At 37.8% G+C, this 144,179-nt stretch overlaps 2 protein-coding genes across 3 annotated transcripts; one reads left to right on the forward strand and one right to left on the reverse strand.

Moving 5' to 3' along the window:
- Window positions 1-9,892: 9,892 nt before the first annotated feature.
- On the forward strand, window positions 9,893-12,118 carry FGFBP3 (fibroblast growth factor binding protein 3). The gene is made up of 2 exons (XM_019738544.2): window positions 9,893-9,996; window positions 10,335-12,118. Exon 2 carries the CDS (start codon window positions 10,424-10,426, stop codon window positions 11,189-11,191), a length of 768 nt encoding a protein of 255 aa, XP_019594103.2. The 5' UTR covers window positions 9,893-9,996; window positions 10,335-10,423; the 3' UTR covers window positions 11,192-12,118.
- Window positions 12,119-39,589: 27,471 nt separating this feature from the next.
- Window positions 39,590-94,866, reverse strand: TNKS2 (tankyrase 2). Of its 2 annotated transcripts, XM_019739258.2 has the most exons (27): window positions 94,378-94,863; window positions 82,907-83,131; window positions 80,546-80,641; window positions 79,179-79,215; window positions 78,943-79,018; window positions 78,537-78,631; window positions 77,358-77,424; window positions 73,785-73,971; window positions 72,647-72,768; window positions 70,235-70,326; window positions 70,069-70,147; window positions 67,163-67,334; window positions 65,013-65,092; window positions 63,560-63,705; window positions 62,823-62,988; window positions 62,074-62,293; window positions 59,592-59,701; window positions 58,723-58,911; window positions 56,796-57,048; window positions 55,828-55,910; window positions 54,623-54,743; window positions 51,721-51,818; window positions 50,785-50,859; window positions 48,022-48,127; window positions 45,771-45,957; window positions 43,053-43,209; window positions 39,590-42,006 (listed from the first exon to the last, which is right to left on the reverse strand). In XM_019739258.2, exons 1-27 carry the CDS (start codon window positions 94,565-94,567, stop codon window positions 41,944-41,946), a joined length of 3,492 nt encoding a protein of 1,163 aa, XP_019594817.2. In that variant the 5' UTR covers window positions 94,568-94,863; the 3' UTR covers window positions 39,590-41,943. The 2 variants fall into 2 exon arrangements, with proteins under 2 accessions (XP_019594817.2, XP_019594825.2); XM_019739266.2 differs by lacking the exon at window positions 58,723-58,911 and having other exon boundaries at window positions 94,378-94,866.
- Between the last annotated feature and the right edge of the window lie 49,313 nt (window positions 94,867-144,179).

Consider the following 144,179-nt stretch of genomic DNA (forward strand, 5'->3'; position numbering starts at 1 on the left):
TGGCGGGAGAGGGGGGGGACTTACATGCCTATTCAGTTGCTTAATTAATTAGGCTCTCAAACTTTGTCACCTAGTGCGAGCCCTTATCACCTTAAACTTGATTTTAATGATAATAATCAAAGTAATATTTTTCCACCTTCTTCAGTTGAGTACATCTTATAGGCCACCAACAGATTAAGCTTCAAAAACCACTGCTTTTATTAAGTCACTACTCTGCTTGTAAAACGTACATTGGCTTCTCATGACCTAAAGAGGTTATGTCTCAAACTGTGAGTCTGTTTTTCATCTGTAAAATGAGGCTAATGAGAAAGAAGTACTATAGAAGGTTATGGAAATAAAATGAGGCCATGTAGCTGGAAGAGCTTACAAGAGCTTCATAAACCATAAAGTAGAATATAAATGTAAGGGGAAAGAAACTAACTTAAGTACCTGCTATGTGGTAGTCATTTGGCTTGCATTATCTCATTCATAGGGTAGCACTGTAAAGTAAATTTTAATCTTCACTTTATAGGTGAGGAAACTAAGCTTAGAAAACTTCAATTTGCCCAAGATTCAAGCTACTAACACTATTTACTGTTGTTCATTCATTCATCAAATATTTATTTGGCACTTATGATGTATCAGATCCTCTGATAGACACTGTTTATACTATTAGACAAAATCTGATTCAGCTGATGTTCAAATGTCTTCACTTTTCACAGCCTCCTACCTGCCTTCTCAATTTATATCCCACCCCTGAAACTAACCAGCAAGTACTATTTGCTGACTGGGTAGTACATTCATTTATTCAGCCAAAATTAAGCACCTACCATGCGCTAAGCACTGTACTAGAGATTGGGTCTTCAAAAGAAACCAGAACAGACTAGGTGCTCACTCTGGCTGAACTTACATCCTAATGGAAGGAAAAAGAGTAAACAGATAAACAAGAAAATATGTTTACATGCTATGTGAAACAATAATGAGACTGAGACTCCAGATTGGGTAATTAGGGGAAAACCAAGGAGGTGCTTAGGCTGAGGCCTGAATGACAAAGGGGAGCCAGCTGTGTGAAGACCTGGGGAGCCTTCCAGATAGAGGATACACCTAGAGTAAAAGCCTAAGAGAAGTCAGATGTGTTGAGAGATAAGCTGTGAGAAATAGAAAGGGGCCATTGCAAGGAATTTGGATTTTACTCTAGATGCAATAGAAAGTCATAGGAGGGTTTTAAGCATGTAAGTAAAATGATCTTATATTTTAAATATCTTACTCTAATATCCAAGAGATAATTATATATATATAAATATATATATATATATATATAGTTCTAAATGACATTTAGAAGACAGGAAAGGGCTGATATTACAGGTTTGTAAGGGATAGTGTAATAAATATGTTGATGTTAGGCTGAATTGCTTTTAAATCCTTTCTCACCACACTTAGCAGCTGTGTGCCCAGGGGAGTTGTATAACCTTTCTAAGTTCCTTCATCTGGGAAATGGGGGTAATAATAGTACCTCATAGGGTTGTGGTGAGGATGAACTGAGATAATGAATATACAGCATTTAACCAAGTGACTGTCACAATAAACACTGAAAATATTAACTACATTACTTATTCTTTTTGTTAACAATGCAACCTTAAGCAAATGATTTAACTTCTATGTTTCCATTTCCTCAGCTGTTAAATGGGGATAATAATAGCATTGGTCCACAACCATTACCTGAACCCCTGCCAGATGGTTTTCTGAATTTAGAATTCTTTCAATTTTGAAAAGTTATCCAATGCACGTACCTTGCCTATGTCCCCCCATCAGCTTCTAGAGCAGCACCCTATAATCAAATATATTTATAGTTCTGCCGCACAATGTATGAATAGCCATACTAAAAGGAATAAATAAAAGACTGTAAATAGCTCCATGCCAGTTCAGTTCAGGTTTTGCTGCAAAATACATTTTTTAAAAGTATAGATTTCAGCCCTTTTTCAGTTTCAGAATTGTAAATAATGATTACTGTTGTAAAGTTGTAAGGATTAAATCAGTAGATACATGACACCCTTAAAAAATGTTAAATACTAAGTAAATATTAGCTATTATTTTTTTACCACCAGAAAGGTGGCTTCAAAAATTAATGGCAAAAGACAGAACCATTGAGCAAAGAATGTTGGACAATTGGCTCTCCATGTGGAGGGAAAAACCATATTCCTAATTCATACCATCCCTAAATAAATCTCAAATGGATTAAAGATCTAAAAATGAAAAAAAAGATAGAAAAAAAAAGAACTCTTGAACTATTAGGAGACTGTGTTGAAGAATATTTTGGCTTTGGTAGGAAAGGATTTCTCAATGACAAAAAATATTTACATTGAGGAAAAACTAGATAAACTTGAACCCACTAAACTGTAAAACTTGTATATTGCAAAAGGAAAACATCCAAGGGAAGGTGGAGGAAGATTGGCTTTCCATGAGTTTCTTTTAAAAGCAGGGAAGAACTTTCTTACAAGTTGACAGCAAATTTCACAAAGTGTGCAGAATTGGGTCACACACCCATAACTAAACCAACCACTGGCAATGGGGATGGAATTAGCCTTAGACCAACTAGGAGATGAAAATAGTCAGCTTCCCCTGAGATAAGCTCTCTAGATTGTTTCTTTCCAGGCATCAGACATCCAGGAAAACTAAGGAAAAGGAAGGAGTAAGAGGCAGTGTTTGTCTCAAAAAAGCAAAAATTGTCCCATTAATTCTTAGCAGACTTATATATCATTGGCCAGAACTGTGTCATGTGGCCACTACAACTGCAGGGAATTCTGGGAAGATGGTAGAATGATACATCCACTAACTTTATCCTTCTCATATAATCAAAGGAACTTTGATATGAACATAAAAGTACAAATTATGAAGTTAAATTATTTAGACTTCTACGTCAAAGTTATTAGACCTACAGTTATATTGTTTCCTCATGCTAAACACAAAATAAATTTTAGATGATTAACAGAAACTTTAAACATAAAAACTTAATATAAATATAAAGAGTATATACGAGGTGCCAAAAAAATGTAAACAGGGGCCGGCCCAGTGGCTCAGGCGGTTGGAGCTCTGTGCTCCTAACTCTGAAGGCTGCCGGTTCGATTCCCACATGGGCCAGTGGGCTCTCAACCATAAGGTTGCTGGTTCAACTCCTCGAGTCCCGCAAGGGATGGTGGGTAGCACCCCTGCAACTAAGATTGAACACGGCACCTTGAGCTGAGCTGCCTCCCAGATGGCTCAGTTGGTTGGAGCACGTCCTCTCAACCACAAGGTTGCCAGTTCAATTCCTCGACTCCCGCAAGGGATGGTGGGCTGTGCCCCTTGCAACTAGAAATGGCAACTGGCCCTGGAGCTGAGCTGTGACCTCCACAACTAAGACTGAAAGGACAACAACTTGACTTGGAAAAAAGGCCTGGAAGTACACACTGTTCCCCAATAAAGTCCTGTTCCCCTTTCCCAATAAAATCTTAAAATGTATACAAGTGGACACTTTGGTCCACGTTGCTCAAGCAGTAGTTCACTGTAATCAGAAGTGTCTGAACACTGATGGTAACCACTTTGAGCACCTCTTGGAATCGCAGAAGTCAAACGTGACTTTGTTATCAGTACATATTGAGTATTACAATTTTAATCCAGTTTTCCTTTCTTAAAATGTGTATACATTTTTTGGCACCCTGTGTATATTAAATATTATGTATAAAATCTCAAATGAGATTTGATGTGGACATGAACTGTTGCCTTTCTATATAGTCAAGTAAGAGAAGGGCAATTATGAAAGGAGGTGAAAAAGGAGGACCAGCCTAGTAACCCAACAATAGGCCCATACCAAGGCCTATGGTTGAGATAAACCTATGGAGGAAAACATGCACATGCAGGTTGAGGCTCTTGAAATCAAAATTTTAAAAGTCTACTTAGGCCTATACACTTCTTGAAGTTTCAGGGTATCCTCATGGGTACATGTACTCCAGTTTAAAGACCACTGCTCTAGGGAAACACTCTGTAGACAAAAAGATCTCTACATGTGTGTTCACTACAGCACTGTTTATCATCTAGAAATCCTAGAAATGGCCTCAATGTCCATCAGTAGAATGATGAATAAATTAAATGTAATACAGCCATATGATGGGATGCCAATAGCAGTAGTTAAAGTGAGTTAACTAGATCTACATATGCCAATATGGACAAAACTCAAAAAACTGTAAGTTGAGTAAAAAAAGCAAGATGAAAAACAATATTTACAATATCATACAATTTCAATAAATTCTAAAAACTATATGTACAAAGAAATATTATTTCAATTTTTAAATTATGGATTATTTTCAACATACAGAAAAATATAGACTAAAATCCACCCACTTACTCACCCCAGGTTTAAAAAATATTAATACTTACCATATTTGCTTCAGATAAAATTTTAAGAAATTGAAGGTGAAACTGGAGTTTTTCACTCCTCTCTAATCCCATTCCCCTCCTTACCTCCCCAGAAATAACTATTATGAAGTTTGTGTATGTACTTCCTGTACATGTTATCATTTTGCTACATATGTGTATCCATAAACAATGAAAATCATTTATAAGCTTGTTTTTAATTAATTAACGTGTTTCCAAGATTTATCCCACTGTATGAAAATCCATAATTTATTCACTCCTCTACTGATTGATATTTAGATTTTTTCTAATTTATCATTATTATTATTATTATTATTATAAATGAAGCTAAAATGACTATACTTTACATGAGCTTTACATATATTGCATAAACAAGCATAAAATCATTACAATAAATATTGTTTACCCCAAGGTGGTAGTGGGATGGGGAGGAAAGTGGGATTTGAAAGAGGTAATGGAAATGGAAGAGTTATGTGACACTTTTTCCTTAAAAAAATTATGAAATACCTATGATATTAGTGTATGTTAATTCTTAATGGTACGAATATAATCTTTAAATTATGTTTGTTTTTGTTATTTTCTATTTTTTCAACATTTATTATGAATATTTTCAAAAACAGAAAAGCTGAAAAAAGTTATGCAGTGAACATAATATGCTTACTGTCTAGATTCTACAATTAATTTTACAATATTAGTTTATCACATATCCACTAACTCATTTCCCTCTATTCATATCATCCTTTTTTTTCTGCATTTAAAAAAAAGTTGCAAACATCAGTACACTTTACCCCTAAACATGTCAGCATGGATATCGTTAACTTGGGTTTAATCATTTAGAGGTTTGGCTTCTTTTTGGGATAAAATTTACATACAGTGAAATACTCAAATCTTAAGGGTAACCCAAATTCTACTAAGACGTAATGTATTGCCATAACCCCTAGGAAGTTCCTTTATATCCCTTTCTGGTCAATACAAACCCCCAGTCATCCCCCAGAGGCACCCCTTTTCTGATTTTTTTCCACCAGTTTTGTTTGATCTAGAACTTCATATAAATGCAGTGATATAATATGTACTCTTAGGCGTCTGGCTTCCTTTGCTCAACATTATGGTTTTGAGATTAATCTACTTTGGGCATGTTGTAGTAGTTCATTTATTTTTATTGCTGAGTACTAAACAGATTGTATCACAATTTGTTTATTCATTCACTTTTTGATGGATAATTTGATTGTTTCCACTTTGAGGCTATTATGATGAATAAAGTACTACGAACATTCTTGTGCCTGTCTTTTTGTGGTCATATTTTTTCATTTATTTTGGGTAAATACCTAGGATTCAACTGGCTGGATCATAAAGTAGGTGTGTATTTAACTTTATAAGAATATGTCAAAATTTTCTGAAATGATTTTACCATTTTATACTCCTACCAATAATGTATGAGTTTAAGTGATCAACTTTTTGCCTTGAGCACTGTATTAGCTACAAAAGAAGTAAAAAAAAATTATCCTTGTCTAAAAAGCTTACAGTATAATTTGTGAAGTTAGGCTCCTACACATTAAACAAAGAAAATTTGAATATTAAACTGTTCAAAATGTATTTAACATGCAGAAAGAATTATGTAGTCTTAAGTAACCAAGAGGCAGAGGTTCCCTCCCCCTACCCAATTCACCATAGAAATTTGTTGGGTGAGATGCTGCAGCTAACTTTCTCCAGGGAAAGAAGGGAAGGAGGTGCTACAGAGACTTTTCCTTATACGACGATTTTTTTTCTTTGTAGGATTAACTAAGCAGTTAATCACTGAAATAATCAAGGAATTTCACCCCATTCTAAAGTATTAGGTAGTACATGGTATGATTCCAAACAGGCCTGTTGAATCACTGAAGCAAACAAGATTATTTTTAAAAAATCAATATTAAGATAATATATTTCATGCTTCCTTACACATCTCACATGACTTTTTTTTTTCGTTTTTTTTTTCCCAAGTCAAGTTGTTGTCCCCTCAATTCTAGCTGTGGAGGGCGCCGCTCAGCCCCAAGCCGTTGTCCTTCCAGTCCTAGCTGTGGAGGGTGCAGCTCAGCTCCAGGTCCAGCCGCGGGTGCTAGTTGCAGGGGGTGCAGCCCACCATCCGTTGTGGGAGTCAAACCAGCAACCTTGTGGTTGAGAGGACACGCTTTAACCAACTGAGCCGTTTGGGAGCTCAGCGGCAACTCAGCTCACGGTGCCATGTTCAATCTTAGTTGCAGGGGGTGCTGCCCACCATCCCTTGCGGGACTTGAGGAATTGAACCGGCAATCTTGTGGTTGAGAGCCCATGCTCCAACCAACTGAGCCATCTGGGAGGCAGCTCAGCTCAAGGTGCCACGCTCAATCCCAGTTACAGGGGGCGGAGCCCACCATCCCCTGCAGGAGTGGAGGAATCGAACTGGCAACCCTGTTCGGAGCCCACCGGCCCACGCGGAATCTAAACGGCAGCCTTTGGAGCCAGGAGCATGGAGCTCCAACCGCCTGAGCCACCATCGGCCTCACATGACATTTTTTAAAGTGTCTTCCTTTTAAAATTTAAAACTTCTTTGCATCAAGGGATGATATGAACAGAGTGAAAAGACAATCAATGGAATGGAAGAAAATATTTGCAAATCATATATCCGGTAAGAGGTTAATATCCAGAATATATAAAGACTCCTACAACTCAACAACAACAACAACAACAACAAAACAACCTGATTAAAAAATGGGCAAAGGACTTGACTAGACATTTCTACAAAGAAGATATACATATAAGATATACCAATAAGCACACAAAAAGATGTTCCACACTAATCAGAGAGAAATGCAAATAAAAATCATAATGAGATACCACTTCAAACTTATTAGGATGGCTATTATAAAAACAAAAACAAGCAATCAATCAAACAAATAAACAGCAAATAACAAGTATTGGCAAGAATCTGGAGAAATTGGAACCCTTGTGACTGTTGGTGGGAATGTAAAATGGTTCAGCCACTGTGAAAAACAGTATGGAGTTTCCTTAAAAAGTTAGAAACAAAATTACCATATGATCCAGTACTTCTAGTTCTGGGTATACACCCAAAAGAATTGAAAGCAAGATCTCAAACAGATATTTGTACACTCATGTTCATAGCAGCATTATTCACAATAGCCCAAAGGTGGAAGCAACCCAAGAGCCCATTGACAAAAGAATGGATAAGCAAAATGTGGATATTATTCAGTCTTGAAAAGGAAGGGAACTCTGAACACATGGATGAACCTTGAAGATATTATGCTGAGTGAAATAAGCCAGTCGCAAAAGGACAAATACTGTATAATTCCATTTACACGAGGCGTCTAAAGCAGTCAAATTCATGGAGAAAAAAGTAGAATAATGGCTGCCAGGAGGTGGAGGGAGGAAAGAACAAGGAGTTATTATTTAACACGTTGTGTATGGCGGGGTTTAAATCCCTCATACCCCTCTGTTCCAGCAGGTTTTTAAAAGAAACTACTTTAAAATGCACTCTTCTCTTTAAAGCGTAAATGCTTCTATGTCATTTATTATTTTTCTATAAATAATAGATTCTACAAATAAATTATTCTATAAATTATTCTATAAATAATTATTCTACAAATAATTCAATAAAATATGCAAAGTAAAAAGAGTCAACAGTAAAAACGAGAATTCTCGTTATCCATCCTTACCGCATGGCTCAGAAAAAAAACGAAGATTCTCGTGATCCGTACGCAACGTGTGTATAGCTTCAGTTTTGGAAGATGAAGAAAGTTCTGGAGATGAATGATGGTGATGGTTGCACAACAGTGAATGTACATAATGCCACTGAACTGTACACCTAAAACTGGCTAAAATGCTAAATTTTATGTTATGTATATTTTACCTCAATTTATAAAAAATAACTTCTGATAGGAAGTTACCCCTTCTAACATGGCACAGCCCATCTGTGTGTCCTTACTGTCTCCTCTGGGAACAATGTTTCTGACAGACAGCATGGTCTCTGGAATATATAATTATGACTTATCAGATAATAAACTTTTTCATTGTAATTAGTGCAGAATGTCATAAGATGTCACTCTTTAGCTGAGAAACTATTCCAAATTGGTTCAGTAACTGATAACAAAAAGCAATACCAGAGCAACAGACAAAAGTCTGTAATTACTTATCATCATTGCTTTATTCATACAGACACGGTTTCCGGGGAAAGAGGTTTTCATCTGCAAAGTGTATTAAGAATCTACTCTTGTTTATGAAATTTATGTTAATATTTGTTAGCTTCATAGATACCAATTGCTTTTCATTATATATCAAATTGGTGTAATTGAGACATAACTAATTTTGAAATAGATTGTAGTAATTAATACAAAGCAGAAATGCAAACAAACATCATTGATCATTGAAAGTCAGGTGGCTTGTAGTTTTATCACTCAATGATGTGTGTTTTAGTCAAGTAATTTAATCTCTCTGATTTCACCAGAGTGGTAAAAAACGTCCTTTCTTAGGTCAATATACACTACGATATATTTAATATGTGGTAATACATATTTAAGTACATTCTTCTAATTTAAAATATTTTGGTTTTATGGTAGTTATCAAATTATAACTGTTCAAATACAACACCAATGGGAGTTCAGTAATAGAAAATACTGTCCACAAGAAATTAGGAAATATGAAATTTCTTGACATCTTGGGGAAGTATTTTAGAAAAATATTCACATGTGTAAAACAATTATAGTCAGAAGTATAAACTCTTGAAATTTAAAAAATCATTTATTACCGAGAACATTTTTAAAAAGATGATGGAATATCTTGAAGTATATTTTAGCGATGCTTAAATATAGAAAATTTCAAGATTCAAGAACATGTTAAGTCTTAAAGATTATACCATATGAACTGGTAAACCTTGCAACTATAACCCAAATAAGTTGTTTTTAAAAAAACTTCTAATTTTTATAAGAAGTTTAGAATTGATTTGTAATACCTAAAAATAATCAAAAGCCTGAATGTTCATCTGTGGGTGAACTGCTGAACATTATGGTATATTAATAAACTAGAATATATTTTATTAGTAACAGTTATTAGATTAAGTTATTAGGATAAGAAAAGCTATGGGAAATGTTGGGTGAAAATATAGACTTCAGAACGATATGAAAAATAGTGTAAGTAATGCCTGGTTTAGAATATTCACAGTTTTTGTTTCATTTTATTCTAACTCTTAAAACGTAGATCTTTCTGTTTAACTTTTATGTTCGGATGATTAAATATGTGAAAGGAAAGAAAATAATGACTTTTAAAAAGTCGCGTGATTATTTTAAACATTGGAACTAAATACAAGATTTATGTTTCCTGTTACAGTGCCACTTCTATGATACATCTGGTGTGTGTGTGTGTGTGTGTGTGTGTGTGTGTGTGTGTGTGTGTGTGTGTCCCCGGGTGGTGGGAAACCTCCCAGTGTGAAAGAAATCTGGGAGGGGCATAGTAGGGGAGGACCCTTCTGTCCCATTGATATAACACGTTCATTCACTGGGAGCTGGCTAAAACAGACTAATCTCTCCTGCAGTCATTCCCTCTACCCTAATAAGGCTCCGCCACCTCTGCCAGAACTCGGTAAGTTCAAAGCGCAGAAGTACATGTTTCCAAGGAACCTTCTGAAGTGATTTTGCGAGTAGTGTATGCAAGGATGCGGAAGGGAGGGGGTGGAGGTGGTAATTGTCAGGTATTGCTTTGCTTTCATATTTGCACTAGGTTTCAGAAGTATTTTAAAACGATGATTTAGACAGTGATTTTCTTCCAGGAGTACTTTTCAGAGGGGCCCCTCCCAGGCTGCTGCTGCCCACTGGAAACCAGCGCTCAGGAAGTCTGGGGAAAGGGATTCGCAGGTGCATGTGCTGGGGCCAAGGGCTGCGCCCGGGTCAGTCAGTAGCAGTCTCTGCCTCTGTCCCCAGGTCTGAGGGATGCTGCTCTCCTGGCCCTGCCACCACTGAAGCACCCAGGGGTCCTGGAAGAACCGACCTGAGTGCAGACATCGCAGGCTATGAGTCCTCTAAGGCTGCGAGTGTCGCTTTTGTTGCTGCTGTTGCTGGGTTGCTGCCTCCTCGCGGCCGCCGGGAGGAACGAGGGGGCGGGAGGCAGCGTGGCAGAATCGGCCCGGGTTCCCGCGGGCGGCTCCTCCGGTCGCTTCCTCAGCCCCGAGCGCCACACGTGCAGCTGGCAGCTCTTGCTGCCCGCCCCCGGGCCGGCGGCGGGCAGCGAGCTGGCGCTGCGCTGCCAGGGCCCGGACGGGGCGCGCCACCAGTGCGCCTACCGCGGGGAGCCAGAGCGCTGCGCCGCCTACGCCGCCCGCGGCTCGCACTACTGGAAGCAGGTCCTGGGGGGGCTGCGCAAGAAGCGGCGGCCCTGCCAAGACCCTGCGCCGCTCAAAGCCCGCCTGTGCGCAGGCAAGAAGGGCCATGGTGCGGAGCTGCGTCTGGTGCCCCACGCGTCCCCACCCGCCCACCCCACTGCGGCGGGCTTCCCTGGGTATTTCAAGCCCCGGGCCAGGAGCCGGGGACGGCCCCGGGAGCCTGCGCTCGGCTTCGCCGCCAGGGCCCCCCTTCTCCCAAGCGCGCTGCCCAAAGGGAAGTCCTCTAAGAAGGCTAAAGGGAGCAAGAGGAAGGTGGCCTCGGCCGCAGACGAGGAGCGATCCTTGGGGGCCAGGCCGGATCCCGACGGGCTGGACGAGAACGCGAAGCTCACGGAAACCTACTGCGCTGAGAAGTGGCACTCCTTTTGCAACTTCTTTGTCAATTTCTGGAATGGCTGAGGCTGCCAGCCTAGGGAAGGACAAGGTGGCGCCGGGGCTGAGCAGCTCGGGAAGGGAAGCATAGAGCATCTTAGGCCAAGAGATACAGGATAGAGAGTGGGAAGGAGTCCAGGGTCTAGAATGGGGGTGCAGGGGTGGGCTTGGATGAAAGTGTAAGCGGTATGGAGAATTTCTGCGACACAAGAGAAGTTAAAATTTTTTAAAGAGTCTCGACCCTGATTAAGAGCAGAAGAAATAGTGGAAACAGAAGTAGGCATACCTTAAACGTGTGAAAACCATAGACTGGGGAGAGAGAGATGGGTACAGAGGCTAAAAACATAAGGGGAAAAAAGTGACTAAAGTGATGTAAATCTTGTATGGGAAGCAGGATACAACGTATAGTGTTTAGCATATTTACATTAAAACGTAATCACGAGCAACTGATAGCCTGAGCCAAGCTGAACTGTTTAGTGTCTTCTCACTAATCAGCTGACAAGATTACCAACTTTTTTTCTTTCTGAATTACAGTAGTGTTCAGGGTGTTACTTGGTGTAATAGATGACCTCTACAGGGATAGAAGCCATTATTGGTCAAATTGACTCCAATGAAAAGATTTTCAAGATGGTCAATTGCCCTTGAATTCTTTTAGAAGTGCTACTTTTAAACAAAATGCTGCCTAATGTTCTGAAACTTTCCCATTAACCTTCTAAATTCAGAAGTGAATTGTAAAAGTTGAGTGCTGCAGTAGGTTTTAAAAAACCAATTCTTTTTATAATTGACATTTTAAAAAACAGCTAAAATGTATGTATCTCAGAGTCATTTGAACCCTTATGGAACTTGTATTTCTGTTTCATGTAATTAATTGTTAACATATTTCATTTTAAACAAGATGTAATAATGGTCTTTGCACGTTAGGTGCTCAATAAAAACTGTATGGATAGATTTAAAGAACTGGCAGGGTAATGGAAATTCCGACTGCATTTGATCTAGTTGTGAGTGTACCTTGAAGTAAGCTCCTAAACACGTCTTGAATTGTTGAGAAAAGACAAGAAAGAAGAAGTCTGAATATGTTGAGTCACAAACTGGCAAAACCTGGGTCCTATCATTGTTCTGTTTGGCCTGCACGTGGTTCTTTCGTTTTTCCTCTCTTCCTCTCTCTCTCCCAACTTGGATTTGTTGCCAGCATTTAAAAATTAGATAATTTCATAGACAAATCCAGATTTTTCTCTTTAAAACTCAGATCTAACAATATTGGACCCACTTTCCTGCATGGCAACAATTGGCTCACACAGAATATTGCCTGCCCCCTTTACACTTGGCATATTTTCTAGAATCCTCCACTGTTCCTACACATCTTACCAATCAATTTTATTCACTCATATTACAGATCTGAGCCCACGAGACATTTAAGCCACTGCCCTATCTAAGGTTTTCATCTTTTTTGCTGACCTTCTGTTCCCCTTTAAAATCATGGTAAATGCAGCAATCTTACAGATACTGAACATCTCTTGAACTCTTTCCTCTTTTGACCAGCCTCTAGGAAATGCAAACAGTCTTTTACCAGTTCTGTACATTCTTGTATTCATACAGTTGGTAAAAACATGCAGATTGCTTAGTCCAGGTTTATGAGGTCACATTCTGAGTAATATTAACCATTAGCTAAAATTCATCTTAGCCAAGGAAAGGAGCTCAGAGTAGCTGGAAACTATTCCCTAAAGATAGGAACCAATGTATACTTTCTCAAAAGAGGTTGGCAAAATGTGGGTCTCATCAGAAAAGGATATTGGAAATGAAACAGCACTGTCTAGAATCAGAGCAAGAATCACAGTTTTAGCTCTCTATACAAAATGACTGCCAACTCCTTCCTGTGTACCCTTTGGCAGGCTGTTGAACTTACCTCGATGGAAGAGGGAAAGGCCAAACTCTTTAGGCCCAAGAACAGAATACAGGCTGAGTATTTGCTCTTTAAGAAGAGCTTTACTAAGACTTTCTCAAGAACAGAATACAGGCTGAGAGGGGCCAATTGCTTGCAGTGGAAGGGAAATGAACAGACCCTACAATCAGCTTCTAGAGTGACTTGGGTTAAATCCCAGTGTCTCTGATATGTAAATTGAGGGAGGGGAGTTGAGCTTGGTTAAATCTGAGGTCCCTAAGTCACACTATTAGCCTTATAGAATCTTATATGTAGCTTTGCTTAGAGGTGATAACATGTGAAAATTAACAAGTACTATGTTTAGAGTACTACATGTTATAACCCAAGAAAGTTTATGGAGTTAGAAATGGTCCAAAAAAAGACAACTGAAATGGCCAGGGAAATAGAGAAGGCTTCCATACTTGGAGCATCTAGAAAGATTTGGAAGGTTAGGCTAGAAGGACAAACCTGCAGGTGGGAGAAAACAGGATCAAAATCTCTAAAGTAATGAGGAGGATGGACATGGGGAACATGGGAATTTTCCCTGCAGGTGCCATTTGGAGTGAAGGGAAAGTTGCCAGGGTATATATACCCAGGTGAACTGTCAGAGCTGAGATCAGCAGGGGCTCAGAAATAGCAAGTCATCTGTAACTCAGTCTGTGGGAGACAGAATTTATTAAAAATATTGCACCATTTTATTCTGGTTGTGCTTCCCAAGTTATTTAGCAAAGAGCGGACAGGGAAAAGTGGAATTGCACTCCATACTCAGTTTGCCTTTCTGAACTCATCTCAACTAGGCAAAATCTTTCCAGCCTTTGAAGCCCTCCCGTCCCTCTCTTTTTCAGGTGGCTCTACACACCACCAACATATTAATCCTAAAACGACGCTTTCTGCCAATGACTCAGCTTACAATTTTACATACAGACAGGATCAGTAACAGTGCTGTGGGAAGCTATATTGGAGCCTGGGGTAAAAAGGACAATCAGGAATAACGATCCTTTCTCTTTCTTTAAAATTTTATATTTTGTTCATCATGGATTGATGTGCGTTAATTTTTATTTTAAAAATATATTGCGTTAAAACATTATTTATGTTGATTACTGAGTTTGTTAGTATTCCCTTATATTTTGCAGCCTAGGCAAGAGCCTCGCTCCTCCCCCTTCCTCCTCCTACCCCTGGCCCTAGGAGGCAGTCCTGTGATGTGGCCCTGCACTGGTTTTGGCGTGAGGCACGGCTGGTTTGAGGACTAGTTCGGCCGGCAATTTACTCTGGGTTACGTTGAGAAGGTTTCTTAATCTTTCCATGTTTCTCTCTCTTCTCTTGTTAAATAAGATTAATGGCCAACTTGCAGGGTTACCATGAAGAATAAATTACATGACACATTGGATACTGCCCAGTATCACACAATACTTGGAATATAATAGGAACCCAATAAATATTACCTCTCCTTCCCTTGCAGAACAGTAAATTCAAAAATCAATTGATTTACTTAAACAATAAACAAATACGTTTTGATGCTGTGCCAAATGCCCTGGCTCTGTTTGGTGCTAAGCGGGGTGAAGAGGAATACCCTGACATAATGCCAGCTTTCAACAAAGTGGAATATAGGATTACATCATGAAACCACTAGAAAACAACAATAAGAACAATAACAATAAAAATTAGGTTTCTACATGTAAGAGATTAGAAAGCTGAAAAGTGAGTGTAAGTCTGGTTATCTGGGAAGCCTATCTAGGAGATGATAGCTTGTAGTAAATAAACAGGTGTGGGGGAGAAAAGAAATGATGTAAACCTAAAATTCTTGGGCCAAGCCCCATTCTACCTCTAAGTCTAATTCTGAGCAACTCATAAAAATTGTTGTGCCTCAATAAGGCATACTATGCTGCTGGAAGGCTCCAGGAAACAAATATTCTCATATAACATTGGTGGAAGCATAAATGAGTACCTTTCAGAATTAGAAACATATCTTTGGCATCTTAATGATACTTTGTGGTAAACTGCCAGTTATTTACCCCAAATCTAATCGCCCTTTCTTCTTGAGTGCATGCCACCCAGCCAGACACATTTTCTAGCATTCCTTGAAGATAGATATGATCAAATGATTAAACTTTTGCCAGTGATGTGTGCAACATCAATATATATTTTTAATTGTTTACGTTGGACTTTCTCTCCTTTTCCCTTCTGGGAGGTGGAACATAGATGTTCTAGTAGATTAATGTTAACCACGAAGAAGAATACAATACCCTAAAGGATGGCAGAGCAACAAGATGGGAAGAATCTGGGCCCCTGAATAACCTTCTGGAAAACTCCTCATTACTCTATGTGGGTGAGACTTTTACATGAAGGAAAAATAAATGTACAATCAACCTTCATTATTCGTGGATTCTGTATCTTTGATTTTCTCATACTCACTAAAATTTGTCACCCCAAAATAAATACTCATGGCATTTTTTCAGTCGTCTGTGAACACATGCATGCACAAAGTGGTGACAATTTTGAGCAGTCCAACAAGCGTGTTCCCTGCTGAGATATAAAAAAGTGACACTCTGCCTTCTTGCTTCAGTTCTTAAACTGTAAGCAAACTTCTTTTTTGTGGTATATGAGTAGACGACCTGAACGTTTCACCAACAATTCATGGCTCTTGCATCACAACAAGGTATCAGCTCACATGGCACTCACTGTCTGTGAGAGAGTTTTTAGCCAGTAAACAAATAACTGTATTGGAACACTCTCCCTAATCACCTGATCTGGCCCCCAAAGACTTCTTTCTCTACCTGAAGATAAAGGAAATATTGAAAGGGAGATATTTTGATGACATTTAGGACATCAAGGTAATACGACAACAGCTCCGATGGCCATCCCAGAAAAAGAGTTTCAAAATTGCTTTGAAGGGTGGACTAGGTGCTGGCATCGGTGCATAGCTTCCCAAGGGGAGTACTTCAAAGGGGACTGTAGTGATATTCAGCAATGACGTATGTAGCACTTTTTCTAGGATGAGGTTGCGAACTTAATTGTTCGCGAACTTAACTGGGTAACTTTTTCACACAGCCTTTTCAGCACTTCCAAATAGTAAACTTGGTTAACTGTTTGTCCAGTTGGTACAAATTCATAATGAATAATCCTTCTGATATCAAAAAAGGTTAGCAACATTGTTGCAACAAGTTCGCAAACTTAATTGTCAGACCTTGTATAGTGCTATTGGCCATGAGTTCAATGTTAATGAATCAGCAATATAGATTAAATAAGGTATCTTCTTAACAGAAACACAGATAAAACAAGGTTATGTATGGATCAACTGATGAGAATGTTATGGACAGAGGCTTGCAGAAACCTAATCCTGTATTCTCCCTAAGAGCAATGGTTTAGTATTTACTAATTCTGTTCTCACACCAGCTTTATAGAACATACCTATTGCAAATTACGTAAATTGACTTATTTCTTATTTAAGCCTTATAGTCTGAGATTAAACTTTACCTTAACTAATACAAGATTCTAATGCAGTTTCTCTTAGTAGTTGGAAAGAAACACATTTATAGATTCTAAAGTATATATTGTATCATCAGTGTTCCTATAGGAAACACACCACACAGTCAGAAGGGGGTAACAGAAGAGTTTAATTAAGGAACTATTAGGTTGGTGCAAAAGTAATTGCAGTTTAAAAGATTAAGAATAATTGCAAAAAAACACAATTACTTTTGCACCAACCTAATATTTATAAAAGTGTGGAGTAAGAGCACTGTACTGGGTTAAATAGTGTCCTCCAAAGATTCATGTCCTTCCCAGAACCTGTCAGTTTCATCACTGACAGAAATATATTAAACACCATTTTCCATCTACTGTACAAGTGAGGAAATGTGTAGCAAGTGAAGACTATATTAACGATGTGGCCCAACTGACAAATGAATATTTTATAACCGAGTGCATGTACATGTGTCATGCAGGGTGTCATACGGGGTCTCTGGTTCCGCTGCCCACATAAGAACACAGGACATGGTGAGGCCAAAAAGGAACACCCATGGAGCCATAGGTAGGGGAGTCATACCACTATATTCTCGCTGGCGGCTGGGTTGGAGACACAGGAAGCAGGAGCCACATGATCTGCAACCTGCCCTCTGCTTCTCTGCCAACCAACCTCACTTGCTAACTGCAATCTGCCTTTTCTAATCCGCAATCCACAATCCGCGCTTGCCAGCCACCATCCGCTGCTAGTGTAGCCACGGCAGTTATATTAGTGGCCAATGGCTCACTGGTTACAGCTGACAGCCAACTAGCCACAGCTGATGGCCAGCTAATCACAGTTGATGGCCATTTACTACCTGAGTCAGCACCTTCCCACGTGAGGCCGAGAGCCTGGAAACTGCACTCCTGGCTCTGTCCCCACAACATGCTAAACTGATCTGTTGATGCCTGGGCTAGAGGACAAGCTCAGGGCCCATAGCATGAATATGACACTTGTAACCAGTTTCATTGCTGCTCATTTCTGACCAGACTATGCCATATGTCCCATCCTAGGGCAACGAGAAATATAGAAACTTTGAAGAGTGTCACAAAGATGATAATGTCTTTGAGGAAAGGTACAGCAAAGTGAGTCCTCTAAGAATTAGATGGTAAGACTTACTGGGGGAACTGCCTGTATATGATAAAAAGAGAGAGGGCAGGGATAGGTGAAGAGAGTCTCTGAGTCTTGCACAGGGAGAACGGGAAGAAGGAGGATTGAATAGAAAGACACTTAACTCTGTGCTGCTGAGGAAACCTCAACCAGGCTGGTGGGGAACCCCGGCACAGACCAGGGAAACCCCAATTTGGACAGGAGTGGCCTGGTCCCAGCTCCCTTGCAGACACAGTCATTGGCTGGGAGTGGCCCAGGGAGAGCATGTTCATGGTGTGAACATTCTGGTGGTTTCTGAAGATGCTGCGGCTGGGCACTGTCAGCGAACTACACCACTCAGAGCGGGCTCTCACTTCAAGGGAGACTTGAGCAGAGCACTCCCACAGCTGCCACAAACGTTTAACAAAAGACTAATGGTTTAGTTTGGCTGAGGCATAATTTAGGACTTTTTTCTTCCACCATCACAAAAATATATTATAGCTAAAAGCTACTAAGAATTTAGGTGACAGAGACCAACATGCATGGGTTCAGATCTTGGTGTTACCACACTCACCAGCTGTGTGACCTTGGACAATTGATTTCTCTGAGCCTCAGTCGTCTTCTATGTAAAACCGGGAGGAACATAATAGTAATTTCCTCATGGAGTTGTTGGGAGGATTAAATGAGATGCTCGTGTAAAAGCACAGGGCCTGGCACATTGGAAGCATGCAATAAATATATCCTTAGTGTTCCTATTTCCTTTAGTATACCAATGCAGGCAACTTTCCACCTTAAAGGACACTTACACAAAATGGTGATCAGCAACTCTGCCTCTCAGCTGGGAATAGCACAGAAAGAAATGAGCAAGAAATGTGTGGTTGTAGAAAAGAGATTCATCTGGTGATGAGAACAATATACAGTGCTCTCATCCTCAATGTGGAAGCAAGGGGGTATGTGAGATATCCTTCAATGAGGACGACTTGAAAGGAAAGGAGAATGTTTTTGGTCTTGGAGATGTGGAGACACAGCTGACCTCCCAGCTCCCGGGCTTTCTTATAGCTTCAAAGAGCAGCTCTCCTTACTCCCTGGCCAACACTTACAGCTACAGGATTTTGATGAATTTACTCCTAGTTTGTCCTTCCTGTGACCTCTGGCTCACCACATTCAAACTCTTCCCTATTTCAGTTTTTAAAAGCAGGCATAAAAGCAGACCAAAGCCTCCATCACCTTTTTAAAGCAAGAAGGCTGCTTCAGCCATATTAAAATTATTGGGTGGCCATCATACGCAGACAACAAGCTATTAAAAAAGATAATAATAGCAACACAAGGTAAAATACCTACGGATAAACTCAATAGGAAATATTCAAGTGCTATATGTGGAATACGAAATACTTCTGAGGGCAGATAAGAAAGACCTGAATAAATGGAAACATATATGGATATTATTGCTATTATTATCATACAAGAAGTCTTAACATTTAAAATTTTTCAATCTATACATAATCTATACATTTAAACATGATTATGATCAAACTAAACAGCAGGATTTTGGAGTGTGAGAACTAGGCAAACTGATTCTGAAGTTCTAAAGGAAAACCAAAATGAATTTGGGGTTGGAGGAATGCAGGGCTGTAAGTTTCACAGAGAGAAAAAAAAAAGGATGCTTTCATTAAGGGTACAAGTTGAAATGGCTAAACACAGAATCTCTCAAAGGACTGTTGGCAGCACAGTGAAGGCAATGGAAATGACGTGAGGGGACTGTTTCTAGGTAACCACAGGGACTGTCCATGAAAAGCCAGAAGCTTCCAAGCAGCCCTCCCCAATTGACAGTTGCCTCCTTTGAGCTGGGTGGTCATGTGATCATGGGGGCACTGAAGACCCTAAGTCTTTGATCCGTATGTTCTTTTGTTCCTGTGCACAAGGATTACAATGACAAGGATTCTTCTCCAAATCCAGACAGGGATACAGCCCTTATGCATTGGTTTCAAGATGTGGGGAGAGAGGTGAAGAGAAGATAGCCAGTGTAGAACCCCCTGGAGGGTAAGATGTCATAGTTTGTGTTTAACCATGTATAAGTATTGCTTGGCAGTGCCCTGGGATGAAATATTTACCAGCATTTAGAGGCAGTTATTTACTCTTCTCTCTTTTTATCCTTTCTGATTACTGCCCAAGGCTCAGGGATGCTCTCAATTAAATTTAAAAAACAAACAAAAAAAGGCAAAACAACACACAACACAGCAGAACACACACACACACACACACAGACACATACACACACACACACACACACCCAGGATTGCAGTATTTTGAGAACTTACCAGCAGCAGTGAGCCTAGAGGAAAGATGTTTAGGAAAGTCACATCCTTAATTCCTTAGTTCACACCAGTGGTCTCAACCATGTGGGTATGCAACCAATTTCTTAGGTGGGTTTGGATGTTCCTGCCAAGCCCTATTAAAATCCACAATGTAAACCCTCAGGAAAATCTGTAGGATGAAACCACTTTGAGTAACTGTGAACGGCTGGTACCTACAGTGTTATAAAAACTTTCAGTGAATCATGCAGAATAAAGAAGGACCTCAGTGTTAGATGACAGCATGTGTGCCAAAAAGCAAGTAGGCTGCCTGACTCAGGCTGGCGACAGATTGAAGGCTGGAGAACTGAAGTTATTTGCAAGCAGGATAATTAGCCGACTGGGACCAGCTGTAGAGTTTAAAAGGGGAGAGGCAGGAAGGGGCCAGCAGGGGTATTTATTTGGCTGCAGCCTGAGGTTCCTAGCAACCTTAAAAGGTGACTACTGCTCAGTGGCAGATTTGTTCAAAACAGCAGAAGAGGTCTCTTTTAATACGCTGCAGTTTCATTTGCCATTAAAAAATAATAACAACAACTATTTTTTAATGACTAAATGATCTTGAATTTTGAAAATAATTTAGAAAACAATTTAGACAGGATTGGTGTGTTATTTTGTTAATGCAAAATTACAAAATTCAATATCAATAACATAAAAGGGCCTTCCTTTGTCATTTTATTGTTTATCTCAAAGTTTGCCATTAGATCCTCATTGAAATTCATAGACTTCCTGGTACTTGCTAAATATTGAAATTGAGAGCTCAGTTCTAAGGGTGAGAGGGTCTCTTATGAGATCTATGAGCTTGTGTTGGTGGCCTGTTCTCAAGTCTGATCTGTCCCCAGGTTTGAATTCTGCATGTGGCTGGGGAGAAACTGCTGCTGGTTTACCTCCCAGGTCTAACAGTTAGTGGGGATCAAAGGCACCAGCCTACGATAGGTGGGGTTGATCTGATTTGCAGTCAAATCCCCAGGAAATTGTGCTAGGTCCCCAGAGAGTGGTAGGCTGCAGTAAACTGAAGAGGACATCCCAAAGATGTTTTGTCCCACTAGTAGCTTTTCAGAGACTCAAGAGGGAAAGGGTGATACTCCAGGGGAAGCCACCAGGGGAGGTAAGGGATTAGTACTCAGTGCTGTGGAAATAGGGGTGACCAGTACTCAGATTATTTAGCCAGAGACATCACACCGAATAACACTTGCCTCTTATGTCTTCCTCCAACATTCGCAGGACCTGGGGCAAGAGTTTCAATACAGGAAAGTTCACATATCATATGTCTAAATATTAAATAATCATAACTCAGGCTAATAAATATATTCTATCCTTCTATCTTGACTATACCTTCAAACAATGAAAATTTAAATACATGCATATGAAAACTATGATTTTTATATGAATGGGAGTGGGTTAAAAGATCAAAGACAATGAAATTTAATGATCATGGTGCAGGTCTGGTGTTCTGTTGATGGGCCAGTGAATGTGGGATGAGTAATAACGACATGTATAATTCACAAGGTATATATTTATCTTTTGTCTTAATTTCAGCAAAATTGCTAATTATGCTGTTTGCATTATAACGGTATGATTTGTGCCATTTGCCAGAAATGCCAAATTAGATAATAATTTGTGAGTCGTTATAATTCTTAGGTGTTTTTTTTTTTTTATTAATTTCAATTTTGAGATACTTCATTCTGCTGAGGCAGTAGCTACTGGATTTGTCAATAAATTTCTCTGATTCAGAAATGAACCCTAAATTTTACAAGTTACATTCAAGCATTGTATTGGAATTGCTTATGATAAATTAATATTATTGCAGAAAACATAAAATATTTTAATATATTTATAAAATATTTTAATTTCATCATATAAGTTGCTATCACTTATATTGCAATGTTTCATGCAAACAAAAAATGTTTACCTTTTTGGTAAAATGATGGTGTTAGCCTATATGGGAAGTCCCAAAGTCAGTTCATCATGAGGGTTATATTTGTCTACCATAAAAGGACAATATAGTGAATTTTGATATAGCTGAATTTATCAGATTAAGGATTATTCTTTATTCTGAGATTATGTCCCTCCTAATTTTTTTGTAGGCGTGGAGAGACACAGGTTTTATGAAATAATGCTAATATTATATAGATGGTAATTTAAAAAATTTAATATTCACTTGGAAAAGTAACAAAAAGTGGACCTTATGTCTTTCCCCAAAATGTGTAGGGGGTTTTAGTGGTTTTGGAATTCCAGCCATTGGGACATGGTTTAGAGGATGGCTTAATAGTCTCTGACTCCCAGGGGTGTCACCAGTGGTGTTCTGTGGCCTCAGCAAGCCAACAGCTAAGCTGATATGGGTTCTCCAAATGTCATTTGGTTAAAATGTTAGTCTTGTGCTCAACACACAGCCTTAGTATATGAGTATCACCAATTTCTACTGAATGACCTATAAAAATAGTGACACAGCAAAGTAACCTGATGGATAAAATAGCTCCCAATTATATAGGTGCTTTATGTGTTGAGTAAAAGGAAGGCTGTAGACATGCTAATGTCTTAAAGTTAGTATGTAGTGTTCAAAACATGAACTGTAGTCAGATAGCCAAGGATCAAGTCCCAGCTCTGTGTCTTGCCATGTCACACCCACTAGACAAATTACTTATTCTAAACTTCAATATCCTCATCTTTAAAATGGAGGTAATATTAATGGTGCCAACTCTATAAGATTGTTCTGAGAAATATATATTCATATATTATATATATGTATATATATATATATATATATATATATATATATATATATATATGCTTAATATAGTGCCTGGCATATAGCAAGCACTCAACACACATTTATTACAGATAAACCAGGAAATAAAGGCAATAGGACTGTAGGAAAAGAATTCTGAGGTCCACATATGGGATAAGAAGAGTGACAGGACTTAGCGGAAATTCTAAAATATTTTTTTTAATTAAAATTTATTGGGGTGATAATGGTTAGTAAAGTTACATAGGTTTCAAGTGTACATTTCTATAATACATCATCTATATATCACATTGTGTGTTCACCACCCAGTCAGTTCTCCTTCCATCACTACATATTTGACTCTGTTTACCCTCATCTACTACTCCTCCTCCCCCCTAAAAATGTTTTTAAAGCTCACTCAGAAAGACAAAATATAATTGTTAATTTGGGTTTGATCAGAGTTATCGTAAAGCAGCAAGGAAATCATGAATCTAAAAGGGAGGTAAGAGAAAATGGAGAGACTCAGAGCCTTTATAGGACACTTGGCTCTGAAAGCAAGAGCCTAGGAAAGGGAGCTTTGTTGCATCTGGGTTGGGTCAGACCCCAGGGCAGGGAAGCATGTTGGTCTGCATATGAAAACCACAATTTGTACCAGAAGCTTAGCAACAAAGGATTTCTGTCAAAATCTTGGCTTAAAAATGTGCTAACTAGCCTTGGGCACAAGACAGATCTGAAATAACCACAGTCCCCAGATTTAAACTCCAGAAATATGCCATGCAGTCTGAAAAATAACAAAAATCATATAATAATATTACCATAAAAAGTAAATAACATAACTAGATGAGATGCAATCCATCTTTATTGGATGTGGATGCTGGATTTAAAAAAAAATTAGTTAAAAGGCATTTTTTGAATAACAGAAAATTTAAATATGGCCTATATTTTAGGCGATATTATTTAATTAGGGTTAATTTTCTTCGGTATTATGGTTATGAAAGGAAAAGTCCTTGTTCGTAGTTGCTGCATGTGAATTATTTCAGGGCAAAATGTCATGAGAGCTACAATTTACTTTCAAAGAATTTAGGAGAAAAAAATCTATACGGAAAGTTGGTAAAGCTAATATGGCAAAATGCTAACACGTGGTGGATCCATGCTCAAGAAATGTTCACTTGTGTTATTGCACTACACTTTCAACTATTTTGTAAATTTGAATATTTTCTAAGTAAAAAGACTGAAGAAAAACTAATTGGAAAAGGATCACGCCTCTACTCGTATTTACGAATACAATAGTTGCGGAAAAGGGGAGAAAAGAAAAAGAGACAAGGCCACTGACTGCTACTCCCCTCTTGCAAAGTGTGGAGGAGGAGGCTGCAGTTCCAAGAGCTTGTCTGGGCGCTGGCTTCCCTCTTCTGGGCGTTGTGCTGTGACCGCCAGCGAGGGAAGCCACCTACATTGCAGTGGCTTCCTGGGCCCCTCGATGACCTTAACATGTTTTCTGAATAATTTGAATTGTAGTGAGAGTATGTGGTTCTGGTGAAAAGTAATTATGGTGATTAAATGGTGAGGGGGAAAAAAGTGAACAATACCAAGAGGGCCACATGTACACGTCGGGAGAGGAAAAGGAACTTGGCAAGTGGCAGCCCCGCAGGCGGTGCTGAGACAGCACGCGGTGCTTCGCGCGCCGGTTGATACTCCGCGCCCTGGGTGATGCTCCGCCGCGGGCGCGCACAGGGTTAAGGCTGGCAGAGGGGCCCGCGCATCCTTCGCCCGCCCACATTCCGCCACTGAATGGAGGCGATGGCCTGATGCCGGTGGGGTGATGTTGCCGCTCCGCGTCCGAACTTCCCACTGGCCAGGCCCGCGCCGCTGCCGAAACCCCCACCCCCACACCCCTACCCCCCGCCTCCCCCGCGCTCCGTGGCCACGTTACTTTCGCCACCATTCACTCGGCCCGATGGGGTTACAAAGCGGGACATTAAGAAGTCTTCGAGCGTCGCAGAAACTAGAAATGTGGGGCCCAGAACGTGGAGACAATTACTGTGGTTCGGAGTCTCCCCACCCACCCCATCCATCGCCCAGCCTTGTAATCTGACCCTTTCCATGATGTTACAGGGGGTCTGTGTTTGCAGATCTGTTTCTTTGTCTGAATTTGAAAGTAAAGCATGGTACAACTTCAGAAATTGTGTGTGTGTGTGTGTGTGTGTGTGTGTGTGTGTGTGATGAATCCATATGAAACGAACAAAATGGAGACACTTTTACTGATATGCCTTTGTCTAATTTTATAAAACACATCTTATAAAATATAAACTTTAATAGGAGAAAGAACAAGTTTTAAGTCTACGGAAACCTAAGTGAACATACATATTTTCATAAAAAACGCTCCTAAACCAAGTCTAATCATTTAACCTTCTCTTGTGACAAACCACACTTTTGGATCTTTAATTTGAGAGCTTCAGCTGGCAATATTTCCTAAAATATTTTACAAGACATAGAAAACATAAAATAGTGCAAATGCTTCATTTTTATTATCCAATGACCATGACAAAATGTGAGTAAGTGCGCTATACTCAATGACATTCATTATCACCATCACAATATATAATGACATTTATTAAATCGGCATGAAATACGAAAGGAAATATCCAAATAGAAAATTAATTCACTCCTTCGACTAGTACTAAGTGGGACACTGGTCCTGCCTTCAAGGATCTCCCAGGATTCCCAAGGAAGGCTGTTGAGTACAGTGGTCAGTACTATGAAAAGGTAAGTAGCAGTGAGCCTACAGAAGAACACCCACAGGATCGGGGTCATGGGTGTGTGTGGAGGTGAAGGGAGAGGGGACTCAGGGAAGGCTTCTTGAAGGAAGAAATTCTGAGCTGAAATCTGAAGAACAGAAGTTAGGCTAGTGGTTCCCTAACTTTACTGGACATTACACTCACCTGAGGAGCTTTTAAAAATCCCTGTGGACAGGTCACACTCCAATTAAATCAGAATGTCTGGGAGTGAGAGCCTGGCATCAGTATATATATATTTAAGATCCCACGTAATTCCAATGTATAGTAAGGTTTGGGGAACTACTATGGCAAAGGGAGGGAAGCTGCTGGTTTTCAGTTTCCTGCAAGGAAACATTTGCGGAGCGGCATGTAGCAGGTGCTAGTAATTGCTCTTTGCTCCCCCCTTCTCCTGTGCACTGCCTTGCCTCTAGTAAGCATTCTGGACATGTTTACTGAAGTTGGAGCAAAAACTAATCAAACTCTAGATATACAAGAACACCAGGTCTTCCTAAAGACTGCCCTTTAGCACTCACTGAACTAACTAGGGTGTAAAACTCATCATAGCAGCATTTTGACAACTGGGGAAAAAAAAATACTCTTCTCTCAATTCACCTCCTCCATCTTCAGTCCCATGCTATAGTTGTCACAGCAGAGACAACAGTGCAAGAACTATTGTTTCTATCTTCAAATGGCTTCCCCCTCTTTATTGAAAAAAGCACAAGACCCCCCAAAATTATGAGTACATTAATCACAACAGGTCAAGAACAGCCTAAGGAGGAGGCTAGATGGACGAATATTCCTTCATGTTAGTGGAGGCAAGCTGTGCAAGCTGGAAGCTAAGGCTTTCTTTGCCCTGGGTGTGAAATGGCCTCTTGCAATATATCTCTTGTTCCAAATGGTAGTTCCAGGCCTATAGGCACTTTAAAAGGAAGAGGGGAAAGAAAACTTTTTAATCCAGCTGAGGCAGACTGCATTTTTACTAGATCAGAGACAGAGAATATGAACTCCTACTTTGGGAGCAAGAGGCTCACTGAAGCCCTTACTAAACAGCATGATGTCACACCACTCACGGAGGGCAAACCCCACACTGGCTCTATCATATTAACCTCTAGGAACCTTTGCATCTCTCTGTAGGAAAGTGAGAAGGCAGATGCCAGGTGTTTATTCCTTTTCATTGGTCCTCCCATGAAGCACTGGGTGCAACTGTGACCTCATAGGATTAACAAGGGCACTTTTGTGACCTAGCTTCAAGCCACAATGTCACTCAAAATTCAGGGGAGTGTGAGAGGACAGGGCCAGGAATGGGTCTGGAGGGAAAATACTCTTCATTAGTTCCATACTCAATGCGATAAGTAGTCTGAGCTTCTGAAAACAACCAATTAGCACAAAGCCCTGGAACACAGAAGCGGACCTAAAATGAAGCCAGTCTTAGGCAAAGCCCATTGACAAGGAAAGAGTGTGTTTAGTGGGAAAATAAGTATGGATTTTGAATCAGCCTCCCCAACAGTAGCTGGGAGTTTCTGCTGAGCCTTGAAAATAAATCAGGCTCTTCCAAATATCTTCTCTTGAGCACAATGAGGTAACACCTCCTTACATTTAAATGCAGCTTATACCGTGCCGAGTATTTTCAAAGACATTACCTTATATGAGCCTCATGGCCCTGTGAGTTTGGCGGGGCATGGACGACCTTTCTCCTCATTTATCACTGTGAGAAACTGAGGCTCAGAGTGAGTAAGTGTCTTGAAGTGAAGAGCTGCCCCCTGAACCCACGTCTGACTCTAATATGCTCCTTTTACTCACTGGTACTTCTTTAAATCTGGGCTGAGCATTAGCTCTATTTGAACACCCAGGGAGCTGGTAAAAATACAAATTTCTGGACCCCACTCTGACCTTCTGAAAGTGACCCTCTGCAACAGCACTTGGGAGATGAATTTTTAACCTGCAGATTGCCCAGATGATTCTAAGAATTAAAATTGATAACTACTATGCAACTGACCTACACAAGACCCAGGAGTGTTTACTTTGATTCAAGGTTCTTGTGATCTCTTGGATCTAGCATTTCCTTGGTGTTGTACCAATTAGACCTGTGTGCTGCTGGAGAGATCAAACATCTATCTACTGCTGCCTTCCCCTAATATCCTTCCTATGGTTCTGCCACAATGTCTGGAACGTCCACTCTATAAGCAGGTATTTGGGTTCAGGTGGGGTGGCGATCACATGCACAGATGTCACCTGGAGAAGCCAGTTAGATGCTCCGTTGTCAATTTAGGACACAAGCTGTCCTGGGAAGGTGGATGCGGATCCTTGCATGAGGAGAGAAGGACATGGCATTGCTTGAGAGACCCTCGTTCTAGTTGCTTATATTAATTGGGTGGCTTTGGGTAAGTTGTTCAACCTCTCTTGACCTCATTATGCTTGTTTGAAGTCCAAGGGGGGGGGGTATATCAGACACAAATCCTTATTTCTAACATCCTAGGCTGATCACCGATGTGTAAACCAGGTGAAGGCTGAATGGGGTTGGAGCCCTGCAAGACCTGGTATGACAGCTTCCTGGAGCCCACCAGGACTTAGCAATGTCCAAGAGTGCAGAGCACGTGGGAGGCTTCTGAAATGGTTTTACCTTTCCGAGTCATCTTTCTTCCCCCAAATCATGGTTCACTGAGATATAAATGCAAATAAAACAAACACCCAAATCACACATATCTTAAAAACAGATGTAACCTCTAAAAGTTGTTCCAACTCTGTGAGAATCTCGTACTTGAACTAAATGCTTTCTAGCTGGATGAGAAAATAAAATAAAAAGAATGAGTATAAGGACCACAGTGGCGTATAATTAGAAAATTCCCCCTTAGATTGAGGCTATACATACTGACATGGAAGTATCTTGGAGATGTATTGGATACATTGTGGAGAGAGAAAAAAGCAAGTTGTCTTGTGTCCTACTATTTGTGAAAAAGAAAAAAAAAGGAATAAGATAAAAGAAACCCATATATACATATTTGATTATGCACAGAATCTCTGGAGAAATACACCGAAAACTGACGATGCTGGTTACTTCTATAAAGGGAACTGAGCGGCAGGGGATGGTGTAGGAGGGAGGCTGTCTTTTCTCTCTATACCCTTTTATACCTTTTGATTTTCACTACGTGCATTTTACTTTTTTAAATTGCACTTTGGTTTCCCCCATCACTTCCTCTGACATTTTGACCAGCAATTCCCCTTCTGGGAAGTGATCCAACAGATATACTTACACATATATTTAAAACATGACATGACCATATAGTTGTTCACTGAAGCCTTTTGTTGCTGTTGTTGTAATGACAAATGTTTGAAACGTTGTCATTGCCCATCAATAGGAAACTGATGAACTAGATTGTGGCATATTCACAAAATGGAATGCTGTGCGTGTGTAAGGAAGCTGAGGATGCTCTCAATGTACAGGATGGAGAGACCCACAAGATATGTTGTCGAATGGAAACAGGAAGATGCAGAATAGTGTGTATAAGATGAATTTAAAAGGGGGGGTTAAAATATGTACATTCATATTTGCTGGTATATGCATTAGACTCTCTGGTAGGTACACTAGAAACAAATAATAGCACTTATCTAATGTGGGAGCATCAGATGACTGGGGAATGGGGATAGAAGAGAGACTTCATTGAATATTTTTTTATATGTTAACAGTTTTGAGTCATGTCAATAAAATACTATTCAAAAAGTAAATAATTACTGTTTCAAAACAAACAAATATATAAAAATAACACTTTGGCTTCCCCTTCTTTATGCCAAGCACTGCCATTACCATTTTGCTTCAGGGCCAGAATACAAAACAATAGACTCTTTTAAAGAAGCCAGCGCTTGGGCCTCACTTTAGCCTTTCAAATAGTGACTTGCAGAAAATCCAAAGCAGCATCTCTTCCCTTTGTCTTCCTAATCTTTGGAACTGTTCAATGCCAGTTTTTTATGGCCCCTTTCCCTATCCCCACCACCCCAACTCAATTCTCATCAGTCTTCCCTGGGCCTCCCTTCTGAACACTGCTGTAGCCGCCAAAGCTCTGATTTATAGCACAACTTCGTGCCTGGAATCATAGGATAGCAGACACATGGCTCTGGACGTGGGTGACGCAACAGCCCTAGGCTTGGCCAACTCCTGTCTCTGTTGTGAACTCCTAACCGGCCCACATCTCACTTTCCTCATACAATTGACATCCCAGGGCCCTTCAAGGGATAAATCATTGCCTTTCACACTGAATCAGTCTTCACTCTCAAGGCCATCTGAACCTGCCTCCAACCCTTGTTAAATCCTCGCATATCCTGGTACCTATTACATGCTTATCTTTAAATACACCCAAACTTGTCTCAGCCCAGTTCTTAGAGCCTCCAGCTTCCCCAAAAGACATTGGTGGGTCTAAATAGACTACCACTCAGGGCTGAATCAATGAACTCCAAGGGCATCATTGCATTCATTTAATACTAATGTCCCTGGCTTTGGGCTGGACGTTGGGAAGACAATCATGAACAAGACTGATGTGGTCATTGTCTGCATGGAGCCAGCAGCCCCCTTGGGAAGGCAGTTTAACAAAAGATCGAATACTATGGATCTCAACTCTGGCTGCATATTAGAATTTCCGAGGACCTTTTAAGAAATACTGATACTCCAATCCACTTCTGATCAACTGAATCAGAATCTCTGGGGGTGAGGCCCAAGCAGCAGTGCTTTTAAACCTCTCTAGCTTATTCTAATGACGGCCAGCATTGAGAACCCCTTTCTAACACAATGGATTTAAAGGCAACATCGTACTTAATAGTACAGTCTAAGCGATTCCCATGTGATAATTCTTAATTGAATCATAAAAAGTTACTTCCTATAGGTACAAGGCTAGGAACTATGGTACTGCTCTGAAAGCCCATTTCATATCACAAACAAAAATTTAATCCTGAGACTAAAAGGCAAGAAGCCCAAAGACATGCTTTAAATAATATCCAAGAGACAGGATGGACTACGTTGGTGGTTAGAGCTCTGCAGAATCAGCAACGTTTTCCAACCTTCTTGATTCATAAGGTTTTGGATTTCTTAGCTCTATTCCATTCCTTCGAGGGTTCCCATGGAATTTCAATTATATAAATAAAGTTCTACCATTCCAGTCATCCCTTGCCTCTACACGTGGGACCCAAGTATGTGGTGATAAGATGTGACTCTTCAGTCAGTGGGGCCTTACAGCATGGAGTATCACTCCTTCCACACTCCTTGTGGGCAGTTCTGAAGATTTCAGAAGGCAGTTAAAGACCTGTGAATGAGGATTTTCCTCTACACTTTCTTTGGGGTGTCATTAATGCTTTTAATTTATTATATGTATTGAATCTAATCAGGTCAAATGGAAAAAAAAAACAATACATGGGAAACAGGGTCAGAACAATTAAATATATACTGCTTACAAATATCTAACCCTCCCATTTTCTCATCTGTAACATGGGCATCAATACAGATGAAACCACATAGGTCTGCTACGAAAATTAATGGTGATCACTTTGGTAAAGAATCTGACATATAACACCACACAGTAGATGATATGTTATTATTTATTTTAATATCTAAAAAGGCTGGGAAGTGCTATTTTATGATTTTATGTATTACAGATTTACAAATTGCCCTCCAGGGGGCATCACTTTACACACCCCCACTAGCAGTATATGAGAGTGCCCATTTTTAGTACCTCTACCACAGAGATTTCTTCTTAAAAAAAAGTTTTTTTTGCTAATTTGATAAAGTTGGTACTAAGTTGTTTTATCTTTCATTCATTTTATTAATTCTAAGGTTGAACTTTTTTCTTGCCATATCTCTGGTCTATTTTGTAGTTTTTTTGTAGTTTTGTATTTTTTATATATCAAATTAACACTTTTTAATGTGATCATATCTCTTAATCTTTTGATTTTCAACCTCTTTTGCTTTCATGCTTCCTTATCTTGAGATCATATAATACTCACCTTTATCATCTTCTGGTTCTCTTTTTTTTCTGAATTTGACTTTTTAATCCATTTGGAATTTACTATAGAATATGATGTGAAATAAGGATTTAACTTAATTTTAATTTTTCCTTAAGCAGTTAATCACTTATATTAGGACCACTATTTATATAATTAATTCATTCCCCATTGATTTGAAATACCATTCCATTTTTTGTTTCAATAATTTTCACTGTCTCTTCGTATAATAATAGCACATATTTTAATTATTATAGTCTTATAATATGCTTTAGTATCAGGCAGTGCAAATTCAGGGGGAGGGTCTTAATCCTGCATCTTGTTTGTGTGGCGCAATTACTCATGCACATTGTCCCCTGAAGCAAAACACATTACTTTGGCTAATGCAACCGTGGGGAAGAAAAACAACAAATTTTCCCCCCCACCTTCTAAGTTCTTTTGGCTGGGTTAACAATCACATTAACGGAGACAGGTTAGCAGGAGAAAATCAAATTTTAGTTACATACCTACTGGGAATTCACAGAAGCATGAAAATTCCAAAGACAGTGAGGCCACATTGGGTATATATGACATTTTGGACAAAGGAGAAAAGGTGGCGACAGGGTAATAGATTTCAGAAGTGAGGATGGGCGATTAACAGGTAGTTGAGGAGAAGGGGAACACACATGACAGGCCACTTCTTGCCAGGCAACTCAGAAACAATGGGACACAAGGGGTAAACTAGAAAACATCCTAATGCTAGGGTGAAAATGCTTAAGATGATTGATTATGCCAAGGTTCCTATCCTAAAGCAGGTTTTTCTATCTGAACCTCTTGAAGAAAAAGGGGAAGTAAAAAAATCTTCCTGAGCTTGTTAGGCTTTGATTGACTACAGGTCAAAATAATCTGCCTGCCAGGATGGCACATTCCAGGGACACTTGTTCTTGACCCCCACACAACCTAAGTTGAGATATTATATTCTATATGATGGAACACAACGCAGTCATTACAAATAACCTTTTCCAATAAGAAATATTTAGTAATAGGGGAGAATGCTTTGGATATAGTATTAAAAGATTCAGGTTAAACAATATGATCTGGCTTTGTTAAAACAAAAACAACAAATTACCTGTCTCTCTGCATAGAAAACCGGTGGTAAATAAGTACACCAAAAATGTTAATGGTAAGCTATTTCTAAGTAATGGGATGATGGGTGCTTTTTACCTCGCTGTATTTTTTAACCTTTTCAAATGTTCTATAATGATGTGCTTTACTGTTACAATCCGTAATTAGTATTACTTAAATGGATGTTCTAAGGCTCACCCCTAGCACTTTTCAGGGCACTTGGAGGAGTGAATCCCATCCCAGAGAGAAGCCGGCTCGCTCTTTCTCTCCATGAGGAGTCATGGACGGGCATCCAGCCCTCAGGGGGAAATGCAGTCACCATTTAGTTTCAGTCCTTTTGAATGGGAGATGCTGCCATTAGATGGTAAATGCCAAAGTAGCATCATCTGGAATCTCTGGTGACCCTTTGTGTTGCCAGCTGGAAGAGGAGTGTGTGGTGTCACCTCCTACTCTCCCTCTCCAAACCCCACCCGGAAGAGCTGGGAAGACACAAAGATGGTGTGCTACATCAGGGAGGTATGCAAATGCCAGCTTGTCTCTGACCCTCTAATCCTATCAGGAATGCTTAGCGTGTTAATTTGACCATCTTTCACAGTTCATAAATCTGCTTGGGGGCAAAGCTTGAGCTGTCAGACACCATCAAGCAAAACTTCTTCTGAGGCTGGCAGTTTGAGTAAAACAGCAGGGATCATGCCTCAATCAAGTCCAATAAAGAGCTTTGTATGTGGGGGACTGGAAAGCAGCTTCTCACATTTGGATACAATAGAACAAAACAGTGGGAAATGTGAATGTCTGATTATCTGGACTGGTGGTCTCCCCTATGCCCTGCCTGCCCACTGAGCCATGGAGCCTCCTTCATTCACAATTCTTTGCACGCAGATGGATCTATCTTGCTCCCAAACAATTGCGTGCACAGACTCCCTTCGGATTAGTTTATTTAATCCCTGTGTGTAAATACAAATTGACTATTTTCGCTTCCACTGGAATCTGCTAGCCTTTTCATATTAAAATCTTTTAAATTTTAGCCAGGTCATTTCTGCCTAGATTCATTCTCTTTATTCATTCAGCAGTCAGAACAGAAACATTCTCTTTCTGGGACACAACACGCTACTCCCTCTTCACAAATATGTATGGTTGAAAGCTTCAACAGAAATCAGTTTCAACCTCTGGATTACAGCTTCGTCCAGAACGATCTGTTCGTCTTTTGGTCAGTTTACAATTTAGCTGAGTAGAAATTCTAAGTTAAAATACCCTTTCCAGCATCTAGTTCAAGAGGGAAGGCACCGAGGCAGGCAGTTTGATTTTCAACTTCCTCCTCTGTCCAAGCCTCTTCTAAGGCAAGTCGGAGTGGTTTTCTGTCCTAAAGGACCTAAAGCTCCTCTGACCGAATCTGCATGCTGACTGAGGTGGGAGGAGTGCTGGCTCCAGGAGAGACAAACGGCTGTTACCACCCAGGACCTGAGGCTGGAAGCACCAGAAAAGTCAGAGACCTACCCATTCTGCATCTCCCTATGGTACAGGCACCAAATGACTCCTGTCTCCTCAGGCGGGGCTGATTTACTGCTCCCAAGGACACAGCAGATTTAGGAAGGTTGAGGAATTTAGCAGAAAGGGAATCCGAAAGACTTAGCAGACTTGGCTTTGGGTGAGATTAACTCTTGAGTTCTAGTTTCCTTACCTGAAAGAGAATCCACATGGGATTGTCTGGCTCATAGTGCAGGCATTTATTACATGGTAATTTTGATGATTGATATAACTGAATGAATTTGATAACTGTGATTATTGATATTATTATAATTAGGAGTGAGTTTGAAAAATGATAACTATGATAGATGCTATTACTGGCAGTGAATAGGGTACATAACTATGATTACTGATATTGTTATTGCTGGTAGTGAATTTGATAAAAAATGATGTTATTGTTTACTGCTGATAATGCCATCATTAGCTATTGCCGTCTCCGTGTAACGAGTAGACTTTAAAAGAACTGATTGAAGATCATATAAGCCTACTCACTCACTTTAATCAGTGCTTGTTGAGCACCATCTATCTATGCACCAGGCACTGTTCCAGGCACTGGGCTCCATCTTTGCGAAGTTTACCTCTTAGTGGAGGGAGATGGACAATACATATAATAAATAAATTACGTTGAATTTAGAACTTTAGGCAGTTTAGATTAATAGGGAAAAATAGAGCAGGGTAAAGAGGGTGGGAGTGAATTGGGGGAGAAGGGGAAGGATGCGATATAATTTAAAATAAGGTGGTTCTGGAAGGCCTCTCTGAGAAGGCAGTATTTGAACAATCAGGAAGTGGGGGAGTAAGTCCTGGGGAAAGCTGGGAGAAGAGCATTCTAGGCAGCAGAAACAGCACTGCAAAGGCAGGCGTGGGGGTTGGGGGTGCTGAGGAGGGGGTGGAGTGGGGTGGCAGGGGAGCATGCCTGCGTTTTCAGAAGGCTGGAATGGCCAGGGGTAGAGTGAGAACTGGTGTCACAGGGGTGCAGAGGCCGGTCATGTAGGTTAAGTTGGGCATTTTAAGGACTTCAGCTTTTTATTGCAAGTGCAGTGGTAGTTTAAGATTTAATAAGGAAACTATTTACAAAGATATAGACCGGGTGAAGGGAAATAACAGGGACAATGCAGTGGAATGAGGCTATTACCACCCCTAGGCCTGAAGGAATAAGTGGAGGGAGTGGTACTGAAACCTAGAAGAGTTATGTAAGAGGCAAGACCATTCTGCAAAGAGCACTGACTTTTCTTAGTTAAGGGGATAGCTAACCCAGTGGTTCTCATCGAGGGCGACTGTGCCTTTAAAGGGATTTGGGCTGTCACAACGTAGGGGAAAGCTGTTATTTGCATCTAGTAGTTAGAGAGATGCTACTAAACATCCTACGTTGCACAGGACAGTGTCCACAATGAAGAATTATCCTGCCAAAATGTCAATAATGCCAAGGTGGTCCTGAGATGACTGGGCAAGATGCAAGCTGGGGAAACTGCTCAAATCTCACTCTCTTCCCTCTCTCATATCCTGCAAGGATCCCCCTTTGGCAAAACCCAACAGGAAGCCAGATGGCAAGTGAATCTGTCCATGTGGTCCATAAAGTATTCCAGGGCAGAAAGGGTGAAGTGATGAGTGAATTAGGATGGCACAGAGTAGACAGTTACATAAACATCACTGACACTAATGCTATGTATTCTTTTACATGCCCCAGCACAAAGTTTTTTTTATATATACCCAGAAGTAGGATTTTTCATCTTACCAGTAATGCCAAATTGTTTTCCACAGCGCTTGGACCCACAGCAGTATGTAAGAGATCCATATCCTCTAATACATGCATTGCCAAGTTTTTCACTTTTGTCAATTCTAGCAGGTGTAAAATGGTATCTTATGGTACCTACTTGGAATCTCCCTGATTACTCATCAGGCTGAGCGCTTTTTTTTTTTTTTGAATGCCTAGTGGTCATAGGAGTTTCCCAATTTGAGAAACGCTCCTTTTCTGTTGTCTTTTTCTTATTGTAGTTTTTAATATATCCTGGATATGACTCCTTTGCCCTTTATATGTGTTGCAAATATTTTCTCACTTGGTGACTTGCCTCTTTACTTTTTCACGGAGGTCACTGGATGAACAGATGTTAATTTTAATATAGTCAAATTTAACAATCTCTTCTTTTAAGGTTAGCATTCTTTGAAGCTCAGTTAAAAGTTCTTATCCCCAAATCACAAAGTCTTCTATATTTTCTTCTAAACATTCAAAACAGTTTGCTTTTCATATTTAAGTCCTATATAAAATCCATCTGGAGTTTATTTTTGTGCATACATCCAGATATATCTTTTTTCTATATGAATAACCAGTTGTTTCACAATTTATTGAATAGTTCCTCCTTTACCATGACCTGTAATGCTATTCCTGTGGTGTATATAAAAATCGTACATATACTCTGGTTCAGTTGGTCAAATGAATCTTTTCCTGCAATACTACACTTAGTTATTATAGCATTAATGCCATTCTTGATCTGGTCCTCCTGCCTTATTATTTTTCTTCAGGAGTGTCTAGCCTATTCTTAGGCTTTTGTAGACATTTCCTAGTCACTCTAGATTCTTTCATAACCTTTGGGGGAAAAACTTCATGAGTCACCTGTTACTTCCGTTTCTAGTGTTTTGTTTTTTTTTACTTTTTTTTAACCTTTATAGTTCTATTCTACTCTTTTAAAATTTATCCTTAAAAATTTAACAAGCATACTTAAACTCTGGAGTTCATCAATATTTGGAAGTTTCTCCTATCTTCTATATTATTGTAAAGCAGTACTTTAAATTCCACCGTTTTTAAAATCTCAAATCTATTTATTACGTCTCCAGTATTTTTATAGACAATGTTTATAGTGTTTTATTTAAACAGATAAAACAGTCCTGTTACAAAATTCAAAAGGACATAGAGTGGAAAGTTTCTATTGCCTCTGTCCCCCTGGAAACCAGGTGTCCTCCCAATAAGTTTGTGTATCCTGGAGGTATTTTATGCATAAAGCAAATGCATATTGTACTTTTTTCTACTTTACACAAATAGGGGCAAATTGAACATATAGGTCAACCTCTTTCTTTTTCGTCTTGAAGATTATTCCACATCAGTTAATAAAGCACTTAATATTCTCTTTTAACACACGAGTATGTTTTCAGTTTGTTTGCAAACATGTTTACTAATTTCTTTGTTCACCATGCTTCTTACACGCCATTCCTTCCTTCTGGATTCAATTGCCTTCTTTCCTGAAGAATAATCCTATGTAAGTTTTTTCAGCAAAATCTGAAAATGTTTTTCATCTTCTCTTGAACACCAATGTATCTATGTATGGAATTCAGGGTTAACGTCAATTTTTTTCTCAGCACTTAAGAGGTATTTTATTGTCATCTGCCCTACACTGCTGCCAGTGAAAGCCTGCTGTCAGTGTGATTATTCCTTTGTAGGTCAAGTTTTTTCTCTTTGGCTGCTTTTTGATTTTACTCCTTTTGCAATTGTCCTACATGTCTGGAAGCAGACTTGTTCTTATTCCCCCTACTAGATATTTATTATCTCGAGGATTCACATCCTTCATAAACGCTGGAAAAATCTTCAAACCTCTTCTATCCCCGTTCTTTATGTTGGATCTTCTCGTTCTGTTCTCTGTGTCTCTCCGAGTTTCCTACCTCCTCCTGTTATAATCTGGTTATGTTCCTGATTTATCTCCTAGTTCACCAATTCTCTCTTCAGATACACCCAATCTGTGATTTAGTCTGTTCACTGAGTTCCTAATTTCATTAATTATATACTGTTCAGTTCCAAAAGACTTAGCTTTCCAAATCTACTTTGCTATTTTCATTGTCATCTTTTCTAATGGGTTTTATGCTTTCTTCTCCCCTCCCAATCATTTTAAACATTCTTATTCCACAGTAATTCTATCTAAGTTTATGGGAATGCTAATCCTTCAAGATTGTGCCTGCTGATTTGTACTCACAACACATTAGTTTGGATTCTTGATCATGAGTCCATTTGAGTAGGACTTGTTTTTTCTTTACTGTAGGAATATGATACAACTTGGGTTTTGGGTATTATCTTCCTTCCCCAACCAGGCTGCCATAATATCTGGTGCTTTTATCAGTAATTTTCAAGCTGAGATCCTCAGGTACCTAGGGATTTATATACTTTACATTTTGAGCTTCTTAAGATTTCATTTGAACAAAGGGATCAGTGGCTAATCTTGCTGCTTTCAGATTCTATGTTCTATGTCTCCACGACAAGTGAGAAAACTCAACCACTACTCCTGGATAATTCAGGGAAATAATATATGCCAGGATGTGCTAAGTGATGAGTCTAGTGGTAAACAAACAGATGTATTTCTTATACCTTTCAAATTATCTATGAGGGACCAGTTTTTTTTCCTTTTAATTTCCAACTTGCTGCAGACCAATATTTTGCTTAAAAAAATTAAAAACATTGCAGCAATGTTAAACTGTTATAACAGTTTCCCCCTGGTATTTTCATCTCTTCATGGGTTGGTAATGAATAGTTTGTAGACCAACGCCACCTGCAGGCCATTTTTGTGTAGCACTGCTCTGCAGTATCTATTGGCAGACCATTTGGGGTTCTGAATATTTGTGTGATGGGGATGACAACTGTAGGTAGATTAGGAATCAGAGATTAGGAATCAGATCATTCCTTCTGATAATGGTCACTTGTATGTGGAGAGCAAGAACCTTCTAAGAGGGTGTAATTGAGTCTTTTAGGTTATAATCTGCCTAAGCTAGTAAGCATGAAAAGGGGAATGGGGCGGTAGAGATTCAGGAGATAGTAAAAAGGCCACATTATGGTCTAACAGTTCTCCTGACGAAAAATGGGTATTATAATTTGCCTCCTCTGTCACTCTAGTCCTCTACTAGGACACGACAGTAGGTAAAGGGCCAGTCAGGAATACTAATCACAAAAGCTTAAGGAAATTTATTTGCATGTTTTCTTTTTTCATCACCCTGTAAACAACTGGATCACATTCATATACTAGAATGCATGTTTAGGAACTAGCAAACACTTTGATGTTATCTTAACTGAAGCAGAAAGATAAAGCTGCTAAAAAATATTTCAAGCCATGACTTAGGGGTTATTTGCACCGTTACTCTTATTATGGAAAGCAGGGAATTGATCACACACATGGATACTTAGCATACTGAAATCCAAAATACATACATTACTATACTTTCTTTTAAGAGTAATAAATACCACTAACTTTAAGATTTGAAACATAATTTTTTTTATATAACACAGAAAACAAAAATATATTCCTCTTTTTAAGTTAAGAGATACATTTCCCAGGAATGAGCTTTCAGGTTTGCCAAAACTTGTGTTGGATGGACTAAATGTCTAGAAGCATCTTATAGCTACATTCATTTTAAAGCATCTGAGCAACTATGGTCACAACATTCAATATTTCAATCTTTAAACAGCACTCTATCACTATTAGACTCAGAAATACATTGTTTTCCTGCAATTGTAGTTTATTGTCATCTTAATTCATTTTCTCAAAGACCATTCAACACATTTAGACTATTCCAGTAATTACCATGCTACCCAGAAAAACAAGTGAACAGTTTATTAAGAATTAAATGAGGGTATGGAATGTGATAAAGTACAATGAAGACAATCAAGATGGGTATAATAGTACTACTCACACAAAAAGTTAAACCTCATTTAAAAAAAAATTCATAAAAACAAAACAAAAAGCAACTCCATCATTATAAAGTAAAATATTTCATGCAAAAACTCCAAAACAATCCCCTAACCTCCCAACCCCCCAAGCTCCCAACAAACAAAAAGCTATTTGAAAATATAGCCATGCTAACATATTAACCACAATATAATCATTCATAGAAAAACAATATACTAATTAAGCAATGGGTTAGATGAAACAACACAGGCTGTAATATTGTAAATTCATAGACCATGATAATTTTACATGATAAGCAATTCAAGATTCACTCATAGGGTGAGAATTATAGGCTAAATGTATGTAAATATAAATTCCATTAACTCATCTCATTATCTTCTAATTATAAAACCTGGAAGCTTCCAGAACCTGAAAAATTATATAAAATTTGGCATACTCCATTTGAGTTCCAACAAATAACTTGAGGATCACGTTTGCAATGATTAGAGAGTTGTATAAAACCACTTCAAGGTCAGGAATCGACCTCTTAAATAATAATCACAATTTACACCATAGAAACTCCAGATATGCATTTACTCTGATTAATTCTTACTCAAGACAAGAAACATGATTTTCTAGCACTTTATGTACAAGTTACTGTAAAAGGCCAGTTATTTGGAGACTGAATGAAATGTAAAACAAAGGCAAACTGCTAGAGAGTGAATGGGAACACCCTCATTTACAAAGATTTAAGTGGGTAAAAATCTTGCCTTGGCTTCTGAGGGAGCTCAAGTCAACAAACAGACTGCCTAATGTCTCTGATGCGTTAGCATATTTCATGGAAAAGATAGTTAACATTAGAGAACAGGAACGGCATTTTATGGGACAGCATTCCCTCCACAGCTGCCAAACCAGCCTGGTCACCACGCGGTGCACAAACAAAGCATGTTTCCAACTGGATGGAACGTCATGATGAGGCGACCCAGAGCAGAAAGTGCCCATCTCACTGCAAACCTGCCCATTCAGGAGGCCAAGAGAGAACTGGGATACCCACATTTCATGTCCTGGGGTGAGCTTACCTACATATAGATTGACTATAATAGTAAGGCCAAGGGAAAAAAATGGAAAAAATACTCAGGACAAAAAAAATCACGCACTCCCATTTGCTATATTTTTTCCATTTAGATTTAAGATAATTAGGACATATTGGAAAATTATTCATGCTTACCCTTCCCATCTCTGAAGTTTAACTTCCTATTTATAGTCCAAGAAAAGAAAAATGTAATTGTTCAGTAACAGGATTTAGCCTTTCTAAAAAATAAAAGCACTTGCTCTAATTTTCACAAAACGATATGAGAAATTTTTCCAATGTGAACCCAGAGTTTGAGGCCAGTAGAGAAGCGTCTTTAAAAATCAGGACTATTAATAGTTAGAGCTCTTTGGAATGACTCTTATACATACAAAGGTAGCACAAATTAAATTCCCGGAGTATTCATGAAACAGATTCTTAAATGGGAAAGATTTCTAATGAGAGATAAATGCTTCCATAAGCGCATTAAATGTGATAAATCAGTCTTTCCTAGTTGACAAAAGTCCCTGCTTACAACTCAACGTAGTCTCTGAAATCAAATATAAAAATCAATCATGATGATGCAAGATGAAGTGCAGATGAGCGGTGCACATGAAAAAAATTTGTAAACCGCTGCAGGTCTAAAGTGGTAGATTTATATTACAAAGCAATGTAAATAAATATTGGGCTAGTACAAAAGCTCTTATTTACAGTTTTACAAATGAAATCGTATTCAGTGTAAATGCTGTGTTTTAAAGAACACAGTACTGTATTAGTAAAATGAGTTCTGTTGAGGGGATTACAGTTTCTGTTAGAATCAATGCATAACGTATAAAAGATTCAAGTTAACTCTGTTTATAATTTAGTACAGACAAACCCAGCTTAACCTGGAATGGCATCTGTTAAAGTGCTGAAAAACAGGAAATATTTAGAAAACACTGTACATTATTAAAGCTTTATCAAGTCAGAATGTTAAACTTCTTTCACATTTTTTATCCTTTTGCCACAGGCTTGTGAACAAGATGATTTTTCTCAGCAAAGGAGTAAAAATTAAGAGGCCACCAGCTGCTTAGATGACTTTAGATTCAGTGGAGTTAGTTTCCTAAAACAATTATCCATCGATCATACCTTCAGGCCTCATAATCTGGTAAGTAATTAAATATTCAGGATAAGCCTGGAAAAGAAAGATTAATTCAAATATTGGCAAGCAAATTTTTGAAAACAGACTTACCATAAGTATTATTAATCCTTAGGGAAGAGGTTCAAATTTAGTGCTGTGGTTCAGAATCAGGTAAGAGCATGTTCTGAAAACATCCTTACCCTGACTCCAATCACTGAGATTCTGAATCAGCAGGTCTAGAATGAGTACTAAGTATGTGTTTGCCTGTTTTTAATAACCTAGGATAATTCTGATATATATCCCCAATTCAGAACACAGGTCTAGAGATGCTTTTAACTAGATCTGTGTCATAAGAGCAAGAGGGAATTATACATATCTCTGTGATAGAATCCTAGTAACTATTAAATATAGGATTCTGATTAATTATATTTTGGAGAAGCTAAAAATAAAAATCCAAGTATAACTGGCAAAACCTGAATAAAGTCTGTAGATTTAGATAAATCAGTGGTACTTTCCTGATTTTGGTAATTTTATGAGTGTCCTTGTTTTTTAGGAAATACACATTGAAGTACGTACTGTTTCCCCGAAAATAAGACCTAGCCGGACAATCAACTCTAATGCGTCTTTTGGAGCAAAAATTAATATAAGACCCAGTATAATATAATATAACATAATATCTGGGTCTTATATTAATTTTTGCTCCAAAAGACGCATTAGAGCTGACTGTCTGGCTAGGTCTTATTTTCGAGGAAACGTGGTATTTAAGGGTGAAGAAACATGCCTATGTTCCTATCATGTAGTACATGATTATTATATTTGTGTACACACACACACCCCCCCCCCCCCCGCCCCACACACACACTGGGGAGGGAGAGAATGATAAAGGAGAGAATATTAAAATGTTAACATTTGGAACGTCTGGGTAAAGGGCATTAGGGAATTTTCTTTACTATTTTTGCAACTTTTCTATCAAGTCTGAAATTATTTCCAAACAAAAGTTAAAAAGAAATCCAGTTCTTAAGGCAATATATATGCCATGTCAATTTAGAGATTAAAGAATGGTTCTAAAGCAGTTTTGAAGATGAATAAAACTGAATTACCTGTTCTCCTCTGTAAATAACATATTCAGCTAGTGCTAGGCCATTTACACTGGGCCGACCAGTGACTGAATGATGTCCTGGAGGAGAATGTGCCATTTTCATTGCACTGAATTGCAGGAATGACTTTCCCAAAGTTACCCGGCAAAAGAGCAGCTGCCTATAACATTAAAAGGAAAAGATCTACCTGAAGACAAGGTAGTACATGATAATTATACTTGTGTACACTATACAGGCTTTATAATGCATTTATACATAACACTTATGATTGTTCTTATCAGTTCACCCTTAAGAACTTTGTAAGAATGTCCTCTACTATTCTCATGAAAAGAATTTCTCAATTTAATTAATCTTTATTTTAACTATAAAACCTAAAAATGTAATATAACCTTATAGAGATGCAGACTCTGCCATCCTGTTTGTATCCCAGTAAAAGCACAAATCACAGCCCAAGTGGGAAGGAGGAAGAGGAGGTTTAAAGGGCTTCTATGAAGTGGCTTGTGAAGAGGGGCATTTGTCCAACTAAGTGCAGTTGATTCCAACTTCAAAATATATTTGAAATCCATTCTCTCCTCTTAATTCTTCTCTTAATTCTACTGCCACTATTAAGTCCAAATCACCAAAATTTTTAACCTGGACTGTAACAATGGCCTCTGACAGCCTTCCTGTTTCTACTCTAATTCCTGTCTAAACTATTTTCCATCCAAGCAACCAGTGATTTAGGGAAAAACAACAACAACCCCCCCCCCCAAAAAAAAACACATAAATCAGATCACATCACTCTTCTGCTTAAAACCTTTTAGAGGCTGCTCATTGTGCTTAAAGAAAATCCAAATCCCTTACCATAGCTCCAAATTCTCTAATCCTACACCTTGTGTTCATTATGCCCCAGACACATTACCTTTCTTCCTTCACAGAGGTTAATAAACTTTCTTACCCCATGGCCATCATACACACCATACTGTTTCCTTTACCATCTGGAACCACTCTTCAACTGGTTGACACTCATTTTTCAGGTTTTGGTTGAAACGTTACTTCCTCAAATAGGTCTTCCCTTATCAGAATTTTAAAGGAGATTACTCTCCCAATCCCCTCAAGCATATGATTGGCCTTCCTTAGTTCCAAACAACCCTCTCTCCCACTTCTAGTTACTTCATTGTTTCCATTTCTTGTTTTCTTTTCAGAGAGAACAGGAGATTTTGGTGGACCAGTTGATTGTGCTCTACCAAGAAGAGAAGCTATCTATACTTTTTATTCTAAATATGCCCTTTGGAAACCTTAGCATTTCTAATAGATTTTCTATTATAGTCACAATCAGTCCCATGATAATCCAGAATAAAGAAGTCTTAAGTTTCCTAACAACCAAGCATTCTGCTCCAAAGACAGTTTAGAAAAGGTACTAGGAACATTGCTTATTACTAATAATCAGAAATATTTAGCCTCCAGATAACAAGACAGGTAAAAACAGCAGTGTTCAATTTATAGAATCTCCAGAAACTACAAGCCTCCTAACCAGTCCAATTTGTGATCTAAAATAGAAGTAGGTAGAAGGCTGACTTTAGACACCTATACAAGTCTAAATTTAGGGGGGGGAAACAACAATAACAACAAAAACCCCAAACGTTGCTTCTCTTCAGGACTATAGTTCTCCAGTTGTGTTGCCAACCTTTCAAAATCAGCTGGGAAGCCTTTAAAAATCCTAATGCCTGGACCATACCCAACTATTGAATCAGAATCTCCGAGGGTAGGACACAGGCATTAGTAGATTTAAACATCCCTGGGTGATTTCAATGTGCTGCCAAGGCTGAGAACTACTACTCTAGGGTTTTTTTTTTCTAGATCCGTGATCAGAAGCTTCAGTATCTCCAGGGAACTTGGTAGACATTCAAATTCTAGGGCCCCACCCCAGACCTACTAAATCAGCAACTCAGGAGGTAGGGCCTAGGAATGTCCATTTAACTAGCCATTTGATGATTTTGAAGCTAATGTTTGATAACTACTGCTCTAGATCTTTATGAGCAAGCAGTGCCCTAACTGCAGAATAAATCTCAATAATTAATCTTACTCAATTTTTCAAATGGCGAAAGATAATTTATTTACCTATGAGGATTTTATCATTTAGGGCCAAGTTATTTGAATGATTTTAACAACTGAGTTAGACCAGATAACATGGGTAACTAAAAGTGGGTAAAAAGAAGTGCAAAGTAGTTATTTTACAATAATATGCTTTCTAAAGGATTGCCATATTTTATTGTAACTTTTCAAGTAGGAATATCGCAAATTGAGGCTTAGGATTATACCGTAATGAAAGAAGAGACTCCCTCATGCACTGCTATGAAATTATTAGGCTTGGCAAGTAATACCATTTTAGCATGTGAATAGATTTTTAAAGAGTCCACTGTCCAATAATATTCAAAGGCCAAAATAAAATCTTTTATGCCCATTGATATTTTCTACTCCGTATTTTTGAAAGTACCAGCTGTTCTAATGAGTAAATGAATTAAACAGATGAAATGCTTAGAACTGTGCTTGGGTCATACAGCTTGTTTAATAAATATCAGCTTTTATTATAACAAATGAGCGGGCCAAAGCAATCTAAAAGATACCTAGCTTGAATTCATAAAATTGTCCAAGATAATGCCTTACCCCCAAATTTAAAAAATATGAAACCAGTTCTAATCTAATTTTTACCAAAATAAATGAGAACGTGTGCTCTCTTACCTGTGGCAAACGTAACAAGATCTGTCTTTGTGAACTGGACACCCAGTACCTCCTCCAATTCCATATACATACTGATTGCTTTTGGAAGAGTTTTCAGCAAAATAAATACCAGCTCCAAACATGCCTCCTATATAAGCATGTCTTTCATCGAAGCCTTTATGGATAATTGCATTCACAAAGGGAGACCCTAAAATACATATAGATGGATAACAATTTAAAATTATCTTAGAAGAAAAAGAGTAATAAAAAAAACTAACTCTTACAAGTTAAACTCTTAAACACGACCACAATAAAGCAAAATCAGAAAACAAGGATAACAAGTTAACTGTCAGCTGGCTCACTACTTTAGAATAAATAACTGTTTTAGAGGAATTGCTAATGTCAATGTTTCTATTAGGGTGGTGGTTCAGATGCCAAAATAAGGACACATACGGAGTCAACTAGAATAACAAAACATCTCACTTGAAATATCAGTGCTAGAGTTATCAAATTTCAGACCCCAAATCCATGCAAATCTAAAGCCAAGTGTCTTGTAATTCACCTCATATAGCAAGGCTGAATGCAATCAGATCTTACAATGACGTCCATGTACTTTTTCTAGATATCAAAAGTGGCCGAAGTGGTCCTTTCGTGTCCCTTCTCTCTCCTTTATACTGCTTCTCTCCTATCCTTCCACTTCTCTGCCTTTCATCATCTGCTACATATGATTCAATCTGCAAATGGGTATGTTCCTTCATTCCCTGCATACTGACTTCTTTTTTCTTCTTCCTTGCATGTGTGCCAAGAAGCAGAGTTAGCCAAATGGGAGGAGGCATGGAGCCTGGGAACTAGGCTGGGGAATAGGGTGAAGGTGGGAGCCGAGAAAAGCCAATATAACAGCTAACTGCTTCATCAATGTCTCCATTCACAAAGAGACAGGAAAATACACTGAATTCCACTTTACAGAAATACTGAAGAACAGAATCACTTATTTGAATTAATTTGAAAAAGAAATCAAAACCATTTATAAAACAGAAAAATCATTCATTATAACCATCAAGTCAATACATAAATATTATGCTCTGTGCCAAGTACCATTTAGATATTATACACCAATTCAGACTGCTGCAGCCAGTCTCCCAGGGGATTGAGAAATTAAAATGCTGTGTTTTATAGAACTTTACAGGTCTCAAAAATTTTCTGCAATCAAGCCCAAATGAAGGAACAGATTGGAGCTATTATAGGTAATATGCTTCAAGACTTGATAAATACATTAATATCTATGTTTATATTTGCTATAAACTTGAAAGACCAATCTAACAATATAAAAGACCAACTAAGAATATTAAAAAAACCCAGGAAATGTCAAGACTGGTAAGTAATGGTGCTCTCAATTCAACAAAAGTTCTCTGAAAACAAGTTCAATGACAATGGCTCTTTTAACAATGAAGTTAAACACAAAGGGTGCCAAAAAAATATATACACATATTAAGAAAGGAAAAAACTGTATTAAAATTGTAGTACTCAATATATACTGATAAAAGATGAATACAGGTCTTGTTTGACTTCTGCAATTATAAGAGGTGCTCAAAGTGGTTACCATCAGCATAATTTTAATAACAGTTTTTTCCTTTCTGAAAACGTGTGTACATTTTTTGGCACCTTGGCACCCTCTGTATAGCTCTGACACTGAAGAGTCAAAGTCATACTAGGACGCATACATTCTTCTGAGGTGATTCTCAGATCTTATTTTAATCCAATCAACTAAGTAAAAGTAAAATACACATTTTCTGAGTGATCAGTAGAAAAATCTACTACATAAAGAAAAAAGGAAGGTGGCTGGATGGCTCAGTTGGTTAAAGCACGAGCTCTCAACAAGGTTGCCAGTTCAGTTCCGCATGGGATGGTGGGCTGCGCCCCCTGCAACCAAAGATTGAAAACGGCGACTGGACTTGGAGCTGAGCGGCCCTGGAGAAACACATGGTTCCCCAATTAAAAAAAAAAAAAAAAAAAAAGGAAAATATGAACCATCAACATTCCCATTTCTATAGTTTTTCCATTATGGTAATCCTATTTATAAACAATCCATTGTAAAATATACAAATTCAAAAGAGATTAAAAATACAAATATAAATGTAAAATTTAGAAAAATAATGTTTATTTTGTTTAAAAAGGTATGAGAAATATGCAGATTCATTATTATTTCATACCTGACAAAAACCATCCTAATGTAGAGGAGGGTGGTGATAGGGTAGAGGGAGAGGAATCTTACCATGAAATAGCATTCTTTCATTTGCATGGTTGTGGTTTTCTTCGGAAACTTCTTTTCTTCTGTGAGTATATCTTTCCCATAGTTTCTTGTTACAAACTTTCTGAATCTATAAAAAAGAAACCGGAAAAATCACATTTTTAGGTCATAAAAATTACTTACCTATTTGTTCATCTTAACCAAAAAATGGGCCACATAGCCAGAAGAGGCAAAACTTTTCTCTGAAATTTAAACTATGTATTATTTTAGTTAACTCTGTTCCAACTATAAAGATGGAAACACAGCTACATTTTGGAAATTGAAAACTTCAAAGGGAAAAAAGAGACATATTAAAATACTTGCACTTTCATTAGTTTAGAATTATTACTGGAACATCTCTAAATTAGACATGTTGAGTTCTATATACAAGTATTAAAAAAGAGTAAACACTATTCCCCCCTCCACTGCTTTATGGAGCTCAAAGAACTACCTTTATCTATTTTTAATTAAAAATATTTGAAATAGCCACAGCAAAAAACATTCTTAAAACACACACACACACACACACACACACACACACACACACACACCCACCCACCCACTAATGCCTTTATCTTTCCCCTGTCCCTCCGATTCCTAAAATTTTTGTCTGGAGAACAGTTAAAGATGGATGCTGGTCTCATTTGGAGTATTTTCAGAGTCCAATTTCATAATCCTAGCTGTTTCTTAGCTGTGTTTAAAGGTGCTACAGCCCCCCGCTGGTCCTAGAGCACATCTGGGAGCTGGTGGTTTTAGTTTTGGCTCAAAAGAATTCAAAATACTGCCACTGACAAAATCAAGGAAAACAATTGGCACAAACAAATCTCATTTATGAAAGATAAAAAGTCTTATCATTGAAAAAATTTTCATTAAATATTGCATTAAAATAAAATTATAGAGGAAGAAAACAGCATTTATCTTTTTAAAATTCAACTACAGGCATATCTTAGAGATATTTGTGGTTTTCGGTCCCAGACCACAGCAATAAAGTAAGTATTGCTTAAAGTTACTTGTAATTTTTTTGTTGGTGGAGGATCTTGCCTTTAATTTGTAAAAAATGCAGTATCTGTGAAGCTCAATAAAGTGAAGCACAATAAAACAAGGTATGCTTCTATTTTGGAAATCAAACGAGTATCTTCTCGCCTGCTTTCACTGTTAACAAACTTTTACACATGTTACTGTTTGCAGACAAAGTGGACCTGATTGAAAATTTGCCTGTTAATAGGTATAATTCTCTTTTAAAAAATTATTATATATGCCCATGAATGGAAATACCAAAATGTCATTTTTGTGTCATACTATGATATAAACTAATAAAAAGGAACTCCCAGAAGTATGATACTTTATCTGAAAAATATATGTTTTAAATCATATAATTTCTAATACTATAAACATAGCAACTTCAATGAATACTTTTGGTATTCACTAATTCTAAAATATGACATCTAATATTATACTCATAATAGTCTGTTATTGTGAAACAATAATACAGCAGCCTAAAGAGACTGTTCACTTTTGAGTTGAAAATTTAGGTATTAGAAAGATTACTTATCACATTTTAATTCTAACCATCTTATTTTTATAATAAGAATATATCAATATAATTATTACAAAATCATTATGCATCTCAAGTAGAGCATACAGTTTTGCTTGCTATAGTTCAAGAAAACCATAGCAAAGTTGGAAAAGATCCTGAGAAGAGTAACTTGATAGCAATAAGGATACAGGACTCTCATCAGAAAGACTTAAAACATTTTAAAAGACTTTTTAGAAAAGAGGAAGGTACAGAGGGAGTACTAATAAAATTATAAATGTGAGGGGCCATCCCGGTGGCTCAGGCAGTTGGAGCTCCGTGCTCCTAACTCCGAAGGCTGCTAGTTCTATTCCCACATGGGCCAGTGGGCTCTCAACCACAAGGTTGCCAGTTCAATTCGAGTCCCACAAGGGATGGTGGGCAGCACCCCCTGCAACTAAGATTTAACACAGCATCTTGAGCTGAGCTGCCACTGAGCTCCCAGATGGCTCAGTTGGTTGGAGCGCATCCTCTCAACCACAAGGTTGCCAGTTCGACTCCTGCAAGGGATGGTGGGCCCTGCAACTAGCAACGGCAATTGGACCTGGGGCTGAGCTGCGCCCTCCACAACAAAGACTGAAAGGACAACAACTTGAAGCTGAACGGCACCCTCCACAACTAAGACTGAAAAGACAACAACTTGACTTGGAAAAAAAGTCCTGGAAGTACACACTGTTCCCCAATAAAGTCCTGTTCCCCTTCCCCAATAAAATCTTAAAAAAAAAAAAAAAAAAAAAAATTAACAAAAAATTATACATGTGACATCCATGGTGACTCGCAGAAATCTGGCGTAGTTAGTTAGGACAGATAAAAAAAGCACAATATAACAATAAAGATGGAGTCCTTTCACTTGCCACAAAATTACTCAGCTTTATTACTGCAGAGTAACCTTAATACCGTAGTAGTTTATATAGTCTGACACCTACAGGATTTTTCATTACCCTAAGATAAAGCATAACCTCTAAACTTGAATATGTTCAACAAGTGCTGAATTATTGGTTATAGAATACAGTACAGGATGTTGAGAATCTTAAGCTCCCAAGGATATAATCTTTCCCCAAATATCCCCTGATGCCAAGTCAAAGACTTATTGGGCTGGATAGATGAAAGTTAATTATGGCTTTGAGCTTTGAAAATTACGGTCAGAGCAAACTTAATTTTTACTAACTTATTACCTTGAGAATATTGTATCTGTTGAAGATTCCACCTGCATGACCACCATCTCTGTGTTCTCGGACTGTACTTTGCATCTGATGGAAAAAATATTTCAAATATATGTCCATTAGCTTTTCTGTCTTTTCTGATTTGGGAAACATGGTCCTTGACTCATATGATTCTATTTTTGAGAATATAATGTGGGCTTTTAATATTTTTGTTATTTTAAGGAATAAGAATTCTGTGAGTTCACAAGTACTATTTTCTGGCGATAGCTGTTAGCTAGTACAATCAATCTGAAAACAGCCTTTATAGGTGGAAACTATGTAATGCAAACTAAAGGAAGAAAAAGACAACTGGATGCATAGGTGAGCTTAACAAAGCTAAACACCATACTAAAAAACAACAAAGATTTATTTGTTCCGATTTGTTTTGTCCTAATAAAGCACAATTTGTATTTCATTGAGAGTTGGAGTTTCTTGAGTTTTAGAACTAAGTCTCACTCAATTTTGTATCTCTGTGCTCAACTCCGACATATAGGGCACATGTTTTCAAAGTGGAAGGCATATTAAAAGATTTCAGTGGATTCAAGAACTTTGTGGAAAGAGAGCTGGAAGAAAAATTTCCTGGATAAGTAGTATCCACACGTTCTGGGTTTTGTCTGGGATACTGGGTTTTGCAATTGCCTTAGTGAAGGGACGGAACATTAGCCTTTCCCCACAAATGACAACAACCTCTAACTAATACAGAACTCCATATTAGTGTTAACTGTAGTGCTGGACCAAGTTATCAGAATTAAGGTTTATTGAGGGAGTGTATCTTAAATGATTTTTAAACTTTTCCAGATGATAGAGTTAGAGACAACTAAAACACCCTACTACACTTTCAAGCAGATCTGGAAACCTCCAGGATACTTAGCTATTGAACCAATATTTATTTAAGCTATAGCAACATACCTCTTCCTCCACAGACTGAAACTCTTTATCATCAGGAGACAGATCTATGAGAATTGTTCCACTTCCAGAAGTGTTCAGAGTTAAGTATGGGTTAAGACCTAGCCAATGAAATTTGAGGTAAAAAAAAAATTGCCAAAAAAACCCAATTAACATCAACCAACAATAACCACCTGATTTATCTGATGCTTACGACCAATTTTTAAAAACATTTTAGATTTCACCAGTTTTTCCCACTAATGTCCTTTTCCTGTTCCAGGATCCAAACTAGAACACCACACTGCATTTAAACTACTAATATTTGACCTCACAAGTTATAAGGATTTTATGGGAATAGTTTCAGAACATCTTTATTCTTCATCTCCAATTCTTAATAAATTTGTCACACATTTTCTTCTTCAAATTATTTCCTTTACTAAATGTGCAGCCCTTTCAGCGTTTAGTCCTTTTATTTTTTGTAACTGCTGTGTTTCCCTGAAAGTAAGACCTAGCCAGCCCATCAGCTCTAATGTGTCTTTTGGAGCAAAAATGAATATAAGACCCAGTCTTATATTACATAAGACCCAGTTTTATTTTAATGTAATATAATTTAATTTTTAATATAATTTTTGCTCCAATTGACACATTGGAGTTGATGGTCCGAGTATGTCTTATTTTTGGAGAAACACGGGATGAGGAAGAATTATGACAGAAACTTGCATGGCTTCAGGTAATTTAAAATTATCCTAGAATGAGAAGTCCATAAAATTTACTAACTATGGAGTGCTTATTCTAACCCATAATAGATTCTTTAACCCAGCAATGAATTTGTCGTATTTTCTGAATGTCAATGGTTAAGATTAACTACATAGATTTTTGTATCTTTATTCTCACAAAAGCTTTCTAAATGGAATCTTAAATAGAATTTTCTAATTTCTTTGGTATATTTACAGCACAATTCTCCTTTAATTTCTGCAACAACATCTCCAAATTTCCGCTGTTTTCCCAGGTAGGGATTAAATCCTTTACTACTGGGTTAATGCATAGTGGTTTGCCTCTAGAGATTAAGAGCATGATTCTAATTCTGAATTCTGGTCCGAATAACCAGACTACCACCAACATGCCAAACTCTGACAGACTTATAGGTATGGCTGAATTACAATGTCTAGAGGAAGTATGGAGACTATACAGAGGTCAATATTTTACAGAATAAAGATTTAACAGAATCAAGTCCAACAAATGCTTAACTAAGGCATCTTCAGACCACCCAGAAGAAAGAGGCTTGAAAATGCTGCAAGATAAGGACAAGTTATCTATTGACTTGATGCACTGAGTGATAGCTACGGCTTTTATGTCAGCAAGATGAGAGAATGTCACAAGATTACCACTAGTTCCAATCTGCAAATTAGGTAAAATGTAGGTACAGAATCCTGGCTTCAAATGAAGATGAGATAGATAACTTTTTACGCAGGCCAAGTGACCCTGATGTGTCAGCTTAGAAAACATTCTGTGTTATGACCATGTTTCTATTCCAGGTAGGAATGAATGTTCTTACCCAACTGTAGCTGGGTGTATCAGAATGACTACAGGACCAGAAGTGGCACAGAGGTATGTATCTCTGCCACTTAGAGGCAGTGTCTGTTTCTGTCATTGTTTCCTGAGCATTTCAATGAAGTCTTAATAACTGTGTGCCAGACACTATGATGTATTTAATGTACAAACACTACCTGCTTTCTTTTTTAACTTGCTGCTTTCCTAAATGACCCTTGTTATTCCAGTACTCAATCGCAACTGTTACCCTACCAGATCAGTATTGTTCTAGTAGAGTCACAATGGCAGTCCACAACTGAGGGTTCTAGTTCCTCTTCATTATGGTGCTATTTATATTGTATACTAACATCCCAGGGAGCCATGGGTTTTTCCTCTTCTTTATCTTATACAATTTTGTCATCTATACTAGAAATATCCAAGACTATCTCACATTTTAAACATTTTGCCCTAGGCCCTAGTCCCTACCAAGCAAATAAAATGCATCTACCTTTAACTGATCCTATTCCAGAACTCCAGTTTAAAGCATTCCTTAGCTTGAATCAACTAATTTTTAGAGGTACTCTTTTTTTTTCTTCAAGAGGTGGACCCTATCCTGTCTAGCATACATTCTTCCCTGAAAATTCCTTCATTTTTTGCTAGTGGAGGTTTATCTTTAACCCTAGTTGTATAGCCAGGACTTCAATTATAGATGCTCTAATCCCAGGGTAAATAATTTCCTCAATTTCACAATGATGTTAAAATATGGTTTTGACACTTAATTCACCTTTTTATATCCAGTACCTGGTACATAGGAAGTGTTAATACCTGTTGAATGAATACAACTTGCATTTTCCTTAGGTACCAACATTCAGGAGAAATAAAAATGTTCAATTTTGTTAAATTTCCTCAGTTGCAACATTACTGTTTCCTAGTATTTTCACTGCATACCTTTAGGATTCAGCTATTTACAACGAAAGAGAGATTTACAAACTGTTTTATGTGCAGGCCTGAACACCTTGTCATTACCTATTATATTACCATAACATATGAGATATCCAAGTTTCAGATCTTTTAGAATCATAAAATTTTAGAGCTAGAATAACTTCAGAAATAACTGACTACAAATAACAGAAATATAACTTCAGAGCTAAATCAATCCCCAAATTTCTGAACGGCCCAGAAATTTTCCTTTGATTCACACAGTAAACAGCAGCAGCTCAGGAAGCTTAACAGTAGCAGAGTTAAGACTTGATTATAAGTTTCTCAAATCCTTATTAGTGCTTTTCCTACTAAATGGACTCTCTCTTACAGATTTTTACATTATCATTTAGTAAGTGGAGGGCTGCTTTTATGTAAACTGTTAAATTAATGATAGTAATGATTTAAAATGAAATACCTTGTTGTCCAGAGATAAGTCTCTCAACTCCTTTAATTAGTTTGTGTCTATGTCCATAAGCATTGATTCCAATCTCCTTCAGTTCCTTGTGTCCCATCTCAACTAATACATCCAAAGTGATCTTACAAAAGAGGATAAAACTGTTTAGAAGACTTACTCATCTGGTGGACATTCATATATTGGTGATCTCACAATGTATTAGATTTATACATTTACTTCAAATTCTTTAGAATAGCTTAGGGATGAAAATAAAACAGTTGTTAAACTGAAATTGAAAAGTTGTCGGTAATTAGCTAATCTAGTTAAACAGAAAGTTGAGCCGTAAGTGGCCAAAAAATATCATTATTTTCATTTAGCATAAGAACCTGAGAACTAAATTGCCATACAATAATGCACTTTCAAATAAACCATATTCAGGTACATTTATCTTTTCCACCATCCCTCTACATCCAACCTATTTATACAATACCTTCAATGATTTCTCCAGGCTATGCTAACTTGTACTTTTGCATCATTGTTCAGACTAACCCCTTTTTCTCAAATGTATATTCCCACTTGGTGAAACAAGACATTCTTTAAAATCCTGTTTTATTCACACATAGTCCATGAAACTTTCCCTAAACAGTACAGCTCGCAATAACTGTCTCTTTATTGGAATTTCTAAAATGTATGCCCAAAACTTAACTCTTCATATGTTCTTGCTATAGCTCCATAACTAGCTCGAAAGTTCCTTAGGGTACAAATCTATAGTAAGTATATGTTCTGAACCAAAAATTCAGTAATTATATTCTAAAAGAATACTGTAAATTGGGACTGTTCTAGAAAAGTCCAGATATATAGTTTGCATATCTACATACCTTTCTATAGAGGCTAGCAAAGTGTCAGCTTAAAGTGGGTAGTGATTGACACAACAGAACTAAGCAAACATGGCTTAAAGATAACTTATTTTAAGCGTTGAATAAGTAAACTTTCCTTTCATGAAAGCTATTTTACTATTACTACCCAATAGTCAATTTTTACATGCTAATAAACTAAATAGAAATTCCAAGATCAAGCCAAATTAGAAGAGTAAGTGATTTTCAGTTTCTTAAAAAACCCTCACTCTCAAAACAGGTTGAATGGTTCAGAGCATTTCAAATATGTCCCACCTCTTCCTTGAGGTTTCCTAAAACACCAAACCAAGGAAAAACAATTCATCTACTCACCTGTTCTCTCTCAAATATATCCATTAGGTGCTCGAGCCCAAGATTCCTTACAAACTGAGTTATGCTGAAATCTACCCCTGGAACTGGAAAATAAAAAAAATTCAGAACAATGTTTCACATCAGAATAATGATATATCAACATTATAACAATGAAGTTTTGTGCTATTACTATATACATGAAGAAAGTAAAAATGAAGCAAAATATTAGTAACTACTCGGGATATAATACTGAACATAACATCAAAAATTGCAAAGAGAAAGCTATAAAACATCATCATTAGAAGAAGCAATTAACCAACGGGGCACTCTCAGGTTTTAAAAAAAAATCTTTTCATTAAAAAAAAAATTATTTTTAACTGTATTTTTATAATAAGTTTTCATACAGCTGAAACTAACATTATATGTCAATTTTATCTCCACTAAAAAAAAGAAAGTTTCCCTATCTTTGAGGCTGTAAGCTACTTCACAAAAAAGTTTATGAAAACAAGTTCCACAAAGTCACATAGGGTGAGATAAATTTTGACAGATAAAAAGTAAAAAGAGAATGGCTTTATAGAGGATGCAGGTATGTGTGTGTCTTTTCCTCTCCTTTTTAAAGGACGATCTTCAAAATTGGGTATTTTGACATGGTGTAAAAAGTATTTCACAAGTCTATAATAATACACTGGAAGAGATAAATAAAGGCATAACTACTTAACCAAAAGGACTTCTAAATCTTTCCAAAAGCACATTTACAACTGAAGAGTAGGTTAGTCGCATCAAATCTCTCAACTTGGAAGGAGAAAGTTTCATTAGGAATTTTAATAATTATGTAAGGAAAATAATAAAAGTCTAAAACTTTGAGGCTATATTAATTAATCTGATATTAACAGTTGTATTTAAGGTTAAAAAAATACTTCTTAGCATGCCAAATGCCAAATATGTGGCTACAATACAAGTTAGAAAGTTGTTTTTGTAGAATGTCTTACCCTCCTTTTTCTCCAAACTGGAAGCACCTTCTGTTCCACTTGAACTAACCACTGAAGACAGTTCAGAAAAGCTTCCAGATAAGTTATCAAGACTGCTGGCTGCAGAAAGGCTTGATGGGCTGGATGGACCTGAAGACAGAGCATCTGCAGTGGCTCCTGGGCTTCTCATGCCATTGAGTACTTGAGGTTTATAACATGAAGGCAGAGCAGAAGGAGGCATGGCTGCTGTTAGGAGAGCAGTAACATCGTCTGCCTAGAGTACATGTCAGAGAGAGATGAAATCTGTGATAAGCAAGTTTTACAATTCTACTATACCCAATAGGATGCATTTAAAAATGTGACAAAAACCCAGCAGATATGCACTAGAATTGTGTATTATTAAAAAAGGTTACTTTAAAAAGTGAAGCAACTAAGTGATATTTAGCTCAACTTCTTAAATATAAAACATAATTCAGAAAATCTCTTCCACGACACACAGAATCAAAATAAAACTGTTAAATATGGCAAAGCATGAAAATAAAATCATAATTTTGGGGGGTAACAAAGATAATTATTTTAATCAAATTTGCTAGAATGGAAAAAAAATCCCCAAATTTACTGGTACATAAACTTAATTAGTGACATATACCATTCTTTCCTAATGCTCAGTTAAGACACTAATTAACATTTCGCAAGAAGTAAATCAGTACTTGTTTTCATGGTTAATCATTTAAACCTCCTATTCCAATCCTCAGCTTTTTCTTCCCTCAAGTCTGAGGACTCCTACTGCACACATAGTTTGTATATAAAAATTTAAAATGATATTAGCACCATTTATTGGGTCCTTTTTATGTACCTGACACCATGCCAAGGACTTTACCTCATTTAATTCTCATATTAACCAGACATATTTTATCCCCATTTATAGATGAGGTAACTGAGGCTTAGAGGTTAGGCAACTTGCAAGATTGGGCAACGATATATAAGTGGCAGAGCTGGAATTCTAAGGCAGGTCTGTTTGACCCTAAAGCCCATATATGTTCTCTAGTGCACTTTGCTTCATTGTCAATTACATCTGATGGACTAACATAACAAATGGGCAGATTGATTTAGAAAAGTTCACTTCCAAGATAGTTTGGAATGGGAAAACCATTTCTCCGAAAAAATCTTGCAGATGTGGTTGGGTTGTCAAACTGAGAAAAATCTATTTAACCTCCAATGCAGCTGAACTACATCAGCTCCTCAATGCAACCTGGAACAATTGAATCTTTCTCAGTACAACGCAGTCTGCAGAAGAGACTTCCCTTTCTTCCTAACTCAAGGATTTCTTCTACCTTTCCCTTCACTGCTCTGGTCAATTTCTCCAGTAGTAGCAGCAAAAGAGGCACCTGTGTCACAGAGGCCAAAGCAGAGGCAGAGGCTAGAATGGAGACTTCTACACAAGTTCCTCGGGATAGGAAGGAAAAAAGGACTTCTAGAATAAACTGGAAGAATAAGCTTGTTTCAACAATTCTGGTGGAATAAAGAATAGGAAATTTTGGAGGAGGGAGTATGGAAGGGAAGAGAAGCTCTACTAGAAGCAGGCTTTATGGCTGCACCTTGAGGGCAATGGCTCCAGCTGGGGACTTCATCAAGACCCATTATCTTGTACTATCTTGCACTGTATGCACTGTTAACAGCACCCACTGAAGGCCTGTGCCTATTTTGTTTCCCAAATAACATTAGCAGTTGGACTTCTTTTTCCCATTTCCCAAAGTACTCAGGACACAGTAACTGATTGACAATCCTATTATTTACTTATTATATATTAATACCAAAGAAATCCTACATTTAAATTGGGCTAAAAACCAGATTTTGCCACATTCACCACGAAGACATTGTATATATACCAAGTGAATTTTAAAAAGTGAGAAAAACATTAAGATTTTTCAAAGAGCCCATCACTTACTGAAACTAAATCTAAAGGTGTTTGTCCTTCCTGATTTTTAAGAGTAGGATCAGCTCCATGGGCCAACAATAAAGCACAAAGCTGTGTTCGTCCCTTTTGGGCTGCTTCATGCAAAGGTGTGAAAGCCCATTTGTCCGTGGCATTGACACATGCATTATACTTTATTAGTAAAGCTGCTACATCTACATGCTGTAAAAGAAAATACTCCTGTTACAGTCTGAAATTTTATTTTATCACACTTTAGTTTCTAAAGAGAAACTAGCCATATACCTATTTTTCCATGTTTTTATACTTAGTCGGAAATGAAAAGAAAAATTGTTTCTCCTCAACATTGTAATTTATGGGCAATTAAAAATTACAGTAGACATTTCAATAGCTTGAGAAACTATCTAGAAAATGTGAAGAATTCTGCAAAGGGAACTAAACTAACATGACTTCAACAATTTCTCATTTATTCAAATGTTAAAGCTGCTGAACATCAATTTATAAACCAGCAGCCTACTTCAATTATTCAAACTATACTGCTGAAGATGATCAATATTGGTTGTAACATTTAGGGCGGTAAAAAGTAAGGAACAATGCATCTGAATCTCTACAGGTTCCGATGAATCCCAGTGGGTTTCCTGGGCACCAACATCTCAGTAAAAATAAAAGAGAGGTGCTAAGGAAGATAATAAAATGAATGACAAAATGTGCTGCACACCACACAGCAAGCTCACAACGGATTCAGAATTAAAACTTGGAAGTTATTTAACCTCTTTAGCCCTCATATTTACTTCTCTATAAAATGAGTCAAACTTTGAACTGTAATACTGATTTTCACTTTGAAAATGTCAGAGATTTCTAAAGGTAAACATGAAAGAACTTACCCCATAAGATGCTGCATTATGTAAAGGAATAAGTCCCCCTTTGTCTTGGGCATTGACGTCAGCTCCATGTTGTAACAAATACTCGGCAACTTCTAAATTATTATAACCAGCTGATTTAGGAAAGCAGAAAAATTACTTTATATAAAATATAAAAAATAGCTACATATATGTAACTCTCTATATAAAGCATAAGCATTATTATAAAAATAAAGAGACTATAAAAATATGAAACTCCCCATTGTAGCCTATGAAAATTTTATCTGATGGAAAAACTGGCCACTGGCCTCAAGTTAGAAGCTTTTAGTGATGATACACATTCGTTTAGACACTTTCAAATTTATACTGACTGACTGGCTTGTATCTTTCCTTTTGAAACCTTCTTACCAAACTCCCTGCCTTTATGGTTGTTATATACAACTTCTTGAACTCAGCTCTGGTACATGGTCTCAAGGGCTACAAGTAAAAGGCATCCAATCATACAAAAGCCAAGTTAGGAACACAAGTGGCTGGCAGAGCAGGAGACAGCACCCAGCATGGGTCTCAGGACCCCATTTCCCCAGACGGCCACAAGGACATGCTTTTTGCTAGAGAGAACTTAGGGGTACACATCTCTACAAGTCTGGCAGCAGAACCTGTTAAGTGTTGCTAAAGCTATGAAGTAAAACTTAGTATTTTATAAATATGCCATAAGCTCTCTGCTGTCACCCTGGGAACTGTCAGCTCTCTTAGTACATATGCTTATGGTAAAGTATTTTTTATGTGACACATATTCATAGACTGAAAGTAAATCTGGAGCTAACTTTGCCGACATAAAACCAGGTATCACTTGAAACTTTAAAACAGTTCATAATATTTTATTTACATTTATTTTTACTGTAGTTTTTATTCTTTTGCTTAAAGATCTAAAGAAAAAAATTAAAGTAAGATCAAGTAAAGAAAAACAAAACCACTCAACTATCATAAACTAAGTATTACAGTGAATCCAAAAGTCCTTCCAGGTCTCAAGGTATACCACTGCCCAAAAGGTCAGAAATATTTTGTGTCTACAATGTATTTGCCACTTACAAAGATAACACAGACTTAAATAGCAATGTTAAATGTTCTAGATAAGCTACCATAAAAAGCTAATATAAATAAATATGCACAGCACAGTTCAAATCAGAGGCCAAGTCACATCTTGTCTTGCATGAACTACACAGAAACTCCTGATTGCCAGTGGAAGTAAAAAAGCTTTTTATCACCACGTTATTAGCATTTGTGGCTTATCACTTCCAAAATTCTCTAAAAGACACACAGATGGAGTAATTCTTTTCCTTGGACAGTGGGGTCCCAACTTACATGGGGTGAGAATTTAAAGGTAAAAAAATCTCATATAACCAAAATATCCCTTATACACTAGGAACACAGTTACCAGCCTGTGAGACTGAAAGAAACTCAGAGAAGATTTTCATTTCTGATATCACACAAAATGGCAGAAACACCTGCATTACATTTTTCTCTTTTTAAACCATGTGTTTAGATAAACTTGTATGAATCAAATATGCCTATGACGCAAATCCACTGAAGTACTAGCTGTAACTCAGTGACTTTAATGGCCCATTTTCTAGCTTCTTCAATGCAGCTGTAAAAGCTGTAAAAACCACAATGCTATATACCTGCACTAAAAACAAAGGTGCACTGTGTCAATATGGTGAAGCCTTAACCACCAGTACCTTAGAATGTCACTGTATTTGTAGACTGGGCCTCTAAAGAGGTAATGTAATTAAAATGAGGCCACAGGCCCTAATCCAATCTGACTGGTGTCCTTAGAAGAGATTAGGACATGCAGAGAGAGACACCCCAGGCATGTGTGTGTTCATAACAAAGGAAAGGCCATGTGAGGATACAGTGAGAAGGTGGCTACCTGGAAGCTAAGGACAGAGGCCTCAGGAAAAACTGATCCTGCCAACACCTTGAACTCCAGAACTGTGAGAAAGTAAGTTTTCGTTGTTTAAGCCATACAATCTGTAGTATTTTGTTAAGGCAGGCCTAGAAAACTAATACGACAAATAACTGGCAAGAGGTTTATGTAACTACTGAAAAGTCTTTTAAGATATTTTTCCTTCTTGTGCTTAACAGCTATCATTAGAAGAGAAAGCTTTAGCTTCTCATGAGGAAGGCTGGCTCACGCAGGAATACTTTTGAAGTTTCTGTAGCCAAAACTCACTCATCAAAGATAACTCAAACAATATGATGACCTGAAGTAAAGGTTCCAAAGTACATGGTGACTGGCAGAGCCTCTTTCAATTGTTCTTACTGAATGTAACATACTAGTACTAAAGTGAACATGAAGAACAGTTGTCCTGTACAAATACACTAGAGTATAATGGTGGTATTAAAAGGAACTTGAATTGACTCTTCTAAGTTTACTTTCAGGAAATATTTTACTCAGGTTAAATGTATCTTAGGTGTTGCCAGCCTAAGTCTGTGAAACCTCACTTACCTGCTAAATGTAAAGGTGTTGAATGTCGGCCTTGGGTATCACGGCAATTTACATTATCAGGAGAAGACAACTTCTTTACTCTGGCTAAACAACCCTTCTTGGCAGCATCTAATAAAGCTGCATCTCCCCTAAGTAGATCTTGGATATCTGTATCTCCATCTTTAACAAGATCCAAAGGAGTATTTCCATCCCTGTTTTTCTTTGTAGGATCTGCACCATGCTGGGCATGTGAAAAAAGAGAAAGAGATGAATTGCCTTAAGTCTGCCTTTGGCCAATGAGAAAAGAGTCAATGTAACTATGCCAAAGAAAACCATTTTATACTGCGATTACCTTAAAGGTTAACATGATTCTTATTAATGTTCAATTTAATACACAGAAAAATTATAAAAAGAATATAGAGACAGTTAAATATTATTGGGCTTCTATAATAATATAGTCAAAATATTAAACTAAATTAAAAAATAAGGTATTTCATTAATCCATCAACTATTTTGAAGTTAAAGTACTAAATAAGAAAAATTAAGATAATCAGAGAATTGTTACATGATGATAGCTGACTTTATACAATAACAAATCTGTGTTTGGTAAACATACAGATTAAAATACTGTTCACAACATTTATTCTGAAATTGAGGTAGATAATTACGTAACTTTTCTTTCTATCCCCTTACTAGTTTATGTTAGAGTTATTAGAAATATCAAACACATTCTATGTAATACACTGTCCATAGTAAGTACTTAAATATACCTGGAGCAGAAGTTTGCAAATTTCATATTTTCCTTTTGCTGCAGCTTCATGTAAAGGTGTAAATTTCCATAAGTCAGCTACATTAACTACTGCGCCATGCTTAACAAGAAGTTCTGCAACTTCATAATGTCCATAAGAACATGCATTATGCAAAGGTACAAGGCCTCTGAAATGAAAAGCTAAGTGAGCAATGCAACACAAAGATATGTTTTAATTTAAATAATTACATATGGCTGATAAGTTTCTTGAACTGCTCAAGGGATTGTACTGATTGTATTTTATAGAACCTAAGTATTTAGTGAAAGCATAAATAGAATTATTTTTGGGGGGGCTAGGGAGGAAACATTTAAAATTGCAGAGAATATAATAAACATCTATATACTCAATATTTATAATTGAGAATTGTGTATTTTTAAAGAAAAATCATTTTACAATAAACTGGAAGAATTCAAATATCCTCAATGCAAATTGAAAATTTTACTATATTCAAAATCAGTATCACACTAATGTCGTAATCTCCTTGCCCATTATAATGTTACAGGGCATTATGCAAATAAGTCTGTATATAAATGCTAACCATCATAAAATCTTAACTGAAATTAAGAAGCTATATTTAAGCCAATGTTGTAAGACTTCCTTAAAATAAAAGAGCTACCAACTATCATAAAAATATTTTCAGATTTTCTTAGAAAGGTCACATAAAGGAAAGAGAGGCCATGGCAACAGATGGTACTTGCCCTTTGTCTTTAGCATGCACATCAGCTCCGTGTTGCAGCAGATACTCCACCACAGACACCCTATTATAGCCAGCTGCAAAATGGAGTGGTGTAGACTGACGTCCTTCGATGTCTCTGCAGTTGACACTCTGAACAGTACACAACTTCTATAGGAAGGAACACAGTATACACATGATGCTACATGTTCTGGCTTCTTGTTTTCATTCATTTAGTAGAAATTTCAAATGTCTGACTTACTTTCTTGTCTCATCAAATCAGCATCCTCAGCAACTATCTACTCCTTTTTCTTATCTCATCTTGTCATTTATTGGGAATCCCTCTCATCTACGCCTGTATCATGTTTTGCTAAAGCTGGTACTAAGTAAATTTTATCATTGCCATGACTCCTATTTACAGAAAGGTGATCTAAGTATCAATTATCAGCAATTTTAAGTTCCATTTTTGGCAAATATGTGTAGAGGTACACGGCATCATAGGAGCATCAGCACGAACTGACGCTTGTTGGAAACTAAGAATGTCAGACCACCATCTACTGAACCAGAATCTGCATTTTAACAAAATCCAGAGGTGATCTGTAAGCACATTAAAGTTTGAGAAGTAATGCTTGAAACCAGTGGTTCTCAAATTTTCCTGTGAATTGGGTCTCTCCTCCAGATTTTCTAATTCAGCGTGTCTGGGGTGGGTCCTGAGAATGTGCATTTCTAACAAGTTTCTAGAAATGATAGTGATGACAGTAGTCAAGGAACTGCATTAAGAGAATTATATTGCACTATATGGAATGAATTAACTAACAGAATGCTATTGCTTATATACCGCCCTTTGGAGAATTAAGAAAATAGTCAATCGAATAATTTTTTGTGCGCTTTGGTTTAGATGAGGAAGTCTTGCTGAGAAAGACTATAACAGTAACACTCAAAATACTCAAGAGTAGTTTGCATGAAAAGTATAAATGTCTGAGGAAGAAAAGCAACACAGATGATAAATCATGGTGCACAAAAAGTTGAAAGAATATCAACATTAGTAAAAACCCTTGCTCTTTATTGTCCTACCCTAAAAGCAGGAATAACCTAAGCCCTTTAATAAACCAAAGGATCCAACTACCAGTGGGTTTAACCTCAATGGGTTATATCTATGTAAACAAGAATGGACAATAATTTGATAAACCTTATTCTTTTAAAGTGATAATGTATAGGTTCTTTAAACAAAATTCATTTCCATAAACATGAGGTTATTTAAATGTGACTGTGCTGCATTTAAAGAAATGTATGTGAAACTAATAAGTTTCTTTTATTAGTCAACGATCCGTATTTGTAGAAAACTTGATTAGCATCATTTACCTTTTAAAACAATGTACGTATAAATAACTAGGCTCTTCATTATAACAGTACATTTTCATTAAACACTGTCAAAATAAAAACTCAAAGTTAACAAAAAACCTAAGAGCATATCTTACTTTTACAGTTTCTACATCTCCAGCCTTTGCAGCTTCCAGCAATTGTCTGTCTGCCTCTGAATTACCTAATGGGATACCCTCTAAAAAAAGAGAAAAAGAGTGATTAACTCCTACTTAGAAGGTGGAACCAAGCCTTTTTTTAAGGGAGGCATCTTATCTGGAAGTAGAGTTCTTTTATAGTTTGGTAGATTATGTAGGACATCCCTATGGTAGTAGAGGAAAACAGTAAGACTTCCTTAAAACTTTTTTTTGAAACACACACACACACACACACACACACAAGCAAAATGTATGTAAATATGAATAATCATAAAATGTGGTTTAAGTAATGTAAAGGAACATAAAATAATGAAAGATGGCCTGTTTTAAAACCAAGCCTGTTGAATGGTGGAAAAATATTAAATTAGGAAAGCAATGGCCAGAGACCTAATTAGTCCTTAACTAGCTGACTAGGACAAATCGTTTGAACTTTCCGGGACTCAGATTTTTCTAATTCTAAAAAGAGAGAAGCTGGACTAGAAGATATTTGAAGTCATTTTCATTTTCAGGTCTGAAATTCTGTTTCATAGCTCATATAAATTTCATAGAAAAAGAAGAGAACGTGTACCTTGTATCTTAGAACAAAATAAACACCAGACAGATTAAAGACTCAAGTATAAAGATTACACCTTAAATATATAGAAGAAAATATAGGTGAATATTATTTTTTATCTTGCAGTAGAAAAGTATCTTAGAGTAGTATATCAAAAGCAGAACCAAAATTGCTTTGGAAAAATATCTGCCAGGCAATAAACAAAGCATTAAAAAGTTATAAGGCAAAGAAAAAGAACGGAAAAAATATTGCAACATACATCTTAGAAATGCAAAATAATGACACTTTTTTCATTCATTCATTAGTGGGCAAAAAGGAAATGGGGGAGCGATATGACAGAGTTTCTATAATTTGCATTAAAAAAGCATCCAGGACTTCTGTAATTCACACATATACACAAATTCACCCAAGGAAAAGATTAAGAATAATAATACCTGGTGCTGACAAGACAAACAGGTCCTACCATACATGGTTAGTAGTAGAGTGTAAAATGGTACATAACAACCTTTCTAGAAGGTGATTTGACAATTACATATTATCCTTTGACCTGGAAATTGTACTTTGATAATTTATTCTAAGAAAGTAGCTGAAAAGGTTAAGTAATAGCACTTAGCATAAAACTATCAAGACTGTAAATGTCCCTCACTAGATGACCAAACAGGACAAGTGCCATACCGCCAAAACCTACACTGAAACAAATGCATGGTATATGGGGAAGTATATCATGGGAATACTTGAAAGGTCATCTTGAAAGCAGTCCTGTAGTTAGTTCACAGTTTTGTCAGTTTCCAGGAGGTTTTTATCAACCTGCCTTCATCTATTCAAGCAGTGTTTTTCTCAAAAGGTGGTTTCTAGACGACAGGTATAAGGATCTTGATCAAGGGTGACTGTTAAAGGTACAAAAGACTTGATCTGTTACATTCCTTCTCATTTGAGTTTTGAAATGTCGAAGACACTCCATTAACTTTCAGTAAAATGCAGAGACGCAGGCAAAGACATTTTAAAATCAGGGGACCAGATTTCTAGGCTGAAATGTTTAACCTATGTGTAGCTATTTAGATTGTATGTAGATATTATATCTGAATATTTTTAAGTGTAATGAATGTGAGTGAATTCACTAAATATGTTTTAATAAGTCAAATAGTTAACTGTACAAAAATCTACCTTATATATAAAAAAATAAAAAAATAAAAAGAGTGAAGAAGTAGTAGGGCCAGTCTTTAGAGTAGTTTTTCTCTCTATGATTGTTCTACTAAGAGACATCTACCTTTTAAAGTTTCCCTTCTTTAAAAAGAAACAGCTATTGTATCTTACTCCTAAAAGCTTTCTAAATAAAAACTTAAGAGTCATTTATTTATTCAGAAATTGAACATAAAATACTACAGAATAAAATCATAATTAAGATTTAATGACATCTGGGCATTGAGTATAATGAATTAGGAAGAAATGACAGCCAAAAATTCTAAAAAAATTTTCTTTTTACTACCAAATCCTACATGATATGGGGAAAAATTTAAAGGTTAATTAAAAAAGTTAATTTCACGGAAGCATTTAATACCTTGAAGAAGCTGTTGCACGTTTTCATTTCCCATCTGTAAGGCAGTGAAGCCCTGAAGAGATATGATGTTAGGATCACACCCGTAGCTCAGGAGGAGGCGGCAGGTCTGCAGATGACCACAGTGTGCAGCTCTGTGCAGAGAAGTCTGACCAAGATTATCCAGAGCATTCACCTGAACAATGCAGAAAAAGCTTAAATTAGCTTCAACGTAAAATTTAAAACCATCCAATCATGTATTTAACATTGCTACTAATCTAAAATTCTCAATTATTATCTTATGAAGCCTATAATCCAGTGCTAAAGCAAGTATTTATGCTCAAATCTAGGGAATAAATTCACCAATTCATGAAGGCTGACATCAGAAGGAAGACTCAGTTTTGGGTTAAAAGCGTGAGATGTTGAGTAACAGCTGTGTTTGACATTAAAGTTATTAGATTCAGCTTTTAGAGTTAGCCATTGCCTAAGAAAGTCTAATCCATGTATTTTTATGGATCTCTGAGGTCCAGAAATGTGGAGACTAACCCCAAGATAGACAATAATCAATAACAAAGCCAGAGACTAAATTACAAACATGTATTTCTACTAGCTGAATCTTCTTTTTTATTATGTAAAATCATCTGTAGGGATAAACATTATGGTGTATTCATACAATGGAATACTTCTGAGCAATAAAAAGGAACAAACTATGGATATGTGAATGAATCTCCAAAACATTATATCGAGGAAAAAGCCTTACAAAGGAGTATATATCCTATGATTTCAGACATGAAGGCCTAGAACAGGCAAATCTAATCTATGTAGAAAAACATCAAAACAGTTATTGCCTTTAGGGGTGGAGAGTACCTTGGATGGGGCCCTGTCTCTGCCACAAGATACCATTCTGTATCTTGGTGAGTTTTGGTTTACGTGGGTGTATGCATTAGTCAAAATTCAGTAAATGTACATTTAAGATTTCTAGATTTCATTGTATGTAAATTTTATATCCCAAAAAATCTTTAAATGAATACTGACCTCTAGATGAGGCCTACGTGGAAGTATTTAGGGAGGGAAAAATTCAAAGTCATTTGCAAATTACTTTAAAATGTGTAAAAAAAAAAAAAGGGGGTTATACTGATAAGAGGGGGAAAGTGATAATATGTAATAAAACAATAACAGTAAAATGTTAGTAACAGAATCTAGGTGATGGGTATATAATTATTCTCTACAAAATTCTTTCAACTTGGTTCTATTTTTGAAAGTGTTAATAATAAAAATTACCTGTAGCACCCCGATCTCATCCCCATCCCCACTTCTCCCTACCAGGGAAATAATTCTTCAAAACATAACTGAGAAATTAAGTTCCTCAGCAAACAATCCTGAGGCCACTGGTGTGTTTTGAGACACTGTCCAATTCATATTCATGGAATTGGAGAATAAATGGGGATATAGTTAAAGACTTTCTCAATGAGTCCAAAACTAGACTATAAATAGCTAATCTCCAGGCTTATGGAACCCGAAAAAGCCATTTAAAATGCTCAGGGCATTTTATTCACATCAATCTTTTTACTCACATACCAAAACTTACTGAAATATTAAACATAACCACTTGAAAACTTTATTTGGGTACCACTCTGTTTAAGATTAGGGTGACCAACTTGTCCTGGTTTGCCTGGGACTTCCCCAGTATTATCACTAAAGTCCTGTGTTTCTGGAAATCCCTGTTTTGGACAAACCTGGATAGATGGTCACCCTCCTTAAGAATATTTCATCGAGTTTCACAACTCAAATTTAATACGCACCCCGAGTCTTCTAATAATTCATCACATGTATGAAAAAAGTAATCAGTGAAAAGTTATAGAACAGACAAATGAGTATGCCAAGCAGTTAAGCAGAAATAACTTTATTTTATTCAATAATTTACAATAGGAAAGATTGAGATTATACATTATTAAGAATTCCCCCAAAACAAAGAGAAATCAAGACACTGAGAGGCAACAGAAAAAGAAATTATAGAATTCTAAGTGGTTCCTTCAGTGGAAATGTAAGGAAGGACAGATCAGAAAACTATTATGCAAAGCACATTTAGAAAAGAGCCTCGGGGCCACCTGGGGGAAGGGATCTGTATTTCTTCTCCTTTTACTCAGAGCAGTTCCATTCTTTGTTATATAACCGATTTCTACTGAAGATTTTTTTAAAGAAGGCAAGGATCTATGGCTAAAAACTGTGAAACTATTGAATTAGGTGACTGTCATCTCTTCCAATCTGGGATGCTGTGTGTATCTCTTATTATTTTTTAAATTCCTGGGTAAGAAATGACAACTTCTAGCTTCGATGAAAACATAATTATTCCATGACTAATATGCTTTGTGTACAAATGCCAACTAAAACCCAGTAACTTCCCAATATGGGGAGCTAGGTTTTTAATCAAATAATTTACTTTATTTCCTCCTGTTCTAAGTTTTCTGGCTTAGTCACAGAAATAACAGAGTGTAAAAAAGTCTGTGGTTGGGGTAAACAACAGGAAGTTACCACAGTAATCAAGGAATGGAAGATAAAAGACTGGAAAAGATGATAGACCAGAATCAGTATATCTCTAGCTAGGGATATTTTCCTGAAGAATATACGACTAGGAAAAGACCTTAAGGATAACTTGACCAGTGGGGTATGGGTAGAAGGAATAGATATATAGGAAGGAAGGATATACACAGAAGGAAGGACATATAGGAATAATATACTTTTGAGTAAATCTATAGGCTTTCTAGAAAAATATTAAATAAAGTACCTGTAGGACTATTTTTAAGTATAGATTAAGAAGAGAAAAAGTAATACTTATGAGAGAGTAAATAGGTTTTGGAAGTCAGGTATTTCATCTGCTAAATAGGAAATAATTCACTGGATTACCAAAGATTACCAAAAAGGAAGTATACCTTCGCTTCATGTTTCACCACTACTTCAACAACATCATTATGAGCTTTCTCAGATGCCACGTGTAGAGGGGTCAAGAATCTTAAAGAGAAAAAGTCAGCCAAACAATGAATATATTTTCAAAAAAATAAAATGTCACTAATTTTTGATTATTAAAAGTATACTTACTCTTTAGTCTTTTCATTGATGTTTGCTCCTTTTCTTAGCAACAGTTCACATATTTGCTTTCTTTTGGGGTACGGAGATGCAGCAGCACAATGCTAGATAATTTAAATTGCAGCATTAATCAAGGACGATATATGACTGATTTTTATTTAAGAACATTTTATATTTCCAATTGAGAAGTTATTTCACTTCTTTGTTTTATTTTTGGCTTTAACTTTTTTTAAACTTTGCTACTCAGAGTTTCTATTGGATAGAATGTGCAACGATTACTAAATTCTGGCAGGGCCTGAAAAACTTATTTACCAGATGATATCTGTTACTAAACATTCTGATCAAGCTTTATAGTTGTTACATCTTTGAAAAAGCCACTACTGACGTGATGAAAAATTTAAATTTATGTGCTCAATACTCCTTTCAAAATTGTTCCCATATTGCAAAATATTTATATTTTTTAAAGGTTAATTAACAAAACACTCCAAAGGCTGGGGTTTCTTTACATGAAATAACAGCACTCATCTGGAATCTGCTTGGTAATAGCACCAATGAAATAGCTGACAAGATGAGTAGTGTTTATTTCTCTTTCAAACAGTTGCTCCACCAGAATAAGGAGCTTAGATTACCCGTTTGGCTAAAATCAGTGGTAGAAAACGATACACTGAATTGGGTGCTGCAGAATCTATGCCTATCATGTAGCAAAGAGGGAGGGGAGACAGGAGGTAGGGATTTGCTAGTTACAAACCTAATAAGTATGTCATGGTCAGGTCCCAAATCTTTGCATCCTCAACATCCAGGATGATACCCATACAGGTGTTCAACAAATGTCTGAATGAGTGAATGACTAAATCAATGCATGTATATATGTTAACATAAAATTGAAACCTGAAAATTCATGGGATAAATGTTTTGGGTAATTGTTAAGCTAAGTTCTACACATCTAAATACACAGTACACATGAAATTTGTTCTGTTTTGACTTGTTAATAATAAAGCTTAGCAGATTATCATGACTGCTACAGATTCATGCTCTGATGTTGTTGACAACAAAATCATTTCATTGCCCTCAATAAAACCATTTCTAATTGGTGAATATAGCTCCTTTAGTATGAGTAACCATCCCAGGACAGCAATGTAGCACACAGAATGGAAATAAACTACTTATTTCCAAGAATTCTTGATCATATCCATTTCAAATTGCACCCCTACTCCTTTGCCCCATCCCAGGACAGGGCCTGTAATCTTTGGAAATATGGAAGACATTGCCCCTGACCACAACTATCCAATACTTAACTCCTAGTATGTTTTAAGGTAACAAAAAAACGCTGTTTAATAGCGGAGTATTTAGGGGAAAACAACATGTAGTATTTGCTCTTCAGACCAGAAAATTTTCCATGTCAGTTTTTCCAAATTTCTCTGTACCATCTTAAGGCTGTTATGATTTTAATTTTGCAGTAGCATTTCTTATTAGTTTGTAGCTTTGTTATTTTTTTTTAACTTGGAAATTTTTTATAAGTAGCAAAAAGGTCTAAAATGTTTTATAGCTAGGTTTCTACATACCTTTCACATAGTTTACATCATGGCATAAGGAAGAAAATTACCCATAAAAGATATTAGGAAAGTAAGGCTACTATGAGTTAAATATGCCCCTAAACACATTCATTTACTCAGGGTCATCTTCCCTCATCCGAAGTACATTGTGCAATTCATATAGCAGGACTTTGTTCCTCTTAAACGTCTACTTCTAAGGTGCCTCTGATTGTACCAGTCCCTTCCCTATCTTCCATCACTTTTCCTTACTTTATCCATTCTTTTCTGATTGCTTTTCTGGACCGCCTGGTTCTCAATTACTTTGTTACAGTTCCACAGAGATGTTATTACCTCTATCAGGGAAGTAGCCTCTACTCACACACTTCACTCACACAGTACAGAGGGGAGATATACAGACTTCAGATCTAATTTTGAAAAAGATCACAATACTGGAAGGAAAACCAAGTGATTTTATCTCAACAGCAGAATTATTTTCTTTCTCATTATTTTCAGTGGCTTCCAATTTTTCAATCATAAACATTTATAATGTTTATACTAAAAAAGCAAATAGTATGTATCATTTATAATAATAAAAAATTCCACGTAATATATGCCAGTATATAAATAAAATTTTTTCTGGAAGGATACTCAAATGAATACTAGCACTGCCTTTTGGGGAGTGAGGTTGTCTATTTTTCTGTATTGTTTGAAATTTTTTCTTTATATACTATGTGCAGGCATTAATCTTTAAAAAGCATAGATTTTTAAAACAAATTACTAAAAGTAGGACATTATGACAATTATCCTGTATCATCATCAGAAGCAGGACATTATCATTAGTTTGGAATGTTTCTGGTTACTATATTTTAAAAACTTAAATCTGAAACATTACCAATGCTGTTTCATGCGTTTGAGGATGCTTAAAATTCACCATTTCCAGAGAGAGATGTTTTTTGATTCGTGTAACATCAGCTTCCCGTGCAGCTTGCAGCAAAGAGTGGCCTTTAAATTCATCTAGATAAAGAAAAAGCATTTAAATCTGCATGAGAATTATCAAATCGATGGGATTTACATGAACTTAGTAAAAGACGCTTACACCAAACATAACCCCTGAAAAGGGAGACAGTGGTATTCTAGTTCCTCTCAGTTATGACCCAATCCATCCCCAACTATATATATGATTTAGCATACGGCCAACTCAAGGACTACTTTGATTTGGAGGTATCTGTGGTAGGGCAAAATAGTCCCAGACCAGAGAGTTCTGAGAATTATCAAAAAGAATAGAACTTTTCTCAGTGAAAAAATAAAATAAAAAGCGATCATAGTCCCTGTACTAACATGGAAATAGCAGATGGCTTTGCTCTCACATCAAAGAACTGGGGACTAGACAAGCTGGATATTTCCAAGAGGCATCTACTGATGAACAAATGAAAGAGGGTTATTTTCTCAAGATCCCTCTGTTTTATTCATCAGATTTCTGAAACTACCCATTATATCCTTTGTAAATCCAGAATAATACAAGTTTCCTACTTATGTACAGCAATACTATATCTGAATTAGGTGACAATTTTCTACTACAACTATTTCAGCTGTAGACAGAGAACCACAGAACTGCTCAGATATTGAAGAATATTAAATGGTAAATCTGGGGACTATGTTTATAAAATGGCAATCCTACAAATAACACTAACTTCATGGCAGATTAAAACTAGAAAGTCACATCAAAGATAGAAACAAAACCCCAGTTTTTTTCCCAAAAGCATACCAACTATAAGACTAATACATATAAAAAGTGTTTAACTTGATGTGAAAAAATAAATACAAATATATTTTCTTTTCATAGCATCTAAAGAGCAGAATGAGTAGAAACTTCCAAATGATTTATAATAATATCCTACTCTGAGCAACAACAGATATCCATGGCTAAGGAAAATATTTTTTATTTAAAAATTTCTAGAAACAAACAAGAAAGAAAAATTTTTTGTTTATTGATATCATAATATCCTTGCTAAACATTCATTTATACTCACATGCTAATCTTTCTTTTAGCTGTGGTGTCGGAGCCAAGTCTATAGCACTTTTATTGTGACAATTCAGCAGTGTTGGATCTGCGCCGTAACTTAGCAGAAGAGAACACACTTCAACCCTGTTCTTAGACGCTGCTTCATGAAGAGGTGTGAACTGCCACAAGTCCATTGCATTTACACAGGCACCGTGCTGGGAGAGTAAAGTGTATAACTAGTGTTTAATTTTTAAGAGAATTTATATTATTAGTACGCTGTCATTTAACATCATGCAAGCTTAAACAGGTATGTTCCCAAAGTTCCGTTCTTAAACCAATTATTTCAGAAAAAGAATACTTTTTTTTCCCCATAGAAGAAACAATAACTGGTTGCTAGGTCTACCCACAAAGGCCTATTTAACTCTTTTATCGTTAAAAACAGTTAAGAATGAAGTTTTAGATGTAACGTGTATCTTTTCCAAGAATTAATTTTTTCCTTTTTTGAACTGTAATTTACATATAATAAAATGCACAGTTCTTAAGTGTCTATATATACCCCCAGTGGATGCCTGAAACCACAGATGTACCAAACCCTATAAATACTATGTTTTTTCTTATACATACATACCTATGATAGAGTTTAATTTATAAATCAAGCACAGGAAGGGATTAACAACAATAACTAATAATAAAATAGAATCATTATGAGAATATACTGTAATAAATTATATAAACGTCTCTCTCTCTCAAAATACGTTACTGCACTGTACTCACTTTTTCACTTAAAGGAAGCACTTTACAGCTTCTCTCTGGCATATCCAAATTGCCAGCATCAGTACTGCCCTTTGGGGCCACTATTAATTAAAATAAGGGTGACCTGGATATAAGCACTGCAATACCATGCCAGTTGGTCTGGTAACCAAGATAGCTACTAAATGAATAACGGGCAGGTAGCATACACAGCATGGATACATGGGATAAAGGGATGATTTATGTCCCGGGTGGGACACTGCGAGATTTCATCACACTATTCAGAATGGCACATAATTAAAAACTTATAAACGGTTTATTTCTGGAATTTTCCATTTATATTTTTGGACCACCGTTGACTGCGGGTAACTGAAACTGCAGAAAGCAGAACAGCTGATTGGGGGAGGGGGAACTACTGTAGTTTGAGGAGTTTTGACAAATGTACATATTCGTGATACCATCACCCAATTCAAGATATAAGACAGTTTCATTACCCCAGAATGTTCCCTCATGTTCCTTCCATAGACAGTTCCTGCACTCACTGTGATGTTAGCACCATATATTACCCTTACCTGTTCCTGAATTTCATAATAATGGAATAACACACTATGTACTTTTGGGTCTACCTTCTTTCACACACAATTTTTCTGAGATTCATTAATGCTGTCTCAGTAATTCATTTTTATTGCTGAGCAGCATTCCATTGTATAAGAAATACCATAATTTACTTATCCATCATCCTGTTGATGGGCATTGGGACTACTTCTAGTTTTTGACTATTATGAATAAGCTGTTACGAACATTCATGTACAAGTCTCTTTATGGACTCATGCTGTCGCTTCTCTTGCATATATCCCTAGGAGAGGAAATCATTGGTAGATATATGTTTAGTTTTATTAGAAACTGCCAAACACTTTTCTAAAGTGGTTGTATTAATTTTGCATTGCCATCAGCAATGTTTGAGTTCTAGGCTCTACTGCCTTGCTAATCCTTGGTATTGTCAGTCTTTTTAATTTTAGCTATTTCCAGGTATTAGAATTAGATGCACCACAGAAGTCATTCTAGTTCAACCTCTCATCAAATACAAAATCCCTTCCATAGCATTCCTGCAGAAGGTGAACCAGCTACTTATTCTTTTAGTACTTTCAACCAACATAACTTTTTATACTTTGTTGCTAGGAAGTTTTACATTAAGTTAAATATATCAAAATCACTTAAATTTTGACCTATTGGGCTTCTTTGGAGCAAAAATGATCAACATTCTTCTTGGCAATATTTGAAGGCAACTCCTATGTTTTTCTTTTAGTCTAAACACCTTCAGCTCCTTTACTTATCCTTATCAGATGGTTTCCAGACTTCCTATCACCCTAGTGGCCCTCAACTAAATATACTCCAGTTTAAAAAATTCATTTAAAAAAACACTGAGAGACTAAAATAACAAAAGATTCTCAATGTGGTTTGAGTGTGAAAGTAACAATGCATCCTGACACTACTTCTACTGGTATAAAATGTTAACTTTTCAAGCAATCACATCACAACCTGTACAGTATCCTGGTCATGAAAAGCAATCACAATATGTCTGCTGTTAAATGCCAGCTTCTGTTGGCCGGACTATCTAGCAAGTGTTGCCAACTGACTCAGCATTGCCTAGGACCTCTGCCTGCATTTTCCCAGTCTCCATCTCCTTGCTTTCTTCTCATTTTCCTGAACTTGACTACTCTGGTAACTCTTTGCACGCTCCTCTATCTGTATGACATTTCTTCAGCCTCCCACTCCTATTTAGCGAAACACTAGGTCTCAGGAAAACACCACTCAGTTGTCTATAAAAGTCCCACCGCAATCTGCCTGAAGTTTCACTCTCATCCACAATTACATTCCAAATACTGTGCTGAATTCAAGATTCAGTTTTATAATAAGCAAAAGCATTACTGCTATAAATATATAACATTGTAGCCACATTATATAAATTTAAAAAGGCTTATTGACTACTCAAGAGTATCTAATCATTATAATAGTTATTTCTGTGAGAAAATGTATTCTGTGGTAGCACCTGCCCCAAAGGAAGCTGAGGCTTTGGAAACAAATGTCCTCTTTCCCTTCCCATGACAGCTGAGAATGAGGAAAAGTATTAAAGGGGCAGAATAGGTGCAGAGTGAGAGAAGTCTGAAGAGTGTGGTCGAATGCATATGTAGAGACTGGGGGACAAAAGGAAATGGATGTGGGTAACATCCTTGGATCCGTATCTTATTCTCATCCAACAGGGAGCAAAATAAAGAATTCATTGCCAGTCCTGGGAACCTGTTTGTTAAACAACAGCCACCCAGCATACGGGAAGAAGTAAAGCTCACCAAGTGAGCTGTTCCAACTCAAAGTACAACTAAGCAAGTCTTGCAAATGTAACTGATAGTTTTAATAATACATGATTCACTAAAAATTGCTTCTTGATATTTTCCAAGTTTTAAAACTTCACTTTTAGCCAAAAATTACAGAATCACTTAATCTGCTATTTGTAAGATGGTAGTGCTACTTTATATTTAAAATGTTATGGTATCTCAAAAATCTCAAGCAGACAGATGCTGACCTATCAGTCATCTACATTTTATAGTAATTATAAATATTCCTATATCCACCCAGCATTAAAAACACACAGAATACAGATATACTTAATGCCAGGTGGATACTAGTCTTACCAGGGGGAACACTTCATAAATTATATAAATGTTCAACTACTACGCTGTACACCTAAAACTACTATAATTTTTAATGTCAATTATAAATGAAAAGTTAAAAAAAAGATAAGCTATGTATTTAAAATAAATTATAATTATTAAAAAGGAACAAGAGAACTAACCTTGACGAGAAGTTCAGTTACTTCGTAATGACCATAGGAGCAGGCATTGTGTAACGGCACCAGATCACTACAATATGAGAGGGGGGAAAAAGCCTTTTATTAAAAATTCCCTAGGTTTAGTTTATTTAATTTTATTTAACTTTACAGTTAGATTTAAACAGCAAATGGCGTATGTAACCTTCTAATAATAAAAAAAAGTGTAAAATTTAATAACACCCATTTGAATCCTAAGTCCTAACAATTATAACTTCCAAGTTTCTTTCAAATCCACCTTTTCCCCCCACTGCTGCTGCCACTGTTTTGGTTTGGGCCTTTACTATTTCTCCCTGTACTATGAAATGACCGTCACCTCAATTTGTCCTCCAAGCCGTAGCCACATTTTCCCAAAAGATAATCGGATGTGGTTACTCCATGTTTTAATGTCCTTCACTGGTTCTTCCTTGCTTTCGAAATATGGTTCCAACTGCTTAAGCTGGCATACAATGATTTCACTCTATCTAGTCTTACCCTTCAAAGCACTTGCAGCTTCCTGAATAGCTCTACACATACTATCCCCTGGGTATAGAATAGATTACCCTCCCTCCTGGATTACTTCACATCTTTTCCAAACTCAGCGCTCAAATACTGGCTCTTCTCTGAAACTGTTTTTTTGAGATTATGTAAGGTAAATTCCTATAATCCTTAATAAAACTAAAATCTACTTCCTTCAGGATGGCAATGGAAGAACTTTATAGAAGGAACAATGGAACCTTACTTAAAATCTTGACTTATACCTTTAAGCCGCTCCTTTTTGGGGATCACTCACAATTAATTACCACAGACACCATCATGATGGTCTCTGGTGAGTGATGGCCACCCATGGCTTAGTCTTTAGTTCTATCTGTCCTCTCTTTAAAGGCTCATGACCTTCCTTACCATTTTGGTTTTACAGTTTCTTACTTATCTGAGCACTAATTTCATTTCCAACTATTTGCTAGCCACCTCCACCTGAGTTCCCATCATCATCTCATAAAACCAAGAGTTCTAACAGTAAACTCAACGTTTCCCCCGAAAACAATTTTCCCTCCTTGATGTATGTGTATCACTGGGTCTCACTCATTCAGCTTCAAAATTTGACAGTATAATATTATAAGGCTAGTACAATATTTAAGAAATCCTAATTTTTGTTCAAATACTTACCCTTTATCTTTTGCATGGACATCAGCTCCATGTTGCAACAACAGCTGTACAATCTTCACTCTATTGTATCCTGCTGCCAAATGCAACGGAGTTGACTGAAATATTAATCAGAAAAATTAATGAAATTCAAATAGTGGCTAAAAAAAGGGCGAAAAATCCAAATATGAAACCAGAAATCCAGATTAAAACTTTATAACTTTACTGTGTAAATAGTTATCAATTTGGTTTTACAAAATCCAACACATACTCATAAACAACTAAATGTTTATTATTAATAAAGTTTTACTAAGTTTAAGAATTACTCCAAAAGAAAATATCAGCATTCTCATCAAATGTTTTAATTTATAATAAGTGCATTTTCACATTACCAGGAGATGAACACAAACTTAGTTGCAAAAGGAAGTACCTTTCTACCATCACTTGCATGGCAGTTGACATTTAATGGTGTGAGTAGAGCCATCATTTTTTCCTCATTGCCACTCCTAACACACAAAAAAAGTATTAGCAATTTCTAATCTTTATCAGATCCTATCTGAAGACATCTATGTGAATATTCAAAAACATTAATTTTTTAAAAAGTTTGCTTATTGTAAAATAAATATTTAAATAGTAAAGTATTCATAGTACATATTTATAACACACCTGGCACTTTCCAACAGTTCATCTTTCTTATATTCACCTGTAAATTAGAGGGGAAAAAAGCAGAAATTAAGAAAAGTTAATTACAAAAGTAATGACAGATTTATGTATAAAGATGCTCACTGAACTATAGCTAAAATAAATTGTAAATAAATGGAAAATGATTTAATCAATAGATTATGCAATTTAAAAATATTTATAGAATACCTTTGTTATGAAAGTGAAGAGTCAATGTTATATAATGAAGTGCGATCACAATTATACAAAAACAATATGCACAGAAAAAGAAAAGCCAAGAAGGAAATACACCGAAATTTTAATTTTGTCTTAGGTGGTTGGTTATGGGTGAGCTTTTCCTTTTCTTTTTACTCCTTAAATTTTATAAAACTAATACACTATTTGTCTAACACACAAAATGCATCCACAACTTCATTCAAAAGCCAAACAAAACAAAATCTAACCAATATATCAACATTCAGAAATGACAAAATATACTCTATAACATCACCAACTGAACATAATCATAAACATTCTTGTGAATCCGTAAGATTTTTCAACATTAAAATTGTTTTTATTACAATGCTATTTTAAATTCAGTCAGCCCTCCATATCTGCAGGTTTCATATCCATGAATTCAACGAACCTCAGACTGAAAACAGTATTTTCAACCCATGGCTGGGAATTTGTGGATGTGGAGGGCCGACTGTATGCAGTTCTTTGGTCATTTTATATAAGGTACTTGAGCATCCACAGGTTTTTTTGAATCTGTGGGGGGTCCTGAAACCAACTCCCCTCAGATACTCAGGACATCTGTCTGAGGTGTAATCAAACAATACTGTGAATGCTGCCGAGTGCCATACAACGGAAAGGCAGGGATCTTCTATTTTTTGATCACACCTCGCTCGTATATATAAATAAAAACAGGATTAAATATAAACTCTTTATGCCTACAGCTTTTATATTTACAATGAATAAAAAAACTTTAAAATTAATACAATTTAAATTAACATAATTTAACATAATGCATAGTGTTTATTGATTTGCTGAAATGAAATCTAAACTGCTGCCCACAATATGAACTATGTACTGACGGCTAGTATAAAGCTTCTTTTGAGCCCCAAGATTTTTTTTTTTTAAAGATAAAAAGCATGTAATACTGAAGGAGGAACATCAATTTAAAAAGGAAAAAAAGCTTTACCTTTCTTAGACAATAATCAAATGCCAACTGTTCAGATGAAGGAAAAAACATCAATTGAACTGATACTATTAAAAAAATCTAGCCGAGGTGACTAACTGCAGGAAGCTATCTACCTAGCAAGCTCACTCTTTACATTCTTCCTGGAATACCCAAAGAGAGTACACAGACTTACCAGTCAGCACTGCTTTGGCAGACGGGTCTGCTAAATCCAGTGCTGTCCTTCCATCTGTATTTCGGATGGTTGGCTCAGCTCCATGCTGTAAGAGCACTGCAAAATAGCAACACTACCTTTTTCAAGATGATAATCATGACATTTTTATTTCAGTAAATCATTTTCTTCAAATTCTGGTTCAGAAGTCTCAAGGTTATTTAAAGACCTTTCATATTTTGATACTATGGTAAATATTGTATTTTACAGATAAGACTATATAAAAGTTTCATTATTCAATGTATTACATACACACTAAATAAATGTCCCCTAAGCTTAAAGTCAGATTTTCCTTTCCTAGATAAGTGACTAAGGACAGATAAGAGTATGTGAGGAAATAAAAGGCAAGTTTGCTTGAAAGTTTGTTTTCTCATTTCAAATGAATACTGCCTATGTTAGAAAGATTTTCTATCGTAACAAAAATAAAATTTCTAAAGCTATGGATAGCCCAGGAATAGCGATCTGTGGAATTAAAAGAAATAAATTTTTTTAAAAAAATCACACAATTCTTTAAAAAAAAAAAGAAACAAAAACATTATAACCCAAAGCACATTAAAAAGATCTGTGTTATACTCTGTATTGTTATTTGTTATATAAAGATATTCCGGCACACTCTATAAATAAGGAGCTGCGGAAAGAATGCAAATACCTGCAGAAAGGGAAGCCTAGCTCCCATTCTTTGATAGGGTTAATATTCATTCTACTATTTGTAACAGTACTGTCCAACAGAAGTAAAATGTGAGGCATTAACATGACCCACATGTGTGATTTAAAATTTCTAGTAGCTACATTAAAAAAAGAAACTGGTTAAACTAATTTTAACTCATTTTATTTAACCCAATATACCTAAAACACTATTGTTTCAATATTTACATTTATACTGTAATCAATATAAAATTGAGATATTTGCATTCCTTTTTTTCAAACGAAGTCTCAGAAATCTGGTATATTTTCCCCTTATAGCACATCTCAATTTGGACTAGAATATTACAAGTCCTCAGCTAACTTATTGGATAGTGCAGATCTGTAACCTTATTCGGAAAATCCCACATTATTTATTTTTATTATTTTTTTAAGGAGGGCGCAGCTCATAGCAGCCCATGTGGGAATCGAACCAGCAACCTTGGTGTTATTAGCACCACGCTCTAACCAACTGAGCTAACCAGCCACCCCTGGAAAACCCTGCATTATTAAAGCTATTTATATGTCCGAGATTCAGGAACCAGAAAAGGATTCTGAACAGAAGGCAGTAGCAAGATAACACACAGGACAGGAGAACTGTGCAGAGGTTACAAGGTAATTTATTTCGTATCTTTATAAATTACCTCATTTAAACTAAGCTGTTGACTTTGGTATAATCAGTGATTTGAGGTTTGGAGGACAGATGAGGAAAATGTAAGTCCAGCATAGAGCCTTTGGACTTTTCCTAGTGCACAGTATTGGTTTTCTACCGGCCTCAAGGATTTCGATTGTCCCTGATTTACATCAGGCAATAGAATTAAGGTAGCAGGGTCCAAAATCCATGTTAGGTTCAGAAAAGCCAATACCAGGTTAATGAAAACTCTCAAATAAGCAGCCTTCTCACATATAATTTTCTGTCAATGATCAATCTGTCAGGCAAATCCTATCATATTTGTTAAAATATTCTAAATGACTCATAATTTTCCCTTCAAATGCTTCTTCAGTTATCCGCCATTTCCATTCTACAACAATCCTAGTTCATGCCCTCATCGTTTCTCATCTGGGTTACTGTAGTTTCCTAGCTAATCTCCCCAATGGCGTCCATTCTACCAGCCCCCGACCAGATCACTCCTAACATACACTACTCTCTTTGCACTGTTCTCTTTCCTAAAAGTCTTCAATGATTCCACACAACCTACATTAGCAATATCAAGCTCCTTAACCTGGAATTCAAAGTTCTTTATAAACAAGTACCTGCACACCTTTTCAACCTTTCTCCCACTACTTCCTGGAAAGACTCCTGGAAGGAGTGACTTAACTCCAGCCAACTCACTGTACTCATCATCTTCTAATACTACTGCTCACGTCTCCCATGACGTTATCTGATTCTTTGTGTGCCTATCTCCCCAAAGAACCCAAATTTCTAGAAAACGGGAATCCTGTACTCTATTCTCTAAAGAACTTAAGTCCACTACCATACACAAAAAGACTCTAAGCAAATAGTGGTTAGATTAAATCACAAAGTGCTCTTAAGTATTTAAATTCAGCCTGGCAGAATTTGATCATATTAACAAATAAAGTCAATTCAAATTCAGAATAGTTACAAACAATTTCAAGAAAATTATGGAGAGCAAACAGTCTTACCGATGCAAACATCAATCTTTCCTTTAATTGCAGCTTCATGGAGAGGAGTGTAATTCCAATTATCACGAGCATTTGGGTCTGCACCATGTCGCAAAAGGAGATTGACTACTTCAGCATGACCAAAAGAGCATGCATTGTGTAGAGGAATAAGACCCCCATCATCACGTGCTTGGACATTTGCACCATTCTGAAGCAAATATTCAACTACATCTTTCCGCCCAAAGCCTAGAAGAAAACAAATTACCCACATTTAAATCCTCAAAAGAAAACAATCAAGTTAGAATCAATAAGTAGAAGCCATGCTAAAATGTTTCTGGATGGAAACTAGTAAGAGACTCAACAATTCAAGAACTCAGTGATGAAAAGGGGATCTGAAATGTATCACTAACTTATCTTAATGAGAAATCCAAAAGGTCTCTCCAATGCTTTAGGTAGTACTACTAACTTCAGAGAAAGGTTATAAAATAAGTGACTGAAAGCATAAAGTTCAAACATTTCTCACTCTACCTACAATAGCATTTCTAATTGCAAATACAGAGTTCTACATATTTAGTGTACATTTTCAGATGTTCAAACTATATAACTCTTGCCAGAAACCCCTTCCCACATCTACCTTATAAAACGTTTCTACTAAACTAGGGGAACAGGGAGATATAAACAGAATATGATCTGCTTACAGTTTATCTTTGTCTAGTACTGAAGACACAAAGAAGTGATGGTAGGCAAAAGTGTGAATCAGGAGTCTTCATAGGAGCCCCTACTTTGCACAACACAAGCAACTTCTTCCTAGGCAGGAGGCCTCCTTTGGAAACCCATGTCCCATGGTTCTGCTGCAACTGCCCCATATGAAAAAAATAGTCTGAAAACTCATTTATACTGGTTTACAGATTAGTACCAATGAGCTTCAATCTCTTACCATTCCCACTAATACCACTTTAAAACTTTTTACAGCTAACTGAAATGAAAAGGATTTCAGGCATACGTGAAAGCAGATAGGGAGGTTTACGTGTGTGTTAGGAGAGAAAGAAAGGACCTTCTCACTCATCCGAAATTTTGTCAGGATATTCTTAAAACCACCAAGCCTGGTAACTGAATGAGAAAGAAAGGTACAATCATTCCAAGGTGTATGCCTGGGGCTGGCCTGGTTGCAGTTTATGGAAGAGTTAGACGGTTGAAGAGATTAATTAGATTCTTTGTTAGTTTAATATTGCTTGGCTCTGTCACAAAGACAGTATCTTCCCTAGTCTCAAAGAGCTAACAATTTACGATGGTGAGGAACAGTAAGAACCAGTAATTTCAATACAATAGCCATAACAGAGGTATATATAAAATGCTATTAGAGCTCAAAGAAGGGAATACCTAAGTTGGAAGAAAGTAAAGAATAGGAAGGGTTATCCCAGAGGATATTCCAGCGATGACATCTGAGCTGAAGGCTTATGGAAAAACTAAGGGATCATTAGGAGAATGAGGAGGAAGGAGCTGAAAAAGGGAGGGTACCGGAGTCTAAGCAGAAGAAACAAATGTGCACAGGCATGGAAGCATGAAAGAGCAAATCATTCATGATAGCCAGTACACAGACTGCCCAAGAAGGTAGATGTCAGGTTTTCTCCATATCTATGACTTCACTTTCTTTGCATTGTTTTTTTTTAAGATTCCACAGATAAGTGGTATCATACAATACTTATCTTTCTCTGACTTATTTAACTTAGCATAATGTCCTCAAGGTCCACCCATGTTGTTGCAAATGGCAAGATTTCATTCTTTTTTACAGCTGAATAACATTCATGTGTGTGTACTAAATTTTCTTTATCCATTTACTCGTCGATGGGACACTCAGGTTGCTTCCATGTCTCGGCTACTGTAAATCATGCTACAATAAACATTGGGGTACAGGTATCTTTTCGAGTTAGCATTTCCTAATGAAATTTTATATAAAATTCCAGTATGTCATGTTCACTGCAAAAAATAACTAATACCTGGTACATGGTTGGCATTCATAAAGATGCAAATTAACTGAATTCAACTATTCAAGTTGAATCTTCCTCCTTCCCCTAACAAAGACCCAAAGGAAATTATCCCTGAGTCACCTTTTGGAAACAGTATAGCAAATACTCGTACAACAGATCAGTGGTATTTGAAGGACAAACACCTACTTAACATTAAAAAACAAAAACACTATTCTACATCCTCTTTTTTAAAAATCTAATAGTATCCCAGAAATTAACTCCTATCAGTACATTTTTATTGGTTGGAAGTTATAACTAGCTCCTTTCTCATGGATTGGGAGGTTGTTTCTCATCTTTTGGTACTGCACGTAATGTCCCCAGGAGTAACTAAAGAGAGACAAAATTGAAAGCATCTGGTGACTTCTTTAATTTGGAAAAAGGAGAAAAGGAATGGGAGTGACTATCAGATCTCTGAGATACAAAATAAAACAGGAAATTTTGTGGGATAAGATGATTTGTTTTTGAAAATGCTTAGTTTGAGGTGCCTGTGGAACAAACATCCAGTAAATAAAAGGTTCTGTGGATCTTGAACTCAAGAAACCAGTATGAGCTAGGGGCTGACATTTTGGAGTCGCGAACATAAAGATGGTATTTGAAACCGTATGTGAAAATGAATGAACATGACTAGAGAGCACTAGTTTTCTACCTGTTTTGTTGAAAGAAGTGTACTTTCTGTCAAAGAGCAATCCCTTCTCACCTTACACTGTAGTTCTTTCTCACCTTCAAGGTCTTTGGTCTCTTCCCACCCCCATCAATCCCCTCTCTACGTTCCTAACAGTACGTAAACATGTTCTGTATCTTCCATTTTATAAAAAACATTTTCTTTGAATTCACACTTTTATTTCTCTCCTCCCCTGCATAAACGAATCTCTAAGTGTTGTCAGCAATTCTTCATCTCCTATTCATTCTTCTCCCAAATTCAATCTGGCATCTGCTTCTTCCTTACAACTGTTTTCATCAAAGTCCCTTACAATCTCCATGTTGCCAAAGCTAAAGGACAATGTATGTCCTCACTTGACTAGACCATTCAACAACATCCTGCGACTGACTACTCCCTCTTCCTTGAAACATCCTCTCCAAAGTTTTCATGAGATCACACACTCCTGGTTTTCTTCCTGTCTCATCCATTCATTTAACAAATGAACAGGGAATATTTGCTATGTGACAGACACTTTTTTGGGTGCCTGGAACATACTAAAGAACAAAAGAAACCAAATCCCTGCCTCTGAGGAACTTCTATGGAAGTATGGGAGATGAGCAATAAATTCAAAAAATAAGTATATTAGAAGGTTGATTAGAAAAAGAGCAGGGTAAGAAAGGATCAGGGTGTATGTATGGGGGCGGGCTGTAAAGTTGAACAGGGAGGTTACCACAGGCTTTGTTGACATAGAGACATTTGATCAAAGACTTGAAAGAGCGGAAGTGAGCCTTACTGGCCAACAGTAATAAGGCCAGAGTGACAAGCTGAGTGAGAAAGAAAGAGGCAGCAAAGTAGGAAATGAGGTTAGAAGTAACAAATGGGCCAGACAGAGACGCTTGAGGACCACTGTAAAGACCTTGGCTTTTTTACTCAGAGTCACTGCAGGGTTTTGTGATCAGTTAACATGATAAGACTTAACATTTGAAAAGCACCCTCTGGCTGTTGTGTTGAGACTAGACTTAAGGGTGTTAAGGGTAAAGCAGATGAGAGATTATGGTGGTTTAGATTATAATCTGGTAACACTTGTCAGAGTAAGTGGCAGATTCTAGGTACTCTGAAGGTAGAGCCAGCATAATTTCGTAATGGACTGGATGTGCGGGGAGCGTTAAGGGTGAGAAGGTGAAAGAGAGCAAGGACAAGAGAAGGGTCATGGATGACCCCAAAGTTTTGGACTGAGAAATGGAGGGGTAGAATTGGCATCAATTCAGATGGGCAAGACTGCAGACGAAATATGTTTGTGACAGAAGACGAGTTCATATTTTAGACATGGCCTATCTCTTTGAAGGCTTCGTGCTTCCTTCATCCAATTTCTAAATTCTGGGATTCCTCAAGACTCAGTTCTCTGCCCTCTTTTCCCATCTTAAATGATCTCATCTACTCCTATGGCTTTCAGTGTCACCTAGATATACAATCCCTAAATTTAAATTTCCAGTCTAGATTTTTCACCTGAATTCCAGACGGTTTACTAGACATATCCACTGGGGTATTTGAAAGGCATCTCAAACTCAACACATAGTGTGAAGGACTCTTCACTTCCCCTGACATTTCCCTAACCCAACCACCATTGTCTCCAGCCTGAACTACTGCAACAGTCTCCAAGCTGGGCCTCTCATTTCCAATTCTGAGCCTAGTGACCTTTTAAAAAACAATCATCATATCATACCCATTTAAAAGAATTCATTGGCCTCCCACTGATGCTCTCAGAATAAAATTCAATGAATTTACTGCACCTACAAGGCTCGCTGCACAATGTGACCCTTACCTACTTCTCTAACTTCATTTCCTACCATTCTTCCCTTTCTGAACTATGATCCAGTTTTTTTTGCTGTCGTCAAGTATGGCCTGACTTCAGGGACTTGCTACATGCTGCTCTTCTGCCTGGACTGTTCCTCCCTTGCTCTGTGTATCTCTCACTTCTACTCATTGTCTAACCCGTTTAAATGTCACCACCTGGTCACCTGATGAAGAAGGTCATCACTGATCATCCTGCCTAATTAAAGCAGTCCATTCTGCCCACCCACATTATTTCCTATCTTAACATTCTATTTATTTTTCACCTTTCTTCTCTACTAGAATTCAAGTTCCAGAAAAACAGGGATTTTTGTCTTTATTGTTCACAGCAGTATCCTTTGACACGTATTACAATTTGTAATTATTGTTTACTTATGTCCTGGACTCTTCATTTCCATAAAGGGCAGGAGCCATGTCTATCTTAGTTCATCATTACTTCCCCAGTGTCCTTCACACTATGTGGCACATAGCAATTTGTTGGTATTTGCTGCATACACCCGTGATGATATGAGAAAAGGAGACTGAGAAGTACGTAGTAGTACTAAGAAAGAATGGCCCTGCAGAGGCCAAGAAGGAAAATTTCCAGGTGGGCAAGGCCAAATCTGTTGCCCTTATGCTCTGATCTGAATCTTCCTTATCTCTGCTGGGCATTGTTGATCATACTGTCCTCCCCAAGTAAGCCGTCTGGAATTGCCCCCAATCGAGGGCTCTGCTATCCCAGCCACTCAGCACCCACCTGGAGGAAATGCTTTTAGAAAAATACTTCTTAAATTGGAGAGTAAGAGAAAAGGAATCAGAACAAAGAAAGATTAGTAAAGGTACCCCTTCCTTTGGAAAGTTATTTGATGTATCCAAGCACTTTTAGAAGGACCACTATTTCTTCAGTGGTACTCAACATATCTGAAGTAATCAAAATGGTGACTCACAGGCTAACTTCCCAAAAAAGGAGAGTGAGGTGGGCACAAAAATAGCTTTAGAAGAACATCCAGTTGTTTCAAGAGATAGTGTCAATTAAGAAGATACCCATTCCAAAGGATTTGCAATCTAGCTGAAGAAAGGTCAAGTAGTAAGTAGCCTTTTGTCTAAATGTCATTGGGAACAGAAGAACGATGCTTAAAACCAGAGTCAAAGAAGGACTCAATGCTGATATGTATGACTAAATACTGAAATTAAAGTTTAAGATGGGGAGGAGGTCGGGTAGAAGAGTTAAGTGATTTTATCTATATAGTCACTCACAGTACAAGACACAGATAACTTCCACTTCTATAACTTTGTATCAGCGTGGATCCCTAGCCATTAAGACACCTGTCTGCAGACTCACAGGAGAAACTGACATGTTTTTAAAGTCACATTGTAAGGACTATAACATATGAGCAGAGTTGCTACCCTGAGAGTAGATGAAGAGTCTGAGATTTGACTGTTTGAACCCACTTCTTGGCACAAAAGGAAATTATATAGAGGGGGTCAGCATGCAGCTATTTAAAATTTAAAAATCTTCCACTGTTAAAAGTTTGGTGAAACTTTTAGATTCAAGATGCTTCCCAAACTGACGGCTAATCCCTGATGAAATCCCCATTCTTATGGCCTCAAGAATAGTTCAAAGCATCTTAAGTACGCATTTCTTGAAGAAAAAAATAGCTTTGCAGGGTATATTCTGATCATGTTCTCACTAGCCAGGTAGAACATGAATAGGCATATCCTTCGAGTCAATGCCAATCTCCATATCCTAAGGATCTCTTTACAAAGGAATCAGAAGCCGAAAGTTAGTAGTCATGGCTGCTCAGGATATATTGTGGTTTATTTTATAATTATGGAAGAGCACTCATCTTCAAACACTGCTCTATGTGTGAAAATCCTGATGAAATCGTACACTGAGTTTGAATCCACTATATAGCACTGACAGTAAAACAAACAAGGCTTATTTGGAAAGTAAATTTGCTGATCAATAAACTGTGTCACTTAAGGGCAGATACTGTCCTGTTCATTTCTGTTCCCGGCCAAGGCCAGTATCTAGCATATAGTAGGACTTAATAAACATTAGTTTAGTGCATGTCTAACACTTTGTTGGCATAGTAAGCAAATGACCCACACAGAGAATATGGAGTTGATGATTTGTGATCACTAAGAAAAGCAGTCTATTCAACTTCTCTCTTGTCAGGTTTCATTACTATCTAGGTACCATCAGTTTCAGCAGTTCCAGGAAATGTCTTGCCAACCATGACTATTGTTAACAGTATCATATTTTGCTGCTACACTGGAAACATCCATTCATCTGAATGGCTTCCAAAAAGCTGTAAAGCAATGGAAGTCACTACAGAGAAATCAACTTAGACTCTTCAAGAAGTTTCCCTGAGAGCCACCGCCTCTCTTTTGCAGTCCAAAAATGGGATAGGCCATTATGGTACCATTGGTCCAATATGAAATGATAGTGATGTCTTGCCAATATAAAGATAGGCTGGTGTCATAGACAGCTGTCAGAAGAAAACATTCAGAAACAGAAAATGTCAATTAAGTGCCATGAAACAGAGAAGGCTCCTCCTGCGTCTGGGAGATAGGATGTATAATCAAGCAGACTTCAGCTTTGACTTATATAGCCAGGACTCCTGTCAGATTTTTCTGAGGGATGTCGTTTTAAACTTCTCACTTACAAGGAACTTTACTTAACAAAGATCGAGAAAAGGTATGCCCCACCCATACTTATTTAGAATAAGGAATACAAGGGAGAAGGTTTTGCCCAGTTCAACTTGGGACAGATATACCATCTGTCTGGTCAGAGTAGGAGAAACTCTGGGATGATGAAATTCTGACAATCTGAATGGGGGAACTACTGAAATAAGCACTCCAAACTACTTGTTATTGAAGTCAATTGCTTACCTCTAAGTCCAGCAAGAGCTGAGGGAAAAGGTGTAGTTAATATACTGGGAGATCTGCTAAGAAAGATTCTGAATTCTTAAATATACTGGTCTTTATTTGATACTGAGGTTTTCTACTGATGCAGGACTTAATCACCCTCCACACTAAAAACCAATCCTGGAAACAAAAACCTATAGTTCTAGTCCTACATAAGGAATGTGGGTATATTTTGTGCACCTTCCATAATCATGATGTTGTTGTTGGCCTATAACCAAAAGAAGCAAATGCTATTGAATCGTTATTGGAGGTCTTTAATAATACCATTTTGGGAAAGGATACGGATGGCAACCACAAAAGCTATTACATCTTTGGGAGCTGAGCTGTTAAAACCTTCAATTGGGGGAATCATTCCACTTTTTTATACCAGTTAGATTTTGACCCATTGGTCCAATTGCCCACCCTATGCAGAAATCCTTTCTACACATCTCTGAAAGATGCCAATCCAGCCACTGCTTGGTACCTCCAGCCAATTCCACAGCTGAACAGATTGCTAATGGCAGTACGACTCCTTGTAACCTTCCATCTACTGGCACTAGTTTTGACTGCTGAAGCCACAAGTCAAACCCACGCACTTTTCTACTGGACTGTCATCCACATATGTGAAGACAGTAACACTGTCTAACCTTAGTCTTCTTTCATCTCTAGAATAAGTAACTCTAGTTTTTGTATCTGTTGCTTGTATAATAAATTCCAGGTGCTCTAATTCTACTTCCCTCCTGTGAATAATAAAAAATCCCTCTTATACGCAATTCACACAATTGAATATAACAACTGAAGTTCAGTCTGACTTGTCCAACGTACATGGCTAAGTATCATACTACAAACACAGAACAGTAACTTAACAAACTACAAATACAAAACAAGTGTTACCTTGTTTAGCTAGAACTCTACAATGCAAGCTTTTTCAACTTGTCATTCTTTAAATATACTCGCATATATATCAATCATCTCTTTCCACCATCTCTATACCTAAATTCCTTGAACCTAGTAAGTGACTTTACATATTTCTCTACTGAGTGATACTTCTCTGCACAACCCCTAAAATATTTAAGATTCTCAAGCCACGGAATTCTATTCTACCCCACCCCCAGCCCCAGTTCTCAGATTCTAGAGAATGTTATGTATTTCTTTCTTTGGCTAATAAGCACAATAAGAGGACTTTCTCCCACAGTTTCTGTCCCTCTTCTTTATTTTTCAGAAGCACGTTCAGAGAAGCAGTCTCCTTTACTGAAATCTGCTATTTTCTAGGGAATTATCCTGTCAAGAATTTCAGATGCTATTGCTTTCAGCAAAATTAGAGCTGCAGCCTCCCTACCACCAACTTGCCTCTACAAGTTTTGTGATGTGTCACAAAAAAACCATTCATATCCTCTGTGTGTAGGGGAGGGTATGGGGAATACGGAGCTGGCAGTGTGGTGATTGGGAGGAAACAACTCTTACCGTAAGAAATGACTTCTTAAAGCATATTTACCTAGAAAATATAATTCAGTCCAATAATAAAAAGCACCTAATTGAAGAAAAGTTCCAATTTATGTTGAATACTTTTTTCATTAAGAGAAGAATTCCTTTGGGGATGGCAACTGATTGTTCTTTTAATTGAATTAAATATTTCAGATTAAAAGACAGATAAAATTTTTTCTAAACTGTTCTTCTATTATGATCCATTTTCCTTGGTCTGCATAGATCTTTCATTCTTGTTTTTTGGAAATCAAAACAAAAAGACAAAATAATGCCACCCCCCTCAAGAAAACCTCAAAACTTTAATTGGCTAAAAAAAAAAAGTTCTCCCCCCCATAGCTTATTCTACAATGTACAAACACAAGAAACTGCTTAGTCAGGCAGCTATACAGTTCTACTACCTACACTGAGCTTCCAGTGGCACATTTATATGCACATTGACATAACTGATAACTCACTACCTACAAAAGGCATTATAAAACGTATTCTCCATATACTAAGAGAAAATGCAGCTGGATGCATTTATTTAAAAATTAAGAAAACAGCTCTCTCATTAATCTAATAATTTAGATTGAATTTATGAAACTAACTAACAATAAGTTTTTTTGGTGTGATTTGGCATTTGCAACTTCTACACAATATTTTTGTGAATTTAAATTTTTTCTTAATTTTTAAATTTAAAAATTTTTCAGTAACAGCTGACATACAATATATTAGTTCGAAGTGTACAACATAGTGATCCAACATTTATATAAGTTACAAAGTTATACGCCTAGGTTTAAATACAGGGCTTTAAAGCTTTGGTTTAATGTAGACCATTAGTAATTTTTATTTTATTACTCTTTTTATACCTTAAATTCTTAACCTTATAACCTGTGCCTCAGAATATAGGTAAACTGTGAAGGGTGGGTTTGCTCATAACATAAGTTTTTTCTATTTTAGTCTGAACAAACCACATGAAATCTATGTAGAAAGTACTCTGATGTAGGGACAGAATTGAGGATCGGATGGTGGAGGAGGAACAAAATCAATAAGAAGCTAGTCCCATAATCTTAAACCTCTAAATATTACTATTTTCAGATACAAACTCATTAATATACCAAATTCTTGAAAGGTAACAACCAAGACCTTCCTTGGTTATTTTTATCCCCCAGATCAAGTGAACAGAATCTAAGTATAAGTAACACTACACTTAGGATTACGTATCAGTTGGTTATGACAATTGGCCAAATCAGTTGTTTAAATGTTGACTACATGGTCAAACTGGACAATCCAAATTAGCGAGGAAAGGCAGCACCGAACACTAAAATTTTAGGCAAAATGGCTGAACAAGATATGACTTCAGTGTTCTCCCCTTTCTGCTGCCCAGAGTCTGTTTCTAGTTCTCCCTCCACCATCCCTCAAACCTTCTCCTTTTAAAAAGGCTCCCCAGTGGGAACCCAACAAAGTTGTAATTGATCAAGAAAGCATACCTCCTAAGAATATTTACATTTTAAAACTGGGACAGGTTAAAGGAAACAAATCTCTAGCTGGTAGAAAATGTAAAAGCAATGTCTGTGAACAGGGAGATCTTTCTTATCTTATACTCCTCTGCTCATCATTCCTACTCCAAAAGAACGGAGTGCTTTAAAACACATCCTTCTGCTTTTTCCAAAAAAAACTATTTTAAACAATCATGTAATACACAAAATACAAAACCAGGACTATCATGAGAACCTACTCTCATTTTCAATCATGCACGGCTCACTTGAGGACAGAGATAGTCACCATCTTTTCTCAAAGTGAAAAGTGTAAGTGCTGTATAGAAATAAGCTATGCCTCACTTCCAGTTCTTTTAAATTCCTCAATAAAATTTAATATGCTTATCTCATAAAGTGAACCTAGTAAATATTAAAAGTAATTCAAACGACCTAAATCTCAGAACGAGGTGAGGTTAGTCCCAATTTTAATTCCAGATCCCAGCTAAAGTACTTGCACCATCTTTCCTTTCTTCCTACTACTTTCCACGCCAACTTGAGTGTGGGGCAGAGACTACCAGCCCCAGCCTAAGTCAGATCTCAGTTCTCCCAAACTTGACAATTTCTAGTTCTAGTCTCTCCAGAAAGTTGGTAATGACTGACCACCTAGATAAACCCATTAACTCAAATGTGTCAACAATGCTCAATTAAGCTACTCCTTCTAAGTAACATCTTTGCATTTTACAAAGGTCTTTGAGACCTTAACCCAAAAGATTGAGGAGTTACAGTGGAACTTGCAAGAACGACAGATTTGGAATAACTGGCCTTTCAAATCACAATGTCTACTACGTCCCCTACTCTTTCTCGAGTGCAGAAGCCTTTTAGGGTAGCAAGACCGGAAGTTGATACAGGTATTGTTTATACAAAACAAAGCCAAAAAAACCCTCCCAGTAAGTGTGGCACGCTGCCCCACGGTCCCTTCCCCGATCTCCCCAAGTCCCTACTTGACGAGGGCGAAAAGACCAGGACCGGAGTCCCAGTGCTAAAGGCCGGGTCAGAGGAGCACTATGTTTGTGGTTCGAGGCTGCGAGCCCGAGTGCACAGGTGGGAGTCGGGCGCGAGTCGAGGCGGCGCTGTCCCGGTTACCTGCGGCGAAGTGCAACGGGGTGGATTTCCTGCCCGCCGTGTCGCGGCTGTTCACCTTCTCTGGCGTCACCAGCCTCTTGACTCGCTCCACGTCCCCGTTGCGGCACGCCTCGAACAGCTCGCGGGCGGCCGGTTCCACGGCCTCGGCCGCCGCGCCCGCGCCCCCGCCGGCGCAGCGGCGGCCCGACATGATCCTGGCCGCCGCCGCAGCCAGCAGCAGCGCCAGCAACGGCAGTAGGAGCCCCGGCCCCGCGAGCAGGAGGGCGAGGCCCCCCGGAGGAGACGCGCTCAGGGCCCGGGCCGCTCGGTTCCCTGATGTCACCGGGCTCGGCGCAGTCCCATGGCCGCGCCGCCGCGCGCCCCCAGCTCGGCCCCGGGAACCCCGGCTGCCCCGCGGCGGCGGAGGCAGCGCGAACAAGCCGCTCGAGCCCTGAAGCGATGCGACGGCGGAAGCTGGCAAGGCCCCTCCTGCCAGCTCCGCGGAGTCCTGGGAACACACGTGACGACGTGCCGTGCGTGCGCGGTGGTTGGAGACTGGCCGGGAAGGTTTCTGCGAGCTGGGCCGCGCGGAGGGGTTTGTGGGAAATGTGAAGCGAGAGCCTGTGGCAACCGGAGGAGAAGGGGCTTCGTCCCGCCGCCATTTTTGTGGTGGGTTTTACTGAAGTCGGAAGTTTCTGCTTATTGTCTTTTTAAAAAGATTTCTCGGGCTAAGTTTCCTTACTGTTACTATACTCAAGAAACTTTAAAATGATGCATGTTGAGCTTTGACAAGCTGGCAAGCAGCGTTTTACCCATTTTGCCTTAATTTGTTAACCTGTCTTTCAGGAACTTCAGTTTTTGTTTGAAAATGTTAACTATTATGCTAACAGGTACAGGATATGCACTTTGGAGAGCATTTTTATAAATGTAAATTTTGAAAATGTATATTCATAATATATTTAGTATAAGTTTAAATTATGTGGCATATTAATAAAATGAATATCCATGCGCACACGTAAGAACCAGAACACAACCATTGCTATTGCATCTTGTTCATCCCCATTTCATCCAGTTGCCAAATATATTCCCAATTTTATTCCGTTTACTAATTTGTACTTTAATCCCTTCTGTGTGTATATATCAACAATGTATTGTTCAGTTTGGTTTTTGAGCTTTATAAAAATACCAGTCTTTGTGATCTTTTTCACGTAAGAAGATGTTTGTAAGACTCATGCATTCATTTTCATTGCTGTATAGATTTGCCTTATATGACTAGACCACACATTTATACTTCTACTGGCCATTTGGTTTGTTTCCAATTTTTTATTGTTGTGAACAATAGTGCTATGAACATTCTTATACCTTCTCCTGATGCACATGTATAAAAATTTAAAATGAGATTGTCAACGGATGGTTGTTGGTGTCAAGTCAATGCCAGTAGGAATCCCCAATTTGGGATGATGTGAAGAAGGAAACTTTATTCAGTGCAAACAGCTCAATTGTGATACAACATGGCTGTGGAACAGCTCAATAAAGTTATAGCTCAGTTATGAAGCAACATGGCTCTAGAATAGCATGGCTGGGAGGTGGCTCTGGGAGGAGCTGGCCCTTGAGCAAGGCCCCTCTCAGGCTAGGCAGTGCTGCTGTGGTCCACTCCAGTCCATTCTGCTCTGCCTGCTCTGTTCCTCGATGGTCTTTGGTGTTTCAGGTACAACCAGGAAATGCAGTCTTCAGTCTTCAATGGAAAGGAAAAGTGCACTCTCTGAGCCATAGGGCAGCTGACATACATACCGTGTTTCCCCGAAAATAAGACCTAGCCGGACAATCAGCTCCAATGCATCTTTGGGAGCAAAAATTAATATAAAACTTGGTATTATATTATACCCACTCTTACAGTAAAATAAGACCTGGTCTTGTATTAATTTTTGCTCCAAAAGATGCATTAGAGCTGATAGTTCAGCTAGGTCTTATTTTCGGGGAAACGCAGTACAGAAGTGCTCACCCCTGGTCCCTGAATTGGTCCATCCTCATGCAAATGAGGACTCCATATCCTCACAGTTTAATTGATCCCAAAAGCACTGTCCTGATTGGTTTGAATAGAGGTGCTCTAGTTGGTTGGTGAAGATGCTATTGGAGATCTAGCTGTGCAGGTCCGATTGGACAGGGAAAGTCTTAGTCCTATTGGTTGAAATACAATTCCAGGAGCTCCTTTATAAGGATTGGCTCAAATGGCAGGACACAGTGCAGGCAGGCAGTTCAGTGTGTGGAAAGGAGGCATTTCAGTGCAGGCTTCTTGAAGCACAGCTTATATTAGAGGCCCCTGTTTAGTAATGACTGCTAGTCTCTATTTATAGAGCCCTTCTTGACAGGTACATTTATTCTTGGGGTCAAAAGAGGCTTTCAAGTTTTTTGACCACTACCCATAGTATAAGAAATACAATTGGTGTCTTCAACTGGTAAACACATATGTAAAACAAAAGTCACAAAATAAACAATATTCACCACTGCAATATTTAAAGAAAGCTAGTTATGACTCTCAGTAAATGGATTATAGAACTCACAAATGAGTGGTGAACCAAGGTTTGAAAAACACTGCAGGAATGGACTACTTAGAAGTGGAATAGCTGAGTCATAGGGAACATGAATGTTCATTTTACAAGGAAATGCCAAATTGTTTTTCAAAGAGATTGTTAATAATGTACGTGCCTACCAGCAGTGTGTAGGAGTTTTACTTTTTTTTTAATATCTCGGTATGTGTTTAAGAAATTCTCCCTTACCCTAAAGTGGGAAAGATATTTTTATTAATTACTGAGGGATTTTTTTTTGCTTCAATTTTGAATAAAATTTATTTTCAACATGGTTTATTAATTGTATGTTTTTAATTTTCTATACTTTTCTCATTTGTTTCTTGACAAAATAGCTCAATGACAAATTCTCTTAATTCAAATTCTTATTTTGCCACAAGGCACACTAATTACTATACAGTTGGGATTTAGAGACCATTATATACCTGATTTAAAAAATGAGAAACTCTCTTAGCAATCTAACTTCTTGAGCATAACCAATAGTTTCGCTTAAGGGAAAGCTCTAATACTCCATAGTTAGGACTTCTACTTTTAGCATGATAGGATAACTTATGGCAGAAAAATGCATTCTTTAAGAATAACTAGAGAAGTTGGATTAAAAAAAAAAAATCTATGCACATTGGGAAACTGCTAAGGCAACTTAGAATTTGAGAGGTCAAGATTCTGAAGAGGGGAAACCCATAAAAAGTTGAACTAACATTCCACAGCCATGTTTTTCCATGGGGAATTTCACAATTCTGTGCTCAAGGGATGTGGCTGAAAACCCAATTAAAGTCTTCAGCAAAGGGCTGCTGCTGAAAGGCAGAGAAACCTAGATCATTTGGCAATCCTGTAGGTCTAGAGAGAGATAAATTGGAGGCTGGTAGAGCAGAAAACAGACCAATTGGTCAGGTTTTTTGTTTGTTTGTTTGTTTGTTTGAATCATTTTGCTGAATTCTGAAGCTGTGTATGGCAGGAGGCTGACATTAGGCAGAAAGTTTCTGAAAGGCAGGGTGCAGTTTTTTGCTGTCTCAGGCTACTAAGGAGTCACAGATTAGAGATCAAGACAGGTCATAGAGAAGAGGCCCTGGGAAACTACCCAGGCTTTTAGTTGGAACTTTGCAGGCTGTGCTCTATGATGAGCGTGATGAAGAGATAGGAAGAGCTTTAGTAAAACTGCAGCCTAACGTTGAGTCAACTCAGCCCCTGATTGGGTTAAGGTGATCAGCTCTAACTCTACCTGTCTAGCAGAGGAAATGGGAATCTCTCTGGAGATTCCTTCATCATCCAGAGCTTCTACAATTTTTCAACACAATATCTAAATGTCAATCAAAGAGAATCAGGCATACCAAGAAATAGGACAAAATGACCAAAAACATAAGAGAAAAAACTAGGAAATTCATAATTATAAATTTCAGTCAAAATTTTAAATATAATTGTGATGAATATATTCAAGAAAATAGACTAAAAGGAGAAAGTAGATTAAGAAAAACAGAATTTCACCAGAGACAAATGGGACATAGAAAATAGGTCTAACATACAAGTAATGAGATTTCCAGCAGATTAGGAGAAAAAGGGGGTTGCAGATGCTTCAAGATGGAAAAAAAAAATGGAGAAAAAAAGGCAATGAAAAAGCTAAATATATGGGTAAAAATGAATGGATTTTGACTGTATGAAAGAACAGTAATGTTCATGACACACACCAACAGCAGAATGGACCTTCATTTCAAGTGCATGAGGAACATTTATCAGAATTGACCTTGACCATAGGCTGGGTCATAAAGCATGACTCATCAAAATTTCAAAGGATTGAAATCATACAGAATGTATTCTCTGACCATAATGAATCAATCTAGTTAGAAATTAAAAGGTGTTAACTAGAAAACCCTCAAATGTTAGAAACTTAAGCAATGTGATTCTAAAGAAGTTGTGACTCAAATAAGAAATCACAAAGGAAACTGATAAATAACAAAGCCCGTGAGGGGAGGAAACACTCTCACTGATGATCAGAGTAGGAACTGTAGCATATAATAAATTCTACTCAATAGATCATATTTTAACTTAAAAATACCTTTATCACCTGGGAAAAAGATGCAAATAAATGCCACACTGAATAGCAATCGCCAGTCTCTTCTCCCAAATACTGAACATTAAATTTTTATAATCAATAAGTACTTTTTGACTGAGAATGTGAACAACAATTACAAAGAGATAATTTTTATATGTCTTTCAGACTTTCTCCTGGGTGAAACTCTGTATTTATTTTTAAAAATTTTCAGATGTTCAAGGCTGCAAACCTTCAATGAGTAGTAAGTCCTGGAGCTCCAATGCACAGTATAGTGAATATAGATGACAATATTGTATTGTAATCATCAAACTTGCTAAAAGACTAGAACTTAATTATTCCAGCCACTAAAAGGAAATGATAATTATGTAATGTGATAGAGGTGCTAATTATCATTGCAATGGCAATTACATTACAATATGTAAATGTAACAAATTAACATGTTGTATACCTTAATTTACACAATGTTATAAGTTAAATATATTTCAAGAAAAAAAGATTTCAACCTGAAACGAACAAAATTTCTCTTCTATTTTTTAAAAAGCACATTACATTTTTTACATTTATGGACTTTTTCCAAAGTGGCGACTGAAAAATGGAATCATAGATTGAAGCTTAAATCTACTAAATGGCTGCATATATACTTAATCTCTGTAAAAGATAGGCTTTAAAACCTGCGAATTGCCACAAGCTGGCATAGTTCTTACAGTCTTTGTAAAGACAGCCATCTAGTGGAAATAGTTCTACTGATTTTTAGAGACTGGCAAATAAAATGAATATGAACATTCGGCTCAACTGCAAACTGCAATGCTGGTTTAAGGCTTAAAAAGAAATATATAAAAAAAGTATCTAGTATTTAGATACTTCCTTATTTTATTTTATGTCCAGGTCTGGAAGTGAAATGAGGGGACAAGTTGTGGGGTAGAGAGAGAAACTGGTGCTTTGTACACGGTCCAGGGAAGAGTGCCATTAGAACAGAGAGAGCACTGGATTCAAATAGGCATTGCTTTGAGTTGCGTTGAATGCCCTCAAGGCAGCAGGAAGAAGACAATTTTGTGAGGTGTTTAAGGAAGTTTCATAATGATAGCTGAACAACTAGCACCTAGTTGTGATAGAGGAAGTTAGTTAGCCATCAACCCAGAGTTCAGAATAAGTATTGCTTTAAGCTGATGGTTTAAATAACTATAACATTGTGCTATACCAAACACACTCAAAAGGCTCCAGTTCTGAGAAGCAATGGTGTAAAGCAGAGTGAATTGGGGGTGAGAAGATCTGAGTTAGGTCTGCCCACAATGTATACAGTTTATATGATTCTGTTCATTTAACTTACCCAAATTACAGATTTTTGGATATAAAAATAGTACAGTATAGTAATAACACTCATTCTCATGACTGATATCTAGGAACAGAATGACTGTCTCCTTTGCGTCCTTGGATGCTAATTGTGAATCAGTATTATCCAGAGGCACAGAGTAAACCACTCTCTTCTCATACTTACCATCAATTAATCTGTTTCTGTAAATTTTGATGTCCATGGACCACTTAATGAATTTTTAGAGCATATGCAATTCACCAATTTTAGGTTTAAAACTATTAGCATTAAAAAAAAATATTAAAATTATTAATAATCATCTCTGACAGATTTGATCATGGATGGTCTGAACTGTAGGTCAGATTTTATGCAAATGTTTTCTTTCCTTTTTATTGTCTTCTAAATTAGAAAATGCTAATTCACAACTGTAAGTCATCAGAAGTGGGAATGAATGTCTGCAAACTTTGTCAGATAGTTTTGGATGTTAGGATTGAATATAGATCCAAAAGTGTTGGAGAGATTTTTCTCTGAACAGCACATTTGGTTCTCTTCGCGGTCAGATGCTAATGTTTCAAATGTTTGAAACATTTGGATGTCTAATAATATACTCTTTGGATGTCAGTGGCTCTAAGGAATATTTCTCGATATTCTGTGCAGCATCTAGTTGTAATGTTAAAATTGCCCTGTAATATACCATTGGTTATTTTCTTTGAAGAGTATTGAGAATCAAGTTGGCAAAGTGAAATTCTTAACTATTGAATCATTTTCACTACAATTCAGTTTTCTTATGAAATCTTAGTATTATTATTTTAAACCGCAATTTTGCACCAATCTAATATTTTAACCTCAGCATTATAAATATCATGATATTTTTACCTTAAAACAAAAGGTTTTGGCTACTCAAGATACTAGGTATATTTCTGAGATATACAGCTTAAGGAAGCCATTTGACATTTTAAAAATGGTCTTTACAGCATGATCAGAATAGATCATTCTATTCAGATAGAATAACATTGTATTCTGTCTTCATTTTAAACACTTGTGTGATCAGCTGGCACACTTCAGCATGAACAAGACAGTTTTACTCTTTTTAAAAAATTTCTTCTCCTTGCAAACTTATTTAACCTTGATCATTCTCACAATTGTCGCTATATCTTTCACAATGAGTGAAGACCAGGTAGTATATGTAGGTAGCTGACTGTGCCCTGTAACTGACAATAGCAGCCTGTAGATTGGCTTTTAGGTGTCAACTCCTTTATTTGCTTGGGAGCACATCCCTTCCTCTGCTGGCATTTCATCACTATTAAACCCACTATATATTTTCCATCTCACATCACAAACTCACAAAATAATTGTTAACCATAGTCTCTTCCCCTGTAGCATGCATTTTCAGTGATACACACATAAAGCCATCAGATGGATCTCTATCATTGAATAGAGATATATGTAATATATAATATATATAATTATGTATATAATTATCTAAAATAATGTTAAGAGGTCCTTCATAATTTCAGGGGTTTCAAGCAACTATACAATGAAGTTGCTTCTAACATGGATAAATGACAGTGATTGCCTTCCACATCTATATCTAGATACTCAGAATTCAATGATATTATTTGATAAAGAAATTTTGCTAGTAGCTCATTTTAATTTCTAAGAGAAAAGCATCAATTTTATTGATTATGGCTCTTATTACAAACTTCTTATCAATACTCTAACTTTCACATGCTTTTATTACAAGGAATGAAATTTTGAATAATGCCTCTGTAAATGTTGGCTTTTTTATTTTTTTTGCCTTTAGCAACCAAAATTCTTCATTTTAAGACTGGGAAGCATTATTTTGTGCATATTTGGCTTACTGGAGAGATCATGGTGCTTAATTGAAAATAACCCTAATGTTTCAATGTCATGAACTATTTGACAAATTTCCATAACAGATAATGCTCTGGAGACTAAGAAAAAATGGATTGACAGTTCTCAAAAATCTTATATTAAGATAGCAATCATTATACTTAGTTGTACTTTTCTTTTAAAGTTTTCGTATGAGATAATCATACTCAGAGATGTCTCTAAACCAATTCTAGTTCTGTATTAACTCTATAGATTTGTGGTATAATTCTTAATGATAACATTCTGTTATAATTTTTATTACTATTTGTATTTCTTGATGAATCACTGTGGAGCTTTGATATATGTAAAGTTTGCAAACTCATCCTAGAAAAAGTGCTATATACCTCATTGCTGAATATCACTATGGTCACCTTCGAAGTACTCCCCTTGGGAAGCTATGCACTGAGACCAGTGCCTAGTCCACCCTTCAAAGCAATTTTGGAACTCTTTTTCTGGAATGGCCATCAGAGCTGTTGTTGTATTACCCTTGATGTCCTAAATGTCATCAAAATGTCTTTCTTTCTGTATTTCCTTTATCTTTGGGTAAAGAAAGAAATCATTGGGGCCAGATCAGGTGAGTAGGGAGGGTGTTCCAGTACAGTTATTTGTTTACTGGCTAAAAACTCCCTCACAGACAGTGCCATGTGAGCTGGTGCACTGTCGTGATGCAAAAGCCATGAATTGTTGACAAAAAGTTCAGGTCATTTTCATCTAACTTTTTCATACAGCCTTTTCAGGACTTCCAAATAGTAAACTTGGTTAACTGTTTGTCCAGTTGGTACAAGTTCATAATGAATAATCTTAGTGATATCAAAAAAGTTTAGCAACATCATTACTTGTCAGACCTCATACATCATAATTCTTCTCTTTGCAATTATCAAGGTATTTTGTAGATTGGTCTTATTCTCAAAGAGCGACTCTTAGCTTCCCTCTTGAGGCAGAAACTAAAAAAAGAGCTCATAGTCCTATAAAACATTTCTAAACTATTTTGTTTTCTTTTTCAAATCAGGAAATGATTTCTCAACCTTTAAAGAAAACCAGGACTGAAAAAAAAACCAACTTTACTTTTGCTCCCTTCTTTTGACTATTTGCTTGTCATGGAAATCTATAATCTTCTTTAGGTAAAGTTGTCCTGAATATATCTCCTTGATCAAATGATTCAGTATTATGATAATGTCAATAATACAAAAGTTAATATGTAAATCAATGTAATCCCAATAAAAATTCTAGCTGGATACTTTGAGGAATTTGATAAATGTCTGAAGTTTATATGGGAGAATAAAGGTCCACAAGTAGATAAGACAATAACACAAAAAGGAGAGTAAAAAAAAAAAGGACTTATCCTTTGAAATATTAAGACACGTTACAAACTATAATAGTAAAAACTGTGGTATTGGCACAAGAATGGATAGACCTTAAAGAACTGAGAGCTCAGAGACAGACTTATGTATACTGAGAATTTAATATGCAATGAAGGTGACACCATAAGTCAATGGAAAAAGGATGGATTTTATTAGCAGTGGCATTGGAAAAATTGGCTCCATATATAAAGAAAAATAAAACTGGATCCCTACCTAAAGGTAGGATTCCAGATTGCTAGGTTCCAGATGGTTGAAAGACCCAAATAAGAAAGATAAACTATAAAGCTAATAGAAGAAAACTTAGGAGAATATTTTTTTGTGACCCAGGGCAAGGGAAGACAACAAAACTCCAAAAGCACAAAGTGTAAGACTTTCATGTAAAATTTCATATTACATGAAAATTAAAGATTTCTACAAAGGATACTATGGACAAAAATAGTAGATGCCATAAAAAGAATACATTGTCAAAGTTTGAAGTTGACAAGAAATTAATATCTAATATAGCCAAGGAAATCCTGTAAATTAACAAGAAAAAGACAACAATTTTAATAGGAAAATATGCAAAGGATATGAACATGAACTGCCTAATTTACAGTATAGGAAACTCCAACATGTAACTTAAGAGATGCTCAACGGCTTCAATAACCAGAGAAATACAAGTAAAAACAAGATACCAGTTTCCATTTATTATTATAGAAAGTTATATCAGGCCACATTTGAAGTTACAGAAACTCTCAGGTACTGCTGGTATTAATAGCAGGTGTAATCCAGCAGTACTTGATAAAATTAAAGGTTCATATACACTAGTATATAGCAATTTTGCTCCTGTATATGTATGCCAAAGAAATTTTACACAGGTAAATGTGGGAACTCATATAAGAATTTTCATTTCAGCATTATTTGTAGTGGTGGTGATGGAATGCTGTCTTGAGTGTCCATTACTGAGAAAGTGGCTGAAAGTGGCTAAAGGTGTGGTGGTTGAATAACATGGGAACAAGGCAAGAATTAGAAATAGCTAAGTAGCTTACACATGGCAATATAGATGAACTTAAAACATAGTGTAGAATGAAAGAATAAGAAATGGAAAGATACAGCATAATACTATTTAAGTAAATTAAAATTATCTTTACATAAAACAATATATTTTACAAGTACACTTAACAAACCAAAAGATACCCAGTCAACTTATTGGCATGGTTGCCGATGGTGGGATGAGGAATAGGAACTAGAGGGTATAAAGAAATAAAATGAGGGCGAGGCCTGGCACAGACCAATGATGGTAACGGGCTGTGAAGAATATGATTAATTCAACCCTGTGCACTTGGGGTCTCCACCCCACCCACCTACCTCTGCAAAAAAAAAAAAAAAAAAGACCTAATGTAAGAAACACCTCTTGTACCCTTTCATCATGTATTTGCTTTGCATGCATATCTAATCTCTTCAGATAAAGTTGTTTGAAGCAAGTTTGGGCATACCTGACTTTAAAAATCTTGCCTTTGAATTTGCCTTTGAAAAAGAGCTGTGAAGGACTAACTTATAACATTTTATATTTTTCCCAAACCACAATCATAAGAAACAAAGAACTCCAAGTCTCAAACCAAAAAAAAAAAAAAAAAGATTAAGAAATATAATGAAATATATAATAAAATAGTAATTTCTATAAATTAAATTAAATGCACATGATATATTTTGTGAGAACAGCTATAAACAAAAAGACACTCATTTAACTTATTGCTACAGAGGAGTGGGATTGACACTCACATACATCCCTATTGGTTCATAATAGTAAGAATGGAAGTTTTGAGATGGGGAGGGGTGTGAAGCAAGTTCCCTAGATTCTAGGCACTGAACTAGATATTTCATATATATTCTCTCATTTAATCTTCACAACAGCCCTGTGAGGTGGGTTATTACCTCTATTTTACAAATGAGAAAACTGAGACCCAGAAAATCTAATCATATTCCTAATGTCACATAGCTCTTGAGTGGTAGAATTGGGACTCAAATCTTAATTCTTAGGAAAAGGTTAATAAAAGTCATGGGTATGCTTGACTCTCTTTGGCCTCACATTAGGTAACCAAAGCTTAAATAATATAGAGATTGGTGGAAATTATTTATTGTTCTGTAACTCAATGTCATATTATATCCTCTTGAGACCTTGAGGAAAAAATCAACCCCAGAATATGAGAGTAATCTAACCTGTAATTAGAAGCATTTATTTTTTTTCACTTCTCCTAACTATGTGGTATTTTTCCATGGCCTTTAAAAACATATTTATTACTCTTTAACTGTGTTAAAAATAGAAAAAACAGTGGTCTGGTTTGTACATATCATACTGTAGTCAAACTGAGATCTTCCACTCCAGCTAGTTAATTATTAAGTAGAACATATGAAAACCAAAGATTTGACATTGGAACTGATTAAAGTTGGAGCTCTGGATTGCCTATTAAATCCATGTCATTGAATCCAGTAGAAAAGAGTTTATAGTAGTTAAATTTTGTTATCTTATAATGTGATATTGGCATAATGTGAGTGAACAACCTTCTGAAATAAGTTTCCTGGGAAAAAATTTTACATTTCTCCTTAAAAGCACTTTATAATGAACACTAAACCTACCAGTTTTCAGATTTATAAAGAAATAAATGATCTATTGAGTCAAATCTTATCATAAGAGGTTTTTATATACTGACCTTAACATCTCAATTATGAATGAGGGTGCCGCTCACAGTGGCCCATGCGGGGATCAAACTGGCAACCTTGGTGTTTTCAGCACCTCACTCTAACCAACTGAGCTAACTGGCCACCCTGAGACTGGCACCCTTTTGAAATTAGGCTGCCAAAGTTCTTCCTCCCTTCCCTTTGGCATGTTGAGGCTGTCTTTGGGCATGATTTCCAAACAGGGATGGAAACACTGAAGTGGAGGAAGAAGCATGCTGGCTATCAATTTTTGTCACTGAGGTGGAGAGCTGACTGTCATAGGCAGCAAGGAGGTGGGCATGTGTTGGTAATCAATTTCAGTGCTGCATAAATGCTGTTGGTTGCCAATTTATATTGTGATTTAAGACACATATTTTTGATTTGGTGTTGGGGGCAGTAGTGGTGCTGCTTGAAGGGGGAGGGGTATGGCTGCGTGTGAATGGTTAATGTATGATCAAATGAGTTCTTGTGTGGCTCTTCCCTTTCCCTGTTAGGAAAGACTTTGCAAGGAGCAATTGGTTAAAATTGCAGGATTTTCTAAAGGAGGATTTCGTTCTTCATTTATGGATGCTGCTTATAGTATCTTACTGTAAAACTTAATCTAGGATTTATTGTTAGCGAAATAGCTTGCTGATAACTCTTGAAGCATAAAACATTAAAATTCAAACATTCATTTATACATTGGTCATGTGATATTTTCCCCTGATGCACTCTCTGTTTTCAGGGTGCATCTTCACTTGAACAGTGCCTATGAAGGCCTCCATGGTGGCACTCAGGGATTTTAAGCCCTATTACAACTTTGGCATTACTGAGAGTGGATTACCCAATCAATTGATTTCTGGATACTTTCAAGGCTCTTCTGAAAAAGCCAACCAACTATGTAGAAAATTAGGTACTGTTGTCTTATATAACCATTCCTTTTTTGCTTGAAATTTTGTTAACACAGATAGCACTGTCATTGTCCTTAAAGCCAATTTAGAGAAGCTGGTTTATTTATTTCCACTCCCAATGGGTGGGAGATGGAGTTATATCTGTAACATTTTCAGCAGCAGCGTGTGCTTCTGAGATCAGCAGTGGATCATTTTAGAATGTCCTATTCCTAATGTGTTTTTTCCCATCAAAAAGTCTTAGTTTAAAAACATAGAAGCATGTCTACACTCACCTTCCTAGGCAGGGAACTGTTCAAGCAGATTCTTAATTCATTCTCTAACATTAACGTACCCACACCATATGAGTTGGATCATTTGGCTAAGGGAGGAAAGCAGTATTCCAGGTAGAGGGAACAGCATGAAGGCCCAAAAGTGACATGGAGTATTGGCTCATCTAAGAACCCAAAAGAAGTTCAGTTAGGCTGTTTGTCAAGTACAAGTTATGGATATAGTACTCAGTGGGGAACAAGGAAGCAAATGCTAAAATCTACCAGTGTTGGGGAGCAGGGAGGGTGGTTCAGAAAGGAAGTGTCAAAGAAGTGATGCTTGAGCTGAATCTTCCTGCATTCATTAATTCAATGTTGAAAAAAAGAAAAAAAATCCCAAGAACATACGCACATGCTAGGTGCTGGCAGAATGCTGGGTAGAAAAGAGAAACAATCATTCCCTGGCACCTGTTCTGATGCAGTGTATGATCTAGTTTGAGTGGGAAAACACACTAGAGATAATCACATAAAGAAGTATGTAATACAAACCAAGGGAAATTCCATGAAGCCAGAGTATAAGATAGCAGAACAGAGAGATCTAATTTAAATTGGGAGTGGTGGTGGTTGGGGAAATTCTCTTTGAGATATTTAAGCTGAGACCAGAAGGAAAAAATATGAGTTAGATAGGCAAAGTAGTTCAGTAGAGAGAAAAACACATGTGAACTCCTTGAAGTGGGAAGAATTTGATATGTCTGAGGACTTGAAAGAACAGCAGTGTGGCTGGAGGAGGATGAGGAGTCATATTAGCATATTACTAAATGTTCAATATTATATAACTGCATTTATTATACATAATTATATAATATATATAAAACATATATATATATATATAATTTCTCAATAAAACTGGGAAATAAAGATCTGTCCTCAAAGCACATAGTTGAATATGAAAGATTGGATATGGGCACAACTACTGTAAGACAGAGTGAAAAGTGATGTAAGAGTACAGTAAGTACTGTGGGAGAACAGAGGAGGGCCAGATTTGGCATATTTTTCTTCTGGTAAGGTGGGATCCTGGAGGAAATGGCATTTGATTTGGATCTTTACAGACTGATGACATTTGGAGATGTGAGAAGGAAATGAAGGGCAGTGTTTGAAAAGCAAGGTTGGGAGAATGTATGAAAGCACTAAACTGATTTGGGCTTTCTGGCGGGATACGCAAACCTTGAAAAATTTAATTACACTTGTAAATCCCATATAGGGTTTTCATTATCATTGGTTCCTAATGACTTGCAATCAAGGGATAACTTTTAGTGAAACAAATAGTAATCTTACGAAACTGTGGTTTTGGGGAAGGTGGTTGCTAATCATTCTCTTCCTGCTAGCACATTAGCCAGTTAGGTTCTTGGCAGTGATACAATTTAAACAATCATTTCCCATGCAGTACATTGGCTTAATGAGTTAATGCAATTCCCCATAAAGACATTTCTATGAATACACCTTAAGGAAATAATAAAAAATGTGGGCAATATTTAAATATGATGATAATTATCATAGTATTATTTATATAAAACATAAAATATGTCTATGTTCAAATTGCAGTAATTGTTAAATTATGATACTGCAGTGAAATAATACACAGGTCCTAAAAATTAGCTCTTTGGATGAATTTTTAGTGATGTAAGAAATGGTAATTGTCTAATGTTTAAAGACAAAAAAACCATATACAAAATGGGCAGTTTATGAAATTGTATGTACAATATGTGCCCAATTTTGGATCCACTACTTGCTTTTTTTCTTTTTTTCCCACTACTTTTTTTTTTTTAACTGAAAACAACCACCAGTTTATTATTTCTCATGACTCTATGGGTTGACTGAGGCTCAGTTGGCTGATTCTTCTGCTCACCTCTCTTCGGGTCTCATGTGGTTGCAGTCAGACAATCCAAGAGGGCTTCACTCACAGGCGTGGCACCTTAGTAGGGACAGCTAAAAGGCAGGGACCACTCTTTTTCTATATATGGTCTTTCCACATGGCTAGACTTTTTACATGGCAGCTGGATCCCAAAAGTAAGCATTCCAAGAGGACACATTCTAATGTGCAAAGATTTAATTAAGCCTTTGCTTGCATCTCAGTTGCTAAAGACCCATTAACCAAGCCCAGAGTCACTGTGGGAGGGGACTTCACAACGACCACCAAATTAATAGTCTACCACCCAGGATGTTGTAGAAGTGATATATTCTTTATGTAGAGGGTAGGTCTATATAAACCCCCACATCCCTTCTAAATAATAGATTCTTTTTACAATGTTTTTACATGATTTCACCCTTCTTCCCTTTCTTACTCTTTTTGTTTTCCTTTCCTAATAACTAACCTTCACCCTCCAAAAGCAAAAAAAATATGCCAAATTCCTACAGAAGTATCCCAGTGAATTAGGATCTAGGAAGCAGGATCTGAACTCTTTAGTGTTACAAACTGATCACCTATTTTGATTGGAGCTCAGTTTTTAAAAGTAGGGACATTTCATATTAGAATTCAGATTCCCAGTTTCTCTTGAAAAATTGAAAGAGCAAGCAATTCCTGGGCCCACATTCTTCTGTGACAACAATAGGCAAGAGATAAGTTGAGGCTCACTCCCTTTTTAGAAGGGCCAGGTCTCTCCAGTTTATCACAGTCCCTACTACTCCATATTGCCCACTACTTACTTTTAACAAAGGAATTTTGGCTGGGGTAATGAACCGAAGTGGTTTGGGAAATGAAAAAACTATTGTCTGATAAGAATTTTGCCAAGATAAAAGATGCTTTCCATTTAATAGGAACATTTATAAAAATATTTTTTCCTGGATTCTGGTGACATGGCTTACTGACCTACCCTGTATTATCTTCTTTTCTCACTCCAAGAATATATAAATGCAGGATGAAATTCAAATGCAATAGCCAAGTTCAAAACAAAGAAAGAATTCCCTGGGAGCCAAAAACAATGAGGGAATGTGAAGCCAGATGTGTAGCTTCATGATCTTATGTCACAATGGCTCAGGAAGATATTGGTCTGGAAATAGACTGAATGGACTACTAGCTGAGGATTTAATATTTATGTTCATCTGAGGATAGAAGGTATGGCCTTGGACTCTTATAACATGAAGACCCCTGAGACCCCTCCACAGAGATTGCCTAAAGGGCTGCACCTTTAGTGAAATGGGACTAGAAAGAGTTTGTCTGCTCACTTAGGGGAGTGATCCAAAACATTTCTCTAGCCTTGAGAAATCAGACTCAAGCTTATGACTTACGTAGCTGGAGTTCAAGTTTATATTTACCCAAGTAGTTCCAGAATCTTCAATCCAAGACAGAACATAAAAAAGATAATAACTCAGGGAAATTTGGAGGAGCAAATATGAAACCTCTCTGTAGCAACAATTCTGTAACAGGATACATGGGATTTCCATAGGCACTCCTCCTCCCCTGCAAAAAAAAAAAAAAAAATCCCTGTTGAAAATGTCCTCACAGTAAAAAACACAAACCCATAAGGAAGAAACACTGCATTAGGGAGAGTCAACAGACCAAGCAAGTAGAATTGATAACCCACGTATTTGAGATCAACAAGCTGAAAGATACTATGAAGTATATTTACAGATTCACAGATGCAGGAAATAAGCTGATGATTGCCAGATGGGATAGGGGTTTGGGGGGCAGGGTGAAAAAGGTGAGGCAATTAAGAACTACAAATTGGTAGTTATGAAATAGTCACAAGGATGTAAAGTAAAGCATAGGCAATATAGTCAATAATATAGTAATAATTATGTACAGTGCCAGGTATGTACTAGACTAGTCAGGGGAATCACTTCGTAATTATTTAATCTCTAACCACTATGCTGTACACCTGAAACTATTAAAATAATACTGAATGTCAACTGTAATTGAAAATTTAAAAAAGGGAGGAAAAGGTGAAGGGGAATAAGAGGTTCAAATTTCCAGGTATAAAACAAATAAGTCATGGGGATGTAATGTACAGCTTAGGGAATATAGTCAGTAATATGGTGATAGCAGGTACAGTGTCAGATGGCTGCTGGACTTAGCATGGTAATCACTTCTTTAGGTATATAAATGTTGAATAACTATGGCGTATACCTGGAACTAATATATTGTATGTTAGCTATAGTTTAATAAAAATATTAAAAAAAGAAAAGTGTGTTTACCATTAGGAAATAGATAATAGAGATAATAAAAACCACAATGAAAGGATAGGACAGTATGAAAAAACAACTTTTGAATTTGAAAATGGTTCATTGGAGTAGTTTAAATATTTAAAAACTTTATGATCTAGGTAATAACATAGATGATTTCATGATATCCAAAGATCATACTCTGGGTTGGCTTTCCAGGAGTTGGGATGGTTTATGTTGCACCATCCACACTCTTATTTTCCCCTCCCCTTTCCTGTCTTTATGTAACCAATGACATGAATAGACGGGAGGACTGGTCAATACTGAGAGAGAAATGTACTGTTTTAAAAATAGGATGGTGGCTCCTTTGTCCTTGATCTCTTCAGCACTATTTTAAAACCAGTTTAACTAAATAGCCACAAAAGTGGTGTGATACCTTCAAGTTACTTATTTAATACAACAGTAACTTCAATCAAAATAGTTTATAAACTGATCAGCAACTCTGCAGAGACAGAAAATTTGAGTTACAAAGTCCAGAGATGTGAACTAAGACCTGGGGCCAAAATCTAGTCTGCCGATGTCTTTTATTTGGCCATCGAGTATTTAATTTAACAAATTTTGAATTAGTTGTCTATTATTAAAAACTGGGAGATTTCACATAAATACACAGGTTTCTGGCTTCACTTGAAAAGCTGGATTATCTGGCTATGCTGAGAATGGGTACTTCTGGTTAACAACGAGCTGGAATTAAGCAACATTGGCCCCTTCTCCAGTTCCATCCAGTCCCTTCTGGTTCCTATTGAGTCTCCAGCACTGCGGATCAGTACCACTGCTGTTTATTTTCACCCTTTAAGTGTATGGTTGTACGATTCAAACCACCTGCCTTTCCTTGTTCTGTCCACAGGGATGCTGGGAGTCAGGACAAGTTACATGATCAAGTTGGGGTCAAGCTGCTGCTGGCTCAGGGCAGCAGCAATCTGACAGCCTGGCCCATGGTGAGTCCTGAAAGATTTAATGCATCATTCATTCATCCATTCATTCATGACACATTCATTAAGCAAATACACAGTACCAGGCATAGGGACCAAAAGATGCAGGACCCACTTAAAGAAACCCAAAGTTTTCAATTGGGTTGTTTGTTTTTTTGTTGTTGAGTTGCATGAGTTCCTTGTATATTTTGGATATCAGCCCTTTATCGGAGGCACTGTTTGCAAAAATCTTTTCCCATTCAGTTGGTTGCCTCTTTATTTTGTCAATGGTTACTTTTGCTGAGCAGAAGCTTTTAAGTTTGACATAGTCCCATTCATTTATTTTAGCTTTTACTTCCCTTGCCTTTGGAGTCAAATTCATGAAATGCTCTTTGAACCCGAGGTCCATAAGTTTAGTACCTATGTTTTCTTCTATGCAGTTTATTGTGTCAGGTCTTATGCTTAAGTCTTTGATCCATTTTGAATTAATTTTGGTACACGGTGACAGATAGCAGTCCAGTTTCATTCTTTTGCACATTCTGCCAGTACCATTTATTGAAGAGGCTGTATTTTCTCCCTCGTATGTTTTTCGCTTCTTTGTCAAAAATTATCTGTCCATATTTATGTGGTTTTATTTCTGCATTCTCAATTCTATTCCATTGGTCTATATGTCTGTTCTTCTGCCAATACCATGCTGTTTTGATTATTGTTGCCCTGTAGTACAAGCTAAAGTCAAGGAGTGTGATATCTCCAGCATTGTTCTTTTTTCTTAAGATTGCTTTGGCTATTCGGGGTCTTTAGTGGTGGCCAAGACATGGAAACAACCAAAATGTCCTTCGATAGATGAATGGATAAAGAAGTTGTGGTATATATACACAATGGAATACTATTCGGCGGTAAGAAAAGATGAAATAGGAGCATTTGTGACAAGTAGGTGTGTGACATAGGTGTGGTCATGGGTATGATGTCAAATTTACAATTAGTATTTATTTGTTTTTGAGAGATATTTCCTTTAAAAATGTCATAGCTACCTCATAAAAATCATAAAAATACCCATTTCTTATTGAATATTTACTACAGTATGCGGTAGGCACTGTGGCAAGCATTTTACATGCCTTATTCCATCTAGTCCTTATAACCCTTCAAAGTAGTTTCCACTATTACTGCCATAGAGATGAGGAAATTGAGGCTTGAAAGGGGCAGTCCTCAGAGCAGGGAGGTCTTTCCAAGGTCACACCATAGTAAGTGGTGGCCTTAGTCTCAAACCCAATCTGGAGTGTCTTACTTTGCATTCTGGGTTTTACGTACTCAACTGTGTGAGTGATTCAGTCTCATTGGTGGGAGGACTCCAGCAAAGTCGCAGATGAAGTCCTTTGAGAGACCGAAGAGAGTGGGTGTTTTTGGTTCTGTTAATATCTGTGGGTTCCTTTGTGAGGAATTACTTGTCTTTTCAGAAGCAATTGGATAAGAGCACATTGACTACAATGAATGAAAGGTCCCTGAAAGATGCAGTTTTTAGACTCTCTTATCTAAAAGACCTGTATGTTAACAAGGTTGTCTAACCTTTAATTCTCTAGCTTTTTAGATTTAAATAATTGAAAGTTTTATTTTAAGGAAACAAACAATCTACCATTTGTTAAGACATTGTGTTATTTTCGTTATGTCAATTCTCATTGTAACATGCCCTCATTCTAAAATTCCTTTTCTTGGCTGACACCCCGGGGAATCTGTATTCTCCTGCGGAAGGAAGTGTTCTGCCAGGGGACCTCTTTTCCTTTTTCCCAGTGATGTCAGTTCTCTGCACTTGGACCAGCCTGATGCTTTATTAGGCTGAACTCAAAGGAATCTCTGAAGGACAAAGTGTTCAAAAGAGTAACCCACTTGGAAAACTGCAGGCATAGTTAATCTTCCAAGAACTATCTCAATGTGAAATATAATAAAACAAAAACAAACAAGCAAACAAGAAAATTTTTCTAACACAGTTATTGGTCATTAATTTTTTTTCATCTAGTAACACACACACACGCACAGTCAATAATACCAGTCATTGTTCCAAGTGCTGGCATTTACTGATGAACAAAACAAGGCCCCTGCTCTTATGGCAATTACATTGTAATTGGGGCAGACAGAAAAAAATAAGGAAAATTATATAGAATGTTCAAAGGTGATAAGTGCTATGGAGAGAAATAAACTATGGAATAGGGAGAGGTTGCTATTTTAAATAGGGTGTGTGGGGAAGGCCTGAAGGAAACGAGAGAGTCAACTATGTGTCTATCTGGGGAAAGTATATTCTAGATAGAGGAAACAGCAAATGCAAAATCTGAGTACAGAATCTATGATGGTTTAAAAAAAAATCAAAGAACACAGAAGTGTTTATAATGAAAAGCAATGGATCCTTGTTTCACCCTGCAGCCCAATGCTCAAAGGCAACCATCTTAATGCTTTTTAGTTATTTCTGTTTTTAATTCTGTTGGTTACTTTCAGGTCTCTAATTTCTATTCTTATATAACTCTATTCTTGATTTATCAACTTTAAATGTTATCTATTAACCTCCAGTATCAGATGAGAATTTAGCTTATACCATTACGCATTCCCTCCTGCGCCTCCCAACTTTTGATAGACATAATTTTTTAGTCATGACATTAGTTACCATTGTAACTTTAATATACTTAATCCTCTGTTTATGGTTCTATTGATTTGGGGAAAGAAAACTGGTATTGGGAAGTGTAGACAGATCCATGGGCAAAGGTCTGAAGTCTGGATATGGGCCCAAAGGCCAGAGTCTTTAAAAAGGCACACAGAGTTCAAAGCTGGTCAAAGTCTAGATCAGCTTCCATGGACAAAGATGATGAAATGTGTACCATTGGTCAAGGTGCAAACAGAGATTAAGAGTGGGAAGTACAGTGGGTCTGGGGCTGGTGTGGGGGACCTATTCATGGGGAGACTGGAGTTTAAGGGCAAGAAATTGGAACGTTTGGAGCGATTGAGGCACTGTGCTCTCTTCCATGAACAAATGGCAAAGTTCTAGCTCTTTGCTGGTCTACTGTGCCACTCATTTGTTTATCTGATGTGAAATCCCATATCTATGGCCTCTACTCTGCCTAAATCCCAACAGGGCTGCCCCTGTAGACTGCATTTCCCAAGCTTCCTGGCCAAGTGTCTACATTTCACCAGTGAGGAACCCAGGAGGAACGTTAGAGAAAAGAAAAAAAAAAAAAAGGGAGAAGCCAGGGTATTTCATCCCTCCTTTCTCTGCTTCAGGGAGTATCTTGAGTTTCCAGTTTCTGCCCCATTGCACTGGCTTCTGGGTTTTGATAAGATCGTGTAACCACTTCCCGCTGTTGTAAATCTCTGGGTTATCTCACTGTCTTTTGTTTAGCCTTCCAAAACATTTTTAACTGGTTCCCTGTATTTACTTATCTCCATTGAACCATCTAGCATGAGCTCCATTTTCCTGAGAGAACCCTGATTAATATATGCTCTAAGCACTGAAGACACTTTCCTATTACAAAATTAAATCCATTGACTCCTGACTAGTAAATGAAAATGGCACTGAATTTTAGGAAGATTCCATATTATTGTTACTAATTTTTTTACCTTAAATTTGATTTTCCTTCCTTTTAGTGGCATTTTTTCATACATGGTTATTGTTTAGTGCCTCTGATACACTTCAGCAATGGTGCCTCAGATAAGATGCTGAACATTTAAATTACTTTTGGTAGATTCCAAGCTAGATGGTGTATGCCAAATGATGATACATGCCCAAAATATTTCAGAACAAAATGACAACTTATATGTAAATAAACCATTTGAACATATGGCATCCACCTTGCTGTTTCTGGAGGCAAAACTGTGGAATCATTGGCTAAAATATGAGCCTTCAAATTACTAATGGTTACCAGTTAACTGGTGGATTAGCAACATACATCTGTGAGGAAGTTCCAGAGGCAACGATGGGAATTAATGGCTGGTAAGTTATTTTCGCTGTAATTCTTGGCAATATGGTAGCATCAACAATAAAGTACAGGGTCAGTAAGCATAAAATAAATATAACCCATTGTGAAAAGGTACTTAGTACAGAGCTTTTCATGTACTAGACATTAAACAAACAAGTATGGAAGGCTGGAGAAATGTGCTTTTTGAGGAAGTAAATCTGTGAATGAATATCGCAAACCAGTGAACAAAATTTATTTACACATTCAAACAGCTTTTGACATAAAGTATTGAGATGCCAATTTACCCCTATTCAAACTGGAAAAGACTTTTTAAAATTATGATATTCAATATTGGAGAGACAAATAGGCACCCTGAGAGGGTAAATCAGTACAACATTTCTGAAGGCAATTAGACAATATATATCCTAAATCTTAAATGTGTTTGATTCAGCATTTTCACTGCTAGGAATTTATTCTATGGAAATAATCATGGACATATGCTTTGATTTACCATTATGGTTCACTGCAGTCTAAATTATGACTGAAAGAAAAAAAACTACCTACATTTCCATCGAAAGGGACGTGGTTAGGTAAAGTAAGATGTATCTATACAATGGTATAGCAGGCACTCATAAAAATGATGTGTAAGAACAATGGATAGATGGGGAAAGGTCTATGATTTATTGATAATTAAAAGACAAATTATAAAGTAGTTTGATACCATTCAACAGTTATTCATAGAAAAGTAAGTCACCAAAATGTTAGGAGAGTCTATTAGGCGATTTTCTTTTTTTCTATATGGTTGTTTCTATTTTTCAAATTTTCTACAATAAATTTACTTTGTAAATAGGTCAATATAAATACATATTACAGCACTTGCCTTGAGTTCTATTTTTAAAAACTCAGCAACTGATTATTTTAAACTGATACTTAACGGAATAGAGGACATGTTTTGTCTTGGTGGTCAACTTCATTAGAGACTTAAGCACACACTGTATTTTGTTACACTGTACTGGGAAACAAATTGTAGGTAAAAAAGTGGACTCTATTATGGATAGAGGTTTAAAACTTTGTTAAATGTGTTTTGTCACACAACTATATAAAAAATTTGGAAAATTAGATATGTCAATCCCATTGATTTTTATAGACCATTGTTACTGGCTTCTTCTTGAAATGTCTTCCAGTCTTTTTTTTTTTTTTTTTTACAGAATGAATGTTACAACGCAATTTTGCCTCATATTTCTTCACTTAATCCTATGATGCGAGCCTTTCCTCATTGTCATTGGGATTATCACAACATAGCAACTGCATGGGATTCCACCATGGGGACAGTTGCAGAGTACAAATTGACTGTTGGGATTCTTTTATAGAATGATGAGGCAACATTCCTCAGTGATCTAGAACAGGCTCTCACTTCTGGCTTCCAGAATTGTGAGCAAATAAAATTCTGTTGTTTAAGCCATCCAATGTGTGGTGTTTTTTTTACAGCAGCCCTAGCAAACTAATACATTTGCGGGAGAAAGGACTACCATATTTCCCTGAAAATAAGATCTAGCCGGACAATCAGCTCTAATGTGTCTTTTGGAGCAAAAATTAATATAAGACCCGGTATTATATTATATTATATTAGATCAGGTATTATATTATATTATATTATATCATATCATATCATATCATATCATATCATATATCATATCATATCATATTATATTATATTATATTAAATAATATATAAGATCGGGTCTTATAGAAAAATAAGACTAGGTCTTTTATTAATTTTTGCTCCAAAAGACGCATTAGAGCTGATTGTCTGGCTAGGTTTTATTTTCGGGGAAACACGGTAATAAATGAGGTCAAGTGAGGCACTGATGGTAACAGTGCGATCTCCCACACCCTGACTTCATATCTAAAACAGAACATTTGGACAAGAGGATCCCTCTATTGGTGTTGATATTCCAAGATTCTGTGCATCCTTGAATCATTCCTTACCCACATTAAAGCAGCAGCCTCTCAATAGATTTAGCTCTCTCTGATCCAGTCTCCTCATGCAGCCAGAGTGTTTCCACCAATCTGATCATATTACATTACAAATCTTCAGTGGCTGCCCAGCCCCTGTAGTGTGAAACCTAATCACCTCAGCATGGCACCTCAGCATGGCACCTCAGCATATGGCCCTTCTTACCTGACTGTGACATTCTCCAGACTCATCTCCCAGCACTGCCCTATCCAACCTGCCCTCTGGCCATGCTAACCTTCTCATAGTTCCCCAAAGTGCCATAAACTTTCACGTTCTGTGTTTGCACTTGCTACCCTCTCTGTCTAGAACACCCTCCCCTCTCTGCCTTCTTGGCCACTCATTTTTAAAGACTGGCCAGGCACCATTTCTCCTTGGAAGACTTCCTTGACCTCTCTCTCTTCCTTTCCACCCTGACTCCCTTTTGGGTTAAGCACTGTAGGTCCCCTTAGCTGTATCAAAGCCTTGACCACATGCTTAGATAAAGGGGACTCTAGTATTGTGTGCATACCCTAAATACTCTTTGGAAACAATGAGGAGAGCAATAAGAAATAGGTCACATGAGTGTTTCTAAATTGGAAGGGGTGGGATTATTTGTTGGAAATTTGGCCTAAAATCAAGTCTCAAAGGGCATATGAGCCAGAGGGCAAATGATACAGTGAGTTAGAAAACAAGCCGACTGCAGAGCTCCTAGCAAGTTCTCCAACCTGTATTGAGCGTTGTTATGGGCCTGGCTCAGTGCCAGGCAGAAATTGGGACTTGCACTGAGATGTCACTATTCAGAGAATCCACAACCAGCTAGAAATGGTGTGACCCCTGTCCCCTCCCTGGGAAGCTGGGGCCCAGGGCAAGAAGCATTGGGAAGGTCGGTCTCCCATATGTGGGTCACATGGACTGTGGCTGCTGCAGGAAATGGTTTTTACTTGGAGCTTCGTGTGCTCCAAATCCAAGGTTTACATTAAAAAAGGAGGCAATATGAAGCAGATATTAGGAGCTGGGGCATGTAGCCTTGGGGTTAAAAATGACAGCGGATGAAGCAAGTATAACTCAGAAGACCTGAGTTCAGTTTCTGCATCTCCCATGGGTATTTTTATAATGTTGGACAATTAATTTAAGCTTTTTGAATCAAATCTTTTTTTTCTATAACATGGGGATGCTAGTATCTACCTTGCCTACCTCTCAAAATTGCTGTAGCAAATTAGAAAATGCCTGTGAAAGCGCTTTGCCAACTAAGAAATCTGAGTGCAAGAAAGGCATGATTAAGGAGGGGTTATAATACATTGTGCAGGGGCAGGAACTGGCCATGGCCTTCCTGGGCCTGTAGAGGCAAGCAGGGAAGGGGCTGTTCCTGGCCAGTGGGGTATGTGGGCAGATTCTGGCAAAGGGCATTGGCAATAAAACTGGATTTTCTGAACATCCCTTTCAAGAACGACCTCATGGGGCTGGCAAACATCCAGGGGAGGAGAAGTAAGTGGTGAGAAGACAAGGGTGACTTCTGGGAGAAGAGACAGTGAGGAGACAAGGATTCTCCCACACAGAAAGAGCAAGACTGGGAGACTACAAATGAATTCATAAGAAGTATTTAATCTAGCAATGGTAGAAGAGGATCAAGTAATAAAGTTCAAGAAGGATTTAGGTACTCAGGGATGATAAAATTGAAATGAATTGTTGAGCAGCTTTGGGGATGTTTAGGGGAAATCACCACCGTGAAGTTACTATCATGAGATGAGGGCTGGATAGCTCCTAAGTCTGATACCTATTTTCAAATTCTCTTCATTCAAGAATTGAGTGGAGAAGTGATGAAAAAATTGTTCTTTTTCTTGCTAACTGGACTTCTTTGCAATGCTCAGTGCACCTGTAACTACTAGTGCAAAGTCTATAATTCTTGCTATGTGGAAGCTCTGTGAGGACAGGAATAGGTCAATCCTATTCATGACCTAATTAGCTCCCAAAGGTCCCACTTCCTAATACCATCGCATCGGGGATTAGGATTTCCCCATAGGAAATTTGGAGGGACACAAATGTTTACTCCACAGCAAGCCCTCAGCCAGGGCCTGGGGCCCAGGTTGCTCACCTGGATTCCTGCAGCCCTAGAAAACCTCTATGGCCCTGAAATTCAAGTAGCTGCATCTCTGAGGGACTTGAGGGAAGAAAGGAAATCACCTTGAAAATAAGGTGGGTGGCAGTCCAGCAGTGCTCTTGGCCTTTGCATGGCACCCACACATTTCATTGCCTGATGAGGAATGGTCTTGCCAACCTCCAGAACCAGAAAGGGAACAACGATAATAATACGGAGAACATTTATCAAGCACTTCCTCTTAGTTGTAATTTGAACAGTGGCAGTGCATGCTCTTTACCACTGTGTTCCTACATATCCTAGTCAGAGCCCTACTCAGACCCCACTTCCCCCAACCTTCACACTTTTTCCTCTTTATTGGAATGAATTGCCATCTTGGACATAATCACTTTCTTAGAAACTCAGGAGAGCATACATTCCAGAGGCCCACTCTTAGTGTCCAGTGTACATATTTTCCCTCCAGATGCTTCAGAGGGTCCTGTGGTTCTGAAGTATTGGGGCCCCTCCCAGCCACTGAGATGAGGCAAGGGCTGCTGTTACTTCCCTACTTTTCTGCTGGACCAGCTCTAGATGCCATACCTGGGGCATCTGGATGTTCAAGGTACCGGTTCCCAGCCTGGATGTGAACATTTGTAAGGCTCTTGCTATTTACCGCCTGATTGTGAACAGAAAAGTTCTATATTCTTGCCAGTAGTATATGAGACCATTTCTCTTACTAAATAATTTGTTAGCATAGGACATTATTTTAAAAATCTAACTGTTGAAAAATGTTTCATTACTTTGATTTGTATTTCATTATTAATGAGGTTAAATATTTCTCACGTTTATTACTCAGCGAAGTATCTACTTTTTGTGCATTGATTGTTTAGGTCCTTCAATATTTACATTATAGTAAGAATATTGTTGTTGTTGAAAATATTTTTCCAGTTTATAATTTAATTTTGTTAATATTATTTTGAAGTACAGAAACTTAAAAGCTCAATGTTGGGTGGCAGGTCAGCTCAGTTGGTTAGAGCATGGTGCTGATAACACTAAGGTTACTGGTTTGATCCCCACATGGGGCCACTGTGAGCTGCGCCCTCCTTAAGAAAAATAAAAAAAATAAAAATAAAATAAAAATTCAATGTAAACAAATCTATCCACATTTTCCTTTATGTTTTTTTCTCATTGTTTTTATGTTTAGAAAGTCATTCCCCATTAAACCTTGTATGAGGAGCAATGCAACATTGGATCTGATTAGAATGAAGGAAGAGTGAAGGAACGTGGGGGAAGTGAGCCTGGAAAGATGGCAGCTTGACCACATAGAGCAAAACTCTAAAGAAAACCAGTAAGATTTGCTTTAACTTTTGCCATAGACATCTGATATCACATTTGTTCTGACCAGAAGTTCTCTGGAGGCCAGCACAGAGGAGCAATCTATATCATTCTGGAAGAGACATTTCAAGAAGACCATGTTCTCCATTTCTGTGTCAGGAGCATCATCTAGATACGAGATACATCATCTTAGCCATTTGGAAAGGAAATAAGCAAAGAGCAGATAAAAACTCTGGTCAAACTCACCAAATAAGCGATAACTGTGTGTGTGTGTGTGTGTGTGTGTGTGTGTGTGTGTGTGTGTGTGTTTAGAAGGATAAGTTGCAATTATCTGTGATTTGTCTATTAGCTTGGGGTGGGCCAATCTGATACAAGGGGAATGGCTATGGAGTGGCCTAGATAAAGGATGGAGACCAGGACCATTGACCAACACATCAGTACCATTTTAATTAAATAGCATATTAAAAAACAGTGGCAAATGGCAGTCAATTATAGTGGCTTTGCCCAGATGGTTTCTGCCAACACAAGAAAAATTAAACTACTTTAATTATTTTTACACTTTTTAGGTTTCAATTTGTTCTTAAGATCTCTGGGGTTGATAGATTGGGCAGAAATAATGCAAAAACTCTTGACGAACAAATGCATGATATGAGAAACTAGCGTAGGCCTTGGTTAGTAAGCTAGATCATGTACTTAAATGTTAATTAAAGCAATTTATCAGATCAGGCGAACCATGCTAGAAAGACAAGAAAGTGTCAGAAAGATAAACTTTCCAATTTCTGTGTTCACAATAATTCCCTAGGGTATTTTAGAAACATAAATATATAAAACAATAAATTGTCCTCTATGATGCTAAACAAAATTTTATCAGGAGTGGCTGATAAACAGGATTTTCACTTAATAATTAATCTTGTTTCCTCACCCCCAGAACTACAGAAGGGAGCTAATCCTTCTTAACATATAATTGTTATTTAATTTTGTTTTTGTTTTTGCTTTGACTAGATGAAAAGTCATAGAATATTAAAATTAGATAATTTGATATCATTTATACATTCATTAATTAAATGAATATTTGTTGAATGCTGACAATGTGCCATGTGCTGAGTGTATAACGGGGGTTCTGATGACCAAAAGGAGCTTACATTCTAGTGGAGAGCACAGACTAAGAGCAAATAAAAAGATAAAACAATCACAAATTATGTTGAATTATGTAAGAGTCAAACAATGGTCTGAAATAAAGAATGGGAGAAACTTTCTTTGAGGAAATCATTAAGATGCAGCAAGATGACCCTCCCCAGTCCCATGCTCAAGGAGGTGGGTGGTGCTGGTGGTGGAGGCGGTGGTGGTAGTATGTGTGTGTGTGCATTTCTGCATCTGTCCTATGGTACCTGCTGGCTTTAGTTTCTGAAGATAAACATGTATGAGAAAGAGTCAGTTGGGAAACACCTGGTTCTTTATCTTTTTTGAACATTAAGAATTTCAGGTAGTAACCCCCAATTTTCAAGCATTATGAGTCACATAGAAGGTGCTCAGTAAATATTCATTAAATCAACTAATTAACAGGAAGTTTGCTGAAAGGTGGAAAGATGATAATAGGTTGGCTAGCATCAGGGGGCCTTGCCTTTACTCCCATGTCCCCGATGCCTCCCTCTGTCCTTCACTCAGCAATCTCTGGCTAAGTCAACGCTTGCTCATCCTTGGGGTCTGCCTGCGAACGTCAGCTCCTGTAAGGGAGCCTTCCACGAAGTCCCTCTACAGAATGAAAAATGCCCTCTTGGCTTTCACAGCCTGCATACATGCCACGGTCTACACATACTTTAGCAGCCACACTGTAACAGACTGATTTGTTTTGTGTTCACTGCCTTTGTGCTGGGCGCTCCTGTCTCATTCATCTCCATTCCTACAGTGCCTTCCCAGGGAGGGTTAATAGATGAATTTTGAGTGAATAAATCCTACTGCCCTTGTATCAAATACTAATTGTACACAGTGCTCCCCTCTAGCATACGGGGGGCTCTATTTCTGATAGATTTCCCAGCTTTGAAGAGGCACATTTCCTTTTGTAGGTCAGTTAGAACTCACATTGGGCGATGCCTCCTGGCACCTTGGGTGGGTGCCTGGCATTGCCCTCCGATGCTGCCACTCCCTTTGGAGGAGCTGGGACAGAACCAGAGGCCTCAGGAGCCTTGGCATCACCAGGTATTAGGGACAGAGAAGCTCTCTTGATTCTTAAAGTGAGAGCTTTGAGTTGAAGAACTGACCAAATAAAGAGCAACTCTGCAGCATAGGAAACGGCCTACTCATGGGACCTCCAACATCCTCATCCAGAACTTGTATCACTTTTCTCTAGAGTAGGAGCAATCCTTGGGAAGAAGACAGGCTGTTGTTAGCCTGACCCGATACCTTTCAGAGAGCCTGGGGTTCTTCCAGTTTTAGAGACTCCTGGGTCATTAAAAAATGGTGAAATAAAAATAAACAAACAAACAAAAGACAGTGAGATGCCAAGTGTTTCCGGGCTCAGAGGTAAATGCTTTTAACCTTTAAAATGGCAATGTGATTGTGCTATTACCAAGGATTTACTTTTTTAAATGCATGGTAGTTAAGTACAGGGACTCTGGAGACAGACAGCCTGCATTCCAATCCTGGCCCAGCACTTACTAGCTGTGTGATTTGGGGCACGTTATTTGGTTTTTCTGTACTTCAGTTTCTAATCTTTAAAATGGGCGTAGTAGTACCTCCTCATAGGGTTTTTATGAGGATTAAATGCAAGTCTTAGACGAGTGCCCTAGACTTTTAGAACAGTATGCACTTTTATAAGTATCAGCTATTATTATTATTTTGCTTGTTATTTTAATGCACCCTAAGCAGTGTCATCTGGTAAGAGGGTGCTAATTTAAAGTGTTACCTTGACTGTTATTTTCTTTCACTCTTGTCAAGGTATCTCAGTGACTATACTCATATGTAATTTGTTTTGCAGATCATTTCATAATTCTAAATTCAAGGCCCTCTGTGAACTGAAGGCTAGGCCAGATGGTCTCTTGGCGCCCCATGTGAAATGCGATGCCTGTCCCTGCTCCCCTGCTTCTGAGAGTGGCAGGTACTCCACTTAAAATCTTCCATCCAAGGGATGAATCCCTACCCAGCCCTAGTAGCACACACTCAGCCTCAGGACTAGGGCTGTAACCGGGCTTCCATGATAACAATTTGGTGACCCAGGGTAGGGTGATAGGTTGACCCATACAAAAGGTGCAAACACATAGGTTGCTGGATTCAATTAATCAATTGTTTGGCTGACCACAAAGGTTTGGCTTTTAAAATTTCAGATGCTGTTCTCTCCCGGCTAAAGTTAAAAGTGATTGTGTTTCCAGTTGGCATGGAACAAGTTCCACATTGCTAATAGGCTCCCTGGCACAACGCAAAGAGCCCCTGCACCAGTACTTGCGGTACCCAGAGGGGGCTGGGCTGTGCTCATCTCCTTCCCTAAATATAATTGTGACTGTCACCGTCCAACTTGTGAGTGGTGTGCAGTTACCACCTGCATACCTTATAGGATTCAAATGTCATCTAATATCTTCCCGTTGCTGCCATAGCACGAGGCTGGTATATACGAAGAGTGGCATGAAAGTGGCATTAAAGATGAGCAAGTGGGATCCAGGGCACAGAGCGTCCTGACCTCTGAGGTCTCATGAATCTGAGTGGTGGCCTTGGCACCTATCCCACAGTCAGAGCTCAAACGTTGGCACCAGTGTCTTGTGTTTAGGTGCCTGCTCTACATCCAGCCAAATCTTGGCCGTGTTCCAGCGCCACCAATTATATCTAGCCTAGCAGCTGTGAGGTGGTAGTCACAGCATGGAGGTGTGGGGGCGGCTGCTCTGTACTTCTGGGCCTGTGCTGCTGGGGAACATGGCTATAAAATCCCTGCCACTCTCCACCTCGCAGCAGGGGAAGTGGCACCTTGGGAGCTGAAAGACATGAAGTGCAAACGAGAGGAAGGAGTTTATTTTCAGCTCCACATTCCAAATCATTCCAATGGCTGTGAGCAGACTTTTCACCAAAGCCTTCTGGGACACTGGCATGCATCATTAGCTGCTAGCAAGTGTGTCATTCCCTTCCATCTAGAAAGCGTGGGCACCTTGTGGGGTCAGGCGTAGGATGGCCATTGATTGAGTTATTTCCAGGGCAATTATCTTCCTGGTTTCTCTTCCTGAAGGAAAAAATGACCCACGTCGGTCACATGTTTGAGTTTCCAATGTATTTTGCCTGGAGTGGGCAACGAGCACTACTTACCACTTGGTGAGGAGAGAAGGGTAAATGGAGGGGTGAATGTGTTCAACTCCCTGGGTCCACGGGCAGGGTGCCTGGCCTTGAAGTTTCCAAGACCTGGGAAGGACAACATTTAAAATTTTTATTTTGAATATTGAGAAAGACCTCAGTTAAAAAAAAATAATAATAATAATAATTTTTTTTTCCTCTAGCCCTTTCACTCTGTACACAATGAGGAAAAATTCTCTAAAGAAATGGTTTTCAAACTGTTTCTTAAATCAAAGGAATGTTTTTTTTTCCCCCATGTAAAATCTTATGCTACACCCCAGCATATAAAACTGAAAAAAGAACAACCACCCTTCCCTGTTGATAACTAGAGGTGGCACCAAATCTTTTTTTTCCCCAGGAACCTTGGAAGCAGCTCCACGGATTTCCAGCATTCTTGGTGTTGCTGAACCTTCTCTTGGTTTGATGTCACTGTCATCTGCCTCATGCCCAAGATTCCCAATTTGATCTCTCAGATTTGTAAGGGGGCCTTTGGGAGTCTTTGGGGGGAGGCAACTGGGTGTTATCAGTGAAGCTTTGATGCAGAAGTACTTTATCCTGCATGATTCGGGCACTGAGATAGGGGCACATGGAGACCCAAGGTTCCTCTTCTCATGTGACTTGGTGTTGGCCAGTGCTTGGCAAAGATTTTTAATGTGTTCAATCATTTGTTATTCAGCAAATATGAATTGCACTCCTTCTGTATGCTGCCAATGTTCCTGACCTAGCTCATGGATTTTATATTCTCAAGGGGGAAGATGAAATATGGAAACAAGCACACCACAATTATTATTTCTGCTAGTGGTAAGTGCCATGAAGAAAATGAAGCAGGTTAATGGGACAGAGAATGACTGGTCAGCTAGAGGTGGGGGCTGGTGTATAGTTCTTTACACTGGGTGCTTTTGTTGAGAAAGGTCTCAACAAGGAGAGACATGCAAGCTGAGATGTTATCTAGCCAGGAGAAAACCTGGGGAAGCGTCTATCCAGCAGCGGGAACAGCAGGGGCATAGCTCATGAGAAGGGCACACAGTTGGCCTGTATCAAGAGCAGAAAGCTGTCCAGTGTGAAAGTGACCAGATGAAACAAGGTTTGGGGCCTAATCAAATAGGCCAAGGCTGGGCACTTGGGTTTTATTTTAAGACTAATGGGACTGTGCTGGAGGATTTTAAGGTTTCCCCCCACTCTAGTCTCACTCTCCTCCTCCCGTGTTTGAATTGCAATTCATATCCAGAAGATGAGCAATTTTATCTTTATCTGTTAATAACGCTACCTTAGCAACAACTAAAACCTACAAGTACCCCAAATTGAAAAAATAATGGGAATCTCAAAGGTACCAGAAATGGTAACATGCATTTAACAAATACTAATTTTGTTGTTGTTGATACAATCTATACTTATAGCTGTGTGACCTTAGGCAAGTCACTTAACCTCTCTATGCCTATTTTTTCTCATCTGTAAAAAAGGTGTACTTCCCTTATAATGTTGTGTTGAGAATAAAATATTTACAAAATTCTTAGAACACATGGTAAATATGACGTTTGCCATTGTTTAATAACTATGCAAAGGCCCAGTTGACAGATATATTTGTCTGTTTACTTCACAAATATTTCCTGAGTACCTATCAAGTGCTCAGTACCATACTAGGCATAGCGGATACAACTGTGAACAAAGCCGAGTCCCTGCCTGACACCTGGTTTCCTACTTCTTACTCTGGAAAGGGAGGCATGGAATTATTGAGGAGGGTCCCACACCTTGGCCAGTGTGTGGAGGTGGTGAGGGAGGTGTAGAGGCTTCTTCATTATAGCACAGGCCATTGGGAGTCCAAACCAGATCCCATGCCCTTTAGAGGTACCATCTGATGGGATGAGTGTTGGCACCTGTTGGGTCCTCCATTCCTGCAGCAGATAACTTACTATCACTGAACCCTAACCCTGAATCCTGAGTCTTAACCTTTTCTCTACTTCAGCCCTTGCTTCTGGCTTCTGCTTGAATTGGCAGCCAAAACATATCCCACGCGTCTGCTTTCCTGACTTAGTTATGTCCACCAGGCACAACCCAAGGGAACAGAATCAGGCATGTCATGCATGAATGTTCAGTGAGTTAAGTTAGCTTCTCAAATGAGAGCAAGAGTTATTTTCAGGTTCCTATCAGCCTAAATTCAAACAATGTATTGTTATTAAAAACAACAAACACCACCACCAAAACACATGGCACCTGTTCCTTGATTCATAGTGTCAGAGCAGGAAGGGTCGGAGAGCTCACCCAGGGAAGGCCATCTTAGAGACCTATCTGAACTACGACTATGCCCATTGTACTCCTCTTTTCCAGCCCCTTCCACGCTGTGTAGGTTTCCCGGTGATCTAGATACCTGAATGCCGAGCCTTCACGATGGGGCTCCTGTTTGTTAGCCGTGGCCTCGCCTCCTCCCCATGTTCCCTATTACCGCACGCTGTATGCCTCCCGGTCTCTCTCCCTGCCCCTCCTGCTACCCCCTACCCAGATTTATTTTCCCAGGGACACATCTCAACTTTTAGGACTCACTCGGGCATCACCTCCTACAGGAAGCCTTCCTGCCTCCCTCAACACTGGATGGATCAGGCACCCTAATCTGTGCTCCCTGAGCTGCAACATCTCACACTGACGTGCGTAGGTTATCTCCTGCACACCTCTTTCAGTAGACCCAAGGCCTCCTAGAGGGCAGGTCTCACCTTTTCATCTCTGTAGCTTCCCTGGGCTTAATACCTGGCTTTCAAAGAATAAACGAGGGAAATATCCTTTGTCCGACAGTCCTATTGAAAATCTCTAAGTACATTCATATTTATCACTTCCTGGGTGTCAGTTTTGGGATCAGGGGAGAAAATACAGTCATAATACCTATAAAAGGCCTTGGAACACTGAAAAACTTGTCTTGTGGGATTTTTTTCCTGTGATACACCTTTTGTATATCAGATGTTTGTTGATGTTCCTTTTCCTGACGCGTACTGGAAGGGTATCTTATGACAGCAGTTTAGGGTGTCTACCAGGGTATATTTCCCCTTGTTTTTGGATTGGGGCTTGAACTGAAATATCAAGAAATGCCTTGTAATTAGGTAAGTGTAACACTTATAATTTCAGCTACAAGTAACAGAAACCACCAACACAACACTGGCTTAAACAGAGAGATTTCTCTCTCATATTAAAAAAAGCCTGGAAAGTGGCTGGCATCTTCCACTCCCTAGCAGTGAGAACTTGGGTAAGTTATAACTTGTGAACCCTTCAGATATCTAGAAATTAAAAATAATGTTATCATAGGGCCTTTGTGAACATCTGATATGATGAACCCTGACCTGGCACAGAGTAAATATTCAGGAAATATTAGAAAGGAAAATAACATCTATTATTTTATTATTGCTAGTTGTTTGCTCTATCAGCTCATTCTTCAGTTTGCTGCTTTTTAGTAGAATTGATAACTTCCAGTGATTTGTATAATTTTTCAGACATTAACTGCAGGCATCCCTGTGCCACCATTTACTTTAAGCATTCTGAGATGAACCCTGACACAATATCACATCCTTCTATCTTCAAAGAATCCCATAGATGCAGAGCTTCTTGTGGAGAAACAAGACTATTGCAGGAATCAGATGGGGGCCCAGCCACCTTTGGGCCCTGTTCTCACAGCTCAAATAAATAGCTACCATTGGTACCCCAGCTGGTTGGTTATGTGATTCTGGAAGATGACATCCAGCATTCCCTTTGATTTAAACTGAGCAATTAAAATAAGATGGCCCAGTGTATAATAATTCAACTGGATTATGTTTTTAGACAAAGTATTTAAAAGTAGATTCACTTCCTTTGTCTTAGTCTGGGCTCTCCAGGAAGAAGAGCCTGAGATAAAGGGCTTATGTGCTATTTTTTCATTTTTGTTTTTAATTAGGAATTGTGAGCTTAGGGAACAGGATAGAGAATCAAAAAAAGTGAGGTAGGGAGGGTGTGCCAATAAGAAGGTTATGTTCTTGAGTCGGTTGCTGCTAATTGTTTGATCCCATGGGACCATCATGACTATCTTCCAAAAAAACCAAAACAAACCAAAAAACAACCCAAACAAATAAAATCTGTATCTGAATAGTCCATTGGAGAGAAGAAAGGTAGCAGAATTTATTCATTGATTCCTGTCTCCCATTGGTCAAAGTTATATCCAGGAGGTGTTAACTCCCCCATAAGCACATGAGGGTTTCCATGGTGCCTGGACCTTTGTGTCTAAACGGAAGCCCCAAGGCCAGAAGCAGCAAGTATGGAGTGCAGGTGAGGCAGATCCTTTGTGCCTGTGTGAAGTTGCTCAGAGCCTACTGTAGGGCTGGTCTCTGCAGCATCTGGAACAAGAGACCGGAGGCTGAGAGAAGGTGAAATGGCATTAAGAAGTATCTGATACGCTTTCATTCATTCATTCATTTAACAAAGAGTTTGCCTGCTGTTTGCCAGTTAAAGTAATAAGAGATGGTGATTCAACAGCGACAAGACAACACATCTACCCTCAGGAAACTCAATGTTCTGGGTCGTGAACTTACAAGGAGATAAGTACTTAACAGAAAGAAGGTCTGTTAAAGTAAGCTCTCCATAGTCTTTAGATGTTAGCTTTATTTTGTGGCACTGCGGAGAATGGGTAATACACCTGGGCTAGTTCCCAGAGATCTCTGTTGGTGACCTGATCACAAATCAGGACATTAAATGATTCGTTTTTTTAAAGGAATATGTGTATTATTTATTACACCAAAAAATTCTGAGTGCTAACAAGCAATCAGGAGAGAGACACTCTTGAGACCATAGAAATATTCTGCTCCTCAACAACTTTCCTCTTCGGCTTAAACATTTATTGAGGATTTTTGCCCAAACCAGTCTATATCATAATGCTTACAAACTCTCCAATTCTACTACCCCTTTCAGTGCATTACTTCACCTCTTCATTGGAGGGGATGGACAGTGGGGGAGACAATTCTCTACTCATAATAGTAAAGCAATGTTGGAAAGTGCTATGAAAACACAAGTCAAGTGAAAAACGTCAAATCTTTTCCAAGACTCCCAGGACTATAAACTTAGGAAGTATACAAAAAATTTAAAAAGAACCATGCAAAAGAAAACCATGCTTTTTAGCTTCATCCTACTTTGAGTTGAGGACATTACCTACAGTAATAATACTTTGCGTGCGATGAATGTTACCCTACACACAATAGTTGACAAATTATTTTGCATCTACATTTTCAATTCAACATGCTATGTATTTATGATTTTGAAACAGCCTTAAGTGTTTTTAAGCAGCAAAAATATACAAAACAGTTACAAGTGGAAGTAATACTGGTCAAGTACCCTGTGTTTTAGCCCAGAGCCAAAGCAAAGAAACCTCAGCTTACTAGGAAAACTTGGAAAGTGCTGTTTTGTATGTTAAGAATCATGTGTTTTGGGGAGGGGCAGAAAGAGAATAACTTAGCTTTCTCTTTGGATTAAAATACTCAAAAATTTGAAGTCATTGTTACACTTACCATTAGAAGGGAGCAGCTCCTAAGGTCATCTGTTTTCTGAAGAGGGAAATCCAGCACGGAAGCTAACTATTAACGTTTCATCACTCATTTCCTTCACAATGTTCAGCTGAAGATGTTCCCACTTAGCAGCTGTTGAGGTTATTATTGTTTCAAAAGGGTAGACATTTGGTAGTATGAACGACTTTTTCACCTCATTAACTGAAATAACTGAAAATGGTAAGTTGCGAGATGCTTTTCCAGTTTTAAGCTATAAGATTCTTCATATCCTAACCCATGTATTCCATCCCAAGGCAGGCACCTTTGTGGGGGGTCTGCTGGCACCATCTGCAACCCACCCGTCTATGAGACCTGCAAGCAGGAAGCATGAAGGGTGCGGAGAGAACCAGGGGTCCATTGTCAGTGAAGCTGATTATCAACTTTCCACCATTACTTACAGTCACAGATGTGCTCTTTCCCCTGGTATTCTAACCTCATTGGAGGCTTTTCATGAACACATTGTTCCTCTAAACACATCTGAGGCACAGCTTATTAGAAAATTGTAGGCAGGGAGCAAGAAGATGCATGCACTCACTAGCCTTTGTTTTTCAGAAACCCAGGCTTGTTCAGCATGAAACAGCAGGTGAACCCAGTCCACCTATGTCCACAGGTAGACGTCTCCCATGGACCACACGCTCCTGGACATCCTAAGTCTCTTGTGGAGATTCTGTTGCTGCAACTCTGGTCCAGAAGGCCAACACAGACTTCAGGCAAAAGTTGTTGTTACACTGGTATTAACTCCCTCCAGGAGAGTGGTAGACTCTTTGAAGGCAGACACCCCCTCATCCGGGGCAGGAGCTGCATTGTTTTTTAGACTTTTCCAGAGACATTTCCCCTTAGTCCACCTTTTATTTTCTTTGTGATCATGTCGGGATCTTGGCCCCCTTGTCTATGACAGGAATATTCTTTTGAGTTGGGTAAGCATATTCACAGAGGCAGTCAGATGCATCTCTTTTGGGACCCTGGTGCTTGGCTTTAACTGCTGGCACCAGACCCCCACAATGTCCTCGTGAAGCAGGTTGACTGGTGAAAGTTTACAGAGTAACAGAGGACTAGTATCTTCTTCTGAGTTTTTAGGTTATCATTGTATTTTCCATTCTCCTGTGGACAGGAAGCCTTGTTATCCTTCACAGATCATTTTTGTTTGGTCCCCTTTGCTGAGGTTCTTGATAAAACAGATGCACTTGGGTTGCTTAAAGCCCAATATACCTCTGCAGTTTCCACTGACACGGGTTCGAATCTGAGTCACATATTCCTCCCCCGATTTCTCTGTGGAGTTCCACTCCTTGCCTTTTGCATTCTCCATAGTCTGAAAAAGAGTTGAGATTGATAAAAAATTCTTTTAACTCTCTGGCTCAAGATTGCTCTTTTAGAAGTCTCCTCCCGCACTTCCTGCCACCAAAAAACAATCTCAGTTTCATCATTCTTAAAATGTTGTATAATTAATAGATACTTATTAGAAAATGCAATAAGATGTTTTGTCCTAGATAAATCAATTTTTAAGCTTTTAGAGTGCCAAAAAAGACGACAGAAAGAATAGAATACCTGGACAGGTGCAAAAGACTTCAAAAGGGAGTTGAGTTTTAGGGGAGCTGGCTTTAAGTGATGTAACCTCGTTCCCCTACAACACCTTACAGAGTGATAAGAACACAGCAGACTCACATTTTTACTAATTGACTGAATCTTGCCAAAATAAGGGTGTGAATTCAAGTTTGATATCAGAGCTTCCGCTGACTATGCAAAACCAGACTTGTGCCCCACTCTCTGTCCTGCTGTGAGGCCCAGACTCTAACCATGTGTCATGCGGGGCGGCCTGTGGGGTCTCAGCTCCCGCTCCCCACATAAGAACACAGAACACGGTGAGGCCAAAAAGGAACACCCACGAGCCATAGATAGGGGAGTCATACCACTATAGTCTCGCTGGCGGCTGGATTGGAGACACAGGAAGCAGGAGATCCTCAACCTGCCATTCACTTGTGTGCCAACCAACCAACCCCACTTGCTAGCTGCGATCCACACTTGCTAGCTCAGCCACCATCTTCTTGCTAGCTTCCATTTTCTGCTAGCGTAGCCACGGCAGTTATATCAGTGGCCAATGGCTCACTGGTTATAGCTGACGGCCAACTAGCCACAGCTGATGGCCATCCAATCACAGTTGATGGCCATTTACTACCCGAGTGAGCACCTTTCCACGTGAGGCTGAGAGCCTGGAGACTGCACTACTGGCTCTGTCCCCACACCGTGGGAATACATCTAGCAAACTGCGTGGTTTATGGAGCCATCCAGGCATGAGTTCAAATCCTGGCTTCACCATTTTCTAGCAATATGATCTTGGACAAGTCACTTAACTTCTTAAATTTCCTTATTTATACATGGGGGTTATTGAAAGCATTAAAGGAGCTACGTATAATACTTAACATAAGACCTGTTAAAGTAAGCATCAGTAATTATTAGCCAATATTAGTTTTATTTTATGCTAAACGTGCAAATATCCCTTCTTTCCCAGGGATCTCCACCTGTGGCATGTTTACAAGCCAGGATGAATAGGTGGGCACATGAACTAGTTATAACGAGTTAAGTTCACCTGTAACAGTTGGAAAAACAACATTGGCTTCAACATAGAAGTTAATTTATTTCTCACTTTAAAGTACATACTGTAGTTCCCTGAACAGAAGACCTGGTCTTACATTAACTTTTGCTCCAACAGATGCATTAGTGTTTATGTTCAGGGGATGTCATCCTGAAAAATCATGCTATGGTTTATTTTCCAATTAGGTCTTATTTTTGGGGAAACATGATAGGCTCTACTCCACAAAATCTCCAGGAAATGGGCACCTAGTCTATTGTGTGGCCTCTATTTCCAAGGTCACCTCATGGTATAAGATGGTGGCTGTAATTCCAGCTATCTGGTTTCCATTCCAGCCAATAGGAAGAAGGAAGTTGAGACAAGAAAAAAGTGATGCCAGCTATTTCATAAAGAAGGTCCCTGGAAGGTGCTGCATGAATTTATGTTTATATCTCATGACCAAAAAGTTTTATGGCTTGACCTAACTGCAAGGGAAAATGTAGTGTTTATTCTGGGAGGCCACATGTCTAACTAAAATTGCCATGATTTGAGGTGGAGAGCAAACATTTGGGGCTAATTATTCTCTGGCATAGAGAGCCACTCTTAGGGGTAGTCATGGGCCAGGAGTGGGGGGAACTTCTAGGAACTTGATTGGAATTGTTCTGTCCAATACGGTAACCATTGGCCACATGTGACTATCAAGCATTTGAAATGTGACTAGTCCAAATTGAGATGTGCTGTAACATACTGGATTTTGAAGACTTAGTATAAAAGAATGTAAAGTATCTCAAGTTTTTCACAGTGCCTACATATTAAAATGATATTTTGTGTGTATTGGATTAAATATACTATATTATTAAAGTTAATTTCATCTGCTTAGTTTTTCTAAATTTAAAATTATACATGTGGCTTGCATTATTTTTCTATTGGAAGCACTGATCTAGAATGTCCTAAATGTAATAGAGTCTGTCTCCTCAGAGAGACGATTCTATACAGTACCTAGAGAGATTGTTCCCCAAATGAGTGACTGAATGAACGACAAATTCTCTAACATGGGATTCAGAGAGCACGGTTTCGGTCCCATACCTGAAGCATCATCCAGGGGAGGTGGTTCTGTGTTCATTCCTCTTGAGAAGTCTTTCCCCATGGGGATAGAACTTGATGTCACCACACCCTAAGAGCCCTCCATCTCATGCTATGGTTCTAGTTCAGTGAGCCACTCCAAAATTCCATTTTCAGATGACTTTTAGTGTTTCTATGACTATTTCCAAACAGTGAGAAATTGACTAGTAAGCCAAGTGATCTGCTTGGGAGGAATGACATTTCTGAACTTCAACTTCAAAGGTTGGAATGCCAATGTTGACGAAATGTATTTGCCACCAGAGAGTCTTTACGTCAAAGATCCTCCATCGCCTATGGCAGTGGCTCTCAAAGTATGATCTGCGAAGCAGCAGCAGCAACCTCACCTGGGAACTTGTTAAAAATGCAAATTCTCAGGCCTCACCTGGGACCTAATGAATCAGAAAGGGACGGGGATGCAGCCCAAGCCCTTCGGATGTTTCTGATGTTAGCTAAAGTTTAAAAACCCTTAGTTTAAAGTGATAGTTTTTACAAATAGATCTTCATCTCCCTAAGATGTATCTAGTAGTTTTTTTCAAAAAAGGCACATCTTGTTTAATGTAATATATCATGAAAGGGAAAGTACGCAGAACTTGTCACCTTTAGGTTGAATATAATGTGATATCATTTCTTACCAGTTTGTGAGTAAAATTTGGTAAGAAAGAGAGCTTTGAAAAAAAAAAAAAAGACAACCTGAAGAATATCAGGGGCTGGAGGCTAATATTTAGGGTATGATTCTCCTTAGCTTACCTTTTCCAAACCTCACTGCTGAGTCCCACTCCTTGGTTTCCTAGAATTCCTCCATCAAAGCGGTCATGACTGGGAGCAGCTGTCTGTCCACACTCCACTAGCTAGCTCTGACGGCCGCTTAGTCTTCCTGTCTGCTCCCCATCTCTCCTACTCCCATCTCTAAGTGGCGTTATTTATTTTCCCAGACAGCTGTTCTTACTTCCCCACTTTTAATCAATTTCACCCTGTAAGTCATTTCCCCATTCCTAATCCCTTAATAGATCTGTGCTCCACTCTACAGACATCTGATCCCAGTTCTTCCAAGGCACAGATTCTATAGTTCCACTCTTGAAATCTGATGCATAATGACAGGTTCAGCCAGCAGCCGTGGGGAAAACGTGTGGCACCATCCATCAGTGAACTCTTGGGAGCATGCAAAGATGCCAGACACCCCGACAATGGGCCAACCTCTTTGCTTGCTGAGCAGCTCAACTCCACCCCAGGGCAAGGACCTTCACCCCAGAAACTCTGAGTACTCTTGCCTGTCTTGAACTGCTGATAGAAAGTCATGCCTTCTATGTGGCCCCTCCCATCAGCAGCTCTTCTTATCCTTTGGGACAAGGATTAGGTGGGACAGGGGTGAGATATTACTGAATCTGAAAACTGGTGACTTGCCCTTTCCAGCTTTTGCACTAACAGGCACCAATCATGTGTATGGATTTTGTAGTTTACAAGACACCTTCAGCTTTCATCATTTACAAAACATCTCCACCTCTGTGAGAGGGGAGCAAGGCGCTATCAGCATCGCTTTTTTACAGATGAGATAGATTATGAGATAGCAGATGGGAAGGTTCCCATCTTTCCCCAGGTGGCTCAAACAGGAGAAGGCAAAGTTGGGATTATAGCCAGGGTTTATGTTAACTTAATCTTTAGTTTACCAGCTCCCTCTTGCTAGGTGGATAAAATCTCACACCAAAAAAACCCAAGGGACATCTCAATGGCTTTGTTCAGTGAAGACTTGACATAATGGATGCATTTATGGAAATCATATTTGTATTCAGTTTACAAGTTGTAATCACATCCATTACATTATCTAGTCTCTATAGCGACCTTATCTAGATGCTTTTATTATTCTTGTTTTACAGATGAGAAAAAAAACAACACACAAAACTCATACTCAAGGAGGATGAGTAACTTGTTCAAGGTTACACAGCTACTGACTGTCACCCAGTTCTTCTCACAATAGAACCTCCGTCTACCAGAAACTCCTCTCTACTAAAAATTCTAAACTGAAAAGAAAGGAGATGAATGCAGCAAGGCAGGCTTTCCCAGGCCATTTCTGTTTAGAAATATAGAGGCTTGGGGTTCTCCCACCCCCATCCATGAACTCTCTGAAGCTCTAGGGGTAGGAGCAAATGCCCAGGTGATGCTTCTGATTGGCAGAGACTGGAAAATGCTGCATCAGGAAAAAGATACACTGCAATTAGTTTCTACTAAACGCCTCACATTTTTCATAGGGGTATTTCCTTTTAATGGAGTTTTGGGTGGGCCTTTGGGAAGAAGGTCATTGAGAGGTCTTTACTACTAGATCTTTTACTTTATTCTTTATGCACAATTTTCTATCCATCTGAGGCTTGGCTTCCCTGGATAGCAACAGTGACTGTAATTAAATTTCACCTGGTGAGACACTGACCTAGTTAATTTTAGAGTCAAGTTTCATCCTCTAAGGGACAGCCGTCTCTTCCATCTTGCAAATTCTGTGTAATTCTAAGAGTCACAGTTCTTCTGAAAATAGACATCAGTTGTGAAATTGGTTCTTAAATATTCCCTGTCAAGGATTCCCATTGTCAGAGGACTCTAGAACCTTCAACCTTCATCACATCTTCTGGGAGCTTGTTAGAAATGCAGAAGCTCAATATTATTTTATGTTAATTTGAATGTCAACTATAATTATATATATATATGTATATGCATATATATGATGTAAGGTACAGCATAGGGAATATAGTCAATGGTACTGTAACAGCTGTAGACTTGGGGGTGTTATCACTTTGTGAGGGGTGTAAATATCTAGTCATTATGTTGTTTGGTACACCTGAAACTAAAAAAAGATAAAAAAAGAAACAAGAAAGAAATGTAGAAACTCAGACTCTGCCTCAGGTGTACTGAAGCAGAATGAGCATCCAACAAGATCCCTGGTGATTCATATGTACATTAACATTTGAGAAACACTGATTTAGGACATCTTTCCTTTTTGTAATAGTTACAGCTTCTACGGTACCCACTTTCTCTCTCTCAAAGGAGGTACCTAACTTTTTTTTGGTTTTGATCTAGTCTTCCCAACAACCCTTCAGGAAAAAGATTATTATCTTCAATTCATGAAAGAGGACACTGGTTCTGAGAGATTTAATCACTTGCCCAATTGGTAGTTAGTTAATGACTGAGATGGAATTAAGACTAAGTCTGTTAGATCTTTCTTGGACCACTTGCTTTAATACTTTTTCTTCCTTCCCTTCCTCAAATTTCTCCATTCAAATCAGTTTTTTTTTTTTCCTTCTCACAATCTCTCCAGGTCTTTTTCAAGGCAGCATAGTAAAGAAACAAACAATAGATAGAAAACAAAAAGTTTTTTTATCACACTTTTGTGAGTAAAAACTCTATTAACAAAATTAAAAATCTGGAATATATTTTTGTATGTGTATTTGTAACATATATGACAAAATGTTAATAACTAACATAAAAAGAGCTTTTATAAATCAATAAAAGTTCTTCAATGGAAAAAAGGAAAAATAATAGACAAAGGACCAATTAAGATGAAAAAGTTCAACCTCACTATAATAAATATTTTAAAAAGAAGTATATTTTAATCCCTAAATTAGCAAAGGTTTAAAAGAAAAGATAGAATTCAGTGTAGTGGGAATGGGGAGGGGATAGAGCCTCAAAAATTCTGTCATTAAAAATGATGTTTTAGAGGAATACTTAATGAAAAGAAGTGATGCTTACCATTTATTAGTAAGTATGAAAGACGTGGAAAATGTACATAATAATCCTTCTATTTTAAGTTAAAAAATGTTTCTATACTATGTGTAGAAAAAATCTTGGAATAGTAAACATCAAAATGCTAATAATATTTATCTTGGAATAGAGAACAGCCCCACTCTCTTTACAATGGAAGTTATTTATCTTCAAAGAGGGGCAAAGATCAGACTAATGTAACCTAAGCCTTCATTTCTCTATAAAAAAACTTAGTAGAAGAGGAAAACGTTGAGTGGAGTCTGGCTGACTTTTCTCTTAGGGCCAATTTACTTTCAGTTGAAATTTCAATTACTGGCTCCTTATTATTAATAAGAAAACATGCCTGGGAGGATGAGCCTCCTTTATTAATAAAACGTGTAACATGATTCTTAGTTTGAAATAAATAAAATTAATCATCAGACCCATGTGTCTGAAAATTATTAAGCAATGTACAGCTCAGTTTTGAAAACTGATTGTAGAATAGTTTCTTTTACCATCACATCAAATTCTATGATACTCTGCTATTTTCTCTGAGATTTATCATTAATTTACCGTGCTTCTTCCAGTTTACATTCATTCATTCAGTCATCGAAAATGAATACTTATCATAGGCTAAGCAGAGTCAATTCCTGCCCTTGAAGAGTTAAACTGAAATAGAAGAAATTGATGTTTTCCCCACCGATATTTTAATATGAAAATTTTCAAACATATGGAAGACTTGAATGATTTTATACATAACTTATATTCTAAAATTAACATGCTACCATATTTGCTTTGTCACGTGTCCATCCCTCCATCCACCCATCAATCTGCTTTGTTTTTCTTTTGCAGAATTTCAAAGTAAGTTGCAAATATTGCCGCACTTTATCTCTAAATGCTTTAGCACGAATGTCATTACCTTGAGTTCAATGTTTGCTTATGGTTCTTTCAAATGTTTGAAGTAAAATTGTCATACAGTGAAATGCACAAATCTTAAGTGTGACATTGGATAAATGTTGACAAATGTATATGTCAGTGAAATCTAAATTTCTATCAAGATACACAACATTATCCTCACTCTAGAAATTTCTCTCCTGTTCCTTTCTAGTTAAGCCCTGTCCACTTGCCTTCCCACCCAGAGGTAGCCACTGGATTCATTTTGCCTGTTGTAGAACTTTAAAAGACAAAGTAGACTTCAGAGCAAGGACAGTGTCTCTGAAAACATATCAATCTGCATACCTAATGGTATATCAGAGTCACCTGTTTTTGTTCTGGTGGGTGCAAATAAGGTCACCTGTATTTACTTCTCAACTATTGTTGTGGTTCCCTCTTTCTAGAAGCTTGGGCAACTACAAGGTGTCCTGTGGAATTCACAGGGATGTCTTGTTGCATTACAGTATCAACCAATTCACACACCCTGCTTGTGGTGTCCCTGACACTTATAGTTGGGCTGTGGCTCATGCCCCTGATTTTACGTGCCACTGTCCTTCCCTATGTTCTCCTAGGGCTCGTGTCCACTTTCTGCTGTCCTGCTCCGGAAACTCTGCCAGTTGCCTCAGCCAGTCACCAACAGAACCTTGCCCGCCATGCTCTCTAGCTCGTGGCAGGCACTCACCATTTCGCTTGAATATGGATAGACCAGGAAATGACTTCTCAGAGTTGGGTTCGAGTGGAGGGGGTATCATAGCAAGGTAGCTTTGTGCCACGGTTCTGGTGTTATACACTGTGGGGACAGAGTGCCAGAGAGCAGTTTCCAGGCTCTTGGCCTCACATGGAAGGGTGCTGGCTCGGGTAGTAGATGGCCGTCAGCTGTGGCTAGTTGGCCGTCAGCTGTAACCCTTGAGCCATTGGCCACTGATGTAACTGCCATGGCTGCGTTGGGGAGTGGAGTCAAGGAGAGTGGAGGGAAGTCAGAGAGTCAGTCGGTTGGCAGAAAAGCGGACAGCAGGTCGCACGTTGTGTGAATCCAGGCTCCAGTAAGATTTGGCCCCTGTGGGTCCCTCACACTCATCATCTCATTAACCGTCATGTCCACTGTCTGTGCCTGCATGTGTCTGAATTCCACCCATTGATACTGTTGGACTTCATTTCCTAGGAGCCCCATTTAATTCAGCTGATGAAAGTGGATATTGTGGGGAAAGTAGCTCACATACTCAATTTTCATTTAGGTTCCACCAGAATCTCCATTTGTAGCTATTTTACTTAGCATACACCCACAGACTGTGATATGAGACCTTTAAGAAGTGAATTCTGAATGACCCAGGAAGTGGGTTCCTCCTTAAAAAGTTTCTCAAGGTAATTCACAAAACGTGAAATGTGAAAAATGGGTTAACATGCTTCTTATCGGTCGTACACCACAAGGCACCCAAGATGGATAATCAGTGGGTAAACGCAGATTGGGGTCAAACACTGAGGTTTTGAAGTCATCCAGGCCTGGGTTCAAGTCCAATGTGACGTGTTTATGGACACCGAATTTCTCTGAGTCTTAGATTCCTCATCTATACAATAAGGAAAATGATACCCCTATTCCATAGGTCGGTGGATTACATGAGCTAATGCTGGTAACATAGTGTCTGGAAAAGAGTAAGCTTTCAGAATTTGTTAGATATGATTACTTATTATCTTTTGAGCTGGGCCTGAGGATGGATAGGATTTGGGTGAGAGCAAGAGCATTCCAGATAGAGTGTACCAGGTGCAAAGTACACTGTGATTGATAAACAGGTCACGTCAGCTGGGTCATGTAAGGTGCATGAGAAGAAGAAGGGCATTCAGCGACCATAGCTCCATGGAGAGGATTGCATTACAGAAGTCGGGGCTGGAGGTAGAGGGTTGAAGCCAAGCACAGCCACCTGTCAAGGTGGAATAATTGAATATTTAATACCTACATTATGCAGTCTTCAAATTTCTCCTTGTATGTCACCCAACTTTGATAAGAATAGGTCTTGTTAATTTTAGGTGTAAACTTGACACCTTAGTGAGCCAATAAGATTACAGGACATTTCAACAAATATCTTTTGAGAGTCTACAGTATTCTAGACATTGATAAGTGCAAGGGATTCAGAGATGGGTAATATTTGATACCTCTCTTCAGGAGTTCATAGTCTAATAGGGGAAACAGTAATGTAAACAAATAAATATCAAATAGTGCTATGAAAGCTATTCTAGATGTCTAAATATGTTTATCTCTGGAACACAGGGTAGAGAACAGAACATTCTGTCTCTGTCTCTAGGGTTAAGGGAAGTTTGACATTGGACATTTGAGCTTGAAGGATGGATAAGATTTGGTCAAGTGAAGTTTTTCCAGGCAGAGGGAACAGCAAGAACAAACAGGGAATGTGGTACATTAAGGCATGGACTTATGTGATCTGGTACTTTCCATAATTAGAGGAGTACAACAGTCAGCAGAATTTTCCAGTAGGTTTTAAAGTCAATGGTGATTTTATACAAACAACAAACATAGTGTGGGACAGTACCAAGGAGACATTGGAAGGCAGAGGAGGAAGGAAGCATTTGGAAGTCCATGAAGAAAAGGGCAAGTTGAACAACAGCCAGTAGTAGCAAGGGAGAATCAAAAGATGACAAACGGTTTAACAGATATTCAAAGAATTCCTGATGAGTTACTGCTTTAAAAAAACCTCAAATCTACAAACTCAAGTCTATGGGTTACTGCTTAGAAAACCCAAGTCTACCTGATCCTGTTATCTGACTTGTGATCTGAAAACAAACTTGTCATGTCACCGGACAATGTGTATTTATTTATTTGTTTGTTTTTTTCAGGCGTACAAAACAACGTAATAGTTAAACATTCATACGCTTCACAAAGTCAAAACCCCCCTGACAATGTGAAAACCCCCAGACAATTTGCATTCTTGCTGAGGCTCCTAAGTCTGGGGCATTGGATGGTTTAGTTAACACTGCTCTGTGGTACTTTTGAAATAACTTTCCCCCTTGATTGCAAATTAATGGTACACTCTCTTCATTTAGGACTTTTGTCAACACTCCTCTCTAGATTGTTTCTGAAAGCATCTTTAGGTAATTCATGTTCTTTCTACCTGCTGAGTCACCTATTCACATTGTTTCAATATCATCTTCTTATTTTCTCTATGCAGGATTCTGAAGCCAGTGACCATTTTTCTTAATTAATGTATCCAATTTACCCAAAGGGCATGTTTGGTTTGTGCTAGATATTATGCCAAGTGCTGGAGATACATAGATAAATAAGATATTGTCCTTGCCTTCAAGGAACTTACAGGCTTGCAGAGGAGACAAATGCACAACAGATTTTTGTTACTAAGAAACAGATCTTAAATGTTCCCACCACAAAAAAGAAATGATAAGTATGTGACACGATATAGATGTGAAGCTAACCTTACAGCAGTAATCGTGTTGTGAGATGTAAGTGTATCAAATGAACACATTGTATACCTTAAACTTACACAATGCTATATGTCAATTACATTGCAATAAAATAATTTAAAAAGAAGAAAATTAATTACAAGCAAAAAGAAAAGTAAAGCTATGTCAGCCTTTGCAGGTATTTTTCTGGAAGTTTCGGAATGTCTTATTTTCTAAAAATCTCCCATAATGTTCTTCCCTTAAGCAAATATTCTTCTTTCTAAAAAAAATTGTGAAATCTCTTACTTTTTCATTCTCAAAATAACTCAGAGTTCCCATGAGATAATTCTTCCTTAGTCTTCTATAGACTTATCTATGATAGGCAAAAACGAAATAGAAATTGAGAAATCCAGTTATTCCTCTAAATTAAAAAAAAAGAAAAAGAATGGAATCTCTTTTCTCTTTGATTCTTACTCAATGGAAAATTGTTAATTTTCTAAGGATAATAATCATTACTTAAAAATAAAACACGCAGGGCTGGCCCAGTGGCTCAGGCGCTTAGAGCTCCGTGCTCCTAACTCCGAAGGCTGCCGGTTTGATTCCCACATGGGCCAGTGGGCTCTCAACCACAAGGTTGCCAGTTCAATTTCTCGAGTCCCACAAGGGATGGTGGGCTCTGCCCCCTGCAACTAAGATTGAACACGGCACCTTGAGCTGAGCTGCCTCCCAGATG

The sequence above is a fragment of the Rhinolophus sinicus genome, linkage group LG07 (assembly GCF_036562045.2).
Source record: "Rhinolophus sinicus isolate RSC01 linkage group LG07, ASM3656204v1, whole genome shotgun sequence".
In the NCBI taxonomy this organism is placed as follows: Eukaryota; Metazoa; Chordata; class Mammalia; order Chiroptera; family Rhinolophidae; genus Rhinolophus; species Rhinolophus sinicus.

Excerpts from the sequence above, each read along its gene's own strand:
- FGFBP3 (XM_019738544.2), top strand. The coding sequence starts at position 10,424 with ATGAGTCCTCTAAGGCTGCGAGTGTCGCTTTTGTTGCTGCTGTTGCTG.
- TNKS2 (XM_019739258.2), bottom strand. The coding sequence starts at position 94,567 with ATGTCGGGCCGCCGCTGCGCCGGCGGGGGCGCGGGCGCGGCGGCCGAG. Across the intron at positions 67,335-70,068 it reads TGGTGAAACATGAAGCGAAG|GTGAATGCTCTGGATAATCT; the intron begins GTATACTTCCTT and ends TGCATTGTTCAG. Across the intron at positions 63,706-65,012 it reads GAGATGTAGAAACTGTAAAA|AAGTTGTGTACTGTTCAGAG; the intron begins GTAAGATATGCT and ends TCCTTCCTATAG.